Below are 125,923 nucleotides of genomic sequence, written 5' to 3'. Positions count from 1 at the left end.
TATAAAGCTTTTACAAACCAAGGGTAGAGTGTGGAACTATTTTCCGTCTCCATGCAAACTTGCTATATATAACGTCTCAATTAGGTTAATGCAAACTAAATTTATAGATTGGCTAAAATACCAATATTTGTTGAGTACACAAGAGGCATTATTCTGGTCAATTGCAGGTTAGATTTATGGCCCATGGTTATATAATGACTATAAAAGTGTACATCGATTTTTAATTGAATAAATTGAGTAAATATCAATATATGGAGTTCATGCAGGCAAATCCTAACCAGCAGCAAGTTGCATAAATATAACCCTTTGCATGCTGGGAAATTTGTCGTTTGCTAAAATGTCGTCTGCTGAATTTCTAAAATTAGCATTTTCTTCTTTTTTTTTTCAAAGAATACTATCAGAATAGCAAACAGTTTGGATCCAGATGAGACGCCACGTTCTGTGGCGTCTTATCTGGATCCAAACTGTTTGCAAAGGCCTTCACAACTAGGTTCCCGCACTGTAAGGGATAAATAACTTTAGCCAATCCAAAAGATAACCTTTATTCGGATAAAGATAACCGAAGTCAAATACCTTGACTAAATCTTATCAAAAAGGTAATCAAAACGGGCACCTGTTAGGATATCTATTTGTTAATACAATCGCTAACCAAAAAGTGATATGCTAAAATTGATGATAAGAGTTATCCAGGTTTATATTGACCGCTGGTTATTTTAAGTACAAAAGGGGCGCAATGCTGCTAAATTGCAGGTCAGTGGCATGGGAGCTGGTCAGTTACTTCATTCCATGACCCTGGCTGCATGTGTGATGTTTCAATTGAATATCTATAATAGTTAAAGGGGCCTTTTCACAGATTTTGGCATGTGTTGAAGTTTGCCATTAAATGATTTACATTAATAAATGTAAACATTGGATCTAAAAAGCTCCAGTAAAAAAACAAGAATTAAATGTAAACAAGGGGGCCAAGATGGCCCTAGTTCGCTCACCTGAGAGGAGTCGGTTCATTCAATCTTTACCAAATGTCAAACTTGACCTAGATATTGTCCAGACAAACATCCTGGTCAAGTTTCATAATTATTTCATCTGCGAGTCATGATCAATGTACCTATGAAGTTTTATGATCCTAGGCGTAAGCATTCTTGAGTTATCATTCCAAAACCATTTTTCTAAGTTGAGTCACCGTGACCTTGACAGCCAGGGATTTTTTTTAGACAAAGGGGAAGACGCCGGACGCTGGGTGAAAGGGGAAATAGAGGGTGAAAGAGACATATTTGGGGAAAAAATAAAAACTGTTTTAATCAGGCTTGATGTCTATAACTCATCTACTCTGATTTCAGGGGTTTTTCACCACTGTCTGCGTCTCCGGAAAATGGAGGCATTCCCAAAGCAAAAAAAAAACCAGCACCATTCCCAATCAAATCTAGATGAAATTTTTCCAAATAACAATAAAGAAGTATTCTGTCAAAATCATTAAAAAAACGTTAACAAACACAAATGACATTTAGAGTGACTTCCCTTTATCCAATACGTTATATAGCATGCCCTGAACGACTCAGATGTAAGCACGTTTAGTTTGAGGATTCTTCTACCAACATTGACAGCGATAAAGTGCGAAATGTTCCGCATGACTTAACAGGAACCGCAAACTACACATTCTAATCCAACTCCGTAGACGCTTATTTCTATTTTTACGTGTTTTAACGACCACCGCAAATGAGCTAGTATTGCGATGGATAATTAAGCAATCAAAATTATCAATAATCGGTTTAAAAACTGAAATAAATGCTAAACAACGATATGTTTTGGTGAAAAATGATATTATTGGAGGGGAAATTGTTTTTTGTGGGGAAAAAAATCTGGTAGGGGAAGACACCGACTATCGGCCTCACTTTCTTAGTAAAAAAAACCCCTGACAGCCATTGTGTGAATACGTTTTTTGGCACTGTAACCTTGACCTTTGACCTAGTGACCTGATAATCAATAGGGGTCATCTGCGAGTCATGATCAATATACCTATGAAGTTTTATGATCCTAGGCATAAGCGTTCTTGAGTTATCATCTGGAAACCATTTTACTATTTCGGGTCACCGTGACCTTGACCTTTGACCTAGTGACCTGAAAATCAATAGGGGTCATCTACGAGTCATGATCAATGTACCTATGAAGTTTCATGATCCTAGGCCTAAGCGTTCTTGAGTTATCATCCGGAAACCATTTTACTATTTCGGGTCATCGTGACCTTGACCTTTGACCTAGTGACCTGAAAATCAATAGGGGTCATCTACAAGTTATGATCAATGTACCTATGAAGTTTCATGATCCTAGGCCTAAGTGTTCTTGAGTTATCATCCGGAAACCATTTTACTATTTCGGGTCGTGACCTTGACCTTTGACCTAGTGACCTGAAAATCAATAGGGGTCATCTGTGAGTCATGATCAATGTATCTTTGAAGTTTCATGATCCTAGGCATAAGTGTTCGTGAGTTATCATCCGGAAACCATTTTACTATTTTGGGTCACCGTGACCTTAACCTTTGACCTAGTGACCTGAAAATCAATAGGAGTCATCTGCGAGTCATGATCAATGTACCTATGAAGTTTCATGATCCTTGGCATAAGCGCACTTGAGTTCATCCGGAAACCATCTGATGGACGGACTGACCGAGATGAGCAAAACAATATACCCCCTCTTCTTCGAAAGGGGGGGGGGGGGCATAATGAGAAAACTGCCCCCCTCCCAGCAGCCATGTTATTCAACTGACCGGAACCATTTTTGAACTCAACTCTCGTATCAAGGAAACAAATGTTCTGAGCAAATTTCATGAAAATTGGGCCAAAAATGTGACCTACTGTGTTCACATGTTTTCACTATACACATATAGAGAAAAATGCCCCGCCCACTGGCGGCCATGTTTTTTCACCAATCCCGACCATTTTCAACTTCGTCCGAGATATCAATAAAACCAATGTTTTGACCATCTTTCATGATGATTCAGCAAATTGTGACTTCTAGAGTGTTTACATGGCTTCTCTATAGCCTAATAGGGAAAACTGCCACTATATACATATAGAGAAAAATGCTCCGCCCACTGGCGGCCATGTTTTTTCACCGATCTCGACCATTTTCAAACTCGTCCGAGACATCAATTGAACTAATGTTTTGACCAGCTTTCATGATGATTGGGCAAAAATTGTGACTTCTAGAGTGTTTACAAGGTTTCTCTGTAGCCAAATAAGGAAAACTGCCATGCCCACTGGCGGCCATGTTTTTCAACGGATCGGAACCGCTTTTGAACTCAACCAAGATATCATTTGGACAAACATTTTGACAAAGTTACATGAAGATTGGGCATGAAATGTGACTTCTTCAGTGTTTACAAGGTTTTTCTTTTTTTTGACCCTATAGTGACCTAGTTTTTGACCAGTTTCCAACTCGGCCAAGATTTCATTGGGACAAAGCTTCTGACCAAGTTTCATGAAGATGGGACAAGAAATGTGGCCTCTAGAGTGTTTACGAGCAAATGTTAACGGACGGACGGACATACGACGGAAATAAAGACCGGTCAAAAAAGCTCACCTGAGCAATCAAGTGAGCTAAAAAGAAAAAAAAGGTAGTCCTCAACTGGGCTTGAACCTCTGACCCCTGGAGTTCTGAAGTAAAAGTCTACCACTGAGACCACTCGGCCATCCGTGCTCATAAAATGAGGAATCTATTTTATACTTTATATAAGCAATCCTTGTAGTTTCACAAAATATAACGACAACAACAGAACTCTCCAAATTATTCGTTTTGCGTTGCAACGCTTTATTATTTTCAGGTTTTTAAATGGTAAAGATGCGTATAATGGCTATTTAAGAGCATGGTAAATGTTCAGTATTACAGTTTCCTCACAAATATCATAACTACAACAAAAATTTGCAAATCTGAAACAACTTTTTTTTTTTTTGTCAATTTACCAAAACGTGAAAAGGCCTCTTTAAGAGAAATGTTTATGTTGCATGTTAACTTTACCGAGACTTGTGTAAAAAGAGGGCCTTATAATACTAAGTGGCTGGTAACAGTCATAGGTCTTAGCATACAATTCCTTTATTGAGACCCTGAGCTCATAATTACAGTTTTATTTCGTTATTTGAAGTAGATACAGAAATATGCATTGTTTGAATGCAACCTTAACAAACTTTCTGAGTAAAACAAGGCATATAAAACTGCTCAATTTCCAGTCCGAGTTATAGGTCTTGGTAAGTGAGCACTCCTGATGATATTGAAGACAATTGTGAAGTTATAACTGAAAATTTGTTGTAGTTAAAGAGAAAGTAACTTGTTGCATTCAAACCTTCACCTGAAATTCAATGTGCATGCAAACCTTAACCAGACTTTTATAATTACAAAAGGGGACATAATCCTGGTAAAAGGCTTGTCACAGTTATATTAAGTGGTCAGTGACTGAATAATTATAAAGACACTTAACACATATGTTCAGTTATATTTCAATATATGCAATGGATACATACTAGATATGGTGTTGTTGCACACATTTAGCATACTTTTTTAAGAACAAAAAGGAGTATAATTCTACTAAACTGGAAGTCAGACTTAAGGAAATTGGTCAGTGATTCCACACAATGACCCCAAACATGTTCGAAGCTTCAAGTGAAAACCTGAAGTAGAAAGAGTGATATGGTGTTGTTTTTACCCAAACCTGGACTAACAGCCCCACTTACTAATGGGCCAGTAGTATAGCTTGGGCCATTACCTGAATTGTCTTGACTTATTACCTGCATAGTCTTAGAATATTACCTGAACAGTGTTGGGCTATTACCAGAATAGTCTTGGGCTATTACCTGAATAGTCTTGGGCTATTACCTGAATAGTCTTGGGCTATTACCTCGCTAGTCTTGGGCTATTCACTGAATAGTCTTGGGTTATTACCTGAATAGTCTTAGGCTATTACCTAACTAGTCTTGGGCTATTACCTCACTAGTCTTGGGCTATTCACTGAATAGTCTTGGGCTATTACCTGAATAGTCTTGGGCTATTGTCTCACTAGTCTTGGGCTATTATCTCACTAGTCTTGGGCTATTACCTGAATAGTCTTGGGTTATTACCTAATAGTCTTGGGTTATTACCTCACTAGTCTTGGGCTATTACCTGAATAGTCTTGGGTTATTACCTAATAGTCTTGGGTTATTACCTAATAGTCTTGGGCTATTACCTCAGTAGTCTTGGGCTATTACTGAATAGTCTTAGGCTATTACCTGACTAGTCTTGGGCTATTACCTAACTAGTATTGGGCTATTACCTGAATAGTCTTGGGCTTTTACCTGAATAGTCTTTGGCTATTACCTGGCTAGTCATGTGCTATTATCTTACTAGTATTGTGCTAATACCTGAATAGTGTTAGGCTATTACCTCACTAGTATTGGGCTATTACCTCACTAGTATTGGGCTATTACCTCACTATTATTGGGCTGTTATCTTACTAGTTTTGTGCTATTACCTGAATAGTCTTAGGCTATTACCTCACTAGTATTGGGCTATTGGCTGAATAGTCTTGGGCTGTTACCTGAATAGTCATGGGCTGTAACCTGAATAGTCTTGAGCTATTACCTGAATAGTCATGGGCTATTACCTAAATATTCTTGGGCTTTCACCTGAAATGTCATGGGCCATCACCTGAACAGTCTGGGCTATTACCGGTACCTGAATAGTCGTGTGCTATTACATGAAGTCTTGGGCTATTACCTGAATAGTCTTGGGCTATTACCTGCATAGTAAATCTAACAAGAAATGTGTTTGTCAGAAACACTATGTCCCCTTCAGCGCCGCTTTGACATTTATTTATTTTTACCTTTGACCTTGACCTTGAACTTCCACCACTCAAAATGTGCAGCTTCATGAGAACGCCGTTTTGAAAAAAAAAAGAGTATTTTTTTTACCTTTCACCTTGAAGGATGACCTTGACCTTGAAGGATGACCTTGACCTTGAACTTCCACCACTCAAAATGTGCAGCTTCATGAGAACGCCGCTTTGAAATATTTATTTTTTTTACCTTTGACCTTGAAGGATGACCTTGACCTTGAACTTCCACCACTCAAAATGTGCAGCTTCATGAGAACGCGGCTTTGAAAAAAATATATTAATTTTTATACCTTTAACCTTGAAGGATGACCTTGACCTTGAAGGATGACCTTGACCTTGAACTTCAACCACTCAAAATGTGCAGCTTCATGAGAACGCCGCTTTGAATTATTTTTTTTACCTTTGACCTTGAAGGATGACCTTGACCTTGAAGGATGACCTTGACCTTGAACTTCCACCACTCAAAATGTGCAGCTTCATGAGAACGTCACTTTGAAACAATTTTTTTTACCTTGAAGGATGACCTTGACCTTTCACCACTCAGAATGTGCGGCTCCATGAGATACACATGCATGCCAAATATCAAGTTGGTATCTTCAATATTGCCAAAGTATTCATAAAATGAGCGATTTTGGCCACATATACTTGAACTCTGACCTTGAAGGATGACCTTGACCTTTCACCACTCAAAATGTGCGGCTCCATGAGATACACATGCATGCCAAATATCAAGATGGTATCTTCAATATTGCCAAAGTATTCATAAAATGAGCGATTTTGGCCACATATATTTGACCTTTGAACTTGAAGGATGACCTTGACCTTGACCTTTCACCACTCAAAATGTGCGGCTCCATGAGATTCACATGCATGCCAAATATCAAGTTGCTATCTTAAATATTGCAAAAGTATTCATAAAATGAGCGATTTTGGCCACATATATTTGACCTCTGACCTTGAAGGATGACCTTGACCTTGACCTTTCACCACTCAAAATGTGCAGCTCCATGAGATACACATGCATGCCAAATATCAAGTTGCTATCTTCAATATTGAAAAAGTTATGGCCAATGTTGAAGTTGGAGCATACAGACCAACAGACCAACGTACAGACCAACAGACAGGGCAAAAACAATATGTCCCCCACTATAGTGGGTGGGGGACATAAAAATCAACTTCATTTTAAACTGAACAAAGTTAAGCATGGTATTCATACACCAAACGCAAAAGGGTTCAAAGACAACAAATACTGCTTTGGTGTCATAAATGTATCACAATCAGTATATCCATCATATACTCAAGTTATGATCATCGATAATATAAAGTCAAGACCATCTTATTATGAGCGTACATAGAAATGCATTGACAAGGAAAACATGTTGGAGCATAAACAGCAATTAAATTATATGTTGAAATGCCACATTTTTAACAATAACCCAAAACACTAAAAAAATATTTATTACTGCTATAAACTATCAAAGTGGACACACATGAAAAAAAAGTTATAAACGTTATCTGTCCATCAATGTATGCTTATTTTTAAACTTGCAGCTTTAAGACTTAAACAAATAAGAGGTTACATTATAATATACCTCAATTACCTTATATATACAATGCCTTCCTAGGCAGAAAATGTATGCAATACAAATGTATTTATGTTTTGTTTTATTTTCAAAGCCGTTTTTACTACTTAGCTAAGAGCATACAATTCAACACCACTTTCAAAATGTTCCTTTCTTTAAAAAACATGTTATTTACATCAAAAAGGAAAGAAGAGATTACGTTTTAGCATCCATTAACCAATAACTACCATAACACACAATTATGTAAAGCTGGAAGAAGAAATCATAATGGAATACTCAGTGCCTTGTCCACAATGCATTATATGCATGTTTACCTGTCGTATTTATAAAGTTTGACAATTTTTTTGTAAAAGAGGCTCTGAATCTATAATTTCATCATTTAAATTGATTTTCCCACAAAACTGTATGCTTGTATGTGAGCATGAACACAGGTTAATTAATCCTTAATTGATAACAACACACTGACTTCTAGCGAATAAGTTTAGGAAAAGTACTATTATACTAAAATTAAAGAAGGTGACTACAGAACATACGATGAACAGTTTTGTGAGAAAAAAAATCACCAACATGATGTCCATTCTAATTTTGACATCTTATTCCAAAGTCACATAATACAGTGTTAGATCATGTATACACATTTGCATAATTATGTACACGTAATCTCAGGTGAATGTCTATGAAACTGGGAATGCAAAATCCAAAAATTAATAACACAACTTGCAAAAACAAAACTTTCTTACAAATTAATTTTGTGTAATATATTATAAATGTCACTGTCTGCCCACCCCAATCCCCAGTTGTAGAGTGTATGCAACCTTGTCTAACCCCTGTACACAAAGTACAAAAAGAACGAGGGTGGGCAACCATTGGTAAAGAAACAATAGTTTCTATCCATGTTATGGTACCTGCTGTATATGAAATACACCAGTATTGCTGTTCTGTTAAAGCAGCAACACTGAAATTTGTCATGCTTTGTTAAAACTTCAAATTTTATAATAAATCTTGACATTTCTTTATAAATAAATACAAGTTTGCATACTTCATACGAAAATAATCACAAGGAAAATTGCATAAATTTCATACAAAGAGGCAAAATTAATATAAAAAAACAAGTTGCATTGTTGAAAAATATGTGTAAATAAAAAAATGCATGGAACTGTGTAAACACGTGCAAATAATGAGTAAGGCTACTATGAAAATGCATGAAACAAACATGGTGAACATATATATTGTACCTATGTACAGTAGCTCATACATTTTAATTTGTGGGAATATACCCTGAAAACCACACTTAATTTTTCACACAATAAACAATAGCTAGCTTAAAAACGCACCAACTGTCAACTGCTGATCAGTTAAACATTATATTCTTAATGTTTGCATATTGCATATTAAGTGTTATCTTAAGATTTTATTTTTGCAATAACTGTAAACAACTCTGGACAAGTACAAGCTTAGAAGTCATATTGGAAAAGTTGTAAGGCCCAGTATATTGTCCATGTTGTTCTCAAACCTCGTAGCTCCAAAATTTTCAAAATATTTTTTTCGTCTTTTTCGAATATATGAAGTCTGGCGCGTGTTTTGTGCTATATCTTGTAGCTCTACGCCAATCAGAGCCCTTAAAAAAGACACGTGACGAAATGGTGTAGAATGATTGTTGGCTTTTTTCCCGGCGAAAAGTCGTAGCAACGCCATTTCACCTATAGGTACGTCGTTTCGTTTGGAAAAATTTGACAAAAAACGTTTTAATAATTTTTTTTATTTGCAACTACCAGGTTTTCTATCAGGACGAATTGTCGTACCTCATAAAAATTACAAAACTATGGTGACAAAATATCGTAGCTACCATGTCTGACTGTCAGTATGACTTATCAGTATGACGTACGCGTCTACGGCGCATACCTTATTTTGCAGCTTCATTTGTTTGGTATTTTTACAGAATTTCATTTTCTAAAACATCGTTATAAAAAAATGAGACGGTTTTTTCTTTCTCCTGAAAAGTTGGCATTTTGTAGCTACGAGGTTTGAGAACGACAGCGACGATATGTATTTATGAGATATAGAATAAAACATGTGTATTATATTGTTTTCCACAAATTTATATAAATGGAACACAGCTAGTATTTCAACTACTTGTTCAAACAGAGTTACACGCATGAAAATTAAACTGTTATTTACTGGTACAAGTGTAAGAATGAAACATGAAAGATAATTAATCCAAATTTTGAAAAGGTCTACAGAAGAGTTACTGGGTACACATTTATCAGATTCAAAACATAACACATCAATAACTTGTAATATAAAAGACTTCATATAAGTTCATACAGTTTAATTTTGTTCAATAACGAAAAAATTAAGACAGAACCAACAAAGACAATTACACATACCTAAATATTCCTCGAAATTGTGCTTGCCATATAAATAATCTTTTATGTAAATATAAAAGTACCGGTACTATTCCAATTACAAAAGTGTCAACAATGAATATTCTAAAGTTGGGCAAATATTAAAAGCCCAATGGATGTTCCTGTACAATGCCACCGGCCTGTACGACGTGGTTAGAAATGGCAGTCATCTTTTCAAATCGCTTGTGTGCGGCGCCTGATGTTGAAATGGCTAAGTTGTTGTCCACTCGCAATGACGCCTGCAAATATGGCAACAACCATCAATAATTCAATAAGCATACAGAAATTTGGTAATTTAATACAAAACAATTCTGAACAAAAGCACAATTCTGAACAAAAACTGTCAGTAAAAGATAGTCTGTTGTGTCTTCCAAAACCTTTTTTATTTAAGTTAGGATAAATAAACTATTGTTGGCACTGGAATGTGTGATTTGCCACACACTGCCAACAAAGCTGTTTGCCGAAAAGCAATCTTTTTCACTGGGACTTGTTAATTTCTTCATGATCCAAGAAAAATTGACACTTATTATATTAATTAGCACATGCTTTAAACCAAAAATCATTCAAATCACATGCTAAAATGGGAACAGTCCTAGTAATTACAGAAAATCACATATTGCACAGAAAACTATTTAAATTTTAAGAAATGCATTAATGATTTAATTATGTTTATATGCAAAAATAATGTAGACTTAACCGTTTACTTCCTATAACCTTTATATTATACACACTTTTTAGTTTCTATAGGCTATAATGGTCCAACATTGCAAGTGTTCTCACACTATAACTGAGATGCATTGAAGTTAATTGTGTGTATATAAACTATAACATGAAAAACAGCCATTATATTTGTGTTCCCTTGTCTTTTATTCGTTAATTACTGGTAATTGGTGAGATGTTGATTAGGAACAAAGTTTAATTTTCTGAAGTATTTGTGAACTAGGTATAAAGGCCTGGTTAAATCCAGCCCTCACCCAAATGTGATCACAGTCCAGTGGCCATAATAAGCCCTTATTTGACCTTATCACTTAATGATCACAAAGCAGCCGCCCTTGTAAGTCTTAACTTGAGCCCACCCCACACCTCTGTAAGCACGGATCACATCACTTAAAATTGCTATGTGCAAACAGCATAAAACCAGAACAGCCTGCAATTAACTCACAGTCTGTTCAAGTTTTATGCTGTTTGCTGATCATCAGTACCTTTGGGTTTGAAATGAAGCCTTTATAACTTGAATTTACTGAGAAAGTTATTTAATATGATTTTCTGAAGGACTAGAGAAGTGTCTAAGTGTGTATATGAGTGGTAAAGGGTTAAAAGTAGGCCATTAAATGTGTTCCTCATTACCTCCTCACAGAACACCTGGCACATGTGGGACTCGGTCTGGGCGGAGGGGCTGTTGTTCTTCAGGGACCTGGACGCCCGTGACAAGACTGACACCATGCCATAGATGTCAATGGCAGCATCAGCAACTCTGTTCAGCACCATTTGCTCGTCTGGAAAACAGCAACAACAGAGATGTTATTTACTATATTAAAAGAAAATAACTTATCATCAAAACTATGAAGTAAATCCTCCTAAAACTAGAATGTGTCACAATAGGGACAAGGCATATGCCCTGACACAGAATGTCGTAGTATGTAAATGTTAAACAAGGGGCATAACTTTTCTCTTTTTTTTACACAGACTGATTAAAATTGCACGTGTACAACTTCATATCAAGGATCAATGCCTGCAAGTTTACATTGAATAGTCTACAACATATAAAGAACAATGTTGTTCGTATGTTGTACTTGGGAATGCCCATGGATGAGTTTGCGTCTACCCAAAGACAGACATACATCTGCGATCCCAATATTCAGCATTTGTAATATGGGTATTAAAACACCATTGAATTCCGTTTGGAACAGTTTGCGAATATATTATGTAGCTGAATGGTCGATTAGCTGCAAAAGTTTGCGGTTGAAAGCAAATATATTCAGGAGGTCGGTAGTGCGCTTTCAAAGCACACGTGGCGGACGGATATTTGCTATTTCATATTCCATCAATGATCGTTTTATATCTTATGGGGGCAGCAGTGTTTAAAGATTTGCAGTGATCTGATTGTTAAATAAGGCTGAATGTACAGATATACAGTTTAATACCAATACCTCCCATACTAAAGAATTGTGCTCCGAACCTCTGTAAATCCTGATGAGAGATTAATGTTTCGTGGACAAGACACTAGTCTGAAAGGCCCTCGATCCTCTATCATTATTAGAATTTTCATTTGATTCTGATCCAATAGTTCCTAAGTAATGCTTGGCCCAAGAAGCAAGACTAATTGATAGGACAGAAATACCGCAGGAAAGTGGTGGCATTAAAATGGAAAGTCCAAAATGGAAAACCAACTCTAAGCCCCCCCCCACACACATACACTAACCGATAATTGACTTCTTGTACTTCATGAGCAACTGCTCTACGGTGGCTCCAAACTTCTCTATAGCCTGCGCAGTCTGGTTCCCAGCTGTGGAGAGATCCGGGTGCACCACGGACTGCAGGGACACACCTGTGCTGAGTCCCATCCTCCTGCAATAGAGGCAAACAATGAGGGGGTTGTTTGTGTCCGCTTACCCATGTTGGGCTCAAGATTAAACATGCAACCCAAAAGAGGTCAATGTCAAGATAAAAATGAGGTCAGGTGATGTTGAGTTGATCATGAATTTTGGTTTAAACCCATCCCCCTGCAAAGGGGGGCAAATGAATAGCGAAAAGTTTCTTCTGACCCCATCTGTGCCGACCATAAAATTATGTTTGCGGTATTTGCATTCCTTCCAGTTTGTGTTTCCAATAAAGTATATTAAATTATTGTTGACATATAAAGAAAGGATGTTGCATGGAAAATTGGAAGATTTCTGTCATTGACCATCTCTATTGAACACAAAATAACTTCAGTTTTGGGAAAAAAAGTTAATTGCCAAACTACCTAACCTATTTTTAGCGCCTTGGTAACGGAAACTAACAAGGTTTTTTGCACTTACAAGGAGTTTGTTCATCAAACAACTAGGCAAAGAATAGAGTTAAATAAATGCTGTAATAGTATCTTTTTAACTAACTTTTTCATATATAGATTAGCCACCACAGCGCACTCACTTCATATAAAATATAAACAAGAGGGCCTGAAAGGCCCAAAGTTGCTCACCTGAGATTCAAAGGAACTGACCTGTTCTGTGCAGCACAAGACGTCATAAGAACAAAATGTTCTTACCAACTTTCATGACTAATGAACACCCTGGCAGCCACGTTTTTCTACAGACCATGTTCATACACATCCAAGATATCATTTAAACAAATATTCTGACAAAGTTCCATGAAGATTCATGAAGCCATATAAGGAAAAATGCCCAGCCCCTTGGTGGCCATATTTTTCAAGCAACCAAAACCATTTTCGAAGCTAATGCTGAATTTAATTATAACAAACAATTTTATGCTTAACTAAAAACAAATAGGACAACTTGATCACTGTAAAAACACTGTATTATTTTATCAATTTCAAACATTGGGCAACAGTATTTAGAGAGCACAAATGTGTCTGTGGTGTTATTTTGATACTTTTAAGGCGAAAATCTGTGACAAAAAGTTGGAAAATTTTGAAACTGAGAATCTGTGACAAGGTTCCTGTAAAACAACATTACCTCTTCATCATTTTGGTCCCCATCCCCATGACAGTCCCCAGGTTGCCGACAGGGTTCTTCAGGGCTTTCTGGATCTCCTTGAGATCCCCACTTGCATACTGCATGCCAGTCATGGCTATGAACAGCCGCAGGATGTCGTTGGTGCCCTCGAAGATGCGGAAGATCCTGAGGTCACGCACCACTCGCTCGATGCCTGAGGCCTGATTGTGCGGAATAAAAATATGGTATAATCCCCAAAATATGTTCCCATCCTTGTAAATGTTAACCCAATTATACATGTTACCGCCCCCCCCCCCCCCATCATGTATTTACAAACTTCTTTCATGTTTAAAAAACTCAATTCAAATACAAATACACACTTAGCATAAATCTTTGACTAAAATGCTTGCATAATAGTAATTATTTGTATAGTATAGTTATATTTGAAATCCATAATCCCTTCCTCAGCCCCAGGTAAATGAGAGTCCAGTTGAGGCGCTTAGTATGGAATATCTGGTTAGAGAGCAAATCAGGTAACTCTTAACAATATTAAAGCAAATCTTATGCAGACAGAAAAACATTTTATACCAGATCAACAAGGTTAACACGAAAAAATAAACATACATTTTGTATCAATTAAAATAGTACTAAAATATCTTACAAAACCAATTTTAAACCCATACTTCTAAGCATCAATAAATTCTGTACCAAAAATTTGGTTGGGAAGCCAAATGGTGTATCAATAAAGAAAACCCAACTCTATCAATAACTGTTGATAAATATGGCTATACTTGTACATACTCTATCAATAACTGTTGATTAATATGTCTATACATGTACATACTCTATCAATAGCTGCTGATAACTATGTCTATACATGTACATACTCTCATGTAACCCATTCCTCCCATGATCTGCACAGCTTCATCAGCACAGAACCAGGCAGACTCCTGAAATATCACAACATCAAACCATAAGAAGTGGTCAATCATTTGGTAAGTTATAAGGAAACATTTGATAACCTTTCTGTAAAGCATAATCAAACACATGAAATGATTTAAAATTCATAAAAAAGTATTACATTAGTAATTAGTATACAGCATGGTGTTTATAATTCAACATTTTGTAAATAAGAAGAATTTTCCAAAAGTAGGTCAAAGCTTTGAAGCAAGCGTTACTGATTTTATATGAAGCTTTAAATCAAGCCTTACTGATGTTATATGAAGCTTTGAAGGAAGTGTTCCTGATGTTATATGAAGCTTAGAAGCAAGTGTAACTGATGTTATGTGAAGCTTTGAAGCGAGCATTACTTGTGTTATATGATGCTTTGATGCAAGTCTTACTGATGTTATATGAAGCTTTGAAGCATGCGTTACTGATGCTATATGAAGCAAGCCTTAGGGATGGTATATGAAGCTGTAAAGCAAGAGTTACCGATGGTATATGAAGCTTTGAAGCAAGTCTGACTGATGTTTTATGAAGCTTTGAAGCAAGCATTACTTATGTTATATAAAGCTTTGAAGCAAGAGTGACTGATGTTATATGAAGTTTGAAGCAATCGTTACTGATGCTATATGAAGTTGTAAAGCAAGAGTTACTGATGGTACATGAAGCTTTGAGGCAAGCTTTACTGATGTTATATGAAGCTTTGAAGCAAGAGTTACTGATGTTATATGAAGCTTTGAGGCAAGAGTTACTGATGTTAAATATAGCTTTGAGGCAAGAGTTACTGATGTTATATGAAGCTTTGAGGCAAGAGTAACTGATGTTATATGAAGCTTTGAAGCAAGCCTTACTTATGTTATAGGAAGCTTTGAAGCAAGCGTTACTGATGACATATGAAAAGTGTCATTTGGGGTGAACCTGGTACTGACAGACGGACATAATAATGGACGGGCCAATATATATTCCTCTCATCATTCAGGGGTTAGAAAACTTCAGCAAGTTTTTTTCTGGATAATAAAACTTGCACAAACATTCATTTACTTATATCATCAGGAACAAAGCATTCCAGTTTTAATGTGGTACGTTTGAAAGTATGGGTGTATTTAATCAATAATCACACTTAACAAATAAATTAATTTATAGACATTAAGGTTGTGTCTTCGAACAGACAGACAAAATGGACGAATAGACATGCATGGTGGTTCCAGTATATCCCCTCCACTTCATTGCGCGGCTTATAATAAGAGAGTTCAAAAACTGGTAGACAATTAAGATGCAAAATATTCACATCAATATATCTTGGAGCTACTCACTGAGGCGTAGATCTTTCCAATGGCAGCCTCTATCTGGAAATCCTTGAAGCCAGCGTCCATATTTCCTGAGATCATGTAGGCCATGGACTGAAAAACATCAGTCAGACACAGTGCCAAAAGTGAGTTTCATCAATGTCACAACTTTTCTTATTTATCAATCAAGTGACTTTGATCAATTTGCCAATTTGTATTTCTTTTCTATTTCAATCAAAATTGTCCAACAAAACTTAATGTTCAAGCACCATGTATTATTTATTGTAACTGACATACAACTTTCAATAAATAGGTTTATAAACTCAAGACCACCAAATTGTAAACAATTAAACAATGAACAAAAGAAGCTATAATATTACTGTAATAGAAGACTTTAGAATATTAAAAAAAATTGGGATAGCAAAGTAGAGCAAAAATAAATCAGTTCAAGTTGAACACATTTGCAGTTCCCTTACTTCTGTTACATAGTGACGAATGGCCATCTGAGCAATTTTCTCCTGCATGGCTCCGAACTCATGGATCTTCTTGCCGAACTGCAGGCGCTGTGCGGCGTGATCCACAGCCTTGTGGATGCTGTACCGGATCGTACCGGCCAGCGCCGCCACCATGCCAAACCGACCGTTGTTGAGAATGTTCATGGCCACCTTGAAACCACCTCCCACTCCTGGGTACATGAAAAAAGATTTAAAACCATTTTTTGGTTATTTTTATTAATATTTTTATTTTTCATTATTATTTTATTGAGAATGTTCATGGCTACTTTGAAACCATCACCCACGCCTGGGTACATGGAAACAGATTTAACAAGAGTTTCGTGGTCAGAGACATATGCCCCCCCCCCCCTCCCAATAGGGTTCATCTGCTGTTTAAAGCCAATGCAGTGTGAAGTATCAAGCCAAACGGTCAATGCGTTGACAAGTTGATCAGAAACAATTTTCACACTTATTGTGACAGTGACCTTTACTTTGACCTGGTGACCTCAATTTCAATAGGGGTCATCTACTGTCCAAGGCCAATGCACCTAGGAAGTATCACGCCATTCGGTCAATTCGTTGATGAATGATTGATCGGAAAAAAGATCCCAATTATTGTGACAGTGACCATGACCTTTGACCCCAATATCAATAGGGGGTCATCTACTTTCAAAGGCAAATACACATGGGACATATCAAGCAATACGTTACCGCTTTATTGGCGAGTTATTGAACAAAATTTTCACACTTAGTGTGACAGTAACCTTGACCTTTGATGATTGCGATTGAAATCTTGACATTATTATTTAAGGGGCAATAATTCCCTGCAAACTCAGTGGGTTTGAATGACCTGACCCTATTTACATGTCTATCTTTCACATACTGTTTATAAAGTTTCATGAAATTCGGATCATTAGTTCCCTTTACCTGACCCAGAAACAATAAATCATTAGAAAATGTCATTTACTAAACCAAAGTTGAACTAATTGAACAATAATTGGAACAAAACAACCTGAAAATATACAAATGTCCACCCAATAAAGATGTTGAATATGAAGATTCATTAAATTAGCATCATAAGTTTCAAAGATCAAACGCAAAAAGGAATCATTGTTCAAAAGGGCAATATCTCCCTGAACAATCAATAAAGCGGAACAACCTCACCAAATGCACAAGCCCACCCCAGAAGGAAAGTGCAATATAAAATTGTATCAAATGCGAATGATGAGTGTCTAAGTTTTGGTGCAAAAACGAAAATCCATAAGAATGGATGAATGCCTCCCAATACACATCTTCTCAATTTAAAGTTATAGCTTTCAGATAGGATTTGCAGCAAATTAAATCAGAAAACAAGAGATGTGTTTGTCAGAAACACAATGCCCCCTAATGCGCCACGCTTTTTTTTTGACCTTTGACCTTGAAGGATGACCTTGACCTTTCACCACTCAAAATGTGCGGCTCCATGAGATACACATGCATGCCAAATATCAAGTTGCTATGTTCAATATTTCAAAAGTTAATGAAAATTCTCAACAAGCCTAGTACATAAAATCCATGAAGTCTGATCTAAATTTAGATGGAATTCATAGGTCCTGACATTACTATTCTCCATACCACTTCAACTACTTTAAATAGAAACAATTTCTTCCAATTTCTTCAATCCTAAAATGCCTTTCATACTTAAGGCACATGACAATAGATTACCAAGACTAATTGCCACAGAAACGTAACAAACATCAAAACCTTCAGAATGAATCAAACAAGTATAGGAGTAGGTTTTTACAATAGAGATTACTTGCCTCCTAGGACATTTTCCACTGGGACTTTCACGTTATCAAAGTAAACTTCAGCAGTGTTGGAGCATTTGATTCCCATCTTCTTCTCCGGTGGCCCACTAAAGAAATACATAAAACATGAAATACATGTATGAACACATCTCAAACATGCTTACATTATCCATATACATAATACAAGTCATAATACATGTATATATAATACATGAGTTTCTGCCTAACTTTAGTGATTTTTTGGATTAATAGACCAGGTACGCTTTTATACTCATTTATTATTTAAGACCAAGAAAATATTAGGAGACCACCATTATCATACTGAAATATTGAGCAAGACTGGTTCAAACTCTACCAGTGAAGGGCTAGCAGACTTGTGCCAATTTTAATTAACTGGTACTATTCATTATAATGGGGCCACTTTTAAAATAGGATACGTACTTGGTGACCCCTCCAAAGCTTCTCTCGACGATGAAGGCTGTGACCTTGTCCTTAGTATCGCCTGTAACCTCGTCCTTGACCTCAGTCTGAAACAAGGTCATAACAAGGGTACAGAAACTTGGTCTTTATCAGTATATAGTCACAATGAGGGTACAGAAACTTGGTCTATATCAGTACATAGTCACAACAAGGGTACAGAAACTTGGTCTATATCAGTACATAGTCACAACAAGGGTACAGAAACTTGGTCTATATCAGTACATAGTCACAACAAGGGTACAGAAACTTTGTCTATATCAGTACATAGTCACAACAAGGGTACAGAGACTGGTCTATATCAGTACATACAGGGCTTTTTTTAAGCGGTCGCCCGCTTGCCCGTGCCGGGTTAAAATCGTCGCGGGCAAGTGATTTTCCAAAGTAGATAGTCCGCCGCGCAAGTCCGTTTCATATTAGCATAATTGCAGTATTTTTTCAACTTTTCTCCTTGTATCTATTTATTTTCTTTGGGTCAATATTTTTTTTATCAAGTACAAGTAAAACGGGATTTGATTGGTCGCTTGCGTTGTAAGCCAATCTAAACGCTCAAAACAAGTTCTACTCGGCAGACGTTTCAACAATTACATGGCGGATGGTAGCGTCCAGCCAATCTTTTTTATTTTAATAACTGTGAAAAGGATTGTTCAGAGTTTGAAAATCATGTTGAATATGCAGACCTTTTAAAACTTGCTAAGAATGCATATGAAGAGTTTCTCACTATTTTAAACTGTAAATAACTTGTATGTTACATATTTACAGTTTAAAATAGTGAGAAACTCTTCATCAAAGACATCAACATGATTTTCAAATTCTGAACAATCATTTTCACAGTACTTTTTTAAGCCCTCCCCCATTTTAATCTTTGCCATAACTTGTAAAGATATAGTGACAAGTATCCAGTTTTAAAATTTTAATAGTAATAAACTCTTCATATATACATGTATTGTATTCAATAGTGACTATTCAATTAAATAAAACTGTCCAGATTTTGTTTTGTTGACAACTTTTTATTATAAAAACGATCATTATTTTATTTTTGATACATTGAATATAGCTGAAATTAAATCTAGCATAATACTGCATGTGAATCAATGCTTTAAAAAGATCAAATGACAATAAAAAATTGCCTTCAAAATAGGGCAACCAGTTTTTAATGAGGGCAAGTAGATGTTCAAAGTAACTTGCCCCCCGGGCAAGTGAGTGTTAATTTCTTACGTTAACCCCTGTACATAGTCAACAAGTGTACAGAAACTTGGTCTATATCAGTACATAGTCACAAGGGTACAGAAACTTGGTCTATATCAGTGCATAGTCACAACAAGGGTACCGACACTTGAACAGTATTTTTATCTATTAACCCTTTCCGACTCAGGAGCAAAGTGAAAATGGCTATATGAAACCAGCAAAAAAACAGTTCAGGTTTCATGGTGTTTGCTATTCATCAGTATCTTAGGGTTAGAAATGAAGCCTTTAAGACTTTAATCTAGTAAGAAATGTCTTTAATTTAATTTGTATTTCTAAGGGACTGCAAAATCCTCAAAATGCTTTTTGGGTGTTAAAAGGTTGAACAAAATAAAAATCACCAAATAAATTTCACATATGCACATGTCACATAAAATCTGCTCTAGAAGCAATCAAAACAAGATGGCCATCATGATTCTAAATGATGTCTAGGTACACTTATTGTCCAACACTTGAACTAAAGACCTACTATTTTGACCCACTTGATACAGATTTCATTTGGCCTTGAGGTTAACAGGACAAACATTCTGACCGAGCTGCAAAAAGACTTAATGAACAATGTGGCCTCTTTAGATGATTTTCAAAAGATGACACACTATACTTTACAATGGACGCGTGACTAACCAGAATGAGCTCCTTGTGCTAAGGGGAGATAAAACTTAGTATGGCATATTTGATTTAAGGAATGTGTTTTTTCAATTAAATACTTTAAGTTTTACAAGCTGTTTTTTATAGCAATGTTTTGAATAATGGTTGTTTGTCAACATCTACAAACATACCCCCCACCCCAATTAAAAGCAGTAATATAAAGCACATAATTGCGTCTAACCTTAGCAAACACTGTGAAGATCTCTGCCAATCCACCATTGCTGATCCAGATTTTCCCACCACTGAGAAGGTAGTGCTTGCCATCAGGGGACAAAACTGCCCTTGTCTTTATAGACTGTAAGTATATAAAAAGCACATACAATGGTCTTGTGTATTTTAATATCTGAATAGAAAATGCCAATTTACCAAATATAATTTTTGTTTATGTCTGCTTGTGTATGGAAACAATTGCTGGAGATGATCGCCAAAGAGGGCCATTTACAATGTGTAATAAAAAACAAAGAAAAGGCTGGCAACTTTGTTTGTTTCAAATATATTTTTTGCTATTTTTAATTTGTCAATATTCCCAGTACGGATTTTTTCATACTTTGCGGAATGTGAAACAGTGCCAAAATTGTAATTTTGATTCAAGAGAAATCTACACATAATAAACAGATATGGGTTGTGTTATGTTATATGTTAAATGCATAAAGTGTAGACTCAGATTAGCCAGATTTATCTTTAACCCTTTGCATGCTGGGAAATTTGTCGTCTGCTAAAATGTCGTCTGCTGAATTTCTAAAATTAGCATTTTCTTCGATTTTTTCAAATAATATTATCAGAAAAGCAAACAGTTAGGATCCTGATGAGACGCCACGTTTTGTGGCGTCTCATCTGGATCCAAACTGTTTGCAAAGGCCTTCAAAATTCGGTTCCAGCACTGAAAGTGTTAAAGCAAATCTCTTGTAAGCAAAAAACCAGTTTAGGCGGAAAGTGTTATCTCTGATAAGCCTGTACAGACTGCACAGGCTAATCTTGGACAACATTTACGCAAATGCATTAAACCCCCTATTCACAGAGTGCGGCTCATATAGATTCAGCATATTTACTTAGATATAACAGTTCCACCCTCAACCATTCAGCATTCAAGCAACAATAATTCTTACACTAGCATCGGACCCGCTGGCAGGCTCTGTGAGACAGAATGCAGCCATGTTTTCCCCGGATGCCAGCTTGGGAAGGTACTTGGCCTTCTGTGCGTCTGTCCCAAACAGCAGAATACCTTTGAAGCCGATTGACTGAAACGACGATTTGAAATGGGATCAGTTAGTGACTCTTTCTTATCCGTCTCCTAAGATTTTTCAGCAAATTTATTAACTAAAAATGTCACGATATCTTGTCATCTGCAGGAAAAAATCAAGAACCATAACACTTAGTGACTTAACCTGTTTGGTTCAATTAATAGATAAACTACTTTGGAATACTTCAAGCATTAAAACATGGAGTATACATCTTTTTAGCTTTCTGCAAGTAGCTTATCATTTATACACTCCAAGCTAACTTTGTCGACGTTTGAACATTCTATACTCACATTAGACTAAATACACTGAATTTTAAGTTTATATGATTTAAGTAAATTTAAACTCATAAGTAATTGTATGTACACTTGACATTTAGATGCGATTTTGAAAACACTCAGGGAAGAAAAAGTCCCAAGCCTTTACTGGGTTCACAAAAATTCACATATATTCATAAATATATAGGTTTTTTGTTTCATTCACGAACTATTTGCCAATCAATCTTTGCATTTCAACAGATACAATCAGCTTCAAGCAGAAGAAATCACACTCCTGAATATCTATGTAGTATCATACCTTTTACAAATCTAAATCCAGAAATCACACTCCTGAAAATATCAGTGTAGTATCAAACGATTTAACAAGAGGGCCAAGATGGCCCTAGTTTGCTCACCTGAGAGGAGTCAGTTCATTCAATCTTTACCAAACATCAAACTTGACCTAGATATTGTCCAGACAAACATCCTGGTCAAGTTTCATCATTCTTGAACCAAAACTCTGGCATATGGAGTGATTTTGTTTTTGTAAGATTTGACCTGGTGGCCTATATTTGAGTTGACCCCCCTTACCAAACATCAAACTTTGCTTACAAAAATAAATATGATGACCAAGATTCATAAAATCTGAAACAAAATTGTGACGTCTAGAGTGCTTACAAGGATTTTTTATAATATAATGAAAATTTTGACAATCTAAGGGCAATAATTATGGCATTAATTATGTGATATATATAAAACCAATCTTTTCACCAAGTTTCATGATGATTGGGCAAAAAATGTGACTTCTAGAGTGTTCACAAGCTTTTATATTATAAAACATGCATGCCCCCCATATGGGCTCTCATGCAGTTGTAGTGGCAGCCATTGTGTGAATACGTTTTTAGTCACTGTGACCTTGACCTTTGACCTAGTGACCTAAACAATAGGGGTCAACTGCCAGTCATGATCAATGTACCTATGAAGTTTCATGATCCTAGGCCTAATTTTCTTGAGTTATCATCAGGAAACCATTTTACTGTTTCGAGTCACTGTGACTTTGACCTAGTGACCTGAAAATTAATAGGGGTCATCTGCGAGTCATGATCAATCTACCTATGAAGTTTCATGATCTTTGGCGTAAGCATTCTTGAGTTACCGTCAGTAAACCATTTTACTATTTCGAGTCACTGTGACCTTGAAATTTGACCTAGTGACCTGAAAAACAATAGGGGTCATCTGCCAGTCATGATCAATGTACCTATGAAGTTTCATGATCCTAGGCGTAAGCATTCTTAAGTTATCATCCGGAAACCATTTTATTGTTTCAAGTCACTGTGACCTTGACCTTTGACCTATTGTCCTGAAAATCAATAGGGGTCATTTGCCAGTCATGATCAATGTACCTATGAAGTTTCATGATCCTAGCCGTAAGCGTTCTTGAGTTCTCATCCGGAAACCATTTTTCTGTTTCGAGTCAATGTGACCTTGACCTTTGACCTAGTGACCTGAAAATCAATAGGGGTCATCTGCGAGTCATGATCAATGTACCTATTTAGTTTTATGATCCTAGGCATTAGCGTTCTTGACTTATCATTCGGAAACAAGGTGGTGGATAGACATACAGACCAAAATGAGCAAAACAATATACCCCCTCTTCTTCGAAGGGGGGCAGAAAAATGTGACTTCCATAGTGTTTGAGCACAAGGTTTGACCGAAACGATTTTTGAACTCAATTCTCGTATCAAATAAACAAATGTTCTGACCAAATTTCATGAAAATTGTGCCAAAAATGTGACTTCTAGAGTGTTAACATGTTTTCACTATATACATATAGAGAAAAATGCCCCGCCCACTGGCGGCCATGTTTTTTCACAGATCCGAACCATTGACCAACTTTCATGATGATTGGGCAAAAATAGTGACTTCAAGAGTGTTGACAAGGTATCTCTATAGCCAAATAGGGAAAACTACCACTATATACATATAAAGAAAACGGCCCCGCCCACTGGCGGCCATGTTTTTTCACCGATCTGGACCATTTTAGAACTCGTCCGAGATGTCAATTAAATCAATGTTTTGACCACCTTTCATGACGATTTGACAAAAATTGTGACTTCTAGAGTGTTTACAAGGTTTCTCTATAGCCAAATAGGGAAAACTGCCACTATATACATATAGAGAAAAATGCCCCGCCCACTGGCGGCCATGTTTTTTCACCGATCTGGACCATTTTAGAACTCGTCCGAGATGTCAATTAAATCAATGTTTTGACCACCTTTCATGACGATTGGGCAAAAATTGTGACTTCTACAGTGTTTACAAGGTTTCTCTATAGCCAACAGGGTTTTCCCCAGGCCATTTAAGTGCCCCTTGCCGGGGCGCTTGAATTTCGTAATCAGAGTCCCCGGGGCGCTTGAAATTTTCCGATCAGTCTTTTTTTCAGTAAAAGAAAGTGGAGATTGTAAAAAAAAATCTAGGTTTCTCTATCAGTGTTATCGCGATCGTGTGGGATAATAAAGGTACAAAGCGTTGTGTGTTCAGGTTCTTCCTTTTACTTCAGATTCAAATATAAACAATGACGTATATAAACAACAACAAAAATGGCGTGACGTCAGGGACGTAATACACTTAAGCGCGGCGCGGCAAATAACGTTACGTTACATTCACAACATTCTGGGGGCCGCGAAAAGTTACAATTTTTAACAATCAGAGGAGAATATGTATCATTACTTATGAAATCCTGAATCATTCGTGACAATCGTAAGATTGCAGAAATACTAATTTGATCACGAGTATGCACGTTAATTTGAAATGAATATCAAATGTTTATCACTCAGTCTCTTAACAACAATTTAATAAGTGTCTCTCGTATTTCAATTACATGTACACTCAACTGTCTATTTCGGTATTTCAATCACAATTGCGCGTTTAACCTTTAATACTTAAATGTTCTCTATTCAACATCACTGGCTGTTTCTAATGGATAGAGTTTCACTATTGGTCTATTTGTTATTCCACGTTTCGTCTTTATCTTCGCGGCACGGACTGAACCATCATTTCCGGTCATCAGCTCCAGGACTACAGCAAGTTTCCAACGGATACGTGGTCCCTCATCGTATATCTGCACGACATCTCCGACCCGAATGCGTTTCTCGTTAGAGCCCGTTGTTGTGTGGAACTCTCTTAAGGCAGTTAAGTACTCCGACTTCCAACGTCTCCAGAACTGTTCGATGATGTCTGACTGCTGCTTCGCCCGATTGGTTAGTGTCGTCTGGTCACTTTGAATTTGCGTCATTTCATCGTCGGGTAAATGTGTGTGATGCGGAAGTGACGTCATCTTGCGGCCATAAAGAAGATGTGACGGCGTTAACGGCTCCAAGTCGTCGATGCTTGATGATACATGCGTTAGCGGTCTATCTTTGATAACAGCTTCAATCTCTGTCACTATCGTCTGCAACGTTTCCATGCAAACGTATCGTCTTCCGAGGATCTTCTTTAGAGACGTCTTAGTGAGTCCAATGAGACGTTCCCAAAAACCACCGTACCATGGTGCACGTTTGGGAATAAATCGCCACTCTGTTCCCTTTCTGCTGAGCTCCTCTTGTACGACTTGGGAGTTGAATAGCTTCTTAAGGTGATTAGCAGCAGCAATATAAGTCGTAGCATTGTCTGATATCATCACCATGGGCAACGACTTCCGGCTGGCAAATCTCCGGAACGCTTGAAGGAACGAGTCGGTTGATAGGTCTTGTACAACTTCCAAATGGACGGCTCTTGTTGATGCGCATGTAAAAAGGCAGATGTAGCATTTCGTTTCACTTCCGGTAGCGTTCTTTACAAATAATGCGCCAGTGAAATCTACACCTGTGACGCTGAAGGGTGGGGCTTTGCTTACTCTGACTTTGGGGAGGGGAGGTGGGTCTGGTGCTGCATAGGGTCTTCCGGTTACTCTGGTACACTGTATACATGTCCTTAGTAACGATCTTACACACTGGCGGATGGATGGTATCCAGTACTTCTGTCTGATCTGTGTAATGGTGCTGTTAACTCCGGAATGAAGTTGGTTCTTGTGGACATCGAACACAATCAATTTGGTCAGGACATGTTTCTTTGGTAAGAGGTAGGGAAATTTGACATCATACTCCAAGGGGGCGTTATGAATTCTACCACCACAACGAAGTAATCCTTGCTGGTCCAGGTACAATCTAAGTTGCTTAACAAGCGGTAAACGGGTACTGTTTGATTGAAGATTTTCTACTTCATCTTGAAAGTTGGTTGTTTGACACGATCTCAGCCATTTAACTTCTGCCTCTTTTAGTTCTGTTGCTGACAAGCTGTTGGTTAGTCTTTCATCTCTTGGTCTTCTGCAGTTGCGGATGAATCTGTGTACATAAGCGGTGACGCGAAGTAATTTCAGGTAAGTACTGTACTTCTCTATGTTGATGGCTCTATGAACGCCCGTGATCTCCGTGCAATTTAACGTTACCACATTTGTCGCCTGCTGAGAACTCGTGTCTTCACTTTCGGATGTCTTCTGCAGAATTGACTGGTCATATTTCCAAGTAGGCCATTCTTCTGAGTGAGGTAACCATGTCGGACCGGCGTTCCATAACTGGTTGTCAAGGTAGGTATCTGCTGATACACCACGTGTCAGTAAATCTGCTGGGTTTTCATGGGTGGGGCAATACCTCCATGGTGAATGATCTGTTAGCTGGTGGATTTCGTCTACTCGGTTTTGGACAAAGCGTTTCAATGATTTGGATGTAGTTAGCCAGTGGAGTACAATCTGGCTGTCTGACCAAAATGTCACTTTCTGTGGGGGTATGGACTTTTGTAGGTGGGATGAAAGTCTTGCTCCAATCAATGCTGCCATCAGTTCAAGCTGGGGTAGGGTTAATGTCTTTAGTGGCGCTACTCTGTTCTTTGCCATTACCAGTCTAGATTGTGATTGGTCGCAAATGTAGGCTGCTGCTCCGTAGGATTTGACGCTTGCATCTACAAATATATGAAGGCTGGTTTCACTGTTCACTGAGGGTAAGAATTGTCGGGAAAAGTTCACACCTGTAGCTCTGTTGAGGGATTTAGCTAGCTGGTTCCAGGTCTCGCATATATGATCGGGTAAAGCGGTATCCCAGTCATATTTGGCTTTCCATAGTTCTTGAAGTAAGATCTTTGCACTGACGGACACGGGGCTAAGTAGACCAAGGGGGTCATAGATCTGGGATGAGTATTTTAGAATGGTTCTCTTCGTAACGACATCTAGGATTGGGATGTTTCTTTCAGCAAATGACATTTCATCCTTGACCGGGTTCCATCTCATTCCAAGTATCTTAACAACTTCGTCCGTATCTAGCACATTCTCTTTTTTTGCACGGGATCTAAGTGTTTCACTGTTGGAGGTCCATGAACGGAGGTTCATACATGCGCTGGACATCAAACGTCGGGACTCTGTGAAGTAGGTTAGTAGATCTGACTCTTTCTCGAAGCTTGAAAGTATATTGTCTACGTATATATCTTTCTCGATGACCTTGGCTGCGGACACGTGCTTGTTTATTTCAAGATGTTTCAAAATGGTCGCACTAAGCATGAATGGCGAGCAGGTGGCACCAAATAACACAGACTTGAAACGGTAAGTTTGTAATGGGCTGTTGGGATTAGAAGTATCGCTTGTCCATAGAAATCTGGTAGCGTCTCGGTCTCCTTCATTTAATCCGACATGAAGGAAGGCTTTCTCAATGTCTGTTGTGATGGCGTAACCATGGAAACGGAATTTCACTAGTATGGTGGTAAGGTCATTCAACATGGGTGGGGTCGACTCTAAACAATCATTCAAGCATGGGAACTGGGTAGATGTGCGGCAGCTGCAATCATATACTATCCGAATGGGCGTGGTCGCTGAATCCTTTTTCACTGGGTGGTGGGGAATGTAGTGGAGTTGTCCTGTGGGTGGGGTATCGTTATCAATTCTCTCAATAAAACCACGTCGTTCCTGTTCAGCAATGATTTCGTCATATTTCTGGAGTAGATGGTCACGGCACCAATATCGCGATCGTGTGGGATAATAAAGGTACAAAGCGTTGTGTGTTCAGGTTCTTCCTTTTACTTCAGATTCAAATATAAACAATGACGTATATAAACAACAACAAAAATGGCGTGACGTCAGGGACGTAATACACTTAAGCGCTGCGCGGCAAATAACGTTACGTTACATTCACAACAAGTGTATCAATATTCCCTGTTTTAAAAGAGCACTCGGTACCTACTTTCACAAGAAATCGCCATAAACACCACATGGGGTAATGGATAATCCACTGATAAGAGAATAGCATGGCGTGCGTATTGATTATTCTAGCCACATTACACAGTCATATTAAATGCTTACAAGGATGTATCTGGTAACTTTCCAGTTGTCAAACTGTGAAGTTCATCGTCCAATCGGTTACGCGAATGCTTATGAGGGCGGGGTTAACTATCGACCATTATTTTTGATTGACGTCGGGCATGAAGTAAGAGTTTATCGCAGCTTGATTAGCAAGAAGTTGTACCATTTACGTAATATAAAACCGGTAATTAGTACAGTACAGTACATTAAAGACAGTTTCGGGCATCATCATCACACCTTTTTACTGTAAATAAGTGTTACCTATGACTAATAATTAATACAAGAAATTAATTGATAGTGGTAAACAATTAATTATTATAGCGAGTAAGTTGTGCAAATGACTCCAAGTTACAATTATGTGATAACAATTTAATTCCAGTACATGTATATTTCATCATGTCCATTTATGAACTGATTCACCTCGTTTTTCTGACATTTATTCGACAGGTAATGCGCTTTAACAAATTTTCGTTGAATTAATTACGCACACTTGTAAATGATTCGTCGATAATCGATAGTTAGAAGACTGATGATGGCAACCGGCCGTGATCCTCGTGGACAACGTTAATTTCATGCATAATTCCGTCAAAACATTTATTCGACTCGTAAAGTGTTTAAACAAATTATCGTTGAATTTATAACGCAACGGTTAATATCTGTTGAAATCTCAAATGGGAATAATTAAATTTGTAATCCCAAACCCATTGCCGTAAGTCGATGTTAACGCGTTTTTAATCCAAAACACACTTCCGAATGTAAATGTTACCGCAACGTTAGTTATTTTTGCTTCAAATTAGCAGTGCAAATTTATTTTGTGTCGAATCTTTTTCTCAATTGAAAAGAGCGCAAAAATTATGCAGCATGTACAACGTCGCGTCATTTGCATACAAAAGCGTGCGTGTATTGAGCGTTTTAACAAGCACACAACAGGTCAGGGGATTGACGCATATTCAGAGGCAATATTTCATCAAATCTATAAATAGTCACTTAAAAAATGGCAAGGTTTGTGTTAAAGAAATAATTGAGAGCTTTTATCGTAAATATTTACCAGAAAGTGATTGATAAAAACGGAATAAACGGGATTATCGGGTAATAAATAGAAACTTGAAAAGTAGTAAGTATACAGTAATAGTCGGGTTGAAACGGATGTATTGGGGAATTGTTCGAGTCGGGATTTTACTATCTGTGCGGGAAAGTTTTAAAACAATTAAACAATATAAAACAAGATGTGTTTGTGAAACACAATGTCCCCCTATATGATGTTTGACCTTGTAGGATGACCTTGACCTTGTGAAGGATGACCTTGACCTTGACCTTTCACCACTCAAAATGTGCAGCTCCATGAGATACACATGCATGCCAAATATCAAGTTGCTATCTTCAATATTGCAAAAGTATTAATAAAATAAGCGATTTGGGCCACATATATTTGACCTCTGACCTTGAAGGATGACCTTGACCTTGACCTTTCACCACTCAAAATGTGCAGCTCCATGAGATGCACATGCATGCCAAATATCAAGTTGCTATCTTCAATATTGCAAAAGTATTCATAAAATAAGCGATTTGGGCCACATATATTTGACCTCTGACCTTGAAGGATGACCTTGACCTTGACCTTTCACCACTCAAAATGTGCAGCTCCATGAGATACACATGCATGCCAAATATCAAGTTGCTATCTTCAATATTAAAAAAGTATTCATAAAATGAGTGATTTTGGCCACATATATTTGACCTCTGACCTTGAAGGATGACCTTGACCTTGACCTTTCACCACTCAAAATGTGCAGCTCCATGAGATACACATGCATGCCAAATATGAAGTTGCTATCTTCAATATAGCAAAAGTTATTGCAAAATGTTAAAGTTGGCGCAAACAGACCAACAGACAGACCAACAGACAGACAGACAGGGCAAAAACAATATGTCCCCCACTACTATAGTGGGGGACATAAAAATATATATTTTTAAATGACTGGGGGAATTTTTTGAAGAGTCATAGCTCTCAAATGACGTCTTTTGACGCTGTTTTTCTTTGAGTTATAACGCACCACAGAACGTGAATTGACACGTTAAATTATAAAAAAATCAACGTCGGGAGGGGACACCCCTCCCGAACCACCCCTAGCAGCCCCGGGCCGCCTGACAAAAATCCTGTGGAAAGCACTGAGCCAAATAAGGAAAACTGCCCTGCCTACTGGCGGCCATGTTTTTCAACAGACTGGAAGCACTTTTGAACTCAATCAAGATATCATTAAGACAAACATTTTAACAAAGTTGAATGAAGATTGAACATAAAATGTGACTTATACAGTGTTTACAAGGATTTTCTTTTTTTTGACCTAGTGACCTAATTTTTGACCCGGCACAACCCAGTTTCGAACTCGGCCAAGATTTTATTGGGGCAAAGCTTCTGACCAAGTTTCATGAAGATGGGACAACAAATGTAGCCTCTAAAGTGTTTACGAGAAAATGTTAACGGACGGACGACAGACAAAGACCGGTCAGAAAAGCTCACCTGAGCAATCAGGTGAGCTAAAAATCAAACAATGAAATCACACTTATGAATAGCTCTGTTGTATCCAATTGTTTAAAATCAATGCCCTGAAATTACACTCCCAAATATCAGCTAGTATCATACACATTTAAATCCAAACCCACCTGATGTGCCCCCAGGACAATGCCAACTCCCAGGTCATGGGCCCCCACTATCTCCACCAGGCGCGCATACTGGGTGTTTGTGAGACCCACACCGTCTGAAGTGTACATGCATGTATAAGCAAAAAAGCACTTGTAACTTGCCCAATAATATACATACCACTTCGTAGAAAACCATGAAATGCCATATTTTCACTTATTAACAAATCAAATGTATGCATGCTTTAACATCAAAATAAGTCTTTAAGGCTTTTTCATGGAACAAAAATGAATTTTTATTTATGGTTTCACTGATTTGAAGAACTTGTGAAAGAAAGTAAAAAAATTACTCTCCAAAAGCAAAAAAACCCAAATTTATTCAGGTCATTGACATCCAACATTTAACAATTTCAAAAGCCATTACATGCCAAACAATTAGCAAACCCAAAAATAAAGATTAAGTAAGTTTTTGCCATAAGGCCATTCTGTTTTTTCCTTCACTGCTATAAAATGGTATCACAAATGCAGTGAATAATTTTCAAGTTCAATTAGAGGCAAACACAATAATGCTTTATGAAAATCGATACATAACAGTCTAGCCTGTGTAGTCTGCACATACTTATCAGGGACATCTTTCTGCCTAGACTAAATTTCTGAATTTCTTTCAACAAAACATACCATAAAAGCAGAAAGAATCATCCCTGATTAGCCTGTGCAGAATGCAGAAACTAATCTGGAACGACACTTTACTCACAGCTTGCCTCGAATAATGCTCAAATTAATGCTAGACTTACGATGTTCATTGGGCACCTGCAGACCGAAAGGCTAGACTTACGATGTTCATTGGGCACCTGCAGACCGAAAGGCTAGACTTACGATGTTCATTGGGCACCTGCAGACCGAAAGGCTAGACTTACGATGTTCATTGGGCACCTGCAGACCGAAAGGCTAGACTTACGATGTTCATTGGGCACCTGCAGACCGAAAGGCTAGACTTACGATGTTCATTGGGCACCTGCAGACCGAAAGACTAGACTTACGATGTTCATTGGGCACCTGCAGACCGAAAGGCTAGACTTACGATGTTCATTGGGCACCTGCAGACCGAAAGGCTAGACTTACGATGTTCATTGGGCACCTGCAGACCGAAAGGCTAGACTTACGATGTTCATTGGGCACCTGCAGACCGAAAGCTCCAAGAGCCTTGAGACCTTCCATTGTCTTGGGTTCAACCGTCTCAAGTGCATCATTCTTGTCACTGTTGTTTGTTGTCTAGGAAAAACATACAACATAAACAATATCAATTTGTCTGCAGGTCCATTTTGTGTATCTGAGCCAGTATGTCTTCAAAGACTGCATAAAAACATTGTCGGAATCGACAATTGTTCAAATATGAAATTCTTCTTGATAAAGTCCACAAGGGCTTATCAGAGATGACACTTTTGCTTTAATGGACCTTGTGATTCTAAGCAAGTCTCCTCTTAACGAAGTCAAGTATACATGGAAAGTGTCTTCCCAAATAAGTATGTGCGGGTTGCACTCACTTATCAGGGTTATATTTTATACGCATATGCATTAAGCCAAGACTCAGATGAGTCACCCGCTGCTTATTGAAATAGGGGCTATTATGTCACAAAGCACACATTGAATATTAAAAGTGACTCTGGTCGAAAATTAAGTATGAATGAAGTTTCTATAAAAGTTTCATATTGATAGTATTTATGTCTGCAAGTTATGATACAGACAAGCAAAACTAGATGACCCCACCAACTACCTTTATGTTGCCTAGTCAGGGACTACTTAAATTAAGCAACGCCAGCAAAAAATAACATTGTTTTAACTGGGGAACATTAAATATAAGTCTTTCAAGGTCATGAATTGTCATAAGAATGAATTGATGTAAAAATGAAAACAGAATGAACTTGTCATTGTATTTGTGTATAAAGCAATCTTATTAAAGGGGCCATTTAACGTTTTGGTAAATTGACAAAATTAAAAAAAGTTGTTTCAGATTCGCAAATTTTTGTTTTTTGTTATGATATTTTTGAGGAAACAGTAATACTGACCATTTAACATGCTCTAAAATATCTCTTATAAGCATCTTTTGACGATCTGAAAACCTGAAAATTATAAAGCGTCGTGCGACGTGAAACGATTGAATAATTTGGAAAGTTCTGTTGTTCAGTGATATTTTTACAAATGTTCTCATCTGAGTCCTGGGACTTGATAACTTGCAAATCTATGAGTCCTGGAATTGAAAGAAGAAGTCCAAATATTAAACAATATTATTTTTTGAGAAATTTCAATGCATTTTTGGGACTCCCATAATTCAAAACTTTGCATCCCCAGACGTTTTTGTGAGTCCAGGACGCAGGACTCGCAGGTAAAAAAATCACTGGTTGTTGTAGTTATATTTTGGGAAACTACAAGGATTGCTTATATAGGTAAACAAGAAATGTGTTTGTTGGAAACACTATGTCCCCTTCTGCGCCGCTTTGTATTTTATTTTTTGACCTTTGACCTTGAAGGATGACCTTGACCTTTCACCACTCAAAATGTGCAGCTCCATGAGATACACATGCATGCCAAATATGAAGTTGCTATCTTCAATATTGCAAAAGTTATGGCAAAATGTTAAAGTTGGAGCAAACAAACCAACAGACAGACCAACAGACAGGGCAAAAACAATATGTCCCCCACTATAGTGGTGGGGGACATAAAAATACATCCGCTCTAAGCATGAGCATGGATGGTCAAGTGGTCTGGGTGGGGGACTTTTTACTCCACGACTCCAGGGGTCAGTGGTTCGAGCCCTGTTGAGGTTTACTTTTTTTTTCTTTTTTTAATTGTATTCTTGTTTTTTTACTGGAAATTTTTAGGTCAATTGTTTAGATTTATCAATATAAAGCATTTAATGACATGCTTCAATACATGCCAAAATCTGTTAAACGGCCCCTTTGATGACGTATTTAATGAATTTGAATAGTAAAATATGCTTCACTATCACTAAATGTCATTTAGCTACGGAAAATGTTAATTCTACAACTGTTACCTCAAAGAATTTTGCTGTCTGGTCCACAAACATCTGAAGGGTTTCTTTTTGGTCTGCGTGCATAACTGAAAAAGAAATTGAACATAACATACTGTCGATGTTCATGTTTGTTCACATATATATTTCTAGAATTATAAATAATAAAACAAATTTCTGTCAAGTCAACATTTTCAGAATATTGAAGAGCTAGATGTGCATCAGTCAGAGGTGTGGCTTGACATGCAGCTGTGTCACAGCCTTATTGCATTGCAGCAATATCAGTCCTATGCAAGTACATATAGCTCTTACAAGCTTGAAGTCAGATATGCTTACATAAAAGTTATATAAAACTTGTCAGGGTTTTTCTAAAGCATGTGGAAATCAAGTATTTGGGGATACCTTTTACGTGATGTAACTGATAGGAGAATGAAAATTCTAGCATTAAAATTCATTTTGAGGCATAAATCCCTAAATTAAAGTGAATTTTCTGGGATGATGAAACAATATGAGGCAAAAGCAAAAGAATCAAATAAAAACTCTTCTTGTAATGGGCAAGTACCGACCATGATGTACCTATGTCTGTCTCTCCACTGACACAAACTTGTATCATTCCCCATCCTATATGCACTATCAATTTCTATACATAAGCCATGCTCAGGGAAATCCAGGACTAATACATGTGCATAAAGAATTGTCCCTGATCAGCCTGTGCAGTCCAAATCTGAGACGACACCTTCCGCCCACTTAGACTGGAGTCACATTTAGAAAAAACTTTCATTTTTTAAATCCATAAAAGAGGAAAATGTTATTCCTGATTAGCCTGACAGCACAGGCTAATCTGGTACAACACCTTGTACACATGTATTAGTCTTGATTTTCCCAGAGCAGAGTACAACTCGTTTTATAGATTTATAGAAAACATTGAATGGGTAGGACTTTGTGACTACTGCATCTACTTGTGTATTATTTCTCACAACATTACAACTGCTCAATTACATAGAGTCATCTTGTTATTTAGACTATTTAGTTCAAATAACAATGAAAAAAGCACCACAAAAATTAAAATTAGTTTTGCTTCATTATTTAGTCATTTGTATCTTACAAAAAAGTGAACTCACCATCTGGAAAGGGGAAAACTTGCTCGACTCTGTTCTGCCCGCGGAACAGATTGAGGCCAAAAGACTGAAAAATAAGGTCACTTTATGAAAACAAACCATCAAAAATTAATGCTTACGTCATAAAAGCTCATCATTTCAATATGGCACCTGTAATCGCATTGCAATTAAAATACCAAACAATTCGGGGCTTTTTTTTCCTTCTGTTTGAATGGCCGTTTTTTACAATTTTGGGAAATTCCAAATCAAATTTTCACAATTTCTAGAAGTTCCCAACTCAAATTTTCCCAATTTCAAGAAGTTCGCTTTTTCAAATTTTCATAATTTAGAAAGTTCACGAGTCATTTTTTTCATAATTTTGAACAATTCGCGACTCATTTTTTCACAAAATGGGGGGGCCAAGGCCACTTCACAAAAACAGGTAAAGCCCTGCAATTGTTTAAAAATTGATAACATTTGATCACTTTATCTCTATGAAAAACTTTCTATGCATTGTTTGTTTGATATATAATAGAACTATGGTACATCAATTTGTTAAATTAACTGAAAAAAATGTATCCCAGTTTGTACACAAAAATGTAAACCTTCACTTACATGATAAGGCCAAAAAAAGAAAATGCCATTTGTTACCACTAACATACTAGGAAGATGGTCATGTAGGCAGATTTGCTTAACTTTCTTAACTGTTTAACTATACCCTACTTTCAAAAGAATATGTTATGACAGGCAAAGATCTTCTCTATCTATTTGAATGTCATTTTTCGTTGTTGTATACATGTGTACTTGAAGTTAATGTTGCATTTGTTACAAAAATTCTCGCAAACATAATAGTTGATACAGTTAAATTATTGAATTTAGCTAAAATGATTAAAAACTCACCCTGGAATACAATACACATTTATGTGAAAACATAAAACTTGTTAATGCCTAATTTATCCTTTACCTTTGAATCCTCTTGTACATTCCTGGACTGAATCACGCCAAGAACATCAGGCCTGAAAATGGAATACAAACACATCAGCTGAGCTTATTTGAATTACTTTTTCACTAGAATATATTTCAGCCAATGCCCACATCCAGAGTATGAATCATCATGAGGGCCTAAAGGGCTCACCTGAGACCCAAGCAGCCAAGCCCCAAGAAACTGAACAGTTCCGAGCAGGTAGTATTCAAATGCTTTCACAATAGACTAATATGAGGAAACCTGGCTCAACACCTGGCAGCAATTTTTTAATCACAATCACTTTTAAACTCTCACCAGCTTACCAGTATACATTTATTTTAATATTATGAGCAAGGTGAGTGGGTAACAAAATTATGGTTTCTTATAGCAATTAAAGGAATATTGCCCTGTGTCATGGCAACAAATGTTCAGAGAGTTTTGTTAGAAAGCCACACAGTGGGTGGCCAAGTTTCAATGATTACTCTAGACTTGTTGTTATAAATAGAAATTGCATCATAACGATAGTTGTATTTGACTAAGAAAAAAAATAAAATAGAATTTAGAATCTATTAAGAGACTTATCTTATTAAATAACAAGGGCTGTTTGTAAAACATGCATGCCCCCCATATGGGCTGTCCGTTGTAGTGGCAGCCATTGTGTGAATACGTTTTTTGTCACTGTGACCTTGACCTTTGACCTAGTGATCTGAAAATCAATAGGGGTCATCTGCGAGTCACGATCAATGTACGTATGAAGTGTCATGATCCTAGGCAAAAGCGCTCTTGAGTTATCATCCGAAAATCATTTTATTATTTCGGGTCACCGTGACCTTGACCTTTGACCTTGTAACCTGAAAATCAATAGGGGTCATCTGCGAGTCATGATCAATCTACCTATGAAGTTTCATGATCCTAGGCGTATGCGTTCTTGAGTTATCATCCAAAAACAATTTTACTATTTCAGGTCAACGTGACCTTGACCTTTGACCTAGTGACCTCAAAATCAATAAGGGTCATCTGCGAGTCATGATCAATCTACCCATGAAGTTTCATGATCCTAGGCGTATGCGTTCTTGAGTTATCATCCGGAAACCATTTTACTTTTTAGGGTCACCGTGACCTTGACCTTTGACCTAGTGACCTCAAAATCAATAGGGGTCATCTGCGAGTCATGATCAATCTACCCATGAAGTTTCATGATCCTAGGCGTATGCGTTCTTGAGTTATCATTAAGAAACCATTTTACTATTTCGGGTCACCGTGACCTTGACCTTTGACCTAGTGACCTGAAAATCAATAGGGGTCATCTGCGAGTCATGATCAATCTACCTGTGAAGTTTCATGATCCTAGGTATATGTGTTCTTGAGTTATCATCTGAAAACCATTTTACTATTTCGGGTCACCGTGACCTTGACCTTTGACCTAGTGACCTGAAAATCAATACGAGTTATGATCAATGTACCTATGAAGTTTCATGATTGTAGGCCTAAGCGTTCTTGAGTTATCATCCGGAAACCATTTTACTATTTTGGGTCATCGTGACCTTGACCTTTGACCTAGTGACCTGAAAATCAATAGGGGTCATCTGCGAGTCATGGTCAATCTACCCATGAAGTTTCATGATCCTAGGCCTAAGCGTTCTTGAGTTATCATCCGGAAACCATTTTACTATTTTGGGTCATCGTGACCTTGACCGTTGACCTAGTGACCTGAAAATCAATAGGGGCATCTGCGAGTCATGATCAATGTACCTATGAAGTTTCATGATCCTAGGCCCAAGCGTTTTTGAGTTATTATCTGACAACCACCTGGTGGACGGACCGACAAATCGACCGACATGAGCAAAGCAATATACCCCCTCTTCTTCGAAGGGGGGCATAATAAGTTATATTGTACATGCAAATAGTGCATAAAAATATAATAACGGTACATTATTTCACTTAATAATGTCGTTATAAATTCACATTGTCAAAGAATTTTTGTAACTATAAGTAAATTGTCTACTTTTACTTCCTACAGTCAATTGCTGACTATTACAGGAAGGCCTGTCGAGTCCGTTTCCTGGGAAGAACCAGTACTTGGTGTCTATGAAGGAGATAATTAGAACGCTCCCCGAGTAGAGAGCAAACCCACGAACTCCCGCTCGCTAGGTGGACACCTCATCCACTACACCACCGCAACCTCTGTCTTTTGACAAATCATGGATGATGATTAGTCATTTTGTTTCCAACCCAATCCATCAACGGAAAGTCAGTGAGAATCATATTTCAACAATGTTATTTGTTTTTTAAAACACGGAATCAGCCTGTTGATTTGAGACAAATATTTTAACAAGCTGTCAAAATGCGCGCTTTTAAATATGAGAATATACTCAACATATTTTCCTGACAGTACGGGTCACATAACAAATTGAAAATATGGGGTGTGTACGCTGTAAAAGAAAGTTATCTATCCCATCCGCATTTAGCAGCCGACATTTTCCAGAATTTTATTATAGCTGGAGCTCATTTGTACATAGAAATCCGACAGAACTGGTGTCTATATTAACTTACAACACTAACTTACCACTAAGGGTCAAAATATACTAATTCAAATTGAATACGGTAATGAGGAAAACGGTACAACTAAAACCACCAAGAATATATTGCAATTTGTTTTTCCATTTTCATTATTGTTTTCTGAGCTATAGATTTTTAATTTCAATTCGTTTTCTATCAAATACAAATCGTTAAAAGATATAACAACCCTTATCTGTTGCCCTGAGTAGGTTTATCAAATGTTTAATGAGCCATTTTTTTGTGAAAAACATGTAATATTAAAGGAACAACATGAGCAAGAGTTTCATTTTTCCATTGATAATCTTTTTATAGAACCAGCACAATAGTCATGTGCATAGTCACAAACCATAACAACCAATCATTAGGGCAAATATTAGAAACATACCGTAAAAAGTTGTGTATAAGGCGCACTTTTTTACCCCAAAATTTCATTTTAAAAACTTGATGCGCGTTATGCACAACTACAGCCATGCCAAGACATTTTTTCCCTGTCAGTTACCCAGTTGCGGTAATTCGTATCATTCGGTTTCCCGGTGTTTAAACTGTAACTATGTTAATAATAGTGTTATATTTACGATCTGAATAAGATGGACAAACATTATAAAGTTACGTAAATATTTTCTATCTTTTTCATGTACGTACAGAGCATTGAAATCAAATTAATTTGAAGAAGAGAATGAAAAACAAGGAAGCCATTTTTATTTAAATGTTATTGTTTTCCCACAATATTATACCCTACTGTACTTAAGGGTTACACAATTTATTGGGAGGCACTTGCCAATTTACAATAGTATGTCGGCAAGGTCTTTCCCGATGTATTTATGATTATTTTTCTTGCTTTTCAAATGTGTTAATAAAATTGATGTTGTGTTTGTTTACACGTTTTCATACGTCTTGTCAAGATTAAGGATGTGATTATCGAGCAATTTGCGTCACCTGTCAAGTTTTGTGTAGCTGGGCTATTATCAAAACATGCGAACCCGAAAAAGGCTTCACACCTCCATTGTTTGTTTATCGCCGGTAATGTCATAATGGTGTTGAGAAGTTTGAGTCGTTAAAGTTTCCTGTCAGTTATAGACACTCGAAAAGAACACATGATATCAGCAATGTAAATAAACGCGCGGTTGTGAATAAGTCATGCATGAATAACCATGTGACAATACCAATCGATAATGTCAGTTTCTTAGTTATAAATAATCCATCCGTTATGTGTACTCCTCCACGATAAAATCGTGGACAGTTACTTCGGAGACATATGATGAAAACCTTCATGGTATCCTCGTGAAAAGTGTGCATTTCATGCATAATTCATTTAAATCCAAACATTTATTTTTAGTCATATGATTTAAAAAAAAACACAAACTAGTTGTATCATTATTGTCTTTAAAATAATTAATAATTGAAGCAATAAAAGAACACGTAAGATCGGAAATGTAAATATAACGATTTTCAGTTTGCCTGCGGTACAGAATTTTTCCCCCAATTTTTTTGCTTCAAAAACTTTTTTCCCCATTTTTTAGCTTAAAAAAGTAGATAAGCGTTATACATAAATGCGCGTTATACACAACGTTTTACGGTAGTTCATCAATACAGCTTACAACAGCCTTGAACAGGGGGCTAAGTCTAGCTAGTATTTTGTCAAAACATGACCGATTTAAATTGAGTTGTTGTTGTTATATCTAAGAATACACATTTAATAATAGCTTGACATATAAAACTGTGTGTGTTTTAATCTTTTCACTTCAAATAGTTAGATGTATTTATTAAGAGGGCTGATACTACATGCTAAGGATTATCACATTTTCAAACAAGAATTGTCCATTTTTGGACAGGATAAGGGATAAAAAAGCTACTTTCATCCATAGGTGGTATGACAAAAATGGCTATTAAATCAACCGAAAACAAACTGTTTACCTTTTATGTTGGATTTAGTTTTTAAGTTATATAACAATGAAAATAGCCATAGGACTCATACAAATTACAATTGTAGTTTGTACTAAATTGAACACATTGCAATTGCTAGTCTTTGAACCTGTGCGTATGAAGATTTAAACATCATTGTGATCCACTTAATAAATCATATGCTTTAACGTGTTTTCAGTTCGTGTAGATTGAAAAATGCTGTATTATCAAACGTAGGTTACGAAACATAACGACGGCGTAATAAGGGTTAGTAATGGTAACGAATAATATTCGACACAGTTTTACAATATAACAAATGGAAACTTAGAAAAATACCTTCTTAACACTGATCTTGAAAGTAACTGCTGGCTACCCACAACAGACGAAGCCCTTGCTACCGATCTGAACATTCTTATTCTTTAAAACTTGTATTATAAAGATAAGTCGTGTGCTCCGATCGTTGCTCTCCTACCTGTCAAAGAACAATTGCGCAACGTCACTTCCTGGTAAAGGGGTTGTTTCAAAGCTATTAAAAAAGGTATATATTATATAAAGCAACGGTTCGTTGACGGACGGGTTCAATGCCCGTTCGGTTGGTGGTTGTCCAACTTGTTGACGCTCTCAAATATTAAGCTACTTTTTATATTGGTAATATTTGAAATTTAGCCCATATAAAAAGTATCTCTACATTCTGTGCGCGTCTTATAAATAAGATGGAGGTTTCGTCACAATGCAGTTTCGTCACACTGATATTATGAAGGAGGGCAGTGGAGGTTTCGTCACACTGATATATTGTATAGATTAAAATGATATTGCAATTGAATATGATGTTGTAAATAAATATATTGGGATATATGCGTCTTTATGTTATTTTTTAGCGTTATTGAGTTGAGTTTTGTAACAAATGATGGTTTTAATTGTATATATTATTTAAATGATTTATGTTTGACTTAGGTTAAACAGCGTACTGTTTGTTATAATGAAGCGTATTTATTTTAGTAGTTGTAGTACCAGCTAAAACTGTAAAATTTTGTCAGTGTTATTTTATAGTTAAATAGAAATATATTCACATGTAACAGGCAATAATTAATGTCCTATGATTTTAATAAATATGCTTTAAAAGTAACTTTTTTTTCTTTACTGTTTATTTTATGCGAAAAATGTAACACTTTGCATATTATCCTTTTTTCTATCATAATATCAACTTTTTCTGTGCGCGTAATATTTGAATAAAACACATATTTGTGGAGCACATGAAAACACGTCCACACCCTATCGACTACCAATCTACGATTATAAGATATTTCAATTATTGATTACTTGATAGTGCAAACATATTTATAAGTGCATTGCAAACAATCAATTAGCGACACACGCAAATATTTATTTTTGGTGTAATATTGCTTGCAAATAAATGTGTGTTGTGTAAAGGTAAGTGTATTATTATACCGTTTATTGAGTAGATTTGTATTTGATTGTATCTTAATGTTTTATATGCACATTTTTTGTGTGTGTAATATTGCTTGCAAATAAATGTATGTGTTGTGTAAAGGTAAGTATATTATTATACCGTTTATTTAGGAGATTTTTATGTTAATGTATTGTGTAATATTGTGTTGTATTTGAATAAATGGTTTTTGTGAATCATAATCAACATTGTATTATGTCATTTAATTGCATGTGTATACTAACTAAACACTTAAATTTATCGAATTTAACAGAAAAGAAAAAAAACAGAAGAAAGGTGTCAATCAAAGGTGCTAAAGTCTCACGGTATTGTTCACACCTATATATTACCATTGTGACGAACCCTCTACCCGTTTTCTACAGTAAATTCAGTGTGACGAAACTGCAGTGTGACGAAACCTCCGTAAACCAATAAGACTAGGTTGGTGGGTACAATACAAAATAGCAAACACCCAATCTCCACGCATAGTTGCATGCTCTGACATACAATCTCTGCCATCACAAGAAAATCCTACCAGATTTGGTAGATATAGATCTATATAATTTTTATTTTGGAATAACATTATGAAAATTTGAATAATTTTCTTATATATTTTGAAAATAGTGTATTAGTTTAGGTTCATAATAAAAAAAGTTCGTAATTTAACAGAAAAGTAAAAATAACAAATGTAGACATTCTTTACCACGTGGCTAGACTATCATCAAGCGGTGTTTGATCCAGCTTTGCTTGTTCGTGTCAAATCTCTGCGCTAAGGTTGTCAAACTGTACGCAGCTGTTATCTCCACCCGGCTACTGGCGATAACCACCGCCATCACAAGAAAATCCTTCTTTCTTGTTTAAGTATTATATTATAAAAATACGTAGAATCAGTTTCTTATTTTGAAATTAGATGATAAGTTTAAGTTCATAAACAAAATACCTAAATTTAAAAAGTAAAGATAACAACGGGAAATTTGGATAGTATAAGACGCTATTATTGTACCCCGTGCACCGTGGCTCGGCTATCATCACATGCATGGTTGCTTATAACGGCAGGGATTTGATATCGAGCTATGCGCGGAGGTTGTTCGGATTTTCCTTCGGGTAATCAAGCTTCTTCCATAACACAAAACCACGCCAAAATTAAAAATAGTTCAACAACAGATAAATAGTTGGCAATAGCAACTATAATTCAAAATTCGTCCCAACTTTCGTGCGTCTAGTAAATTAATTACCGATATGTACGAGTTCCGGGACACACATAATGCAACCTCATCCTTGGAGAGACTTCATGAACTTGGACATACTCACACTGACTGGTATTTATGTAAGTTATGAAATCGTCGATATAGTGCCAAATTAAATTAATCTACACTAATGATCTATGCAAAACACATTGTTTCTAATCGGATTGGTTTACAATGCGTATGTACTTAAAATTGTGCTCAAATAGTTTCTTGGCGAAAATAAGAAACTTTCATTTATGTTGTTTCTAAATAGTGGTAAGTAAACATTTACAAAATCTGACTTAGACCACATTTATTAAACCTAACATTAAACCTTATTATACACATTCAAAAATTAAATCATCTTTCTAGAGCAAACATGACCTACCTGTACTTCTATTCAAAACCATAAAAACACAAATGATCGTGATGACAACAATGGATAGGTAAGATAATGCTAAAGCGGAATATCTGCGGATTCCCCGAAATATAGACAAATATTAAAGCATTATTTTTCTTACTTTATCTTTAGTTCACATAAATAATTAATAGTGTTGTTGTTTTAATATACAATGTATTTTTGTTGTTTTTGTGCCAGTGGATTTCGAACTCACGTAAACAAAAATACACACTTAAATTAGAAATATAAAAAACTGCAGGACCATTATTGATATTGCGACTGCCGGTATTTATATCAGAACGTCACTCACATTCCATTCATAACGATATAATTACTACAATTGACTTAAATCCTACTGATTCCGCGCCCGCGAAACATATGTCAGAAACAATATTATAATAAAGCATAAAATGTACATGACTCAGTGTTTAGCAAGTGAGACATGCGTGTTACAAAATCATTAAATACTAACTTAGTTAATTATAATATTGCTTTTTTAAGTTAAATATCCAATTAACAGCCGATTATGAGGCACAGCTGCGTTCTACACATTTGGCAAAGCTAGTAAAACATGCGGCGACACAAAATGCTAGTGCAATCCCTGCAATATGAAACACAACTCCTGTATATGTGCATCTATAAGTCTTAACGATTGGTTGGCTCCTAGGACGGCAGCTTTAAAAAGCCCATTAAAGTATTTGCGAAGAAAGTGTACCGTTTGTTTACACAAATATTGTGCATGCATTTATAGCGAATGAATACATTTAGAGGTTTAATGAAAGACCGAGCAAAAGAACGAGTAAATTAATGAATAAGTGGCCGAGATAGTAAGTGAACAATGAAACAGATTGAAAAAAACATGTTTTGCTTGATTCATTGTGCGCCTCGTCCTCCCATCTGATTTGTTCTCCCAACAACCTGCCCCAAAGATATTAATTTATGGATACAGTCCTATCAAGTCGTATCCTCCGGTAACGTTCGTTAAAATATGATAATTGATTTAATTCTTTGTAATTTGAAATTGTGGCAAAGTTTGGCCGGATTATGTGCTTGCGTAAAGAGTTTGGTATTGATATAAGAAGAAGTACACGTCTGTCATGCAGTGTGCTATGTTTTGAAAAGTTATATATATATGACTGTCCCGTATTTTCTGTATGTATTTTATTCATTTTTTTTCGTGTTTCTTTATAAATTACTAAAGACTACCCGAAATATAATAATTTTTAGTAAAGATTTTACATGATTTTTCTTTCAGAAATTTAATTCCTTTAAATAATTCTCGTGATATAGCATGTCTATCTGTAGAATTGACCCTCTTAATGAATACATACACATTTTGGAAATGAACAAATACAAAAACACGCATGTGTTATATGTCAATATATAGTTAATTGTGTATTCTTAGATATAAGAATGAAAACTGCATTTAAATCGGCAATGTTTTGACAAAATACTGGCTAGACTTCGCTCCATGTAGTAATCTGTTTCATGTACAATTGTCTCATGGTATCGGCTCCTCTGATTGGTTGCTAAGATTTGTTATTTTAATGGAAAAACGAAACTCTTGCTCATGTTGTTCTTAAAATATTTTTAACATTTTATTAAAAAAATAAGCGGCATATAAAATATGTGATCAAGCTACCATTAATCCATAAAAAAACTAACATAATTGTGTGTTACGTAAAGCGTCACCCTGGAATAAACATAACCTACTTTCCAACGCACATCGGCAATCATGAGAATGATAACCGAAATAGTCATGGATAACCATAAAATAAATTGCAACTTCTAAAAATTGAAAAACAAGAGATATGTTTGTCAGAAACACGATGCCCCCTATTGCGCCGCTTTGAAATAAAATTTCAATATATCATTTGGCAGGTTTAGAAATGATCTCCCTTTTAAAGCTTATTACTTCCCTTGGATTGTATATTTTTTTACTGTTGACCTTGAAGGATGACCTTGACCTTTCACCACTCAAAATGTGCAGCTTCATGAGATACACATGCATGCCAAATATCAAGTTGCTATCTTCAATATTCAAAAAGTTATGACCAAACTTTAACCAAGGTTAAAGTTTTGGGACACACACAATGAATGACAAACAGACAGGCCAAAACAATATGCCCCCGATCTTTTGATCCGGGGGCATAAAAAATATTAACTTTCCAGCCCTTCTTGAAGGTTTTCGTTAAAGGCACGATGCTTTGAGGAGGACCGACACTATAAGAGTAAGCGATAGTCGTTTGATCACTGCCTTTGTTTCAAGCTCCCTTACAAAATATATTGGAAAACAAAATATTTGTAAAGATAATATTTCTTTGAAAACAACATATGTAAAACTTATAAATATTCATAGAAAATAACGAACCCAGTTTTCATTTCCATCAAGTCTTTTCAGCTTGAATTCCCATGTTCAAACTAAAATATTGAAGGATTGAGTGTAACCTACTTTTATAGAACTTTGAGACGTTCCCGTTTTCAAGATGGCCGGTAATGGCCCTATGGAAAAGTTGCAACTTTTGGAAAACATAGAAAAGGACATAGCATCTGCTATCGCTAGTGCTGGTATGCCATTTGATAAACACTCCAATTATTATTTGCATGCACTGTTTGTTATGGTCCGGTGTAATTTTATGTTAATTGATGCCGATTGTTTGAAACAAAGAGTTATCCTTAATTTCGGAAGTGACATTTCGGATCATCTTATGACCACTGTGTCCCATGCATGCCAGACGTCTCGATCTCGATATAAGACAATTTCTCCCGACTTCCTTAAAAAAAATACGTATGTTCTATAAGTTCAAATAAAATTCGCCATGTGCATTCTGTCTTGATAGAACTTTCCTCGATGGACGGACTCTTCGTCACAAGTGTCTCTTGGTATACATTGGTCTCTTGGTATATATTCCACACAGGTAATTTTCCCTCATGTATTTTCTTAGACCAAGTTGTGGATGTCGGATCGATGAGTCTATGACATTAGCCCTCTCGGACATTTGCTTCTAGGACAATAGACCCTAGGACATTAGCCCCCTAGGACATTTGCCCCTAAGGACAAAAGCAACTTAGGACATTAGCTCCTATCTTTTTTTTAATTCATTTTTAAGGCATTTAATTTATCTTTTTTTAAATTAAATGCAATTAAAAGGTAGAAAATGATATAAATATCAAGATGACATTATAAGATGTTTAGTAACAAACAGAGCACTTAGTATATGAATATAAAACCATGTTTTACTTTTAATATGCAATTTTCATTGTATCTTGTAGTTAAAGAAGAAACAAACATATGAACATCTTTCAAAGTAAAAAATACTTCATAGTTAATTAATAAACCAACAATAGTAATAATAAAATAGTAAAGAAATTGTTAAAAACACAAAAAATTACGTGTGTGGTACAAGCTATATATTGAAAAAATATATGTTTTAGAATGAGATGTAAACAGTCGTTAAACTGCTGGACTACTGACATCCTCAGTCGAGAGCCACCGATCACTGAATGTTTCGACCCATTAATCTCGATACATTCTCCTGGTGGTGGGTCCGCAGGGGTTGATCAATCCCCTACGTGTCAGTAGACGGCTGCCAGCTCCTCTCTTCTCTCCTCAGCCAAAGCCATCTCGATGCTCTCTCCGCTGCATCCCCAAGTCTGTTGACCGCTCGCTTTCTGTCTCTTCCTGTCAGGCCAAGTGCAGTGAAAAGTCTCCAGAGAGACTTTGACGGAAAGCCTCGGACGCCGACCTCCACTGGGAATAGCCACGTGTGTCACCCCTTCTCCTTGCATTCCCTCTGCAGATCAGCATATTTTGCTGTTTTCCTCTCCATCGCCTCATCACAGCGCGACTCCCAAGGAACTGTGAGTTCAACCATCACCAGACACTTGTCCTTTGCCGACCAGATCACCATGTCGGGGCGTTGTGTTGTCTGGACTACACTTGGGAAAACCAGCCTGCGTTTCAGGTCAACAACCATCTCCCATGACTGCGCACGATCTAGGATCGATGCTGCTTGCGCCTGCTGCTTCTTGATGGTTTCCCCTTCCTTTACAAACTGATCTTCCTGGTCTCTTTCACAGTCCTCTTCTTTCGCCTCTCCCTTTCCACTATGTCTGCCAGTTCTTGGAGGACCTTGTCGTGTCTCCACCTGTATCTTCCTTGTGTAAGGGCTGTCTGGCAAGATGATAGTGTATGTGCTAGCGTGCCTATCTTTCCGCAAAGTTGGCAGGTTGGGTCGTCACGTTTTCCCCATCTGTGCAGGTTTGCTGGTGAAGGTAGCAGGTCGTTTACTGACCTGAGCAGTAAACAGATGCGCAGAGGTTCGCTACGCCAGATATCCGCCCATGTCATCTTCTTTCCTGTAGTCTGCCACTTTGTCCAAGCACCCTGGCACCCCATTGCCACTGCCCTTATGCCTCGATCTTCTTCTTCGGCCAGACGTACCTCTGCCTGGACCATCTTCATCCTTGTCCTACTGTCCGCCTTCTTCCAACTCCTCGTCTCCGCAGAGCCCAGACCTTGTGTTCCCACTGCCGTTGTTCCCACAATGTCTTTAAGTCGCAGGCGGCTCTCGGCTTGCGCTACAGCCTGGCTAGCGGACCACTTTCTTCCCGTCCTGGTCTCAACACCTGCTCTTCGGACCATGTCATCCCTTGAATCCTTCAGCGTCATGACAAGTCTGGCCTTTGCCACCTTGTACTCCTCCACCAACGAACTCAATGGGAGCTGTAGTTGATTTGATCGTCCATAGAGTCCAATGTTGCTGAAGCTGGGTGGTAAGCCAAGCCACTTTCGCAAATGCCTACTAATTGTTCTCTCCAGTCCTTCCACCACTGTTGTTGCCACCTCATAAAGCATCAGTGACCACATCAGTCGTGGGAGAAGTCCATTCTGGAATAACCAGGCCTTGAATTTGCCAGGCAGTCCGCTTTTGTCAATCTGCTTCAGCCCTTCAGTGAGCTGGTTCTTGATGCGCTTGATGTTGTTCCCATCTTGGAGTGTAGCATCATACCACTTCCCAAGGCATTTAATGGGGCTGTCCATTATCGATGGTATGTCCTCACCTTGCACTGTCAGATTGAATTTCTTGGTTGGTTGGCCTTTCCTGATAACAAGTGCTCTGGACTTTCTGGGTTTGAACCTCATTCTGGACCAAGTTGCTGCCTCTTCTAGGGCCGAAAGCATCCACCTTGCTTGAATGTGGGTCTTTGCTGTCAGAGTGAGGTCATCCATGAATCCCTTAACTGGAGGTAGGTAGATTCCTGTTGCTGCTTTTGGACCACGTGTCTCTCTCTTCGCCGCATTGATGATGAGGTTCATACCCATCACAAACAGGACCACAGAGATTGTGCATCCTGTGACAATGCCTTTCTCCAAGCTTTGCCATGCTGTTGTCTTGTCTCCCACAGCAAAGCGTAGCTTAATGCCTCTGTAGTAGTCTTTTACCAGGTTACAAACGTGTTCTGGTACATGATACTGCTCAAGTGCCTTCTCAATCAACTTGTGGGGTATTGATCCATAAGCGTTGTCAAGGTCTAGCCACACTACAGTCAGGTCATCATGGTTCACTCATGCCTCCCGGATCACTTGGCTGAGAACACTGGTATGCTCGACGCAGCCTGAAAATCCAGGAACTCCACCCTTCTGAATTGACGTATCAACGTAGTTGTTGTCAGTAAGGAATGTTGTCAGTCGCTTGGCTAGGACTGCAAAGAATATCTTCCCCTCTACGTTGAGCAGAGAAATGGTCCGGAACTGACCAATATCCTTCGAGTCCTTCTCCTTTGGGGCGAATATTCCCTCCGCTCTCTTCCAGCAATCGGGGATTTTGCCCTTTCTCCAAATAACTCTTAGTAGGGTCCATAGTTTCCGAAGAATGCCAGGGCACATCTTATAGACACGATAAGGAATGCCATTCGGGCCTGGGGCTGAGCCTGTCCTCGCTTTCTTCACTACGTGCTGTACCTCAGACAATGATGGCTCCTTTGTGTCCAAAGGAGTTTCTGGTGGGACTTTAACATATTAATAATTGTATGTATTTACATATGAAATTAAACAAATGGAATAAAAGTACTTACTTAAAATAAAATTATGAACGTTTTAAAACGCTTGACGGCTAATTTCCGAGCGTTCACTTTTTTATAGGGGATAATGTTCTAGGGGCTTATGTCCTAGGGGCTAATGTCCGTACCCCCGGATCGATGTTGGTCGCTGGCTGGCTGCTTTATCATGAATCTGCCTGTGGCTTTGATATACTTGGACAGTTCAGATGTAATAGTCTCTCTCCAGCCTGGTATATAGGGGTGCTCTTCTGTGTTGAGTAGTGTATTGATATTCAGGGTCTTGTGTTGTGATTTCAAGAGCTTGTGCCAGTGTTTTTTGTGGATGCAGCATTCCAGGAGGAAATGCACTGTAGTCTCCAGGGTGTAACATGTGCACAGTGGTGAGACATTGATGCCAACCCTGTTGGGATGTGCATTAAGGATTGAGTACCCTGTCTGTAGCTGCAGGATCACGCCATATGTTGCCTTATCAGGGTGGTCAAGTTGTAGCTTTTGCTCGACTAATGGAAAGAATTCATAGAAAGTCCTACCAGTAGATGAGTTCTCCCAAAGTTTTCGCCACTTGATAATGCAGGACTTATGCCTTGCTTCTTTCACTTCTTGAATTGTGGTTGTCCTGGAGTCTCCTGGCATTGCATTGGCTTCTTTGGCTCCTTCTTTTGCTAGGCTGTCTGCAACTTCATTGCCCTTAGGACCTGCATGACCGGTTGTCCATAGTAGTTGCACTGTTGTGGTCACAGATAGTGTCCTAAGTGCCTTCTTGATTTCTTCAATCACACTCCTATGGCCGTTGTTTTTCCAGCCCATGGTTAAGATGCCAGTCACTGTCTGGCTGTCACTGAAGATCTGAATTGTGTTGCCCGGTGTTAGGTGGGGATGTTGTATTATTTCTTCTAGAACCATCAGGACTGCGACCAGCTCAGCTAGCAGGATTGTACCATGTTTTGTTACCACTCTTTTTAGCCTGATTGCTACCCCTGGAGGGTACAGGACTGCTCCTGAACCGGTTGGGCCTGAATTAGTCAAGCAGGATCCATCCGTTAATGCAAATGTGCATTCTTGTGGTGCCTCCATCATGATATCCATGATGGTCTCTTTTGCAAGGCTCTCCTGTTTATGAGTTATGTTCTTAGATGAACCTAGACGGCTCCAGTATTCTGGTTTAGTTCTAGACATGCAAATACATCCCACCTCATATTCCATCTTTGGTTCTATTGTGCTGATTGAGACTCCTGTGTTTTTTTCCATATCATTAGCCTGGCTAAGTGCTAGTGCTAGTGGGCTAATATGCAATAGAGGTGTGTCATTCTGGAGCATTTCTTCTAGCTTTTGTTTCATATGGTGTGTTATCCTTTTTGCCTGAATCTTTGCAATTTCTCGAATAGCTATCTCTTCTAATCTAAGATCAATTGGTAGGATTCCTGTGGCTACCTCCATTGCCTCTCTTTCTGCATTTTGCGGTAAGTTGAGTCATAGAGATAGATCTTTTCTTTGTACTGAGTCTAGCCCTGTCTTGTTTTTTGCTCCCTGCCAAATGATTGCCCCATATTCCACAATGTATCTCACCATAGACTTTTAGATGTTGCAGGGGTTTTTATCTGATTTGGGGGAAAGGGCCTGCGCCAGTACATAATTAGTACGAGTTCTCTCCCTTACACCACTGTTATGTTATCATGGTATATTCCCATGAGTTACTCCCCTTTGTTGGAAGTTTGCCATTAAACTGCGTATTTCACCAAATTGTTGTATCCACTTGAGAGTTAAATAAACCAGTTCATCATTGACTATCTGGCAGTTATTCCTTACTGGCGCTGGCCTTTTTTGAGGAGAAAAAAAATCGTGCCAAATGCCGGACTTTGGGGAAAAAAACACAAGAAATGCCGGATTTTAGGGAAAATAAAGAAAGTCTTAAATAATCAATTTAACATATTTTACTGTTTTTAAAACAAATTCAAGGCAACAGATAATTTAATTATGCAATATGTTCTATTTTCTACACTGGATCAGGTTAACTTATGTATTTAAAGTTATAAAAAAAAAATGGGGAGGGGGGAATGTAATATGGGGGGAAATTTATCTGCTGAGGGGGAAAAAATCTGAGGGGAAAGGCCGTTTTTCAGCGGGTCACAAAGAAGGAAAAAAAACCTGTGTTAGTTAACTTTTTGGTTGAAACCAGAGACGCTATACCCTTTACTTCTCTGATGATCTTGAGTGCTTTGCTAGCTTTCCGTTCTACTAGCTGAATGTGTCTATCGAAGCTCATCCTTTCATCTAGTGTAATACCCAAGATCTTTGGAAAGCCGTTGTAGAGAAGAAAACTGTTTCAGGCCGTGAATGAGTCTGTTTTGATGGTTAAGGGTTTAGCAGTAGGTAAATAGTCTTGCCTCTGTTGAAGCTTACCGACATCCGCCAGGTATGACACCACTTCAAAACTGTCTGGAAGTTTTGGCAGACATCTGTGATTGCAGTTTCTTCCTTGTGTGACGTAGCCCATGTAGTTCCATCGTTGGCAAATTTGCAATGTTTCTTTCCTGTTCCTGCGAACATGTTGACAATGAAGACATTAAAAAGTGTCGGGGCGATAACGCTTCCTTGAGGCAGGCCTATCTTTGTATTGAAATAGAATGTTGGTCCCCTGTGGTCATCCACTGTACATCTTTCCATCACTATTCCCTTTATTGCCCCCTATTTACAACCATCTTCTATTGCTCGAGTTTATCAGTGCGGTTTTTGACACCTTATCAGCGATTTATCTGCAAACTAATGATCTTAACAGGCATCTCACTATGGTGTTTTTATGTAAAAGTATGTATACTTCTGAAGCAAAAGCTTACTGCGTTTGTTTTTCAGGTCAAATCAAGTCAAAAGATACTATTACCATATGTATTATACCACTTGACATTTAAAAACCTGACAAAACAATGATTTTCTACCGGTATATCAAACAATTGAATTTTATGACTGATACACATTGAAATATTATACTGAGTGACTACTGACTCATGTAAAGGTGACATGATTGATCTTTTTACATGTCCCGTATGGTCAAATGTCCCGACAATTTTTACGGAATGTCCTGATTCGGATTTAATAACTTCTGGCATGTATGCCAATGTCGGCACCCTGAAAACATTATGTTTTCTCACGCTGGCTTGGTCTGGGTTCGATCTAATTCACTGATAATTTGCCATTTACGATAGAGAATACAATTAAGATACAATCAAAAAATATTTATAAGAAATCCACGCAGTGAATGTTTGTCATGGCAACTTGTGTTTTTAAATAGTACAGTTTCCTTGCAACCATTATGGTTAGAAAATTGAAAGAAACATGTTTTGCTTTGTATGCTAGTGGATCTGTGTATAATCAAATTCATCTGTTTTCTGTTTTATAATGTTTATCATGCTTTACAATTTACTGAATAGTCATGGAACAGAAAATGTAAAATGCAAGATATTGAAAGGTAAACAAATGAAATAAATTAATTAAAATTAGTTTTATACATCAGTAACACATCAAGAACACTAAAGGGTGTTTGTTTATATTTGTTATTTTTTCCCCAAACTGACACAAATGGGATTATGCAAATAATTTTTTTCACTGCAATTTTGTCTCTGACAAGTTGAAACTAGGTCATGTGAGGTCAACATTAATAGAAATTGTCATGACACTCTAGAGGAAACCCTTTTTATGCCCCCGAAGGAGGGCATATACATATAGTGATCAGACCGTCCGTCCGTCTGTCCTTCCGTCACACTTTGCATTTCGGTTTCGCATTTAGGTTTCGAAAAATTCTCTTAACTTCTTTGTCCCTTCATATAGCAACTTGATATTTGGCATGCATGTGTATCTCATGGAGCTGCACATTTTGAGTGGTGAAAGGTCACAGTCATCCTTTTATGTCAAAGGTAAAAAACATTTATCTAAGCGGCGCAGCAGGGGGCATTGTGTTTCTGACAAACACATCTCTTGTTTCTCAATGTTTATGCTCAGAATAATTATGCTGATGATATCTCAATATTTTTCAAATAATATCTTTGTTGAGTTCTAAAATGGTTGTCAAAATATTGCATCAGTTGATCAAAACAGTTTAGTTCCTTCCTGTCTCAGGTGAGGGACTTTGGATTTAGTCCGTCTATACATGAGTTAGGGCGTTTATTAATGTTTTCTTTGAATGGCCTTTTCTCCGCAACAGTTTCATTATTTATAATTTTATATTTTATGTTTATATTTAATAGGAAAGGCCTTAGAAGAACTGGCTAAAGACAAGCCTGTTATGAAATCAATTGAAAGCAATACAACAGCCTTCACAAAGACATTAGAAAGTGTGGAAAAGGGGTTGATGAATCAGATAAACTACCTGACCCAAGTCTCAACAGGTATGACCATCATAGTAATACAGAGGTTTTTTCCTTCTTTAGCCAGGGCCTTATAAAGGCCCCTTCCCCCAAGAGAAAGGCCCTTCCTCAAAGAGAATTTCTTTAAAATGATGCAATCATCCCTAAACTTCAAGCTCACTTTGGGATTTTTCCCCCCTTTCTCAGTTTTGTTGATATTTTCCCCAAAATGGAAGGCCAGGCCCTTTTTCCAGATCAAGAAAAAGGCCCTGGAATACTGGTACTTCATGTACCGGTTGTCAGATTTAGAGAAGTTTAAAGTAATGCAGTAAATTCTCTAGATATTATAACTGCTGCATCTCTCACATAAATGAAATAATCAAATCAATCTGTTGGCTCACATTTTGTCAGCAAAATCCAAGGAGCTAAAGATATCCGGACAATCGCTCCAACGGACAATTGCTCCTACACCAAATTTGACAGGGCGGACAGTCGCTCCTACGACGTTTTGACAGGGCGGACAATCGCTCCTACGATGTTTTGACAGGGCGGACAGTCGCTCCTACAGTATTTTGCCAACCTGGACAATCGCTCCTACATTATTTTGGTAACCCGGACAGTCGCTCCTACATTATTTTGACTCCAAGGCAAAAAGGAGTATACGCCGATTAAAGGTTAACACCTATAATTAACACATGTCTTAAGTTAAATTTTATTGTTATATAAATACTATTTCTTGGCTATTATATAAATATAACTTATGATTTCATGTAACACAAGTGAAAGGTACGAATGAATGTCCCTGATAGGAATACTGCAGGAACCATTGTCAGAGGTGTCCTTATAACTACCTTATAATTACAGTTAAAGAATCAACAAACTGTAACATAGTTTGTTCATAAGTAAATTAATTAATTTAAATCACATTGATTGGCTCATGTTGAATCGGCTTACTTATCGTCGGTTCATTATAGGTGTTATATAGCCTTTGATCGGCGTATATTACGATTTGCCGTGGAGTCAAAATAATGTAGGAGCGACTGTCCGGGTTGACAAAATACTGTAGGAGCGATTGTCCGGGTTGGCAAAATAATGTAGGAGCGATTGTCCACCCTGTCAAAACATTGTAGGAGCGACTGTCCGCCCTGTCAAATTTAGCGTAGGAGCGATTGTCCGTAGGAGCGATTGTCCGGGATTAGGACTAAAATATGACAGTTCTTCAGCTAGATCTCTAAGGCAAACGTACTATTACTTTTAGACTTTGAAAAGAGTGAGATGGTATTGATATTTTCAAGTAATTAAGTAATAATACTGGGGCCATATTAATACTCTAGATCTTATATATTAGCATTGAAAAATGGTGCTTAAAGTTAATGCGTAAAGTGTCACTTTTTGCTTTGATGGTAATTTCTTGTAAAGCAAGTCCCTTCTAAGCGAAAACTCAGTTTAGGCGGAAAGTGTTGTCCCTTATACGGTAAGCAAGTGCAGACCGCTCAAGCTTATCTGGGACGACACTTTACACACAAGCTATTAGCCCTGTTTTGCCAGAGCACTGCTCATGTCATAAAACCACCTGTTTTCATCACAGGTCAGCCTCACGAGGGCTCGTGTTACGCCGCACAGAAAGATCTGCACATGAGCTACCATCGCCACGCCCACGTGAAGAGACGCTTGGAAGAACTCGAGAAAATACGGGCAGACACGAAGCCAAAAGTCCTTCAGCTCACCAAGAGTTACTCCCTCCCACCTATGGCCCAGCCTGTACCTGGGAACCAGTAGGCTACACATCAAGACATGTTCTGAAAGTGGGAACCAGTAAAAAAAAGAGGGTCAAGTGCATGCCATATATGTACCTACACTTGTTTTTTTTAGTACTTAACCCATACAGCAGATGGAAGGCATATTGCTCTAAAGGTTGTTTAAGGCCTGTCTATACTTACAATTGTAGGGCTTACATAAACATCCTCCTTTTTAGGCTAATTATCATAATATTTTTCATACTTATTTCTATTTGCCTTATTAGACATTCACATTACCAGCAACAAAATATCATATTAAAGTTTCAAACACAATACTTCAACTGAACTGTTGGGGCAGCTGCAAGTTTTTGTGTGATTTGATTTTAATATACATGTAGCAGCAAAATGGGGGAACAAGCTTTAAAGTGTTTTCAGCACTGTAAGCGAGAAAAGAACATTCTCTGTTTTACCATACCACTGGTGTGCCCATTGTGTTCTCAAGACACTGTCACTACGGCAATGCGCATTCCCCCGTTCATCATTGACTCTCCATTTGTCAGTGCTATCAGCACCCAGTGCTGTGTGGTTATAAAACCGACGCGCGGAAGTTTTCTCGAAGACTTCACGAACCAATCAAATTTACACGTTGGTGTTACCAATTCCAGAGGTGTTGTGTATGAATTTGATGAGCGTGGAGTTACTGTGGGCGCGAAAGACTGGACTCAGTGTATCAGAGTACATGTAATACTAAATGATTCTGCTGATGAGGTTATGTATGGAACTTGGGATGAACAATTGTCAGTTTGCGTGATGGATCAACGCTGGAATAGGAACTGTTATAATGAGGTGACACACAACTGTTATGACTTTGTTTTGTATTTTTTGAGAACACAAGAATTAAAAGATGTGAATGAATGTTTGAGTGACCGCTCATCTTTTTGTGTGCGCTTCATTCTACCGAAAACACAGAAGGCTGGGAAGTACATAAGCATTTATCGCGAAATAGTTGCGAAATGTTATGTTTTGCAAGATCCATAGGGTTATTTTCTTTTTGGAAGAAATGGCTTTCTATGGAATGCAATTATTTGTATGTTATATTGAAGAGTGTTTTATGACGTTTTCACGATTATATAAAACGACATTTGTTTGTTATATGTTATGCAAATGGTGTTACTCTTTGATGTCTATTATTGTTGTGTGATGGTATCTTCATTATTTAACTTCTCTCACTGCAGGGGTGTGATTTTTCTACATGTATGTATAAATGATGAGTTTGATTGAAACCTGCTAGGGTGGTAGGGCATTGTCCTCCCCTGAGGTGGTTCTTAATAAATGATTAATATTTTCTTTTCTTATGGCACATTGTATTTTAGTACATACATTTTCTTGTGCACATCATTCTGTTCTTTTAAACACGTTTTAAAATAAGAATAGACTTTAGAAAGTATAACTTTCATGACTCGTCCACAACTCCAGTAACACACAAGTTTCCAATTATGTCATTGAACAACAAGCAGTTAAAACAGCATCTTCAATAATGTGAGCATACATTTTTGATCAATGTTTTATTATGATGTCATATATATTTTCGTGTAACAAAGTGTAAAATTTTTAATATGAACCTTTCTATGGTTGTATTTTAATAATGGTACAAAAAACAGGACAACACGCAACTCATGGTTCCAACACAAGATCTGCTGGTAACCACGACATATGTGTGCATTGTTTGATCTGTCATGCTGGTGCATACTGTTATTCAATACACCTGTGATATCATCGTTTGATATCTTTTCTTTTATTATATATAGAGCTATATAACGATTTTGCTGTAAACCAGTTTTTTATTTGTACAATATTCGATCGTATGAGACAGATATGGACATGAAACGGTTAGAAGGTGTACAAAAATATTAAACAAAGGATCAGAATCGGAAATAATAAAATGATCGCAAAGTTTGAGTGTATGTTTGACATTTGAATATATATATTTGATTTTCATATGTGCCACAAGTGATCATCATAATGAGACCTAGTGTCGAGGGCAGCATGCAGGTGGTTAGCGTGTTGCTTAGTTCTTCTTGAATGCTCTGAGCTTTTATAAGTACATACGTACAGCTCAGATCTAGAGTATTATTATGGCCAGCGATCCGGAGGGTCAATAGCTGGGAGTAATATTATTGCAACTAGCGTGTTGCTATGATAATAATTAGTAAAAACATCATTTTGAATGAAAAATAGTCAAATTAGCACGAAAAATCAACTTCTAAACTTATATATTTATATATATATATATAACCAAGTATTCAACTGAAAATGAATCGAAAATAGCGTGCATCGCTTTGAACAGCCATTACTTAATCAATTGTGCAACGATTTCCATACAGTCGGTCTTATTAAACGCAAAAATAAATTTCCTTTCTGGAAATGTACATTTTTACAAAAATTAGCTGGATCAAACTTTAAAGAGATTGCACGGTTTGGTAAATTGACAAAATTTAAAAAAGTTGTTTCAGATTCGCAAATTTTCGGTTTAGTTATGCTATTTGTGAAGAAACAGTATTACTGAACATTTGCCATGGTCTAATATAGCCATTATATGCAACTTTTGACGATTTAAAAACCTAAAAATTATAAAGCGTTGCAACGCGGAACGATTGAATAATTTGTTGTTGTCGTTTAAATTTTTTAAACTACGAAGATTGCTTATATAACGTATAAAATACACATCTTATATTTGCTTGGCAGGATAGCTCAGTTGGCTTATGCGTTTTTACTTCAGGATTCCGAGGGTCACTGGTTCTAGCTACGGGCTACTTTGTTTTCCTTTTTTAAATTTTATTTTTGATTTTTAACTGGAGCTTTTAAATTTTAATGTTTACATTTATCAATATAAAGCATTTAATGACAAACTACAAAACATGCCAAAATCTGTGAAAAGGCCCCTTTAAGAAATAACACGATACACAACTCGCGTGACCTCGTCAACGATCGATCTGACCCGATCAATGACTGAAATCTTCACGGAGTAAAGGGTGTTTCCTTGCAAAAATCACGGCCCTTGATACCATAATTCAATAAAACGTATGAAAAAAAACATTCTGACCGTTCTTGCCGTTACATTATGCATCAAAACTAACTGTCTAGTGCCTTTTGAAAACTTCGTTTACATACCTTTCAACTGGCCGACATTTTAACCACTAAAGCGATTTCATTGGTCCAACGCGAAGGTGTGTCTTTACTCTTTAATATTATTAGTTAGATCGGGTCAGATCGGCGACTAGTAGGTCACGCGAGTTGTGCATCGTGTTATTTATTAAAATTTGGCCCAGCAATAGTAAAAATATGGCAAGATATGTATATTTCCTGAAAGGAAATTCATTTATGCGTTTAATAAGACGAGTCTATGGAAATCGCTGCACAATTGATGAAGTAATGGTTGTACAAAGCGATGAACCCTATTTTAGGGTCATTGTGAGATGAATACATTGTTATATATATATATATATATATATATATATATATATATATATATATATATATATATATATATATATATATATATATATATATACCATAACGTTTGCTCGAAGTGCGATGTGCCCAACCCTTGATAACTTTATTTGTTAAATAAAACGAAACACGGGTGTGCATTTGAATTAAATATAAAAAAGAGTAACTGATTCCGAGCAAAAAGGAATGCAAACATGAAATGTTAACATGTCATTTAATGAAAACGCATTCCTTCCTCTTTCAAATATATTCTTGTTTTGTCTTTTCACAGGATCATAACCCATGAATAAGAATTCTATACCTAAGTATAGGTGCTTCTATTGTACAGCACCTACAGACAGACCAGAGGCCAATTCCGAAATCTTGCAGCATTGTGTCAAACGTAACAAGTGCCTGACAAAAAACTATAGAAAACTAATTTTTCAGAGCGAAACTGGATTGCTTTTCAGTTTTGTATTGTCTGATTACTATAACAGTGTTCCACATCGAATTTTGCATTTCTGATTCACTGAAAAGAGTGTGTTATATCTGGTAAAAAGTGTCGAGTGATCGGGAATAGAAGTGCCATTGTCATTGAGATGATCGGCAAAACAAGTGTCCATGAAAATTTGGCATCCGTCTCTTAAAAAAAATGAATTTCCTCAAATACGTTAGATAACTTAAATGTAACATTGTGTAATATTTATGGACATGTCGTTTATTTTGAATAACAAGCACGGTCTGATTTGTTACGAAATATTTTTATTTTCTTGAAATGCGCACTGATCATCCAAATCATGCTGTTTATCGATGGAATTTTATCGTTTTTTTTTACAAATAATCCACCGTTCTTTCGGGTATTTTTTCTTCCCAATGGGCCAAATAATCTTTCGTGTACGAAGCCAAATAAACAGCATACATGCAAAAAGCTGAAGAACCCACTTATCGCGCGTTTGTCATAAACAACATTTATCAAGATTAAAACTTAGCGCCCATAAATTAGAAATAGAGACTGGTAGATATAAAAACATACCCAGAAATGAACGCAAATGTAAACTTTGTAATTTAAACACTGTTGAGTCCGACTATCACTTCTTTCTAACTTGGCCAATATATAAAGATCTACGATCAAAATGTTTTATCCGATCAAACTGGCCAACTCTTGCGAAAATTAAAAACATACAAGTACTATCTTGTCAAAAAACTCAAGTCATTAACAATGTTTGTTGCCAGATTCCTTACAGATGCCATGAAACTCTGTGAGGAAAAATTAGAAGTATTTGCTGCTTCTAAATAATATTGTATAAAACCCTTAATTATTGTCTATGTACTTTTTGTTTACCATGTGTGTACTATTAGTTGTTTTTAATACATACACGTTTGCACATGATGTTTGAACATATTTCATTGTAGTACATGCCTATGAATTTGATTGTTTTTGTAATGTATTGATGCACTTTGACTATATTTTGTTTACTTGTTTGTAAATGGTCAAATGTGTTATGCCGATTTTCCAATAAAAAACTTGAAACTTTAAACTTGTTGTTTTATGTTATCGAAGCGGCATCTGTTGTCAAAGTAACGCCATACCCATCCAGGGGCGTAGGTAATGGGGAGGCAGGGGAGGCGGCCGCCTCCCCAATATTTCGGCTAATCGTCGTTATATAAATAAAACGTAAAATCGCCGCCCCAAAACCAGTATTTTTGTAATCACGCGCCGTCAGTGCAGAAGCCATGTTTATCCCATTTTCAACGCGACATTGACGGTAGAATACCTTATGGAATATACTAGCCTGTATTCAACCTTGTGGGATATACCTGTCGCGTGCACGGACTACATTTTACTTTACCACTGAATGATTTTTCATAAGAAATAAAGTCGAGAAAACTTTAGCTTCAAAATTATACGACCTTCAACCTTTAAATCTAGTCATATGACATACTTTTTCGCCATCCGTATAATGAATCAGCTGATTGATGGCGTCATAAAAAGACATACTTATTGCGTCATTTTCCCCAACATTGTTTTGACGATTTATTATAAACGCGACTTATTTCACATGTACATGTACTGTTTATCGACATATTTGAATTGTCAATTTATCACATTTTCCTTATTTCGTGTAATTTGCATTGTTTATAATCCATGCATGTACATTTAAGAATGTACAACAAGCCATACAAATATCGCAAAATACATAAATAATCTGCAATATTTGCTACAGGATTTAATTCAGTTTAGGCATAGAGCTGTGTAAAGTATAAGATGGTAAAAATAGCACCACACTGGAATTCGGAACGTCCTATTTTGTACACGGGTATTATCCACTCATTTATCTGTTGTGTAATGGAATGTTTTCCATTCTTTGTGTATTTATATATTAAATTATTTTCTTGTACAATTAGAGCATTTACCATAGATAAATAAAACATTGTGCAAGTTTAAACATAATTATGTTTGTATGCAGAAATCTGCAAATGCAACCGAGTTTTCCAACGACTATTATTTGATAAACTGCCCCGGTTCATTTTAACAGCAGTAATGTACATAGAGTAGGTTACATGACGTAGCGTGTGACGAAGAATAAAGTTTATTGAGTTCATAAACTTGATATGATGGCATAAGGGTCTTTATTTAACTATGCTAAAATAATTATTAAAGACCCTAGATGCAAAATCGTCAATTATTGAGTTATATAGGATCTGGCACGAGTTGTCATATCATACCATAGTTTATTAAACGAGTTCAGGAATTTTGTTAGTAAGCGAGCCTTTGGCGAGCTTACTAACGAATTTCCTTGACGAGTAAATAAAATATGTTATGATATGACAACGAGTGTCAGATCTTTTTTATCACATGCTTTAAAATGAGCAAATTAAATAAATATTAACGCAAACATAAAGATAAATCCCGAATGTTGTTTACATTTCGTGACGTCATTTGACGTTGCAACGTCGTTTCAGCAAAATAACCAAATGCAATTGGTCAATAAACGAAAACTAAGCTAATGAAAACGCATAAAAATGTTTTATTATATACCTATTTAATGCTTTTAACAAAATACAGGTTGTATCAATCGTTGAAATAAAAAATCCCGTATTACGCTACTCGCTGTTTCCAATTCCGTATTACCATACTAGCCGGACTACTTCGACCCATTTAATGACGTCACATTACACGCACCGAAAAAAGAAATATTTTATATTACGAAATATATTACGTAGCACACCGTGTGACGTCATTTCTGTGACAAAACAGTGAAAACACAATAGATTTATCTAAAGTCTGTAAGGACATGTCGGACGTGCTGTTTTTTTAGCAGTAAACTATGTGTTAAAACGTATTTTGGAGTTTGTGTGCATATTTCGATAGGAATACAATAAAATAGTGTGGTTCAAACTAAGTTTCGATAAAGACATGGAGGATAGAAGTGGAAGTGCATATCGTTTTAACGTTTTTGTTATAAACATCGGATTAAAGTTGGCAACTTAATTGTTATAAAAATTGGATTAACGATGGCATTAAGGTAAGCGTGTCGGAAACCTGTGTTTTTCCGGTTCGAATGTTTACACGTTAATTTACATAAATTGTATTCATACGCGTCTTAAATAAACTATAGCGTACCGTTTAAGTCATTGTTTTTTCAGTTTTGTTAAAGTAAAAAATACATTTGTTAACTGTTTTCGTTAGTTGTTGTATATAATAAAAGGAATATTACGCCAGCCAATTGTTCCAAGAGTTTGTATCACTCTCGTGGCTTGTGCTATTTCGCATCACACTCGAGGCTCCGCCTCTCGTGTGATACGTCATCACACAAGCCACTCTAGTGATACAAACTCTTGGAACAATTGACTAGCGTAATATTCCGTATGTATTACACATGTGTAATATAAAAAATATGTAATGGTTGTATTACATGGGAAACAGGGTATAGCATGTGATAAAAATGGATTATTAGATGGATTTTAAAGGATAATTAAAGTTAAAGCGGGTATATACGATTTTGTCAAATATTAATGAATTTATATAAAATGTGTAAAAAACTAATTATATATATATTTCAATATAAATTAAAATAAAAGTTAAGAAGAACATGTGTCGAAAAATGCGAAATATGCCAGATATTTAATTCTCAAATTGAAAACGGCTGTACAGCCGAATTCGCCAGCATGTATATCATACATGTACAATGTGAATCTAAACTTAGTTTAACGGTTTATTTGAATTTCTGCAACGATATCTATTCATACGACACACGCACACTAACTCCAATCCTAATACAAAGACGAATGCTTCGGTTATTGTAGGAAAATATGTTCGTCACAATCGGCTCGGGCCGCTAATTTGTCTTTGCTGCATTTTTATGAAATTCGGCTTTAATGTATAATTTTTCTTGTCTATTTTGTGTACTTGTAACATATTTTATCAATATATTACAAATAAACAAATATAAAAAATCGTATATACCCGCTTTAAGATACTAGTTCGAACGTGTTTTGGTTTTTGTTTGTACTTTTGTCGTTCCCTGTTCTCGGGGAAATGATTTTAACATGGGCGCCATTGATGCATCGGATCACACACGGTATACCCATAACATTATATAAGAACACGTTCTGCGCGTCCTTAAATTCGTCGTCCGTAGTATAAAAAAGGTATTGCCCTGTATATTAAGTCAAATAAAGTGTCAGTCGCTGCAATTGTCTATTTACTCATTTTTCAAGGTCGTCGATGGTGTACATGTATGTTGACATCGACATCATTTTGTCAGGAGCAATCGCCGCCATATTGGATTTTGATCATTTTCTTTCGAAAATAAAATGAATTATTGAAAGTTAAATCTTCTTTTCGCGGTCGTAATGTGTTACAATTCGCATACTGTGTAAAATTGAATCGAGGCATATGGTGATATTTTTACTTGTTTTACAGTTTGTGTGTGAATTTTTTAAAGACTATTTTGCGTACCAGAACAAATACATTTATATCACTACGCATGGTTACATTCGTTAGATTTTAAGCGCTTTAAAGACTGAATTAAAATTATTGTTAAGGTTATTAGATCTATTTATGTTAAATGTCACGTTGAAAAAAATCTAATGGGATAAATACAATACTAGGATTAGCGTTGAATACAGAGAAGTTTATGTTGCTCGGCTCGAACACCGAAATCGCTCGCCAAGACTCGCGCTCCCGGCGTTCTAAGCCTCGCAACATAAACTTCTCTGTATTCAACGCTAACCATGTATTCTCTATGTCCCCTCTCCGTCTGCTCCGAGGTTGCCAATAGTGATGTGTCAATATCCCTTGTTAGGTGTCATAAACCAGGGGCCCGGGTAAATGTCATTGCGTTAATTATATTATTTTATATTTTCCGTGATTGCACTGTCCGTGTTTTGATTAAGGACAGGCTATTATTTTAATTTTTATTGATCGCTTTAATTCAAAGGTAACTGCCACTTAAAACAATTTTGAGTAAATATACGCGTGAAAAACATTAATTTGATTGAATATATTTTTGTTCTCTTAGTATGACAATTATTATTTGATTAGAAATCATTGAAAGAATATCATATATGTAATTGTTTAATGTCCAAAATGAGTATTCCTAATCAGTTCTATGGATTTTAAAATGAGTTATGCCTTAAATTTTTCTTTAACTTAATATAATAATATTTATTCATCCTGGATCAGTATTTCAAAAGTGCTCGAAATGTGGATATACTCTTTACTAATCATGTCATATTGTATTGGTTGTTGTGTATTTTCATGTGGTTATTTATTACAGTCTTCCCATTTCAGGTGTTAAACATGACCATCAGTCATAATTTACTAATAAAATATAAGTGTTGTGAATGTAATGTAAATGTAATTATTTCTTTATCACTTGTCAAACTCCGTCATTAAAATACATAAACATCTACTTTATTTTATGTTCTAATTAGCACGAGTGTTTGGAAAGACAAAAATAACTGTTGAGATTTCTGGGTCGTCGTCGGCGGCAATGGACTAACTGATTTCATGACAAACTGAGAGTGAGACAAAAATCGAGCATTTATATCAACATGAAAGTTCCCCCAAAACGCACCATATTAATTGTAATTTTAAACATTTTTGGAACCACGGGAGATGACAACGCTCTCAAACGAACCCCTTTATATTCCCAATACAGAAACTGGACCGCTTCCCCAATGTTTGGAGGTTATCTACGCCCCTGCCATCGTGATCCAATGAACAATACATTAGTGTTCAGCGGTAACAATAGTTGTAACAATAGTTTGACCTATATTACCCGGTAATTGAATTGTTTAACCCATCAGCATAACGTTAGCATTTGCATTATCAAGCTTTTAAAATATTACCTTACCCTTTGTGAATCTATCTGTAGAGCCCACAATTCACTATCGAGTAAAACTAGGTAACGGTGAATTTTTAAAAATCTAAATTTCATTAAAATGACCAGCGTGAAAATTAAGCGTTATACTATCTCCAGGGATATGTTTGCGCGCTACAAATTTACAGCAGATCGTGTTGAGTTTTTTCACACGAAGAGGTCACTCAATAGCACCTGAATATTTCTCAAATACAAAGTTTGGCGATGTAAAGTGTGTGTTATTTTGCGAGCAGTCAGGGAATTGTTCAGACTTCTTTACTAATATATTGTTAGAAAGCTTTCGTCATGAAATGCTACTACGCATAATCAATTGTAGCTTTACTTGCTAAACAACCTGCATGTCCGGGAGACCTCGATCTTAATATAGTACTAATTCCGAGACGAATCGAATTGTCGTCATGGGCGTTCCCTCACTCTTTTGCAGTATAATGGATGTTAAATTATATTCTATTGTTTTCACTCTAACTAGCAAGAGTGTCGGAAGTGGGATGTTGGTTTACTATAGTTATATAAATAATTGTTAAGAATATATTATCCTTGAATATACATGTTGACTTCAATCTATACGCTTCGGCATGTTCCGTGCGCTACGAACATCGCCGAAACGTTGCTCGGTTATGACCGTAAATTCTTATTATACAGAGCTCCGTACACGTCATAATTTTGATGACGTCATCCGGAGCGATTCATAGGGTATATAAACCCAGACTTTTCCGGAGCATTTGCCAATCTTTCCTAACACTCTTCCGACGAAACCTCCTTTGTAATTTAAATATAAACCACTCCGGATGGCAGAAAGTGAGGTATATAACATAGTAAACATTCCCGTATTTTCAGAACAGTTCCACCCGGAGCTGCTCCGTATAATTTTATGTTATAATAAATAATCAGTTACTTTCCTGACAACAATAATAATAAACAGCAGCCATGTTTGTCCATTGTTATGATGGGTACGGAGCTCAGAGACAGTTATGCCTAGATATGACAATATTATTAATTCATCAATGTACCAGATTTTGCATGTGTATAACCTATGTACTTGTATGATGTAATTAACAATGCCATTATATGAATACCATGCGAACCCAATAGAAAAAAATAAATGAATGTCTTAACCGGAACTCGGACTTCGTCATCCTTCCATGCAAATATTAAATATCGTTGTTGTGCAACAACGGACCTGCGTGCATATGATTGGAGCCTTGTCCCGTTACCGTACCACCACGGCAGGGGTGGCCGGCGGCGGAACAACTGGTGTCAGAAGTGCTGGGATCAATTACTATAAAAAAAATATATATAAAAAATCTAGAAAGAAGAAGGACGATTGTATCATTTTCAAACCAGTTTAATGCAGATTCCCCGCTCCCGATTTACTAAAAATATATTGTTCATAAAACTCAACAAATGTTTAGACTTCGCCGGATAGCTCCGTATGAATGTACATGATGACGTATATCAGTTCACTCCGGATGGTAAATTATGACGTCATAGCAAACGCTGTCTGGAGCAGGTCCCGATCCGGATCAATGAATTCATCAATACTCTTCTGACCGGAGCAAAAATTTAATACGGAGAAATACATTATTGCTCCGGACGATCCATTAAATATAATAAATGTAATATGACAAACCTTAAAAGTTAGTCTGATCCGGATGCTTTAGAACACTACCTTTAACAATAAACCAGTTACCATTTTAAGAAGTTGCGTCCTCGTTGCCAGAGATAACACATGCTTTTCAATAGAGAATGCGTTTATTGATCCAATTATTCCACATGATAATTCTAATAATATTAATCACAGGATTTAAAACAAAGTCGAATTATTTCGACAGTCGTCTACTTCAGACACAATTTTCATATATCATTTTCAATAACTACACTTTAAGATAATATAACGATTTCGTCACTTAATATATGACGTATGTAAATATATGACGTCACAGTATCATCTTGGTCGATTATTACAAGAATTGTCCAGGTTTCCGTATATGATCGCTATGAACCATAATACCTATATTGTTTTCGTAGTGACAACAAACACCACAGTACTTTGCTTTTATTCGTACATTCATTTAAAATTCAATGTGCAGTCCTTGTTATGTAAAGATTGGCCATCTATTCATAACGCTAGCTAATGTGAATGGATTAGCTCCACGAGATTCTGTGGCTGGTTTCCACTGAACTTAAGGACCTTTATGTTAATTAAGCTTCCTCCAGACTCCGGACTGCACTTGAACTTATTATACAGCTCCTGCCTGAAATACACAAAAACCAATTGTTGCACAACAACATAAAGTACAAGCTTGTAACATTACCGAACTTTACATTTGTTCATAAACATTACAATGTATAAGTATGTATGATTTTACATTTTGTAAAATAAATGTTTGATGTTACAGTGAGAGAGTGAGTTTGATATACCCAGTCCCAAAATATCCCTTTATTGTTGATACTTAGAGGAAATGTCCAATCCAAGGGACACAACCCCCAATACAGAGACCAGGAGCTCTACAGTTGCTCCCCATGACCTGAATACAAACCAAAATCCAGACATGGATACTAGTTTTTCTCAGCCCAGTAGAAACATGTCTCCGGATAGAGATTTACCCGGATATCATAACCTAGACAGATCATTGTCCAACCCGGATACAGAAATAGATTTTCCAAATTTAAACAGACATAGATATGACAGAGGTGACCATGACAGAGTGAATTATCCATACAGACCTAGGAGAAGTCCCACGTACAATTACGAATACTCCAATGATGTACAATTAAAAGTGCATCCACCCAAATATGATGGAAAAGAGGACATTTATGAATACCTAGACTCATTTGAAATTAGTTGCCAAATAAATGGATGGTCACCCTACCTTAAAGGCCTTCACCTGGCTAACAGTCTCATTGGCTCTGCCAGAGGCATCCTTACCGAGCTACAGAGGCACGAGAAAACGGAAAAAAACACTTTGATCAATAAGTTGAAAGAGAGATATGGTTCCCAGAATCAAAATGTTATATTTAGGACTGAACTACAGAACCGTACCAGGAGAGTAGGAGAGAGCATCCCTGAACTAGCTCAAAACATTAAGAAGCTGACCCTTATGGCCTACCCAAATACAACCAAGGAATTCACAGATACTTTGGCTCGAGACCATTTTATTGAAGCAATTGATGACCAAACCTTGCGTATGAAACTTAGAGAGGCTGAACCAATCACATTGTCAGAGGCAACCCAAATAGCAACACGGTTTGAGGCATACAAAACAGCAGAGGTCAGAAGAAAACAGTCCATTAATGTTTCTGCAGGACGAACAGAGTCTAATCATTTCAAAAATAACTCTGAGCACATTACAAAGCCCAACAATTCCAACTGTACTTTTAACAATGATGATGCAAAAAGTGGAAACGAAACGGTCACACAACTAACAAAAACTCTCGAGAAATTGGCTGATGCTTTTGAAAAACTATCAAAAGATAAGCATGAGACAAACCAGAGAAATACAAACTACAGAGACAGATCTTCAACACCATTTCCTGGTACTTATGGAAGACCAAGTCCTCAAAATCACCAACAACAGCGAAATTTCCCACAGGAAGATACATTTGAAAGACCAAGACAGTGGCAGAGATTTAATGAAAACAACAGGACCCAGACTCAAAACAGACCTCATTTAAACCAGGGAAACGAGAACAGGTCTTCATGGAGGCCCACAAGGAGACCCGAAAACCCGATGAGAAGGGCCAACAGATTCCAGTAAATAACTTAAGAGACACAGTACATGAAGGATTGTTTCTACCAATACAGATTGGAAACCAGTATATCACAGCTTTAATAGACACATGATCCAACATAACCATTATGAAAAAGAGCATCTATGACAAATGGAAAGATAACAAACCCCAAATTCAACCAACACATGATATACTGGTTGGAATAACAGGAGATAGAGCTAAATTCCATGGAAAAATTAACATTGAATTTACAATTGGCAAACAACTGTTTCAACACTCAGTTTTCCTAGCAGACATTTCCAATGAGTTCATTATTGGAAGAGATTTTATGATGAACCACAGTTGTGATATTATCCTAAGCAGACAGATCTTGAAAATCAATGGAGAAGAAGTATACTGCCATACAAATGAATTTGATGTTCACGGATGCAGAATTGCTTTGATTGATGATATAGAAATACCACCAGAAAGTGAGATTGTGATATCTGGAAGAACAATGGATCCATATGATAACACAAAATTAGGCGTGACCTCTCCAAACCTTAATCTTTTTGAAAAACACAGTGTCCTGCTTGCACGAGCATTGGTACAACCTTCCAATGGACTTGTACCATTACAAATAGCTAATTTTGATTCCATACCTATCAAACTGCATAAAAACACAATAGTGGCACATCTCGAAATGATAAACAAGGATAGTATACCAGCCTTTCAAGAACATTTAGTACATCACACCAATGTCGCGACATCAATTAAAAACCATGACAACAACCAACCTGAAACACCAGAACACATGAAAGACTTGATAGAAGTCACTCTTCAAAATGTATCCGAAAAAGAAGGTCAACAAGTTAAGTCATTGTTCATTGAATATGCAGATGTATTTTGTACATCTTAAGATGACATGGGTCGCACTGACTTGGCAGAATTTACTATCAACACAGGAGACAATATGCCAGTAAGAACAGCACCCTATAGATTACCAGCTGTTAAACGTGAACAAGCCGAGAAGGAAATACAAAAACTACTCAATAAAGATCTTATAGAACCTGCTCAAAGTCCATGGTTATCACCAGTAGTAGTTGTACCGAAACCAGACAAGTCATCTGTCCGGTTGTGTATAGACTTTCGAAAAGTAAATGCAAGAATAAAGTTTGATGCTCATCCGCTTCCACGAATAGACCAATCTTTAGAGTCATTGTCCGGAAACAAATACTTTTCCTCAATGGATTGCAGATCAGCCTACCACCAGATTCCCATTAAAGAAGAGGACCGACCAGTCACAGCATTCAGTATAGGAGGAGAGACTTATATCTGGAAAGTTATGCCGTTCGGTATGTCAACAAGTCCCGCCGTTTTTGAACGCCTGATTGAGAAAATAATGAAAGGTTTGACTTACAAAGCATGCTTAATCTACTTGGATGATTTGCTATGCTATTCCAAAACCTTTCAACAACACTTAAATAACTTGCGCGACATGTTTGAAAGACTCCGGTCAGCCAACCTGAAGCTTTGTCCAAAGAAATGCAAACTATTTCAAAGAAAAATAAGTTTCCTAGGGCATCAACTGAGCGAAGATGGCATAGAAGCCTGCACAGAGAAAACAGAAAAGATAAGGAACTGGTCCAGGCCACAAAATGTTCGTCAGTTGAGATCCTTCCTTGGACTATGTAGTTACTACAGAAAAAATGATTCAAAACTTTGCAACCAAAGCAAAACCTCTACATAAACTAACAGAAGCTAACACTTCATTTACCTGGGATGATAAAGCTGAAGCTGCTTTCATAGAGTTAAAAGACAGACTATGCAAAGCCCCGATACTTGCCTTCCCAATTGAAACACAGCCCTTTATCCTTGATACAGATGCCTCAAATGTTGCGGCAGGAGCCGTACTTTCACAAGTACAGAACAACCAAGAGAGGGTAATAAGTTATTACTCACAATGCTTCTCCCATACTGAAAGAAATTATTGCACAACAAGAAAAGAGCTGTATGCAATTGTGCTAGCAGTCAAACATTTCCACCATTTTCTTTATGGAAACCCTTTCAAAATTAGATCAGACCACGGAAGTCTACAGTGGATACTGAATTTCAAAAACTGTGAAGGACAATTAGCTCGTTGGCTGGAAACCCTTGGAAACTATCACTTTATCATAGAATACCGACCAGGTAGAGTCCACAATAACAGCGATGCATTGTCACACAGACCTTGTGCAGATGAATATTGTACTCACTGTGAAAGAGCGGAAACAAATACATTCACCAAGAAGTGACTGCACATACAGTACGCATAGGAGAATCAACCTCTGAAGAAACTTCCCCTAATAACTATTCCGACACAGACTACCAAGATGGAAATTTTGAACTGTCCAGAATACAAGAAGAACAAGCTTGCGACTCTATACTTAAAATTGTCCTACAATGGTTAAACACTGGAAACCGCCCAGAATGGCAGGAAATATCTAAATATGGTATGGAAATGAAACATTATTGGCACAACTTTGAACTGTTAGAACTTGATAACAATGTCATGTACCAAAAGGTTGTCACAAATGACCATTCGCTGAAAAGACTGATACTCTTACCACAAAGTATGAGGCATTCTGTTTTCAAACAACTCCATGCAACAGTCACAGCTGGACATTTAGGGTTCAGGAAAACATACCATAAGATACAAAACAGATTTCACTGGTTTGGAATACACAGAGATGTGGAAAGATATTGTCTACAATGTGATGCTTGTGCCATGAGAAAACAACCTCAGAGAAAATCAAAAGGACCTCTTCAACTTTATCAAGTTGGACAAGTTTTAGAAAAGATCGCCATTGACATCCAGGGCCCTTACCCTATTTTACGAAGAGGAAAAAGATACATTCTTGTCGTTTGCGACTACTTCTCCAAATGGATACAAGCCATACCTTTAAAAACCATGGAAGCCAAATATGTAGCAAGAAAGTTGATTGAAAAGTTTATTGGATCTTTTGGAACTCCACTTGAACTATTCTCAGACAGAGGAACAAATTTTAAATCTGAAGTATTCAAAGAGACGTGCACCCTACTAGGCATTCACAAAACACGAACAACAGTAGGCAGGCCAAGTTCAGATGGACTGGTAGAAAGAATCAATAAAGTTATTCAGAACATGCTGACACCTTTTGTACAGAAAGATCAGAGGGACTGGTGTGAACATTTACCTTTACTGGTACTGGCTTACAACTCCAGCATACACTCAAGCACAGGTTTCACTCCATCTATGATGATGTTCGGCCGGGAGATGAACTTGCCCATTGACCTTGCCATCGGAAAACCTGTCGATGAGAAATCACATTTCACAGCCACTTACGTCATAGAGCTTGAAAATATCATGACGGAAATTCATGAGATTGCAAGACAACACTTGGGACAAAGTGCAGTCAGTATGAAAACAAATTATGACAAAGGAAAATTCCACATAAATTATGAAGTTGGTACCCAGGTGTGGTACTTCAATGCAAAAAGACACAAGGGCTTAAACCCTAAACTACAAAACGCATGGACCGGTCCTTATACTATCACCAAGAAATGGGGTGATGTATTATACGAGATCCAAATGAAACCAAATTCAAGACCCATTCTTGTTCACCACGACAAACTTAAAGAGTACCGTGGAACAAACAAACCCAATTAGCATGAAGACACTAATTGAGCCTCCATCCCAACAAAGATTGTTATAATTCTTTGCCTGATCAGTATATGATGTAAATTGTACTTCATTTAATATTTGTTGTGTTAAATAAAGCGACACCCTTACACCACTTACACCTGTATACATATACCTACTGTCTCTGCTGCGGAACCCATGATCCTCACAGAGTAAACCTTATGATCCTGATCCCTTTAAAATTACATTCCTGAAAAGAAAGAAGAAATTCCAATTATATTACTAAGAAAGAAATCTAATAATAAAACTTCTATTGCCAAACTGTAAACCTTACCTGTGTCCATTATATATATTACAGGCTCGCGTGTGGCAGTGCAAATTGTGCCCCCACATGGACTTAAGTTACAACAAGAAAACCAACATAGTACGGCATATTCAAACCAACCACCTCCATTTTAAATATCAATGCCAAAAATGTAACAACATCACTAACCGGAGAGAAGACCACAGATGCAAAAACAATGGGATAAAAAGAGACATAATTCTGATCAACACCCTACACAATCTCCAAGGAGACAAAGCAGAAGAAGCCTTGAAGAAAGTAAAAATCGATGATTACATTAGTACAAGAGTGGAACGTAGATGTAAAATAATCCAAACAACACATGAAGAACATAAAAGAAAAACAGAAATCACAAATGAAGAAATAATAAAAAGCCATAAAAAAAGAAAGGAAGAAAAGAAGTCCGAAGCCCCCATCAAAACCAACCTGCCACATGTAAATAAAGAGTCAAACCCTAACATCCTACAACAAGACCTATACCTGTCAGATGAAGATGATGAATTTGAAAAAATGTGGAAACTAAATGCTCCGGAAAACATAGAATTGGAGTTTCCAGTCCCAGAAGACATTTCAGAAAACAAAACTTTACCCCAAAAACAGAAACATCAGCAGGAGGAACACAAGGAGGGCAGATTGCCTGAACGCTTTATCATCCCCAAGAAGAATAAGCAGTCAAACAACAATGTCACATCCAGAACACCATTAGATATCGACAAGAGAATAGTAACAAAATTTTACGAACCAAAAAATAATGTACTTGATAAGATTCTGAACAAAATGGACAATCCAAGACAATTGATTTCTTACAAAGACATTCAATATACTGAAAGCACACTGTCTGACAACGAAGCAACCTTTGAAGAAGAACCTGAAAACGAATAAGATCCCTTCAAAAAGAAAATTTAAAAGATAAATTAACAGAATTGAAAAAACAAAACAACTCTAAAATAAAATTGAACGTCGGAGGATACATATTTACTACATCAAAACACACCCTGAGTAAGGAACCATATTCCCTTCTTCACCATCTAACAAAAGAAACAACTGAAACTGAAATCTTCATTGATAGACCAGCCAAAAACTTTGAAACTATATTGAATTTCATAAGAAATGATTCAACAATTCCGCTGGCCCTCCTTCCCTCAACTCAAGAAGACCTGCTTACGCTCAAGACAGAGGCTACTTATTATCACCTTCCTGGACTCAGAAAGAAAATCGAATACAAGGAAAAACTTATAAATAAATAAAAGTAAATTAAAAACAAAACATGAAAGAAGAATACAAGCTACCATAAACAGTCTACAATGTTTTTCATTTATACTAAGATGCCTACCATGTGTCACCGACGAAGTGTTGCCTACAATGTAAGAACTACGATGTCCAATCTACTATATCCAATCCACTATGTCCAATCTATAATGTTCCAACTACTATGTCCAATCTACTATGTTTTATCTACGATGTACCATCTACGATGTCCAATCTACGATGTACTGTCAACGATGTCCAATCTATGATGTACTGTCTACGATGTACTGTCTACGATGTACCATCTACGATGTTTTTTTTCTACGATGTTCAATCTACGATGTTTCGTCTACGATGTCAAATCTACGATGTTCCAATTACGATGTCCAATCTACGATGTACTGTCTACGATGTCCAATCTACGATGTACCATCTACGATGTTTTGTCTACGATGTCCAATCTATGATGTCCAATCTACGATGTACCATCTACGATGTTTTGTCTACGACGTCCAATCTACGATGTCCCATCTACGATGTCCAATCTACGATGTCCCAACTACGATGTTTATAAACCGAAGATGTGGGCTACACCTGACATCAGTGATTAATGACATTATAACTTAATAGTTTATGATAGTAATTCACTAATATATATTTATAACATATGTTATAAATTATATTCATAGTAAATGTTATACTTCTACTATTTAACCTTTGCATTGTTCACTAATGGTAAGTGGGACAGTCCTGAATGTAAGTACATGATTTAACTGTTATATCCTAGTTCTTTATACTAACCTTAACATAACTTTACTCCTTTTAACGGGGCGGGGTGGAGACGTAGGCTTTACTTGCACACCTATAAAATTTAAATCTTATTGTTGTAAAACAGTTTACAATATTTTGTCAGAACAACTTCTTGTTATATTTTTTTTAATCAACCAAATTATTAGGACAGTCAGTTATAATTAACTTATCTTCATGACTATGGAGAGTTTAGAGATCTTTCGATCTAGAGAAAGTAAATTATTTATTGCTCTACAAAGATATGGGTGTACATAATTGTTACTTGTTTAATGTACTACATAGTTAATTATTGTTGTATATGTAAGTTGTTGAAATAAGGACTATACAAGAGTACTAGAATTTAAGGGCATTATTGTTAACCAAATGCATTAACAGGGCTGTTTGAGATGTAATGAGGAGACATGTGATAACCTACAAAGACATTATTCTTTTAGTTTTGATGCTGGGAGAGGAGCCTGCCTTTTTGCATTTCAAATTTTATGCTTGCAAGCCTGTGCTAAGTTCCTCGGTGTGTGATTTACAGAATTAGAGTAGGGAGGACTTACACTTTTTGATTCACATTTTTGTACCCTTTAGTACACATCTTTTGTACTACTATGAGGCCGGTGGGCTAGGATACTTCCCCTTCTAGTCCCCTATGTAATAGGCTCTCGCCATTATGATTAAATATAGGGCCCGGCAGGTCTCTTATTATTAGGCGCCTGGGGATATGCCACCCCGTTATGAGATTGAGATGTAACAGTTGACTTTATACCTCCCATGCCATTTTGTGCCACCTGATTATTATTATGTTGGTTATGCATCTACCATTTTAGTTAATTACCATTGGTTTCTTGCTTTGGTCCTTTACACCAACTGCATCCGCCATTTATGTTGAGAATCCCTGGACAGACGTGTGAGACCCACCCGGTCTAAATTCTCTTTTAATCAGTCTTTGTGAGGTTTTGGCACCCTAGAAATATTAGAGATACAAAGTGAATTTGGCATACACATTATTCTAACAATCATGTAGCTTGGGCTGTCTATCCCTTCAGTACTGAGACTCATGTTGTTAATGACTACGAGATATTGAGATTATAGATTATTGAGAGTAGAGAAGTTGATATTGTCAATTGAGGAATATAAGATTTTGCCCTGCACTTATGCTGTATATAAATAAGTGCGAACGTTCGCAGAGATGTACAAAGTTATAGTTGCCCTAGAATTACACGAGATGATAGAAGTTATAATTGTACTTATAGCATTATTGCTTAAATTGTGAAACTCGGAAATTACGGTTGCCCTTACTGTGAGGAGGTTTACCAATCCAACATACATATGTATTGATGACTACTCTTACCTGATGGCCACAGGGAGAGGTACCAATTTATTGAGGAGAAGGAAATAGCAATATGTGTATAGAACATATTGGTAGGTTGATGTAAATATGTTGTGTAAATATGTTGACAATTATAATTATTATAAACAATGCTACTTACAGTTAAGTTAACAATCATAATTGTAATTTAGTTAGGAATGTTGAGTACTTGGTATGATAGTTTATTTAAAAGACTGTGACTTGACATAATACCTTGTATTGTTCAAGTAAATATGCCAGACTGGGACTCCCAAATGTGTTTGCTACTTGTATATCTGAAAATGGTCATGTACATTTGTTTATTATTACAATTGATATACTAGTCTTATTATTTTGACTACATGTTACACTTGATTGCAATAAGACTATTTATTGTATCTTGTGAAATATATACCTTACTGTACAAGCATTAATAATTAATCGTTACATAAATTTTAATTGTTCAATTGTTATTGTTTTGCTAATGTTACGATTACTCATTTTCCGGGGAGACAACTCCTTAGCGTTAATGTGTTATAACATGGAGAGTGCTTTCCCTGCTTTGTGAATGTTAATTAACTAAGGCGTGATCAATTTAAAATTTCAATTTAGCATTGGGATTTTTCCTTAATTGTTAAGACTTACCTGTTCGCTCTGTATTCGGGGTCCGAATCCCTTTTTCAGGGAGGGTGCAGTGTTAGAAAGCTTTCGTCATGAAATGCTACTACGCATAATCAATTGTAGCTTTACTTGCTAAACAACCTGCATGTCCGGGAGACCTCGATCTAAATATAGTACTAATTCCGAGACGAATCGAATTGTCGTCATGGGCGTTCCCTCACTCTTTTGCAGTATAATGGATGTTAAATTATATTCTATTGTTTTCAATCTAACTAGCAAGAGTGTCGGAAGTGGGATGTTGGTTTACTATAGTTATATAAATAATTGTTAAGAATATATTATCCTTGAATATACATGTTGACTTCAATCTATACGCTTCGGCATGTTCCGTGCGCTACGAACATCGCCGAAACGTTGCTCGGTTATGACCGTAAATTCTTATTATACAGAGCTCCGTACACGTCATAATTTTGATGACGTCATCCGGAGCGATTCATAGAGTATATAAACCCAGACTTTTCCGGAGCATTTGCCAATCTTTCCTGACACTCTTCCGACGAAACCTCCATTGTAATTTAAATATAAACCACTCCGGATGGCAGAAAGTGAGGTATATAACATAGTAAACATTCCCGTATTTTCAGAACAGTTCCACCCGGAGCTGCTCCGTATAATTTTATGTTATAATAAATAATCAATTACTTTCCTGACAACAATAATAATAAACAGCAGCCATGTTTGTCCATTGTTATGATGGTCACGGAGCTCAGAGACAGTTATGCCTAGATATGACAACATTATTAATTCATCAATGTACCAGATTGTGCATGTGTATAACCTATGTACTTGTATGATGTAATTAACAATGCCATTATATGAATACCATGCGAACCCAATAGAAAAAAATAAATGAATGTCTTAACCGGAACTCGGACTTCGTCATCCTTCAATGCAAATATTAAATATCGTTGTTGTGCAACAACGGACCTGCGTGCATATGATTGGAGCCTTGTCCCGTTACCGTACCACCACGGCAGGGGTGTCCGGCGGCGGAACAATAAGTAAGGAAATTAAGCAAATTAACAGGACTATCAACCAAGGAGAAGGAATAGTTATAGAACGCAGTCAAGCCAGTAATAAACCACATGAGTCAAGTAAAACGGCAGAAAGACGAAGTGAAACACTGCAGCCAAGTCTAAGTATTATTCACACACGATGTTGCAGACACAATAGCGACACCATTCAGCAAAATATTTCAGAGCTTATTTTGCTGACTGATGATAACAAACGACCCATTAATGACTTAAACAAGGATTACGCATTTTCAATGATTTGTGTTACATCCTACGAAGACCTGAAGAAAAACACTAATCTCTTACTGGAGCGATATGCTTGTGGAAAACTGCGCGAAATTGTGGACAAGCTGAACAATGACCGTGAGATAAGTAGAACGCCTCATCCTAAACCAACGGTCGGAAACCCAAGTAAGCGAGCGCTATAACAAGGCGCTGAAACTAACACTCCACCTACAAACGGTTGCCGGTCGGACTTGCATGATGAGAAGGGAAAGAAAATGGACACGTGTTCGGCGAAACGCAAGACTACTGAAGGTTTACGATCAGGTTTGTAATCACCCAAGAGTGTTAATCGCTTTTGTTACTATTGTTTTTGAAAAATATATATTTAAACTTTATATGTCATTATCTTGTGTTTAATATCTAATTAGGTTCAATTGTTTCGAAATTTTTAGGTAAGCGGTCCAAACCTACCGGGAACACCGATTCGACCAGAAACAAGTTGGACACCTTTCTTCTAGACGTGATGACACTGTTCAAAAGGAATGATGTATCGAAGTCGGAGTGGCCGAAGATGCAACAGCCAAATCCAACAACAACACTCTTTAAATTGAGGGTACATTTTAGGACGTATTTACATTCATATTTTTATTATAAACATTTTTAGCATTAATGATACCACGATTTTAATTTCTTTTGGTTATTTAAATTTATGTAATCTATTTTAACTTATGCTTATTATCACGTTTTGGAACATTTGTTGTTTTTATTTATACTTATTATCTTGTTTTTTTTACAGTTGAAAGAATATCCAAAGTGTATGTTTGTGATCGTGCTTTTTAACAACTTCTTATAGATTTGCCAATTTCCGACCGTCCTTCTGTCTGTCCCATTTTGTTTTCAGTTTCACGCGTAACTCAAAAGTATTGGTTATACATCTATATAGATGAAACTTTGCACATCAACCAGAATGTGAACTTGAGCGTCTCCATATTTTGGTTGAAATATTTTTTATATAACCGGAGATATGGGCGTTTTATTTCATACTCTTTTACTTGAGGCGCACGCAACTCAAAAAGTATTGCTGTAAGTGGGCTGATTATTTAGAAACATATTAACCAGCATAACAACTTGCGCATCCTGATATTTCGGCTCGCAGGTTTTCGACATTACTGGAGTCATGGCCCCTTTTTATATAAAAAAACTAAAACTTGTTTATCTTACGTTGCGCGTTACTTATTAAAATATTGCTGATAATTTACTGAGACTTTACAAAGATTTTAGCATTTGAACTTGCGCACATTTACATTATGACTGGACTGTTTTCGACACAACTGGAGTTGTGGCCCCTTTTGATGCATATGTTTAAAACTTAAATCGCGAGTAACTTAAAAAGTATGTCTTGTTGTGAGTGAAACTTTACAAACAGATTAGTATGTGAACTTGCGCACCTCTAAATTTTGGTTCAATTATCTCCGACGTAAATTAAGTTTTCAGACAATAGTGAAAGATGTGGGCATCCGTGTGCCTCAACCAAAAATAAATTCGATATAGATTTAGGCACTACGGATTAAACAACCCATGCAAAAGACGTCGGACCGCGGACATTTCCGATAAAATTTGCTGACGTCTGGGATAATTCCCGAAACTGTCGGACCTCGTGTCAGAAAAAATATATTAGGAAATGAATATGCTAAAAATGCGAACTAGATCATGTTTGTTTTAGTTTGATAGGTTATTTAAATTTAAAATTTAAACTTATTTTACCAACCAGTCGAACTTGCTATCTTTGCTGGTGATGCAGGATTTTCACTGACACCCAAAAAAGTTGTCACCACTGTTTTGCGACGAGAAACCTTCGGCTAGTCTGACCTTACCTTTAATGACAATCATATAAAAAAAAAACTTACAACTAAATACTGTCACTGACTATGTTATAACTTTAATAACTATAATTTCCTATAATTACCCAAATAACAAACAGTAACTTTAATAAGTTTTAATTCGCTTTATTTGTATATCAATAAGATAAACATCACAGGTGACCAAAATAATCAAATAATGTTTAGTTGAGACAAGCTAAACGTTTAATTGACTTCAACCCAAGCGTTGGCATGGACTAGAAAGGAGTCCTTGGATACCATGGAGTGGTCCGCTGCAACAGACATGTGATGAGCATGAACTTCTGATCACAAACACTATCTTGCCCCTTCACACGCGTAACCGAACGTCATGGATGCATCCTCGCTCAAACCACCAGTATCTTATTGACTATGTTATCTTGAGAAAGAGTTACAGGCGGGATGAACATTGCCAAGTTAAAGACTGCCAGCTGCAAGCTATCCTTTGTAAATGCTCTGGAAGCGCGTTGGATTGGGCATTACTCAGAAAACTGATTTATGCTACAACCACAGACACCCTTGGGGCAAGAAACACAAGGACTGGTTTGATGAAAGGACATTAAACAGTTATTGGATGAGAAACACCACCTCCACAAAGCCTACCTCAGAAACCCAAAGTGCGTAGCCAGGAATGATGCCTTCAACAAAATAAGCATAAACTTTGTCAGATACAAGATGTTTTGATCAGAAAATAAGCCGTTGAAAGCTACGCCGATAGAAACAATTATAAGAAATGTTACGACGCGTTAAAAGATGTGTACAGACCCACTATGTTTTCTATCGAGCTTGCAAAGACATGCGCATGGGATAAACACTTAATGGCCCTTTGTTATTGAATGTAGGGCCTCTTCCGCCCTATGCCACGGGTCCGAAATTCGGCCCCATTCCCAATGCAAATCTGGTTGTTTTTTTCCCAATTGAAAAAAAAATCCAAATTCCAAATTATTTTTATTTAACCTTTAAATATATAAGTTAACCTGATCCAGTGTAGAAAATAGAACAAGTGCTGTTTGTAAAACATGCATTCCCCCATATGGGCTGTCAGTTGTAGATGCAGCCATTGTGTGAATACGTTTTTTGTCACTGTGACCTTGACCATTGACCTAGTGACCTGAAAATCAATAGAGATTCATCTGCCAGTCATAATAAATGTACCTATGAAGTTTCATGATCCTAGGCCTAGGTAATCTTGAGTTATAACCCGGAAACTATTTTACTGTTTCGAGTCACTGTGACCTTGACCTTTGACCTAGTGACCTAAAAAGCAATAGGGGCATATGTCAGCCATGATCAATGTACCTATGACGTTTCATGATCCTAGGCGTAAGCATTCTTGAGTTATCATCCGGAAACCATTTTACTGTTTTGAGTCACTGTGACCTTGACCTTTGACCTAGTGACCTGAAAATCAATAGGGGTCATCTGTCAGTCATGATCAATGTACCTATGAAGTTTCATGATCCTATGCGTAAGCATTCTAAAATTATCATCCGGAAACCATTTTACTGTTTTGAGTCACTGTGACCTTGACCTTGACCTTTGACCTAGTGACCTGAAAATCAAGAGGGCTCATTTGCCAGTCATGATCAATGTACCTATGAAGTTTCATGATCCTAGGTCTAAGCGTTCTTGAGTTATCATCCGGAAACCATCTGGTGGACGGATCGACCGACTGACCGACCGACCGACATGTACAAAACAATATACCCCATCTTCTTGAAGGGGGCATTCCGGAAACCATCTATTGGACGGACCAACCGACCGACCGACATGTGCAAAACAATATACCCCCTCTTCTTCGAAGGGGGGCATAAAAATATTGCATAATTAAATTATCTGTTGCCTTGAATTTGTTTTAAAAACAGTAAAATATGTATAATTGATTATTTAAGACTTTCCTTCTTTTCTCCCAAACCGGTGTTTCGCGCGATTTTTTTTCACCTCAAAAAAGGCCAGGCACTTTCCCCAAAATCAGATTTAAAAAAACCTGCACTTATGACACATGTTCATAAAATTTTGTAAAATTTTAATAATATGTTTACCAATTAACGGCTTCTTTGAAATATAAGAAACACTATTTACATGCGATTATTTTCCCCAATTATTTGCGATTATTTTTTTCCCCAAAATGGTGTTTTTCACGACGCGAAATTCTCAAATTTCCAGTGTGGCGTTTTCCCAAAATGGAGCGGAAAAGGCCTGGATATATCACAGAAACTCGTGTATTTGGAACAGTGTGGATTAAAAGAAATGTTTTCTGGAAATGTTAAGTATTACAGACCAACAAACAGACACATAATCTAAGTGATTTTAGTTTCCCCACATACACACCTATTCCAAGTTGGTATATATGAATTGCCTTTTGAGGAAAACTATGTACAACAACCAAATTCGTTGAATTGATATCCCCCGCCAATATGCTTCTGGACACAAAAGTGTTATATTTGACACTCAAAAAAGCATTTTTTCAAGATACAAAGGGCCATAACTCCGTTATTAACAGATGGTGTACAATGCCATATGGCGTGCCTCATCCTCTTATAAATATATATATATATATATATATATATATATATATATATATATATATATATATATATATATATATATATATATATATATATATATACTCCTACCAAGTTTCAATGAAATCCGCCAAAGCATTTCCAAGATATGGCTCCGGACACACAACAAAAGCATTTTTTCAATATACAAAGGGTCATCCCCCTTATTAAGAGATGGTTTACAATGCGATTTGGCGTGCATCATTCTCCTATCCATATATATATATATATATATATATATATATATATATACTCATACCAAGTTTCAATGAAATCCGCCAAAGCACTTCCAAGATATGGCTCCGGACGGTCGGACGGAAAGACGGACGGACAACGCCAAAACAATATCCCTCCGCCTATGGCGGGGGATAAATATATAAGTTAATACATTGCTTTTAGGTGTTTTAATTTTCTTCTACTACAATTTTGCATTCTATTTAAATTAGGTAATTGCACAACATTTTAGAACTACCAATTATAAAAACCTGTTTAATTGATATTGATAAACAAACAAAAAATATCCATAAAACTTAAATAATTTGCCTTCAGTGATTTTGGCATGAATTTTCAAGCTTTAAATATTCATGAAGTACACTATAATCAAATTCAATAGCATTGGTTATGTTTCAAGCCATCAGTTACCTGCAGGTGTGTTGAGTATTGGCTCCTTAGCAAGTATTAAACAATGTGTTATCTCTGTTTCATCTTATATACCGGTCACTACAAAGTTTATTAACAACAGTTATCAAACAGGTATATAAAAATGATCAATTATGAACAATGACAATTTGGGTGAATAAATCACTTGAATGGGCTTTTGAATTGTCCAAATTATAGTGATCTTATTTTTAAATATACATAATTAAAGTGGTAGAATGATGGTTAATACCTTATTATATTTTGAAAAATAATAATAAATTTAAACAAGACTGGATTAAATGGTTGATTGACACATTTGTTTGTATAATGTCTCCATTTTATAAACGCTCATTAAAACATTTGGATACCTAAATAAGAAATTGTCGCTACGGAGACTTTTAGTATGCATGGGACAATTGGTAGTAGTAATAATATATAATGAAATGTACATAAATATCCACGATACACATGCACACTATTACTAAGAGGACTTTAGTGAAGTTAAAATTTCATGGAAGTAGGTTGTGTGTAGGCATATGTTTGACTTCCACTAAAGACATCTATGTAAAACAAAAAATAAAACATCTTTTTTTAGATAAATATCGTTTTGAAAACAAAGAATATGCATTGTCATGGGGAAATACTTTTCATTTGCCCCTTTAAACAGTTTGGATTTTCTGATAAGATCATTCACTCAATTAACAAACTTTGATTCAAAGAGGCGAGGTTTTTTGGAGCCTAAAATCTTCTTGTGCCCACTGATGTCTAAAGATTCTGTTCAAACCTTTTGAATCTTTATATTTTATCATAGAACAATATATCATTTATAAAGGCGTATGTGTTACTGCTTAAATTGTTTTCAACAGAAAGGGTCAACGAGGCTAAAGATAAATCACAGACCAGAATGATAATAGGCCAGTATTGGTAGTGCTTTTGTCATTTAATTATGGCAAGTTAATTCAGACAGTTTAACGAGATATGATCCAGTGTTTAAATATGCTTTGTAACTGAATGATCCTTGAGCCCAAATTACAGCAATCATGGCAGAGGCCCATTTGTTATTATGTCGCAAAAAAGTATCACCGCTCCATGGGATTTGTTTTTAAGTTTTAACATAAGGCATTTTTAAATACAAAGTTTATGAGATATTCTTTATAAATCGTAAGGGCTGGAAGAAGGACGTTCTTTTTAAAATATTTATCCAATACTTAAGCTGCAGTGTCGTTTTCGTTAAAAATCGGGTCCGGTATTCGGCCCCAAATCGGGTCCGGTATTCGGCTCCATTCCAAATGGGAAAGAGTGACGTAGCAAGCTCCAAGTGCCATTCTAAGAACCAGTCATATATATTGCACAGTGCTTCGTGACGCATTTTGTGTGGTTTAATTGCATTTAACTGGCTTCAATCCCTCTGATCATCGTAAATCCAATTCGGGGAACCACACGACCTTTGCTTGTTCCTTGTCAAGATTGTATGCAACTAGAGATGTGTTCGTCAGAAACACAATGCCCCCTACTGCGCCGCTTTGAAATAAAATATAATTTGGCAGGTATAGAAATCATCTCCCTTTAAAGCTTATTACTTCCCTTGGATTTTGTTTTTTGACCTTTAACATTGAAGGATGATCTTGACCTTTCACCACTCAAAATGAGCAGCTTCACTGTAACAGCAACTTTGGGAGGATTTGCCAGAGCGACTGAAACGCTGTATGCGCTGGTCTCTCGTCATTTTGCGACAACGGTTGGGAATTTTATAGAGCACAGGCGTCCCAATGGCGAATTTGTTACTATAGCAACACAGACGGGCCAGCAAGAAGGTGACCTTGATATCGCAGCCGGCAACATCCATCCTGGAACAAATATCACCGACACTAGATTCAGAGACTCAATAAGCAGATTCACGAGTAGTATGCTATTGAATTTTGAAGGACAGGTGGACGACCTTCAGAGCGAGTATATATTCGCTTAGACGGCTTATTCTGTCTCACGACCCAGCCGTGGCATGATAACGATACCTAATTTTCAACGACCGAGCTATCAACACAACTATGTCGTCATTGAAAGTGAGCAAGATGAGTTTGCCGACCAAGGTGCAGTTTGACCTCCGGTAACAGAATCATTTGGCAAGAAAGGAGATAGCGGTGCAATCGTATGTTTTGACGATAGGGACGGAAACGGGGTCCATGTTGTTTCAATGTTCATGGGAAAACCGCGATTTGGAGATACCCATGGCTTAATTTCGCTTCCACTTCAGCAAGGACTTCAACAAATAAACGCTTATATCGGCGGCGAGAACTTGCAGTTTTGTTAAAGCATTAAATGCAGGTGTCATGTCCTTCATGATGTGATGTCAATTTCGTCAATGAAATTGTCAATAATTTGATACATTTAAAACAGCACAATGTAATTCATTTCTTCTTTTTTTATCAATATAACTACTATTAATGGTTTAGTGATAGTAATGTATTGTTATCTGCTTGAAAAGGCTTACGCTTTTGAAGTGTAAAGTGACTTCGCAAATAATTTGGAACGAACAAACGAATTTAAATTTGGCGAACGGAGGTCGCGAATTGCACCATGGAGACGTAATTGCTGGATGATTACGCGGATAGCGCGGAGATGCGAGCCGTTTCGGTGGAGGGATAGGTGTAACAGACTTGAAGCGTTGGAGATCAGGGCATCTCTGATGGCGGAAGATGGGACAGTTTTGACAAAAGGGAAGCTTCGTCAGGTGGCGTATCCTAACTTAAAGTCAATAATGCGTTCTAGAACATCCCCGAAAACAAACACACTGTACTGCCAATAAAGTTGCAAACAATTAACAAACACAATCTGCATAAACACATAAACGAGATCTCAAAAAAATTGCTTGCGAAACAAAGATGGACTTCAGTGGATTTTCTTTGAGCTCGTCCATTGTTCCCTCAGACAACCAGTCACCGATAAGATACGCAAAATGTGTTTATCAAATGTAGATGCTAGTTTAACTTCCGCCTCCCCGACTAACATGAGTCATGAGCAGAATTACACACTTATTTAATAAAAGTTGGTCAACTTTACACATGCGCCTCAACCTGACGTTTTGATTTCGGGTTAGGTTGTCAAGCTTGTAAAACTGTACCACACTTACAACGTTGACTTACCATGATAAAATCCATTTAACTGTATTCACGACGGTAGTTAATCCGATTATTTCCAGACACATTGCTCCACCTATAAATCGATTGTGTAACGGAAGCACGCGTTAATATATCTGATAGTAAAATCGTTATGAGCTTGAATATGAAAGGCTACACAACACCAACATCAATTGCAAAATACACATGCACCAATTACATTACCAAGGTTGTAAAAATATTATATGATACCAAATATTTGTATACATATATTTATGCGTGTGTGTGTGTATATAACAAATGTTATTTTGTAAACTGTTAAACATGTATGTAAATATATATGTAACAAACTTTTACTGATAAATGCACCTGATATGTACATGTACCTGAAATCAAACACTATGGCACGCCTACGTGAGTTTTTCTATATTTTTGGCTTCCTAACATGGAATATACAATTTCAACCCCCCACAACAAAAAAAAGGCTACCTAGATCTAATATCCATTTTGTGTTAACTCACCTTTGTGTCTCAAATATATACTAAATATACCGTTCATATCTAAATTTACACTTTTTAATATATAAACTCTAGTTACATTTCATTAGAATAGAACTTACATTTTTCTCCGAAATGACCCAATAACCCTGGCCTAAGACAAATACACGTTATATTAATTATTTTTTTATACTTTTTCCTCCCATTGCTTCCAAACGTTTATTTATCTATCTATCTTTTATTGTATTTTCACAATCAAAACTACATGCTGATGTATCAGCATATATCTAACAGATATCTAACATGATGCAACATATCTCACCATTAACCGGTTATATGTTTCTTTGTCATGTGTTACATGCGGAATGATGGGCATATCGCCTCTTTTCCTGAATAAACATCTACATTATGTTATATTTTCCTCAGTACATGTATTATTCTGTACTACGTATTATATAACAAATGCTTTATTATTGGATTGTAAAACATTTCACTTGTTCATATGCCTTTGTATTTTCATAGAGAATATATTGTACTTCATAACATTGTGTAACAATATGGATGTTTTATTATGACCTTGACTTTGATATGTGTAGAACACCTGTTGTATACTTTTGTGTACTCATGGGCATTTCTGCCCCGATGTATTTGGAAATAAATCCTAAATCCTAAATCCATATATGAAAGATCTTTCAATAAATTATACTTGCTCGTTTAACATGCTGATTTTTAATCACACTATATGATATGATATGCCCAATTATGTTTAACATGAAATGCTCATATGAAATGATGATTCTCTTTTTACCACAACTTGTTAATATTATTTATGTAAATATATTATGCTCCTTTAACATGTTAATTATTTATCGCCATGTATGATTCGTTTGTTTGCAAAAATATAATTTACATGTGATGCTTAGACTAAACGTTGATTCTCTTTTTACCTAAATTTTATAAATACTATTTCTATTTGTTGTATATTCTCATTTTAAATTCTGATTTTCAATCAACATAAAGGATCCGGTTGCATGCTCAATAGTATAACTTTCATGTCTCGGCCCACAGATCCAGTTACACACACGTTCCAGTTATTTCATTGAACAACAAGCAGCTAAAACAACATCTTCAAATATGTTGGCATACATTTTATGATCAATGTTTTATTATGATGTGATTAATATTTTAGTGTTACAAAGAAAGACAACTTAAACCTTTCTTTTGTTGTATTTAAGAATGGTAAAAAAACAGGATAACACGCAACTGCAACTCATTGTTCCAACACAACATCTATAATAAATTAATTAAATAAAAGTGGGATTTTGGGGTGTGAGAAGTCAGGTTAACAATCACTATGTTCCTCTTGTATTTTACTTAGTGGGTGCCATGGCAATATTGAACATAAAATTGGTAGGCCATGGTAGTCCTACATGTAGATATGGGTTGTTCCACGGCAAACATGTATTGATGACTAAATACTGTGATCAGATGTTACATAAATATGGTAATTTCTCTCCATTGTATGGCTCGATTGGTCATTGTCGGCTTGGGTACTACTTACATGTACCCGGGTACTCTTCAGTATACTTACATGTACCCCTGGTACGGTTAATATACTTTAACGTACCCGGTCGATATTAGACTGTACCCGAGTTGTATTCCCGCCCAAAATCCGATGTCGTAAAACGCGCGACAGTTTACCGTAAAACGATATTGCTTATTTTTAAACAAATTTCTCTTAAAAAAAACTGCATCAACATGCTATTTGAGTATGAGTTTCGATAATATAAGGGTCATTTAACAGAAAATTAATCTAAATGTGAACATAATTAATTAAACGAAAATAGCCGACAACGACCGATTTAGTGTTAAATTCGCGGGTTCGTTTTAGTATATTTACAGTACCTGGGGTACATGTAAGCATAAGGGTACCTGGAGAACATGTAAGTAGTACCCGCGCCAACAATTACCAATCGAGCCGTAGTTTGTTGGTATGAAAACAACATGTCGTTGTACCATTCTTAAAGTACTAGCACAAGGTGGATGTTCATATGGTCATCATTGATGTCGCAAGTGCAGGTTTTGTCAATGCAGGTTTTGTCATGAATGACTCAATTTATTATCATAGCATTTTTCATTCTGAAACAATTGCAGTTGCATTTCTTTATTTAATTGTAAATAATCGTTTGGAATCATATTTAATAGTAGTAAATATTTTTATTAACTTTGTCTATTACTGCAATTTTCTAAAAATACTGGGGATTTAAAATTATAAAAATATTATTAGGGAAAATGTCGCAATTGCGAAGACATCCATGGTGAAGAAACCTGTGATGCCGTTGTAAAATATTACAACAATTATGACCAGGTGCATTTCTACACGAAGTGCTGAAGAAGCTCGAGAGCACTTATGTTAAAATCGAATCCCAAGAGTCTGTGATGCGCAAGTTTTACTCATGTACTCAAGATGCAGAAGACGTATCTACATATGCTTCAAGACTAGAAGCTCTCTATGCCAGAGCCATACAATTGAAAAGCATTCAAGCAAGGAAATGACGTGGTTTTGAAACAAGTCCTATTTTAAGGGCCGAAGTTAGACTTGACACACGTCGCCCAGTATGACACTGTTGATGATTACATAAAATTGACTTGACTTGATAGTGAAAGACTTAAGTTAGACTTAAGAAGACTAGAAAGAGATGTTCAAACGGCAGACAAGAAGAGGCCTGCAATATTTCCCAGAAATTAGAAAAAGAAATGAAGTCAGGCCATGTTAAGAAATCGAAAGGAAGATAGAGGACATGCAGAAAAAAAAACAACCCAACCTAGTATGTAGGGAGAAGAATAAGAAGAGGCCGAGTGCAACAACCACAGATCTACCAGACCGCTGGGTAGCAACAATTTAAGAGGACCATGCTATGCATGGGGTGATCGAGGACATTTCGCAAGAGACTGTCCAGTGATATGCGGAATGGAAACTTTTGAAACAGGAATTTAAAAGGTAAGTGTTCTTATTGAAGGAGCGATTGCGGGTACTTCATCAAGACATCCCAAATAAGTTGGAGAATCCAACGAAGCACGCGTCTGCATCAATGTATCCCCGACCACAATGGGGATCGAACCTGGGACCTTCCGGTTCCAAAACAGGGAGGCACTCTACCGCTCCGCAACCGTGTCGCTATAAAAGCTAGCTCATATATCAACGCAGTATAAGTTCCCCTTATACCGAACCCTGCTACATACATTACATAGCAACCCAGTGAGCATCAAATGTTTTACGAACGTTGATGAAACGTAATATTTAGGTCGCAACGTCGGCAACCATTACCGAACGTTGCCATAACGTTGCACACAAAACAATACCAGGACGTTTCATCATAACGTTGCAAGGACGTTTCAAAAACGTCGCATTCTGATAGCACGCGAAACGTCGGTCGAACGTTTGAGAAGTATGTTGCAACAACGTTGCTTCTAGGTAATTGTGCACTCTTCCCAGTGGGCACCCAAACGTTGTTGCAATGTTTTTAGGTTGCATTCAAACGTTGCAGTTTGGTTGTCACAATGGTGTAAATGAAAGTGATCCCGACGTTTTTTCCAAACGTAGCTGCAACTTTGTATTTAGGTTGCATTCAAACGCAGTATTTTCAAATTCTTTTTTTTATAATATAAACATTAAAAAATTAAGTTTAAGAGCAATTGGTAGTAAATAGTTTTTAATTTTTTAAATTTCTATATTATTAAAAAAAAATAGAATTAAAAAAATACTGCGTTTGAATGCAACCTAAATACAACGTTGCAGCAACGTTTGGAAAAAAAAACGTCAGGAAAGAAACGTCATAAAAACTTTCATATCCACCATTGGTACAACAAACTGCAACGTTTGAATGCAACCTAAATACAACGTTGAAGCAACGTTTGGGTGCCCACTGGGAACTTAAGAAACTATTATGATATGTCACGAGAACAATAAAATATAATGTTAAAACTTATATCACCTCGTAATTATTTATAAATGCCAATAAAATGAACAATTAAGTATTGTTCAGCGGTATCGGTAACTTGTAACAATTGTTTAATTCATAATATTCATTGTGCATGACGTTAGTACGGCGGCATAAAGGGGACATAGGAAATATTTTATTTAACTATTTTCTTTGACGTGCGCACGTCATAGTTATGACGTGCGCACGTCAAGGCTATAACTATGACGTGCGCACGTCATAGAAATAGTTAAATAAAATGTTTCCTATGTTATATTATTTAACTATTTCTATGACGTGCGCACGTCATAGTTATGACGTGCGCACGTCATAACTATGGCGTGCGCACGTCATAGCTATCGCGTGCGCACGTCATAGCCTTGACGTGCGCACGTCATAACTATGACGTGCGCACGTCATAACTATCGCGTGCGCACGTCATAGCAAACAAAATATTGCATATGCCCCCTTTATGCAACTGTATGACGTGCGCACGTCATAGCTATGACGTGCGCACGTCAAAGAGACTGTTCAATAAAATATTGCCTATGTCCCCTTTATGCTACCGTACGTTAGCTTTTGTAATATAATATCGAGCATGTTACGGTACTCATTTCATCAGATCACTCAAGGCATTATAGAACTTAACAGCGGAGCTTAATTACCTTAAAATGACCGGAGTGAAAATTAAGCGTTATACTATCTCCAAGGATATATTTGCCCGCTACAAATATACAGCAGATCGTGTGGAATTTTTTACACGAAGAGGTCACTCAATAGAACCTGAATATTTCTCAAATATTAAATTCGGTAATATAAATTGTGTGTTATTTTGCGAGCAGTCAGGGAATTGTTCAAATTTCTTTACTAATATATGTAAGGAAATTAAGCAAGCAAACAGGACAATAAACCATGGAAAAGGAATAGTAATAGAACTCAGTTACGCCAGTAATAAACCACAGGAACCAAGTAGAACGGCAGAAAGACTAAGTGAAACGCTACAGCCAACTTTAAGTATTATTCATACACGATGTTGCAGACCCAATAGCGACACCATTCAGCAAAATGCATGTATTTCAGAGCTTATTTTGCTGACTGATGATAACAAACGATCCATAAATGACTTCAAAAAGGATTACGCATCTTCAATGATTTGTGTTACATCCTACGAAGACCTGAAGAAAAACACTAATCTCTTACTGGAGCGATATGCTTGTGGAAAACTGCGCGAAATTGTGGACATGCTGAACAAGGACCGTAATGCGACAGGTGGAAACCAACATCATCATCATAAACCAACGGTCAGAAACCCAAGTGCGCGAGCGCTATCACAAGGCACTGCAACTAACACTCCACCTACAAACGGTGGCCTGTCGGACCTGTATGATGAGAGCGGAAAGAAACTGGACATGTGTTCGGCGAAACGCAAATCCGAGAGCGAGACGACTGAAGGTTTACGATCAGGTTTGTTAGATTGTTAATATATTGTATCGACAAGATACCGCCAATGAATTGAAACAGGTAAACAACCATTTTCCCAGCCAGCGTACATATCAGTTTATCACTGAGTTGTATACATTCCTCTGTACTTATGGTCTTTTATTGTTGTGTTTCTAATTGCAAGGCTTCAGGATCTGATGAAAATGTTTCCATGTTATTAAGTATTTCTTTTTCTTAAGTTTAAATTAATGCATAAAAACACATATGTAGCATACTGCCGTTATTAGGTTCAGAACATATATACGCTATAAAAATTACAAGAAAATATAGTATTAAAACTAAGACTCAATAAATGCTTAAACAAGGCTTTAACAGTTATAAAACTATATTCTTAGTATGAAGGCTTTTAACATTTATTACATTATGTAAATTACAAGATTATGTAAATTACACTAACATTTATGAAATAATTTAAATGACAAGATTATGTAAATTACAAGAAAAGATGGTATTAAGACTAAGAATTAATAAATGATAAAATAGGGCTTTTAACATTTATTAAATTATATTCTTATGATGTAGGCTATTAACATTTATAAAATTATGTAAATTACAAGAACATTTATTTAATTATTTAAATTACAAGATTATGTAAATTACAAGAAAAGATAGTATTGAAATTAAGAATCAATAAATGCTCAAACAGGGCTTATAACAGTTATTAATTTATATTGTTATGATGAAGGCTTGTAACATTTAGTATTAAAATTATGTAAATTACAAGATTGTGTAAATTACAAGAACATTTATTAAATTATGTAAATAACAAGATAATGTGAATTACAAGAAAAGATACTATTAAAACTAAGAATCAATATATACTTAAACCATTCTTTTAACATTTATTAAGTTATCAGGGGGGCACGCGTATACGGGAGCTTACCGCGTTTAAGTGAGAAAGTTGTTGCAAAACTTCAAAGATGGCGTCGTTTGTTGGATTTTCTTAAAGGAAGGGAGGATATTTTCACCCGGTAAGCCCCTTTGTATTTATAATTATTTTAAATGAATACGCCGTTTCGGCTCTCCGGTGTGTGTGCTTCCCTCGGTTTTTTGTTTCAAGATCGTAGACGTCGGGATAAAAAAGTTATTGAAGGAAAACCGTCCACAAATCTGTTGTCTACTTACGGAACGTTCGAGAAATAGGATGTACAAATATCATTTTCTCTTATAATACACAGTATTGACACACGTGAACAGTAAAATATAAATAAAATCATGATTATTTAATTTTACCGACGCCGTTTTATCACTGATAATTAATTTATTGGCAAACATTATTGGTTTAACCCCCTTATTTGGAACTGACTTCCTTTTAAGCACATTTTGGGACCTGACTTCCAAATGACAAACAGCTCTTTCATATGTAAAAGAGCTTGACATGATATACCTACCCATCTTAAATAAAGTGTATATGTGTACTTTAATATTATAGTTTTATAGCATGTTACGTGGTGCAATATAAGTGTTTTCTTAATCACGTTACTTACTGTAGAATAATAATAATGCTGAAAAAACCTGCCGACCAATTGAATCAATTCACCTATTTTCAAGAAGATGGGTTGTGTGGTGGCTGATGTACGAGATAATAGAACGTTTATCTCTCAGTAATATTATAATTAATTTCATGTATTTTATGACGTGTCGACCTTATTCTGCTATGAACTTTTTTAACCATTCTTTTACTGTCTTTTCAGATGATGCAGGTTAAAGGGCGAAAATAAGTGCATCTTTCGTTGCAGTATATGTAATGAGGAATTTTACATCAGGCGATGATTGAGATATCATGCCCCATTCATGGACCACATGAGTTTAAATGTAGAATATGCAAGAAAGAATCCTTCAACAGAGCCGGACTAAAACAGCAAATAAAAAACACGAACATAACAAAACATGTACAGCTGATGTTTGTAGTGTTTTTGTTTTATTTATAAAGTCTACATAGACACGTCTGACATATAATTGCTATGAGTGCTTACACTTACTTACACGTTTTATTCCGTTTATGTCATGATGCTAGTTTCTCACGTTGTTATGAAAATAAACCATTATCTGTGTTACGTCATTTCTTCCTATGATGTCTCTGCATAAATTTTCAATTGTATTCAGCACTTACATACATGATACAAAAAGATTTGGGTCGGATTTAATTCGTTATGCATTTTACATATTAACATTTCTTACGATTAAAAGGCAATGTTAGGAACAAACGAAATAGTGAACCGATACTTTATTCCCTCAATACAACAGTCATGAATAATATGTATTCACATAGGTATAAAAGAGAAAAAACATACATGTATACAAATTATATTGAACACTTCTACTGAAATCATATCGTGTATTGCATTTGCACAAATCTTTCTATCCACTACAAATTCACTTTTTGCGATTATAATATAGTGACCAACTCAGAACTGGTTTATAAGAAGGTCGTCCAAAATGTGTCACATCAAAGTCACATACATGTATCAGTATCTTTATGGTAAAACGCGTCAAATGTCATTGTATTAAATAAACAATTCATATTTAAGTATCATAAAAAAAACATCCACCGATATGCATCTTCTAAGCAGATGTCAGGTATTCCAAATTGCTTCATGTATTCCGAATCGCAACAATGGCAGTATTTGGTTACATCAACCTTATACTAGTATCAAACCGGCTTTACCCTATTCTGTTTTTCATTACACTTTTACTGCACGTATATGTGATTGTTTGGTGGGTTTTCATGTACCTATCGCATTCTAGAGCGGTACACACTTCGTTACGCCGTCTTTTTTCGGCGTAAGCTGAATAAGCCAGCTTTTCACCTTAGCCTGACCTTTGTAAGTGTCCAATAAAATTCCAATAAAATTTCCCGCGGCTAGGTACGAATGAATACACTTCATTTATTCCATTGGCTGATTTGAGTATACCACCAGAACATTGGAAACATATCCGCGTCTTTGTAACACTGTTTTACTGTATGAAACAATTTTATCTCGAATGAAAAGGCTTAATAGATAGAACAGTTTTACACTCAATTCTCGACATCAATACAGTTTGTGCGTACACCTTTTATTTTCAGAGTATTACCAGCGCAAGAGCGTTTATACTTAAAAGGCTTTGTTCTCATATTTAGTACTTACTTCCTTATTCCTGTCAACATGTTAACATGTAAAAGTATAAAGAGCAATGGAAGCGAGGCCTCACTTTAAAGCATTGCATTTCAACCCGCGAGGTATATCGGGTCAATTCGCGGACATTCAGAGTTTATATACAGGTCATCACCGGAGTTGGCGGCCAGTAAAATAATCGTTATATAATAAAGACGCTATCCGTGAACTACGTGACCTGGAATTTTCTTTAGACCAGAAATATGTTAAATGAAGATATTCAGCAATATAATTATGGTATGTAAATAATAGATTCTTAATGTGTTTTCAACAATACAATGATAAATATTATTGTTGATAAATTTAACAATAATTATTCGTCCATATTGCCTAATGTACTAAAGTGATATTATGAGCATGTAACAGTTTATAGGTGTCTATCGCAACCGTTGATTATTTTTAATGTTTCTACTTCATATACACTTATATTAATTAATGCAGCATCATCATACTAAAACAATATACCAGAAAGAGAAAAATAATGCATTTGAATATCAACCGTACTTTCGTTTGACAACTGATCATGCGTTTACGAGTTGAACCTAAATTTAGTTTTAGTGCAGATTTGTTCATACGACACAAAGACACGAAATTGTTTTACGGATCATTTCAGCTTACAGGACTGGGTGGGTCACGTAAGAATATCAAATATCAAATATATTTTTATAAACAACTGGTAGCAAGGTGAGTTGCAGATAATTAATCAGTAACCACATTTTAACTAACTATTTTGACCTGTTAATTCTTTTCAGCTCAATTCAACAGTGCAAAATGCCCATAATATCACTTTAAGCATTAGCACGATGATAATTGATACTGTTAATAATCGAATCAAATAGCAATGCCCGACAAACCACTAAAACAGGTTTGTTCGAAGAACGCGCCTATAAATACGGATACTTCTCGTGTGGCCGGTTGACTCATATGTTTAAATTTCACTTCCATTCTTCTTTTGGTTTTCTGTTTTGTATCTATAGGTTTATGACCAGCAATATGTTATAATGTAAAATAAGCCGCGAAAACTTCCCGTAACATCCCGTACTGCGTGTGATGCAGCTAAGAACTGCACAGAAAAAGACATTCGCTATACTTGATCTCATTATTAAACTATTTACGCCGTATATCTTTTTTAAAGATATTTCTTGTTAATCTTGGCATCCTCAACATATATAACTGGCGTCTAGATATCTGGAAATAGTAAGCATAGTATTCCGTTGGATGCATATTCAAACATAAGTATGTCCATATGTGTTAAAATAAACAGGTAAGAATTACACTGTGTTTATAATACCGTCGAATGTCTTATATTACACACACTAAATGTTAGCGATAAAACATATAATAATACAAATTAATAATAAAACAATTAATAGAAAAAAGAAAACTCCTGATTTCTTCAAGTGAAAATGTTTTCCAAGACATTCGCACCAATGTGGAATTCATTCACGAAAGTTATTTTGCATAAAACCTTGTAACATAGGAAAGCGTTGTTAATCATTTGGAAGTCAGGTCCCAAAATATGCTTAAAAGGAAGTTTAGTTCCAAAAATGGGGGTTAACCCGTTATAATTCGGCATTAAATGAATTAATAGACATAACAACGCGTCGAGATAATAAAATATTCGTGATTTATGTTATATTTTACTGTACACATGCACAAATACTGTTTATTATGAGAGAAAATGATATTCGAACATCCAACATCTCGAAGGTCAAGAAATTAAACAACAAATTTGTCGACGGTTTTGCTTCAATAACTTTTTTTATTCCGACGTCTACGGTTTTGAAACAAAAAACCGAGGGGAGCACAAACACCGTAGAGCCGAAAGGGCTTATTCATTTAAAAGAAATATAAATATAAACTGGCTTACCGGGTGAAAATATCCGCTTCTCCTTCGGGAAAAACACTTAAACGACGCCATCTTTGAAGTTTTGCAACAACTTTCTCACTTAAACGCGGTAAGCTCCCGTATACGCGTGCCCCCCTGGTTATATTCTTAGGATTTATTAAATAATGCAAATTACAAGATTATCGTAATTACAAGAACATTTATTAAATTATGTTAATTACAAGATTATGTAAATTACAAGAAAAGATAGTATTAAAACTAAGAATCAATAAATGCTTAAACAGGGCTTTTAACATTTATTAAATTATATTCTTATCATAAAACTATTCTATAAACAGGTTATTGAACTGCAAATGGTAAATTCTTCATGCATGTGTGATTATGTGGTGTTAAGTGATTATGTATTACCGTTGCTGATAAGCATGGCCAATTGTTGAGAATACTTCTTAACCCCATTCAACAGTTGTAAACAACTAGTAATATAGTGTATTGGAGAGTCGCGTCTCTCATGTTTACCTGGCGCGGTAACATTGTCGATACAGTCTATAGCTTTTGTTACTTTTCTTTTTGAAAATATACATATTTAAACTTTTCATTTCATTATTTTGTGTTAAATGTCTAATGAGCTTCAATCGTTTCGAAATGTTTAGGTAAGCGGTTCAAACATACCGGGCACACCGAGTCGACCAGAAACAAGTTGGACACCTTTCTTCTAGACGTGATGGCGCTGTTCAAAAGGAGCGATGTACCGAAGTCAGAGTGGCCGAAGATACAACAGCCAAATCCAAACACAACACCCTTAAAATTGAGGGTACATGTTAGGACGTTTTTGCTTTCATATTTTTATTATTAAAAAAAACAACATACTTGAACATAAATAATAAAGATACCATGATTTAAATATCTTTCAATTATTTGAATTGATGTTATAAATTTTAATATATGATTATTATCACGTTTTGGAACATTTATTTTTATTTATGCTAAGTATCACCTTTTTTACAGTTGGAAGAATATCCACAGTTTATGTTTGTTATCGTGCTTTTTAACAACTTCTAATATATTAGTGTTTTTTCCAGGCCGTTTTAGCGTGGCGAATCGCCATGCCCCTTTTTTGTAGCGCCACGCTGCCCCTTTCAAAGCCATTAAGCGCCACGCTGCCCTTTCCAAAGGCCGCCGCCATGCCCTTTCATGAGCACCCGCTGTTTTCTGTCCATTTTGATAACATCTTAATTGCCCCTTGACCAAATTTCTAAGCCGACTAGTATCGGATTATGGCCTCCGAGGCAGCGCGTTTGTGAATTAGTCATGCGTGAATAACCCAATGTCAGTATCAATCGATATGTTATACCACTATTCGGTCGGTAATGTGTATTCCTCCACGATAAAATCGTGGACAGTTACTTCGGAGACTTTTAATGAAAAGCTCGATGTTATCCTCGTTGCATTTCATACATAATTCAGTTATCTCAAAACATATATTTTTACCTATAATTACATTTAAAAACACAAACAAATTAATTATTTATCGATATCGTCTTTAAGATAATTAATTATTGAATTAATTACTGAGACGTATACTAATTAAACAAAATGAGAATCGCGCATAAGGCGGACGTATTCGACGATTTTCGTTGCTATGCGCACTTGTCGCTTACCAATCTCCACGCATAGTTGTCGTTCCTTGGTGAATGTAATGTGACCGTCGTGCAAGAGATTGGTCGCTTACATCATTTGACATTTTGACAACATGGTGGACATACAGAATTAAATTGTGACTCGGCAAACATGGCAAATAACGTCGTAAACGATCGAATTAACGATGGAGATTATACATTCAGAAGGAATTAATGAAATGTCTGTGATAATCAACGATGCATAAACATGTTTTTGATAGCAACAACATATTTGTAATCTACTCAGTGGGTGTATAACGATATTTCACGGAAACGAATGCTTGCATATTGTTTGCGATCAGTTTACTTGCAATATTAAACATCTGCCAAGATTATCGTTAGAAATGGGATAAGACAAACATTGTTTCATTTTAAATGTTAGTGGATCTGTGTATAATCAGATTCATATACATATATTGCTTTATTATCCCCACGTTTTTCGTCCGTCCGTCCTGGCCACCTGCTCCTCCTACACTATTAGCACTAGAACCTTGAAACTTACATACATGGTAGCTATGAGCATAAGTGCGACGGTGACAGTGACGGAAATTTGATCTGACCCCTGGGTCATAAGTTATGGGGGTTGGGGCGGGGCCGGGTCAGAGATTTTCACTCATTTTTATGTTATTTTACATTAACTTCTTCATTTCTGCACCGATTTACTTCAAATTGATACTGAGCCTCTCTTATTACAATACAGTCAATCTCAACTATGCATGGCCCCATTACCAACCCTGGGGCGCCCCGCCCACATAGGCCACGCCCACCCAAAATTGCCGTTTACTATAACTTCTTCATTTCTACACCGATTCACTTCAAATTGATATTGAACCTCTCTTATGACAATACGGTTAATCTCAACTATGCATGGCCCCATTACCAACCCTGGGGCGCCCCGCCCACATAGGCCACGCCCACCAAAAATTGCCTTTTACTATAATTTCTTCATTTCTACACCGATTCACTTCAAATTGATACTGAACCTCTCTTAAGACAATATGGTCAATCTCAGCTATGCATGGTCCCTTTACCAACCCTGAGGCGCCCCGCCCACATAGGCCACGCTCACCCAAAATTGCCTTTTACTATAACTTCTTCATTTCTACACCGATTCACTTCAAATTGATACTGAACCTCTCTTATGACAATACGGTTAATCTCAACTATGCATGGCCCCATTACCAACCCTGGGGGCGCCCCGCTCACATAGGCCACGCCCACCCAAAATTGCCTTTTACTATAATTTCCTTATGTCTACACCGATTCACTTCAAATTGATACTGAACCGCTCTTATTACAATACAGTCAATCTCAACAATGCATGGCCCCATAACCAACCCTGGGGCGCCCCGCCCAAATAGGCCACGCCCACCCAAAATTGCCTTTTACTATAATTTCTTCATTTCTACACCGATTCACTTCTAATTGATACTGCACTTCTCTTATGACAATACGGTTAATCTCAACTATACATGTCCCCATTACCAACCCTGGGCGCCCCTGGGTCAAACATGCGGCGTGGGGATACGCGTCGGCCTCTGCTGCGACATTTTTAATTATGTTTGTCGTTCTGTACAGTGTATTGAAACAGCATGGAACTTAAATGTACATTGCAAGGTAAATATATTAATATAAATCAAAGTAGGTTAAATACATAAATTATATTATACCATTAAATGTGCTTGTTTATATTTTATGTTTTTCCACAACTGCCTCTGATGCGATTACATGTTTCTCCCTCATTCAGGTATTCACGGAACGTTTTTGCCCTTTTTGCCTAAACTGCGCGCTAAAATGCCCTTTTTGAAAGTAATGCGCCATGCCCCTTTGCCCTCCTGAGAAAAACACTATACATTGTATATAGATTTTCCCATTTCCGACCGTTCTACTGTCTGTCCCATTATTTTTAGTTTCAAGTGTAACTCAAAAGTATTGGTTATATATATGGATGAAACTTTGCAAACACATCGAACAGAATGAGAACTTGAGAATATCGATATTTTGGTTCGGATATTTTCTATATAACCGGAGACATGGGCGTTTTATTACATACATGGAATTTAAAAACAAGTTAACCAGCATGAAAGCATGCGCATCTTGATATTTTGGTTCGCATGTTTTCGAAACAACTGGAGTAATGTCCCGTTCTTACAACACCAACGTTTTCTCTTATGTTGCCGCGTGACCAATTAAAATATTGCTGCTTATTTACTGAGACTTTACAAAGATGTTAAGCATGTTAATTTCCGAACCTCCAAATTGTAGTTTAATTATTTCCGACATTTGTGGAGTTTTCAGACAAAAGTGAAACGTGGGGGCATCCGCGTGCCTCACTCAAAATAAATTCGATAACGATTTAGGCATACGGTTTTAAATCACAATTTAATGTGCGTACACATGTTTTTTTCATGCGATTTCAGATCGTTGACGAACTGTTCAAGATAGATTCCACCATTGTTGGGTGCGGTTACCACCATCACATACTTCAAATATACTTGAATCGAGAGGCGAATGTTTCACTGGACTCCGCACTTACCAAGGCTTTAAATAAACACAACCTGGTCCATCACAATTTCAATTACGGTCCTTGCAAATACACCGAATGTTGCGGAATTAAAGTCGGATCACATCTTGGAACGCAAACTGTTTCAGCTACTTTGGGAGGATTTGCCAAAGCAAATGAAAACCTGTATGCGCTGGTCTCTCGTCATTTTGTGGAAACGGTTGGGAATGATGTAAAGCACAAGCGTCCCAATGGCGACTGTGTTACTATAGCAACACACACGGTCAAGCCAGAAGGTGACCTTGATATTTCAGCCGCCCGCATCCTCCCTAAGACACTTATCACCGACACTAGATTCAGAGACTCAATAGGCAGATTCACGAGTAGTATGTTATTCAATTTTGAAGGACAGGTGGACGACCTTCAGAGCGAGTATATATTCGCTTGGACGGCTAATTCAGTCTCACGACCCAGCCGTGGCATGATAACGATACCTGATTTTCAACGACCCAGCTATCAACACAACTATGTCGTCATTGAAAGTGAGCAAGATGAGTGTGCCGACCAAGGTGCAGTTGGACCTCCGGTAACAGAATCATTTGGCAAGAGAGGAGATAGCGGTGCAATCGTATGTTTTGACGATAAGGACGGAAACGGCGTTCATGTTGTTTCAATGTTCATGGGAGAGCTGCGATTTGGAGATACCCATGGCTTAGTTTCGCTTCCACTTCAGCAAGGACTTCAACAAATAAACGCAAAACTCGGCGGCGAGAACTTGCAGTTGTGTTAACTGTCGGTGTCATGTTCTTCACGATGTAATTTCAATTTCGTCAATGAAATTATCAATAGTTTGATTCATTTCAAATATCACAATACAATTCAGTTATTTTGTAAAGTTATTCCGCAAATAATGAATGAACAAACGAATTTAAATTTGACGAACGGAGGTTGCGAATTGCATCATGAAGACGTAATTGCTGGATGATTGCGCTGATAGCGCGGAGATGCGAGCTGCTGCACTGGAAGGATGGATGTAACAGACTTGAAGCGGTGGAGATCCAGGCAGCGCTAATGGCGGACAAGTGGTTAACTTGGACAAAAGTCAAGGGAAGCTTCGTCAGATAGTGGCGTATTCGAACTCATAGTCCATTTGGCGTTTTTGAACATCCCCGAAATAACACTGTACTTTCAATATACACATAAACGAGATCTCAAAATTTGCTTGCGAAACAAAGAGTGAACTACCGGTAAGTGGTTTTGCTTTGAGCTCGCCCATTGTTCGCTCAGACCAGTACCGATAAGATACGCAAAAAGGGTTTTCAATATCAAATGTAGATGCTCTTTTAACGTCAATTTATGTATGATATTTCATTAAATTATACCTGCTCGTTTTACATGCTGATTTTTAATCACAATATATGATATGATATGCCCAAATATGTTTTACGTGACATGCATATATGAAATGTTGATTCTTTTTTTACCACAAGTTGTTAATATTATTTCTATAAATATATGATGCTCATTTAACATGTTGATTATTTATCGCCATGTATGATTCGTTTGTTTACAAAAATATATTGTACATTTGATGCTTAAACTCAATGTAGATTCTCTTTTTACTTAAATACCTATATATCTTACATACTAGTCTCCGCAAATGTCCCTTTCAACGCTTATTTAGCTTGATTGCGAAGCTAAAGTAAACATGTATCATTATGTATGAACGTTTACTAGATCTCTGTGTTTTAAAATGTTGCCAAAGACATATACATGTGTGTATCCATAGTAACTGACTACTTTGTGTCTGTTGATTTAGTTTTGCTTTGCCTTTATAGATATGAAAACTAATGTGTTCCATGTTTCCATTATGTTATTTTACACAATGATTTTTCTTTCAACTTGATTATGAGAAAATTAGCTTGTTCGCCAGAATTTTCACCTTATATTAAATGGAAGTTAAATTTTAATGAGAAAACTAGCCATTTAATTCTATTAATAATATAATATCTGTGATTTTTCTATATCAAATACAAGAAAAATCACGTTTATATTTAATCTAAAGACTATTATTTTTCGATTTTTAGTTACTAATAAATAGCATGCAATTTTTTAGATTGTTTTGATGATCTTGTGTATAGATAAATAAACTTATGAAGACTATATAAAAAAATAAACATGAACAATTACATGTAGTAAAGAATGGTCAAAATAATGTATAATAATGCCCTTGATTCAGGCGATTCGTTATACATTAATGAATTGTGTAATGACCTCACGACTTAATGCAATTTATTTTGATTGGGTTACTGCGAAGTTCAATATCCTTCCACATCAACCTTTTTATTATAGCACTTATGGCTTGCTTGCTTTCTTTATGTTTATGCACACTGTGATATATGTTTTTTCAAACTTGATTTTTTCCTGCAACGAAACTAATTATTAATTATGTAAGTTGCTAATTTTGGCTTTTGTTGCTTGCTTGTTTTTATGTTTCATGCACACTGTGATATATGCTTTCTTTAATGCAACGAAACTGATTATTATAAATGATTTTATAAATACTTTTGCAATATTGAAGATAGCAACTTGATATTTGGCATGCATGTGCATCTCATGGAGCTGCACATTTTGAGTGGTAAAAGGTCAAGGTCAAGGTCATCCTTCAAGGTCAGAGGTCAAATATATGTGGCCCAAATCGCTTATTTTATGAATACTTTTGCAATATTGAAGATAGCAACTTGATATTTGGCATGCATGTGTATCTCATGGAGCTGCACATTTTGAGTGGTGAAGGGTCAAGGTCAAGGCCATCCTTCACAAGGTCAAGGTCATCCTTCAAGGTCAAACGTCATATAGGGGGACATTGTGTTTCACAAACACATCTTTTTTTTCTTGTTTTCTTTTTTTTGTATTCTACCTTCACATTCGTTAACTGTAAAATGATATCCTTCTATAATCGCTTTTAACAGCTGAGTAGCTGATTAAACACCAACGATCACCTTCCCCACAACACCATTTATAGTTTTTCTCTGACGGATTTCCCAATGTTTCATGAAACTGTTATTACACAATACACATGTATATGTATATGCTCACCTGTTGTCACGATACATGTATGTTCATTGTATTATGTGACCTGTGAAACATAATAAAGATATGTTCTGTTCTGTTCTGTTCTGTGTATATATTTTCATATAACTTTAAGTGAGCATCATAAATAATGCAAGGGTAGAAACTCGTAGGGTATTTGCTATCTGCATTATTTAATACCAGTTGCTTCCCTTAATTTAGAAGTTAGAAATACAATATTTATAGCGTGTATTAAAGTAATTATTATATTGAAAATATGTATTTATCAAATTTTATTTCGTTTGTACGGTGGCACTTAGGTGACATCACCGCTTTAAAAAAAAAGAAGTCGGGAAAACACAAGTTCTGTTTTCCCGTCTCCAAAAAAAGTAATTAATCCTGGTACCGTGTATGAGCGACTGGATTCCAGTGACTCTTTTCCTGGTATGGGCCGGGTATGATATATAATCCGCGTCTGTGATTGGCCGATTATCTTGTGCGCACAATATAGCGATTGTGTTTCTCCGACTCCAAAAAAAAAAAAAAAAAAACTCGGGGAAAACAGACTTATGTTGTGTTTCCCCGAGTTTTTTGAGACGGGAAAACAGAACTTGTGTTTTCCCGACTTCTTTTTTTGGAGCGGCGATGTCACCTTAGTGCCACCGTACGTTTGACAAAAAAAACCATTTATATTTGATTATTTCCGATTGAAAGTTTTTTTTATTGTTGGTGAAATATATGTGACATGTATAACAATGGTTTAAATTTTAGATCAAACAAAATATTATTATTAATTTTAAATAGTATGCATGAGTAGGCTTTATCTTGTCTTTTATTGAGAGTTTTAAAAATGATGGTAAGAACCATGTGTTGTCTTATATATCGAATGATTTTTGCCTTATTATATGTACATGTACGTGTAAAGTTCGATTGTTTGATTACATACTGTGATTGTAATCGTTATGAAGAAGAGTCCGTTTTCGAAACCATCTTACATTTATGAGACATGTTCGTGACATTTTACCTCTACATCAGTCAATATTTCGCGAAGGCATATTAAAATGTTTATTTGTGTTTTTTACTCCACCGAACAACATACCAAAAAATTGGAAATCGTAGTATGGGAATTTTAAAAGTATGTTTTATTCAGAAATATGGTTTCATTAACCCATTTATATTGTTTCTTTTAAACAGAACATTTATCGAATGAAAAGCGAATAAGTATTGAAAAAAGTATAAGGGATTTTCTGTTTGTGGCGAATTTTTAGGTCAGTCTTGAACAAACTGTTTAAGGCACATTTAATGCTATCCAAGGGAAATATTCAATATTTGGATTTGGTATTTGGAAATTGTTTTAAAAACGAACGCCGAACACAAACAATAACATTATATATCGAACTATTTTGACTGTGATGGGGCAGTTTTTGTTAGAAATTGATGCGATTTATAACATATTGTTTATGTGTTCTATGTATCTTTTTTTCTAAAATTACAGCAGATTTAAGCCAAATGTTTAAATTTCGAAAAAAAGTTGTATTATTACATTTTAATTTGCGTATCAAACAAGAAAAAAAAACCTGTAAGAAGTTATTGGTCAAAATTATTCTAGTAATGAGATTGTATTGATATTGTGAACGGATGGACGCTGTTAAGAAAGGTTGTTCAAATCTAAATGTAACAACAAGTCTGTTTAAGGAACTTTTTGAAATGCGGTCCGTGGCGTGATGGGTTGCGAACGATATCATATTTAATCCATTACACTTTCGCACATTTTTTTTTGTTAGTACGTTTTATTGATTTGTTCTTATATATATGTATTTGCGTCTCATGAGAAAACACGGCATAAACTGTTCAAATACACACAAACACGAAAGTATAATATGATCTTATACGAGTTATGGTTAATTCAGTTATGAATAAATTATGCATGTTACTTGTGTTTCGTCTGAGTTATCGATTAATTCCTGAACGAAAGTCCCGGTATGGTCGGACTTTTGACACCACCTGGTAACAATATAATTATTTTCGAAGCGGTGAAAACCATGCATCATTTGCATTATTTAAATCCTTTACTTCTGGTTCTCTTGGCTGGTCACCGAGTTTGCTAAGCTGCAAATATCTTTTAAAATGCCGCTACCTTGACTTTCTCATCCGAACCGACGGTCAGTTTCAATGGAGTGCATCTGTCACGGTCCCACGATGGGCATTCATTTATCAACCTCCGCGCAGATATTTGACTGGAACCAGCATAGCTGGATCAAATCCCTGTCGTCATAACCAACCACGCGATGTTAGACTAGCCAAGTGTTACAATCAATACTTTTACCGTTATTTTTACTTTTTTAAATTTATGTAATTTATTTTTTATAGTTGACCTTAACGTATACACTATTAACCAGCATGTATCAAACCCACAAAAATTTATAAATGAATTCAGAGAAAGAGTTAAGTACCAATACTTACAGAACTGGTGGATTATAGTTAATACATCTCCCTGACTAGAACTATAAAAACATATTAAATCACAATATACGAACACGAATCATACCTAGACATCCTATTTGTGCGCAAATTTAGGCGCAGTTTTGCCCAACTTCGTTCCGGAACCCTTCCGATAGAAATCGAAACAGGCAGATATCGCGGTATAACAAAAGAACAACGGCTTTTCCCAATTTGCAATACTGGTGAAATAGAAAGCGAATTACATTTCCTATTTAAGTGCCCTGTATTGCAGGATATACGAAAAGCATATATACAACGTAAATTTTTCATAAAACCAAATATACATAAATTGTTTATAATGCTGTCAAGCAAAAATGAACAGACAATAAAACAAACTACGTATTACATTGTTAAAGCACTTGAAACGCGAAAATTAAGTCTTGATCTAACCCAATCTGGAGGGTTGCCACAGGACTAAGCTGTATTTTCAAATAAATGTAAAAGTGTATTTATGTTTAAAATGTAGTCTCTTACCGAGAAAGTCCTTTATTTTGCCTCGATAGGCTTACTACTCGGTATACATTTTCTGTCAGTTGACGGTAGGCCCTACCTATATAACCTAATTTCACCTATACAACTTGCAAGCATCCTTTACGCAGGCTTCTAGATTTGTGTAGGTTATATGCAGGTGTTATACCGTTGTATATATACTCCATAACATATGTACATGTGTATGTATGCATATAAATGAATATGTTTATATACATGTGTGAGTGTGCGTGCGTGCGCGCATGCGTGTATTTCGCATAAAAAGATGTGAATAATTTTTTTTGCTCTACTACATGCAAAAACTGTATAATGTTTTAGCATGCTATTCTTAAGCTCTGTTCACCACTCGATATTATGTTTACATGCTATGCCAACCAATTGTGCACACACCATTGTCTTGCATGGATTGCAATATATATGTATTTGTGTCAGTAGCTGGAGGCCTATATCACAAATAAACAGATTCAGATTCAGTTGTGACTCTATAAATAGGGCGTTAAATAAATTAACTGATATTACTGATACTATTTTCAAAATGAAAACGAAAATGATATGACTTTTTCATAGTATAATACTTAACCCAAAAAATAGAATCCTACCAAATCTGATTTTCTTGTGTTGGCAGAGATTGTATTTGAGAGCAGAGAACGACAACTCTGCGTGGAGATTGGTCTTTCCTATCAAGGCAAGTGCTTTACCGAGTCAGTTAAAATGGGCCGATAAAAACTTTAGCATTTTACCACCAATCTCGGTAGTACTGTGATATACTGATATTTACATAAAATGTTTGCACCCTTGATATACATAAAGCAAGTTTAAATTACTTTATACTAGCAAAGAACGTTTAATAAATGTTTTCAAAGCAACATGAAAATCAACTTTCTGTCCAGCTTAAAACCGGCATCACGAATACTATAATGTATGTCCACGGCAACACGGCTGTCTGAATATATACTTATGTGCCCGGAGGGGGGGGGGGGTAACTTCCTATATACGGGTATATAGGGGTGTGCTGATTTTATGGGGTGTGTTTTTCGACTAAACTTATAGATATGGGTATGGTTTTGAGCATCTAAGTATAGATATGGGTATTGAAATAAGAAATTTGCTTGTATATTCATGCATATAAATTTGAATGTATCAGTATCTAAATGGGTATGATAAATGTCATTCGTGTATATAAATGAATATCAAAAAGTAAATTTCAGCAGCGGGAAAGATATAATAGCAAATTCAATAAGTATACTGTATTGATATGAAAGAGATTAAAATTATAGTATGAAATGTGTCCACTTTATCAAATTATAGTATTTAAATGGGTCCAGTTTATCAAACTTCTTGTATTGAAATGGGTCGACTTTCTCAATGGTATCGTATACAAATGGGTATGCTTTTTCAAAAATCTTGTATCAAAATGGGTCTACTTAACAGAGTTCCGGTATAAAAATAATTCCAACTTCTGTCACATTTATATGAATGCTGCATTCTGATTGGATAATTTGTTCACGTGACCGGTTTTTCATTTTCCGATGAGCCCACTTCGTATGCAAATTTAAACATGAATATTCATGTAGCTTCTTTCTGGTCATAAACAAATTGCTAAAATGACGTATATGTTTTGCGCGAAACTTAATGGCGTTGTTTTGTATTGGTCAATAGCGAAATAACGTGTTTTTTGTGCGCGAATTTCAGCGATATACCCGTTTGACGGAGATGAAACCGAAACCGAAAATAGATTCATACGCTAGATTAAAAAAGGAATTTATGTTAGAATTTCAGCTTTAAGACCATTTAATTTATGCATAAACGCCGTTGGCGTTTATGCAATTGAGGCGTAATTTTCCAGACAGTGCATACACCGATGAAATGCAGAAAAATGCTATTCAATTCTTAATTTAAGCAATTATTTTAACTAACTGTACATGATAAATATTTAAATAAACATATATGTAGTTAAGAATATTATTGTTAATTAATTAATTTAAGAATAATATGGTATGATTAAGAATTGTGGACTAATATTAATTAACCATTTTTTTTGTAGAGAATTGAACCATTTTCAAAAGTACAATTATTTATTTTAAAAAAGATGTGTTTCTGCTAATTAAATAAAGATACTGACCTTCAATTCGAGGTCGGCATGTAAAAGGTGTTTATGGACATCTGTTCTGTGCAAAGTAGTATTTAAACATTTTATAACATAAATTTGTTCTTTATATTGCGGTGAGAATATTTTTATCATTCTTTTCTATTAACGTATTAAGAACGCAGACGTCATCGTTATGTTTTGTGTGCGTTCTACTGTATTCTATAACGGAATAGATACCAGTATTGAGGTGAATTATTTATGTATTGTCATTTGTGTAAGGGTCAGCAGCAAAGGTCGTACAAGGAAAATTGGTTTGAAAGTTTATTTTATTTAAAATAACGTGAAATAAAAAATGGAATACTGCAATAACCTAGGACTTATAATAACCTACATGTCAGTACAGCAAAAACATCGCCATAAAACACAATATTTATGATGAAAAGAATAATCAAGGAATGTTTCAGGCAAAGACAAGATAACTAGGACAAACGACAATAAATCATATCAAACCACACTGAACATTATAGAACACTTAAAGAAGTCTTAACAAGGAGATGATGTGAATGTTAAAGTAATGCATCGATGGAGTACAGACGCGAGACATCTGCTCATGTCGAATATAAACGTTAGTCGAGCACTTATAGGCTTTAATCGATCACTTTAGATTAATTCGTGTTTCAATTAATGTTAAAGAACAAGAATTTAGAATAATATTTCACAGACCTCGTCCATATATGTAGAAAATTGGTCATACTTATCGAGCTGAATGATTTATGCAGATAATAAACCTCAGAAACATTGACACATAATGGACACATGATCGATATTTTCCCTGAAACAAACGACTTTAGTCGGAAATAAAGTGGTCCCATGTACAATCTTACACATAACTGTTCGCACACAGACACAATATTTAAGGTTACTTAAGTTCGAATAGAAATGTATTATCCCATAGATTTGTAACATTTTAAATATCTATTCACATGTCCCAACAGTAAAACTACATGTCATCGAGATAAATACTCACGCTGCCATAGTAAATAAGATAATTCACAAATTTTACTTGGCACAATTGTATCAGAATTTATGTTACTAAATCAAATATTCTAGTAATGCATATGTATTTATGTATTTATGTATTCAATCGCATTTTACATTTTTGATGTTAAATGGTGACATGCACGTTACCAGTATATAAACAGAGACACGATTGCATTTAGGATTTTTTTATGAAGCTCGCTCAGGTTCATTTGTTCATTTACTAATTTAAACTTGGTGGAAAACAACATGATGTTCACGGTATTTATTACATTAATTGGTTATTTAATATTCATCCCAATTTTTGCTGCATCCAATGTGAGTCTGTTATGTGCATTCAGAAATACAAAGTCAGTTAAGTCGGTTAAATAATCCAAAGTTATGAAACACTAAAATGGACGTATGAATTAAGGTCAAGATATCTAGTTAACCGAAAAACACCTTCTTTACAATGTAATTATAACTTAACACTTTGTTGGAAAATTAATGAATGCTCGTTAACGTAAGGTCAAAACATCAACTTTTCAAATAAATAATGCAAATATTAACTCTCTAACTGACAAATTTCACAGCAATTGTTTATACGCAGATAATAAACTTATACCAATTGTATAATTTAATTTTGGGCAAGCCCTACCTGGATGGATGACCGCTGTGTATAAAAGGAGCGCTACAAAGACCCAAGATTAGAAAAAGGGGAGGATTTGAGTAAGCAGTATTGCAATTTTTCGGTACTCACAGAAGAAATCACATCGAACATTTCAAGTGTTTTGTCAGTGAAGATCTACAGGGTACCAAAAACGTACGTATTGCTTTATTTCATGTATTTTACACGAGAAGCAAACTGTTAGAAATGGCTTAAAATGAAATATGTATTTAACTGGTTACTGCCAGCATAGCTCAGTTCAATTTGTTGCATGCGCATACTGAAATAGGAGACTCTGTAACTGTTATTTTAGACTTGTAACTGGTATTATAGACATTGTAACTGCTATTATAGACTCTCTGTCTTGTAATAACGACTGCAATAGATAAAAGCCTTGCTCTGTGAAAAAAGGTTTTTATGCATGTGCGTCAAGTGTCGTCCAAGATTAGCCTGTGCAGTCCACACAGTCAAATCAGGGCCGACACTTTCGCTTTTATAGAATTTTTCGATAAAAAGAAAACTCTTCTGGACAAAAATCCAATTTAGGCGGAAAGTGTCGTCTCTTATTAGCCTGTGCGGACTGCACAGGCTAATCAGGGACGACACATTACGCACATACATTAAACCCCATTTTCACAGAGCTCATATTTGAGTGCAGTAGACTGCAAATGATAACATAGATTCCGCAGCTGTACTTTGTTACTGGTATTATACGGAAAAAATGTTACTTTGAACTTTGTTAGTTGTATGATAGACTCTGCAAAGCATAATAGACACTTCAGCTGGTATTGTAGACTCCACGACTGATACTACTGGTAATTGCTATTTAGTTAGCTTGTTGATTTTGTAAGATACACATAGTACCAACTAGTGATCTGTCTTAATGCGCTTTACATTTTTAACTATTAAAGCAGTATTTTTATACACATTTCAATTAACTCTTCCCACGCTATGTCAATCAGCAAATCTTTTAACGAATATTTTTTATTTATTTGATAAGTCACTATTAAGGTTATTTGGACAGAGTTGGTAATTCTGACCTAGCATAAAGTTATGGTCAATTTTCTTCAGCGGGAATTTTGATTTGTGTATAAAAATATGCACATCATTAAATGTCTACGCAAATGACGTTACTTCCTGTTTGTTCCAGTTGCCGCCAACATGTGTAACATGTACATCATTCTCTCCTCCGTCCTGGTTGCAGCAGCCGTTGCGCAGACGTTCAACCCAACGTGTGAGTATGAATGCGTGATTTTCACGTCCATTCTTGACCAAAGTTAACATTATTTGCACGACCATGTGTGAATGCGCTTACTTTATTTGCACGTCAACATTTGAGCTAGCTTGCGTTATTTGCACGTCAACATTTGAGCTAGCTTGCGTTATTTGCACGTCAACATTTGAGCTAGCTTGCGTTATTTGCACGTCTACATGTTAGCTAGCTTGCGTTATTTGCACGTCTACATGTTAGCTAGCCTGCGTTATTTGCACGTCTACATGTTAGCTAGCTTGCGTTATTTGCACGTCTACATGTTAGCTAGCTTGCGTTATTTGCACGTCTACATGTGAGCTTGTTGGCGTTATTTGCAAGTCTGCATGTGAGCTAGCTTGCGTTATTTGCACGTCTACAAGTGAGCTAGCCTGCGTTATTTGCACGTCTACATGTGAGCTAGCGTGCGTTATTTGCACGTCTACATGTGAGCTTGCTGGCGTTATTTGCACGTCTACAAGTGAGCTTGCTGGCGTTATTTGCACGTCTACATGTGAGCTAACCTGCGTTATTTGCACGTCTACAAGTGAGCTTGCTGGCGTTATTTGCACGTCTACATGTGAGCTTGCTTGCGTTATTTGCACGTCTACAAGACGTGAGCTAGCCTGCGTTATTTGCACGTCTACATGTGAGCTAGCTTCCGTTATTTGCACGTCAACATGTGGGCATCATAAACGTTATTTGCATGTACGCATCTGAGCACGCTAACATTATGTGCGCACCAATGAATGAGTACGCGTATGTGGTTTCAAGGCCAACGTGTGATTACGCACACGTTACCTGTATATCGACGCACGTTCATGTGTCGGTACGCCTTACGTCATTTGCACGTTCTCGTTCCAGGCATGTAGGTATACTTTTTAAAGTTTGTTTTATATATCCCAATATTGATCCACTACTTCCGTTGGTATATTCATTAACTTTACATATTTATATATCGGTTATAAAATATGGCACGAAAATAAACATGTTATAAGTTTCCCCATGTAATCTAAATTTACATGTATTTAGATATAATTAAATACGTACTCGTGAAGAAGAAAAGTAACATTAACACCTAGCACAACAGGGATAAAATTATAACTCAAAAGGTTCGGTATACCTCTAACCCACTGTCCTCTTATCCAATACCCTCTGACCTTAGTGACGGTAGACAGCTGCACCAACAGCAAGCTGGTCGTCACGGTAACTGACGCCGCCGACAATGGCATCATCTACATCCAGGGCCAGGACTCCGCGTGCAGGCAGACGACCACTTCCGGTAGTTCACAGCACGAGATTCTGTTCGGCTCGTGCAACCTGGAATGGGTAAGCTAGTTTTGCATTTCTTTTTTAAATTTAATCAATTTCAGCAGTACTGGAATGATGAAACAAAAAAGAATTATATCTGCTGTTTTTTGCTTTTTACTATAATATTCGATTTGGCGAAGTCTTGATATGTGGGGGTAAACCAAACCACCCTGACGGAACCCCACAAGTCCGGTAGGGTGACCATCTGGAACGGGTTTGAAACCGGGTCGCCGATGTGATAAGCGCGTGTACCAAAAACTTCAAAGCCTGAGAGTCTGAATAGTTATTATATTCAGACACTCTCATCATATCGGCCTATTATGACTTAGTAAGTTGATCTCTGTTTCCCGACTAAGGCCGAGTAGGAAGGCTTGTATATTTGAGCCGCGTTCTGAGAAAACTGGGCTTAATGCATGTGCGAAAAGTGTCATCCGAGATTAGCCTGTGCAGTCCGCACAGGCTAATCAGGGACGACACTTTCCGCTTTTATGGTATTTTTTGTTTCAAGGAAGTCCCTCCTTACCGAAAATCAAGTTTATGCGGAAAGTGTCGTCCCAGATTAGCCTGTGCGGACTGCACAGGCTAAAATGGGATGACACTTTACGCACATGCATTAAGCCCAGTTTTCTCATTTACGCATATCCACACGAGGCTCTAACTCCCGTCCCTCCCTTGTGTAGGAGGAGTCGTTTAAGATAGTGATACAGAAGAAGGCGCTTTACCAGACAGGCGATGACAAGCAGATTCCGGTCATGTGCCTGGCCGACTTAACAGACCTGACTGTCAGCAACAACATCACCGCTCTGTCAGTATCAATCCGCCTCCGTGCATTTCTTAATTTAATTGTTTAAAAGGAATTTCTTTTTTCGAGGAACAAACAATAGCATAAATATAATCCCTCTATAAATATCATGTTTTGCTTTCTTTTGAAACATGAAGTAAGCGGAGTGCTTTTTTAAAGTCCGAAGTGTGAACAAGGCTATAACCATTTTAACCATCTATTTGACACTATTCTGAGCTTCCGCGCTGACGTCATGGACTCGCTGCGACCTGATTATAATTGTGTGCGTCTCCCTTTCAGGGACAAGGACGACGACGCCGGCCAGAACAAGACGGTGAAGCCGTCGGCCACGATGACGTTGTTCAGTGACGGCGTTAACGTCGGCGGGTCGTCGGTGATGCTCACGGACACGATCACTATGTTCCTGGAGTTGGACGCTGAGTTCATAGGTATGGGTCCGTATCTGCAAGCTCGGGGCTTAACGCATGTACGTGAAGTGTCGTCCCAGATTAACACGTGAGTCGGCACAGGCTAATCAGGGATGACATCTTCCGCCTTAATTGGATTTACACTATAAAGAGATATCCTTTAAGCGGAAAATACAAAAAAAGCGGAAAGATTCGTCCCTGATTAGCCTCTTCGGTCTTAACAAGCTTTTCTAGGACGACACTGTACGCATATGCAACAAACCCAGTGTGCCCAGAGCGAGGCACAAATTAATGGTAATATCAGATTTAATGTCATTTACGACGAGATAATTGTATAATATACGTACATCTGCACGCTTTTGTAATGGCAAAAAAAAGCATTTTGCTTTTTCGAATTTTAACCCGTGAATAATTTATGTTTGTATTGTTTATCTTTAAACTTGAAATCTTATACATATATATTTAACAGTTTTTTATTTGTCTCTGTGCTATTTTTGAGCAATGTTAATACGGTACTTTATATTTTACAAGTTTTATTACCGTATACAGCCGTCATTTTATTTATGTTGCATTAATAACATAAACATGATGGCGTGTTTGTTTTTTTAGCTGACTTTGACATCAAGGCAAAAGGCTGCAGCGCTGACAACATCGAGATCATCGCCGCCTAGTAAGAGATTATAGTTAATACACAACATAATTTATCAAACACATACTCAACACATATAAAATATGACATCGATACTAATGATGATGTATGGATGATGATGATGAAGCTGATGATGGTGGTGGTGGTAATGATGATGGTGGTGGTTGTGATGAGGATGGTGATGATGATGGTGATTATGATGATGATGATGATGACGATGATAATGACGATGATAATGACGAAGACTGCAATGATGATAGTGATGATTATGGTGGAGATGATGCTTATGATGCTGCTGACAACGACCACGACGATAACTATGGTGGTGATGATGATGATACTAAGGATACTGATGACGATAGTGCTTTAATACGTAATTGCAATCCACATCGACTTCAACTATTAAATCGAAATACAAACAAAAGTATTCTACCAATGTCATCCCCATTGCCACACCGAGTATTGTACACCCTCCGCTCGCAGCTGCCCGGTAGACGTGGAGTTGTTCCCGCACATGCAGCGCGTCTCCCAGGGACGCCTGTCCGCCTCGTTCGGCGCTTTCCGGACCACGTCGCTCGCCGGGGGAGCCGTCGCCATGCCCTTCTCGTGCACGCTTCAGGTCTGCCTGGGACCGTGCGCCCCGGTGAGTTTGTTAGTTTGTTCATCTTAGTTGGATTGTTCTCCGATTTCAACGGTACTTAAATCCTATCATGGCTGTTAGTTAATATACTCTCACTGTTTCCGGGTCAGCTGGTTTGAGAAAAGTGCACATACTTATGCCATTAAATGATATTTGCAAAATTTGAATCAAAGGTGGGTTCTGCGAAGTTGGGGGGGGGGGGTGTTCATTGAAATTATTTCATAACCAATTAGCATACAACTGACTTAGACGGACCGCACAGTCCGCACATGCTCATCTGGGACGACATTCCGCTTTTATGGAATTTTTCATTTAATGCAGTCTCTCTTAGCAAACATCCATTTAAGGCCTATTTGACCTGTGCGGAGTGCATAAGATAATCTGGAACGACACTTTACGCACATGCATTTAGCCACATTTTCTTCGAACGGGGGTCAGATATTCATCAATATAACCGATTCTTCTTGATAATAGTCGCCGTGGCAGAGGTCTGGACTAGTTTACAGTAGTTTAATCGCAGGCCTCTTTCATTGATCTTTAGCGATGAATAATTAATAATTAATGCGCAAAGTTGCATGTATTATTAACTAAACGCAATTGTATATTACCAGACACGATTTGGACACCAGTATTAAAGATGACAATACATCGTAAAACAGGTTCAGGAGCACCGGTAGCCAGTGTAATAAATAATATTTTATGAAAGGGACATTTGCAGTAAATTGACAAAATTAAAAATAAATTGTTTCAGATTCGCATATGCCCGTTGTAGTTATGATAGTTGTGAGGAAACGGTAATACTAAATATTTACCATGCTCTAAAATATCCATTAAGTGCATCTTTTGACGATTTAAAAACCTGAAAATTATAAAGCGTTGCAACGCGAAACGATTGAATAATTTGGAGAGTTATGTTGTTGTCGTTATAATTTGTGACACTACGAGGATTGCTTATATAAAGTATAAAATACATCACTCATTGAGCATGGATGGTCGAGTTGTCTAAGCGGAAGGCGTTTTCTCCAGGGGTCAGTGGCTCACGCCCAGTTGAGGGTTACTTTTTTAAAAACTTTGTTTAACTTTATTTGTGTTATTTAACTAGAGCCTTTTAGATCCAATGTTTACATTTATCAATATAAAGCATTTAATGACAAACTTCAATATCTGCCAAAACTGTGAAAAGGTCACCTGTAACGTAGTTGTAACGCGTTTTCAAATGTGATATGTGCGTGGCAAATATACATGATTTGTTAACCAATTTCCCAAAATAATGTTGAAACAAAAGTGGTGTCTGTGCGCGGAAAATGGCATTCTATGTCAGAGTAGCTTCAACACAAAAAACTCAGGTCACGAATTTACGGAATAAAAGATATATCCGTCTTTGTCGAATCTCCGCGGTTTTCTGTTCACAGACTACGTGCGAAGACGGCCAAGACAGCTACGGCCGGAAGAAGAGGCAGGTGGCGCCCGCCAAGCCGGACAATGCCGTGGAAGACATCAGCGTCGGCTCCTCCATCCGCATCACCACCGAGGAGGTCACCATTGAGAGTACGAACGCGTTTGTTAATGGCCCACTCCAAGCTTGAGTCTCGGTCTGGGAACAATTGGCTTAATGCATGTCCGTGAAGTGTCCTCCCAAATTAGCCTGGGCAGCTCGCACAGGCTAATCTGAGAAAACTCTTAACGCACATACATTGAGCCCAGATTTTCCAGAACGAGGATGGATTAATACAAAATAACTCGTGCAGATCTACTTTCTTATTGACATCTTACATAATAATGTCAATTTGATCCAAATAAGGAAGAGGACAATTACAACGAGCGAGGCATGGTATAGAGGAGATAACCCTGGGTTATGGTTAGGTTAAGGTTAGGATTAGGGGTCGGGTTAGGGTTAAGGTATGGGTTAATACTAACCCTAACCCGACCCCTAACCCTAACCCAAACCCTTACCCTAACCCTCTAACCCCCCCCCCCCTCCCCATGCGCATTGTAAGATATTAATTCATAAGAAAACAAAACGTGATACAAAACGTTATTTTTGAACAAAGGCATCATAACTTTCGTTGAATTTGAACAGTGTTCTGTAAGAAAAGGTGTATATGCTTATATGTTTATGCCACTAAATGGTCGAGGTAATGAATATACTCTGTACACATCTGCTGATCATATGCCACTAAATGGTCGAGGTAATGAATATACTCTGTACACATCCGCTGATCAGCAGATTGATTGAACAGATCAATTTGTTCCCAATCTGTATTTGTCGAAAAGGCACAACCCTACAAGCCTTACATCTATCATCATGTAATAATAACATTCTTTTCAACAGCATATTGCTTATAAATTTAATTGCCGGATATATTTAAACAATGTTTAATCAACGGAATGGTCGTTCACATTATTTTATTACACATTTAGTTATGTTAATTTATGCCATACAAATAAAAATTAAAATATATAATTGTCTCCCCTTAGCCACCGACGAGAACAGTGACCTCTGCATGAACCAGGGTGTCTTCATCGCCCTCATCATCATCATGGTTGCCGGCCTCGTCGCAACCACCGTCGCCGCCGTCGTACTGTTCCGGAAGCTCCAAGAGAAGTCCGGCATCCTCAGCAAACTCGGTTCCGGTCAGCTCAGCCACATGCCCTGTTGACCAATGTCCGTTGAGAAACCTTGACCATTGACCCCTCACGACCTATCCACTAGAATCCTTTCATCTGCTCTACACGAAGAACCACTGATAAGCGTTCCTTAAACATTCGCCATCTTCAACGAAAACACTTCGATCATTGTCCCTGAAGAAACATCTACCAGTGTCAATTTAGAAACGTTAATCATCGCCAATAAAGAACACTGACAAGTATCCATGTAGACTGATGACATTAAATAATTGAGCTTATTAGGAAAAATTCGTTATAAGGATTTTTTCATTTTTATTCGTCATTCTAAAATTTTGACTTTATGTCTGTTATAAAAGCCACTGGTTGTAAATGAAAAGAATTACCGCGACATCATTGAATTTATTTAATGTCAACATTATTTGACGGTACTGTCGACGACCCTTTTCGTGGAAACGATATGCACTCGGGCAAATATTTCACTTTTCTGTTACTTTCTCATTTGGTTTTCCTTGACATATATGTTTTAATATTAATTTGTTTTATTTACGTTTCTGACACAAATTTATTGTTACGAAATAATTATTTTTAATTTATAATTTGATTAAATTTTCTGCATCCATCATGCGTGTTCATTTTACATAAATATCTACTTAACATGACATGTTCACAAAATGGCAAAACAACAGAATCATAGATAAAATACCCAAATGAATGATACTTGTATTTAAACAAGCAAAATAACACTAACGACTACGAAACTAATCACACGAAATTGCACAAGATAGTATAATTGATGGAAATAATCCATCAAAATAGATAAAATAATTTGAACCGCTTTTCATCGATATTATTTACATAGCGTTTAAATACGCTGTTCAAATCTAATGTCTGGTATAGTACCGGGCTCAGATCCTGGAAATGACAAACTATGTATTAAACTTGTTTCGATCAAGTTGTGCTAGATACTAAACAATCTATTAAACACATTTGTGTTGAAAATTGTTTACACGAGCTCGGTAAATAAAACTTACATGAATACATTTCGACGAATAACAACACTTCTGTCACCACATTTACCTGAACGAACTGCGTTTATTGTCACAGCTTTAATGATATTTGCTTGAGAAATTAGTGTTAAAAATCGCAAAGCGAGACCACAGGTAAACAACAAAAGCACACACGTTATTTGAATGCCTTGTATATATAAGTCCGCAAGCTATTTTGAGAAAAAAAAAACAGTACATTTGTGGAATTTCCTTTCGCCAGCTAGAATGAATTCACGGGTTGGGAAGTCAGTTCCAACCTGAATTAACATGTTTACACAACTGATAATAGACTATATAAGCGCAGACATTACAGTTACGTAGTAACCCACTTCACAACCCGTGAATTTTAGCGATTGAGAGTATTGTCTTTAAGGTAACATAAAACATGTATTTCTTTCTGCGCATTAATATAGACTTCTTATCATAACATACATCTTCGAAATATTAAAAGAATATATAGAGGATATGTGTTCATGTCAGTGTAAGATCGTTTGTTTTTTCACGAGTGATCATATAAAAAAAAATCTATGATAACGAGTGAAATAACAAACGATCTTACACTGTCATGAACACATCTTCTGTTTCTTTTATGCCCCTTTTTCAAGAAAATAATTAATAGCTGTTTCCCTTTCGCTGAAAAGTTAGGTACCCTTTCTTCCGTGGCGTGCCTCAATACATTTCAATTCACAAAATGACGCCATTATACCAAGAAAATTCTCCAGTTAAGCTCTTTTACAATGTTAATACACGGTGAAAAAACATAAAATAAAAAGGAAATTTGTTGGATTCGATGGAATATCGTTTTTAATTCACTCGTGATCATAAAAGATATATATATATATATATATATATATATATATATATATATATATATATATATATATATATATATATATATATATATATATATATATATAAATCTTGAAGTAAATCTTGATATGATAATCGAAAAATAGAAAAAGTAGTTCCCAATTTTTTTTATTTTCACCGGTGAAAATAACAATTTGTTTATATTCACTACTGTTATTTCACGGCAGAAATGTCATATTTTATCATTAGGTATTAAAGAAGAACAGTTCTATAATATAGATCGATTACATGTTTCCAACTGCTTATATTGATAAGGATGAAGAATTTGGTCTCCAAAAGTGTGTGATACACATTAACCGTCGTTGTAAGTTTGCATTCCCTGAACTATTTAACATTTGCGTTATTTGTTTTGGCAGTCAATGTTCCAACTGCATACAATTTTCACAAGAAATATAGGTAAAACACCATCTTGAACAAACATGCCGGATAAGGTTTAAACAACGATATAAAACAATGACGACGTAGTGGATATACGAGGTTTGTGAGGTAAATTCATTGAATATACGAGTTTTTTGAGGTAAATTTATAGATAGACTCCCGCGTATTTCTTAATAACCGGTAGCGCTGATACATACTACGTGTTTGTTTAATTATGAATGCATGCTAAATGCTGTAAATAAGGCCAGTTTTAAACGTCGACTACTCAGGAAGCATACTATCAGTTACCATAATAACACGCTATAAGACAAACGCCGAAATTCTTTTATGAAATCTTGTTTATTTTCAGCCATTTTACATTAAATTAAGATGTTCACGGGATTGTACCATAGCAGTAATGTAAAGTAATGTGAATTAATATTTTACATTCAATAACTTAAATAAAATGACGTTTGACTTTAAATAATGAAAGGTACATTAACATTACTTGAAGTATAAGTATAGTATTTTGTTAAATTGTGTATGTTGTGGGTGCAAGCGTGCGTGTGCATTTGGATTTTTAAGAGGCCCTTCTCGTGTCTGAAGCTTCAGCATGTGATGTTCCAGAGCGTGTCCCAGCATTCCTTCATATTTAACATACTAGACTCTCGAAATTGGCATATATTTAAAAGCGTGGGGAAATAGTATTGCACTCCGCTGTCTGTCTGTCTGTCTGTCTGTCTGTCTGTCTGTCTGTCCTGGTCACTACCTCCTCCTACACTATTAGCACTAGAACATTGAAACGTACACACATGGTAGCTATGAGCAAATGTGAAACGGTGAGCTATTTGGAATTTTGATCTGACCCCTGGGTCAAAAGTTATGGGTAAATGTATGGGTAAAATGGGTAAAAAACCTAATTATACTAACAACATGCAACGCACATCATAATAACGTTTGACCCAGAGGTCAAATTTAAATTACAAATAGCTCACCGTCGCACATATGCTCATAGCTACCATGTGTGTAAGTTTCAAGGTTCTAGTGCTTATAGTGTAGGAGCAGATAGTGGCGAATGGGGGTGGGGCCCACAATTTTGTTTTAAAATAACTTCATAATTTTTATACTGAACATCTCTTATGACAACATGGTCTATCTCGACCATCCATGTCCACATTACCCACCCCAGGGTCATTGATAAAGGTATAGGTAGCTTGGTTCCCGTCCTTTTTCAAATTTATCAGAAGGTCCACGGGTACTATTCCATTTTTTTTCGTACCCAAGTTTCGTACCGATTTTTTTCGTACCCCAATTTTATTTTCGTACACAAATTTTTTAGTACCCAATTTTTTTTTGAACCCCAATTACCCCTTACCCCCACATTTTTTTCGTACCCAATTTTTTGCGTACCTAAAGTTTTTTCCGTTCCCAATTTTTTTTTCGTACCCACATTTTTTTCGTACTCATTTTTTTTAGTACCCAAATTTATTTCGTACCCAAATTTTGTTCGTACCGAATGTTTTCTTCTTACATAATTGTTTTTCGTACCGAACTTTATTTTTCGTACCTAATTTTTTTTCTTTCCCAAATTTTGTGTGGGCATAATTTTCTCCAACCCAAAATTTTCGTACCCAAATTTTTTTGCGTACCCAAAATTTTCGTACCCACAGACACAATTGTGGTGATGTAGATAAACTGAAATTGATGCTTTTATATCCATCCTCTTCAAAAGCATCGTCACACCAGTACTGTCAGTGCTTTGATTATCATTTGTCATTGACTATCCCCCACGCTCCAAAATGGAGCGGGGGATTATGTGGTTATCTCCGCCGTCTGTCTGTCCGTCCGTCCGTCAGTCCTGGCCACTATCTCCTCCTACACTATTAGCACTAGAACCTTGAAACTTACACACATGGTAGCTATGAGCATATGTGCGACAGTGCACTTTTTGGGATTTTGATCTGACCCCTTGGTCAAAAGAATGCAATGTAATCTGGTGCTCGTCCAAAACACGGAAAGCTTATTCTGCGAACTTGGGGAAGGAAACCAGATTAACTGAAATCCGCAAAGGCGGTGGGGACCTAAATAATAGTTTGATATTCATGTTAAGGTTTCGATTCACCTTGGTTTTATTAAATAACTAAACCATCCTGGCTACCTGCATGATATTGGCATGTACGAATATAACTAACAGTTAACCAAAAGTTCACTTAATTTATGATATAATCGAAAGTATTATGGGAAAAATTACTAATAATAATTTCCAGCGCGATGTTAAACGTGATTTTAGAGAAAAAACATTGTCGCATCACTACAGTGTACTAACAAGATATATGGCACATTGTGGAAAGCAATTTTTTTTAACGTTATCATTTGATTCGAGACAATTTATCAATAACAAAAAAGTAAATTATGATGAACTTAAATAGGACTGTGTTTTGCTTAAATGATCCACAGCGTTTCAGTACATGGTGTGTAAGCGTTGCTGTTCTGCTAAAAAGAGACTGTTTGTTATGTTATAATTGTTTACATGTCTCTAATACATGGCTGTTTATGGAAATACAATACATGGCTGTTTATGGAAATGAATAAATGTATTTCGCCCTGTAAGACCTGAAGTATTTACATTATAAAGCCAGTTTAAGAATTTTTTTTAACAACACGTATTGTTCGCTCAGTACTGTGTTTTACCATAACTGTGAAAGCTTTCCACAGATACCTCGTCCCCAAGCAAATCTTGAACTGATCATAGCCACGTAACGGACTGAATTTTTCCCAATGCCCCAAAAGCTGTCTGTACAATCGATATAGCACTTATGTGAACATTCATCAGTTTTCGTGATGTAATGATGAGGTATGCAGTTGATATTCATGTAAGTTTATTGATTATATAAACGACAGCAAGGCATCACTGCTATATTAGTATCCCAATTATAAATAAATTATGCATTAAGTAACGCATAACAACAAAATATATATAATATTTTTTATTTCAGTAACGAATACGTTGTCTATGTAAATGTCTGAGATCAATGATATTGCCCATGTACAAGAAGCATTTCAAATTAAATTGGTTACACGTCATTTGTGTTACAGTATAAACATATATAAATTTCAAACGAGGAAGTATAAGTTGATTATCTGCAAATAAATACACAACGCACGTTTATAAAACACAACATCAGTGAAAAATGAACAATGCATTAAATATAAACATAATACAATAAAATATACACGTATATGAATAGTTGAGGCAAAATATTATCCCACATTAAATCTACAAACCAATATAAACTATCATGCAAACAATAATAAATAAGACTGTGATGAAGAGTGACACTGACGACAGATTATGAGCATGTCCTGCATTTTAGACATAATAATACGTATATATTAAAATTCTGAACACGCCTTCGAATTCATACCTGTAAGAATCGTACCTGCACCAAAACTACGATAAAGTGAAATCAGCAATTCGTTATCGCAATTGGGAAAAGGGAATTTTTACTAAATTAAATGTCTACATGTTTATTGAAAGTCGAGTTTCAAACTAGTTAATATATCATATTGATGTATAAAAATGTATTATGGCAACTGGTAGCATCAAAGAACGCGTGTTGCGATCATACATAATTAAACTTAATTAGAAATATTTCTGATCTAACCTAAATGCCATTAATTGACCTTTAAATTGTTGGTCAACTCAAGATGTCCAGCTGTTACTCTGAAAACATTTTTAAATCACCGCAAAATACACCGAAACTCTAGAAAGACTTTGAATAGCGCCCGAGTCTGTTAAATGTTTGTCTTATAACAGCTGATATCCTTCCCGGGCGGCTTCACATCTGCATTCAATTGAACTCCGTCGAATTTTCAGTTGACATTTTTTTCCAGTGCTTGAACACAAGGGCTTGCCCTTAATCGGGCCCCGACGTGGCACAACATCCGTGCACGTCAAGGGGTCGGGGTTCATCTGACACAGTCGGCCTTCCACGCCCAACAACATGGTAACCATGGCGACGCAGACCAGGACAAATGGTATATATGCCATAATAATGGTGATGTTTTTTTCTGTTAAAAAGAAAAAGGTTAAAGATAAATAAATAAATAAATAAAACATTTTGCTTTACAGTAGTGTATTTCTGAAAAAAAAATTCTGAATGGTCCTTTTGTTTAAATTTAAAT

General features: G+C 36.5%; 4 protein-coding genes and 2 long non-coding RNA genes across 7 annotated transcripts; 4 read left to right on the top strand and 2 right to left on the bottom strand.

The window, feature by feature from the left end:
- Positions 1 to 9,758: 9,758 nt before the first annotated feature.
- LOC127834180 (very long-chain specific acyl-CoA dehydrogenase, mitochondrial-like) lies at positions 9,759 to 40,955 on the bottom strand. Its single transcript, XM_052359822.1, has 17 exons — positions 40,788 to 40,955; positions 35,991 to 36,042; positions 35,051 to 35,114; positions 33,954 to 34,018; positions 32,065 to 32,173; positions 30,926 to 31,020; positions 21,491 to 21,622; positions 20,566 to 20,679; positions 18,456 to 18,541; positions 18,027 to 18,121; positions 16,210 to 16,418; positions 15,761 to 15,847; positions 14,390 to 14,452; positions 13,524 to 13,723; positions 12,272 to 12,417; positions 11,197 to 11,345; positions 9,759 to 10,088 (listed from the first exon to the last, which is right to left on the bottom strand). Exons 1-17 carry the CDS (start codon positions 40,859 to 40,861, stop codon positions 9,951 to 9,953), a joined length of 1,878 nt encoding a protein of 625 aa, XP_052215782.1. The 5' UTR covers positions 40,862 to 40,955; the 3' UTR covers positions 9,759 to 9,950.
- Positions 40,956 to 45,981: 5,026 nt separating this feature from the next.
- LOC127836051 (mediator of RNA polymerase II transcription subunit 11-like) lies at positions 45,982 to 56,069 on the top strand. The gene is made up of 3 exons (XM_052362472.1): positions 45,982 to 46,092; positions 53,826 to 53,966; positions 55,513 to 56,069. Exons 1-3 carry the CDS (start codon positions 46,011 to 46,013, stop codon positions 55,701 to 55,703), a joined length of 414 nt encoding a protein of 137 aa, XP_052218432.1. The 5' UTR covers positions 45,982 to 46,010; the 3' UTR covers positions 55,704 to 56,069.
- Positions 56,070 to 66,882: 10,813 nt separating this feature from the next.
- On the bottom strand, positions 66,883 to 77,554 carry LOC127836232 (uncharacterized). Of its 2 annotated transcripts, none has more exons than XR_008028676.1 (7): positions 77,296 to 77,554; positions 76,885 to 76,946; positions 76,138 to 76,266; positions 75,306 to 75,366; positions 73,089 to 73,163; positions 72,468 to 72,581; positions 66,883 to 67,796 (listed from the first exon to the last, which is right to left on the bottom strand). It is a non-coding gene; the product is annotated as an uncharacterized LOC127836232 (long non-coding RNA). The 2 variants fall into 2 exon arrangements; XR_008028677.1 differs by having other exon boundaries at positions 73,093 to 73,163.
- A 14,413-nt stretch (positions 77,555 to 91,967) lies between these two features.
- On the top strand, positions 91,968 to 102,842 carry LOC127835232 (uncharacterized). Its single transcript, XM_052361557.1, has 3 exons — positions 91,968 to 92,724; positions 98,415 to 98,575; positions 101,861 to 102,842. Exons 1-3 carry the CDS (start codon positions 92,409 to 92,411, stop codon positions 102,731 to 102,733), a joined length of 1,350 nt encoding a protein of 449 aa, XP_052217517.1. The 5' UTR covers positions 91,968 to 92,408; the 3' UTR covers positions 102,734 to 102,842.
- On the top strand, positions 93,612 to 94,817 carry LOC127835233 (uncharacterized). The gene is made up of 2 exons (XR_008028421.1): positions 93,612 to 93,731; positions 94,455 to 94,817. It is a non-coding gene; the product is annotated as an uncharacterized LOC127835233 (long non-coding RNA).
- A 10,098-nt stretch (positions 102,843 to 112,940) lies between the features above and the next one.
- On the top strand, positions 112,941 to 119,840 carry LOC127835517 (uncharacterized). The gene is made up of 8 exons (XM_052361956.1): positions 112,941 to 113,013; positions 114,194 to 114,357; positions 115,020 to 115,144; positions 115,421 to 115,569; positions 116,158 to 116,218; positions 116,681 to 116,840; positions 118,250 to 118,385; positions 119,316 to 119,840. Exons 1-8 carry the CDS (start codon positions 112,941 to 112,943, stop codon positions 119,495 to 119,497), a joined length of 1,050 nt encoding a protein of 349 aa, XP_052217916.1. The 3' UTR covers positions 119,498 to 119,840.
- The last annotated feature ends 6,083 nt before the right edge of the window (positions 119,841 to 125,923 follow it).

Source organism: Dreissena polymorpha, chromosome 6 (assembly GCF_020536995.1).
Source record: "Dreissena polymorpha isolate Duluth1 chromosome 6, UMN_Dpol_1.0, whole genome shotgun sequence".
NCBI lineage: Eukaryota > Metazoa > Mollusca > Bivalvia > Myida > Dreissenidae > Dreissena > Dreissena polymorpha.
This window is presented reverse-complemented; position numbering and strand designations above follow the sequence as displayed.

What these genes read in the sequence shown, in the direction of transcription:
- LOC127834180 (XM_052359822.1), bottom strand. Translation starts at nt 40,861, where the DNA reads ATGTTCAGATCGGTAGCAAGGGCTTCGTCTGTTGTGGGTAGCCAGCAG. An exon ending in GCAGGTGCCCAATGAACATC is followed by an intron (nt 31,021 to 32,064) that starts GTAAGTCTAGCC and finishes TGTACACTTCAG; the next exon opens with ACGGTGTGGGTCTCACAAAC. An exon ending in CCAGCGGGTCCGATGCTAGT is followed by an intron (nt 20,680 to 21,490) that starts GTAAGAATTATT and finishes ATATACTTACAG; the next exon opens with TCTATAAAGACAAGGGCAGT.
- LOC127836051 (XM_052362472.1), top strand. Translation starts at nt 46,011, where the DNA reads ATGGCCGGTAATGGCCCTATGGAAAAGTTGCAACTTTTGGAAAACATA. An exon ending in ATCTGCTATCGCTAGTGCTG is followed by an intron (nt 46,093 to 53,825) that starts GTATGCCATTTG and finishes TATATTTAATAG; the next exon opens with GAAAGGCCTTAGAAGAACTG. An exon ending in CCTGACCCAAGTCTCAACAG is followed by an intron (nt 53,967 to 55,512) that starts GTATGACCATCA and finishes TTTTCATCACAG; the next exon opens with GTCAGCCTCACGAGGGCTCG.
- LOC127835232 (XM_052361557.1), top strand. Translation starts at nt 92,409, where the DNA reads ATGATTTGTGTTACATCCTACGAAGACCTGAAGAAAAACACTAATCTC. An exon ending in GACTGAAGGTTTACGATCAG is followed by an intron (nt 92,725 to 98,414) that starts GTTTGTTAGATT and finishes CGAAATGTTTAG; the next exon opens with GTAAGCGGTTCAAACATACC. An exon ending in CAACACCCTTAAAATTGAGG is followed by an intron (nt 98,576 to 101,860) that starts GTACATGTTAGG and finishes ATGCGATTTCAG; the next exon opens with ATCGTTGACGAACTGTTCAA.
- LOC127835517 (XM_052361956.1), top strand. Translation starts at nt 112,941, where the DNA reads ATGTGTAACATGTACATCATTCTCTCCTCCGTCCTGGTTGCAGCAGCC. An exon ending in GCCTGGGACCGTGCGCCCCG is followed by an intron (nt 116,841 to 118,249) that starts GTGAGTTTGTTA and finishes TTCTGTTCACAG; the next exon opens with ACTACGTGCGAAGACGGCCA. An exon ending in CGAGGAGGTCACCATTGAGA is followed by an intron (nt 118,386 to 119,315) that starts GTACGAACGCGT and finishes GTCTCCCCTTAG; the next exon opens with CCACCGACGAGAACAGTGAC.